Raw genomic sequence first — 144179 nt, forward strand, 5'->3', positions numbered from 1 at the left:
ATTGGCCTCTTTTATTCATCCTTTACGTGAAATTTGTTTCTCAGAACTTATTGATTTAGAAGTCACAAGGCAAAAAGAAATGATATAATTTATCATAAATGCTTTGAGAATTTTTCATTTTTTAAATTCTTATCTGAACTTCCTCCTAGGAAAGAAAATGAAGCTAAATGATACTTAGAATGGGATCCAAGCAAAATATGTATATGAAATTTCACTTCTTTTTCTTTCTATTCAACTTAATGTCAACTTCCTTTCTGGTTTTTTTTTGCTAGGTCAAGGAAACACTTGGAGGCCTCCCATGGATAAAAGCCTTGAGGTCGCCCATGCCCACCAGGAAGTATACTCAGCTTTGACCTTGCAGCAAGAGATGCTCCTCATGACATCCCATCAACTTCATGACTTTCACAAGTTGCCGCTACCAGATGAGGGAAACCTTTAAGTCATGCTTATTTTTCATTGAAGACTCTTTTCTACTCTAAATACTCTTTAAATCACAAGCAATGCAACCAAAAATTTAAGAGATGGTCAACACTTGACTTCTAAAGGCTTCATAAAATCTTCATGATTCCCCCCATCAATTTTAGTGTCACAGTTTAGCTGGACATCTATCAAAAGATAAATGGCACAAGGAGTGGCTGGGATTGAAAGCTCAAAATGTAATCTCACTGCTCACCATACATCTAGCCATGGTTTAAATTGCTCAAATACTTTTAAAACATTATTGTTATTTTGAATAGTATGTTTCTAATCTAGTAATAAGTAGAAGCAAGAAGTACTTGTTATTTCCTTACAACGGGCACAAGTACTGTCTTTGAACTCTCCACATCAAAATTTGTTCGATGTTAATTAAAAAAAAAGCAATCTTAAAACGGTTCATGAAAAAAAACGTTTTACAGAACTATTTGCTCTGAAATTTAAATAGTATGCAACCCATAATGCCTCGTACAAACTTCAGTTTACAGACAACCAATAATCAATTAATATGTTCCAGACAATACAGTAACAAATAGCCACTCGGGTGGATGTATCTCATAATGATCTCAGTTGCTTTTATGGTGCAAACCACACATAATAAACAATCAATAGCTATCGCTTGACAAACTGTATTTACTGTGTATAAACCCCACATAGTTGACAACAACATAAGCAAGAAGGCTGCATAGCAATGAGCAAATGCAGCCATTCATGTGTGACTTTACATAACCAGCCATCCATTCATACTGGCTGCATATAGATAGAAGGCAACCACGCATTGTTTCTGTGTCTGTTGATTTACCGGCCTAAACCCCCTGGCTTTTCGGACATCATGCGCAGACGTTTAGCAATGTCTGTGAACGAAGGCCGAGCAGAAGGATCTGGGGCCCAACACTGTTCCATTAGTTTTCTCCATTCAGGGTCGCAGAAGCTTGGCACAGGCGGCCTTAGCGTGTTATTTACAATACCACCTGCAAATGATTGCAGATAAAAGGCTCATACCACCATTGTAGTAAAACACAAACGAACATGAAAGAACTTTTGGTCCATGACTTCTAAGCATACCAATAATTGAACCATAGTGCATGTTGGCATAAGGCTCCTCGCCCGTTAGAATTTCCCACATAACAATGCCAAAAGAGAATACATCAACCTGCCAAGACGAAACACAGTTACCAGCCTCATTACAACTTTTTCTACATCATACTGAGGAAGTGCAAAATGGACAGAGAAGAGAAAAGGAACAGAGTACCTTTTCGGAGACCTTACTGCTGCTTCCGTTCAATAGTTCTGGGGCCATCCATGGAAGGGTGCCCCTCACACCGCCAGAAACTAATGTATTGCGTTTTATTTTTGACAAACCAAAGTCACCAACCTATGCATAAACAATGCTAATACTTTCAATGATATTAACAACCAATTGTCTATCAAAGGTTGATTGTTCTATTGAAATACTTCTGCTCCTTAGGACAGACCAAAAGCAAAAAGTATAGAACAAAAAGCTAGAAAGAATGAACTGAAATGGCACTCCTCATGGAGAACCAGGGAACACTACCTTGCAAACGGGATGATGAGGATCCCTCATGTTGACCAGCAAGTTATCACACTTGAGGTCAAAATGAACAATATTTTTGGAATGCAAATATTCCATACCAAAAGCTGCTTCCATAGCAATCATGAGCTTTTTACGGCGATCAAGCCTTGAAATAAAATCCAAGTAAAACATTCAGTAGCATAATTCCAACAGGAAATGTATGGGACAACAAATGCAAGTGCAAACTAGATTCACCTGTCTTTGCGTTGTAAAACATGCCTAAGAGAACCATTCACCATGAACTCTGTTACTGTGGCCAATGTTCCCCCAGGCCCATCTTTCACGACTCCATAAAATGCCACAACATTAGGATGGTGGAGCTTTGAAAGAATCGCTGCTTCTCTCCAGAAGTCATGGGTCTGAACATGACCCCATCAGTTGCAATTAGGTTGAAGAATAAAATCCCACAAACACACACACAAACACACACATGCCGATCTACCCATACCACCCCCCCCACACACACACACAGATGCTTGCATGCACGCTCACACACACCGCACACACATGACACTGACCAGGCGTTCTTGCTCAGATGATCTCCCAGCAAAACAGCTCTTCTTAATTCGTTTAATGGCAACATCAGTGCCCCTCCATTTTCCATGATAAACAGTGCCAAATGTGCCAGATCCCAGTTCCCTCAGCTCTTCAAGGTCGGAGTTCTTTATAATCTGTTCATCAATAGTAAATTAATAATTCTCCTTAACATCTGACACAAAAAAGTAACTTATGAAAACAAAATAGTGCATATAAATAAAGAAAACCCAATAACGACAAAAAGAAGAAACAGAGTATAGTTCCAGAAAAAACATGCCCCAAGAACCCGATTTCAATTGAACCAATTTATGCTAAGCTCAGCATCCAGCAATTTGCATCCTAATGTTAATAGTATATCTGAGACAAGTTGTTCGTGAAAATCAAATAGTATGGTAGCATGATGATAGCAGTCCAATCATAGGACTAGAACAAAATCCCCATCTGAACATGTCATTTTTCCATCTTTGGCCACACCTGCATGCCTTCTGATATCATCAACAAGATAATACCACCTATCAAGTGGTGCTGATTAGAATGCTGTGTCAGGTTGGTTCAAACTTCAAAGACTGAAACAAACCCTTGCTGGCCTATGTGAAGATGATGTCCCTATGGTCAATGCTTCTATGTTTCCCCTTTCTGAGTAAAGCTGGATGTCACACTCCTTTTGATCCTTTCTGTGGAGACATGATAGTGTGAATATAAACATTTGTAAATATCATTCAAGAGCATGTACGGAGATGCACAAAGACATCTTTCCTTCTGTGAAACCTATCCTCCAGTTTATGGATGAAAAGATCAAAAAGGTCGGTAGACAAAATTAATTTTACCAAAACCTTAGCTGGCACATCATGTCATATGAGCACAACTTTGAAGAAGAAAGATCTCAGTTTTGATTTCTGTTGTGTATCAGTATATGGTATAAAAGTGACCTAGCCTAAGGCATTCTGTGGATGGCATTTTTTGTTTGAAGCCGGTTTGTTGAAAACCTTATTTTCTAGAACTCAGCTCTCTGGAAGTCGCTTTTACTTGGCACTCCCTTTTGAAAGCTGTCTGTGAACTCTGTTTTCAGCAGAACAGTATATTTGGAATACAATGGAATCTCTTATTATGGCATGTGGACTATTGGACATTGCAAATATGCAGACACTGACATGCACAAAGAGGTGAATTTTTTTAGCAAAAAAGTGAGATCCAATAGTGCAATGTTCCCCCAGGCCCACCCTTTTCAACTTTAAATCATGATGAACTATAGTAGTGCCTCAAAGAACACAAAAAGCACCTAGTGGGAACTTCAGGTATCTCATCATATCCAATCTGACCAATTAACTGAAGAATGGAATAGATATAATGAACAAATAGCAAATTTCCCCTAAAACAGATGTTGTAAAATTGTAATTATCATATTTAAAAAATTAACAAATAAAAATCATGAGAAAAGAAGCAACCTGAATCATAAAATAAATATAGAAAATATGTTTTTTCACAAAGGAAAAGAGTTAGTAACATTAGCAAAAAAACTATAACGCCTTTCTTTAATGGACCAACAGAACATGGTTATGCTTGTATGTAAGAAGTAAACTGAACACCAAATCAATAATAAAAATAACAATTCATAGAAGCCTACTTGTACAAACTACAAAGATGAAGAGGGAGGCCCATCGACATTATTGCAGACTTGTGAATAAACATCAGCAAGCAAATGATTAACTAAACTAGAAGAAACCTTGATAGATTTTTGGGAGAAAAGGAAAGCGGCCATTCACTTTGAATCCTCCTGAGTCATTTTTTGCCTTAATTCTTTTCTATGGAAATCTCCAACATCTCTTCCTATTTTCTTCATCACTTAATCACACACTTAAAACCCAGGAAAGTGAAAAAGATTTCTAAATATCTTTAAAATCAAACATCCATAAGCTAATACTCAGCAGGACAAGCTCTCTCTCTCTCTCTCTCTCTCTCTCTCTCTCTCTCTCTCTCTCTCTCTCTCTCTCTCTCTCTCTCTCTCTCTCTCTCTCTCTAGCTCTCTCTCTCTCTCTCTCTCTCTTTCATATTTGTAGAAAGATTCTTCACATGATAAGATGCTCACTAAAAGGAAAATATATAGAAACCCTGATGATACCATTGTAAGATCTGGAAAAGTTTGCCTCATTCTCTGATTCCTTTTTAAGTTGTCAAATATTATGGGGTTTGGCACCTATTATGACCGTTTCACATTCAAAATATGATATTTTCCACAGGATGATTATAGCTTTTCAATTAAATTTTTCAAAGATTTCCAAGTTTTTTCAATCATTAAGAATTTTGTGGAATACGATTAAGCTTAGATATCTTGAAAATTTATGAAATTCCAAAGTAAAGAAGGCTGTGAACACAAAGAGAGAATCACTAAGAATTTTGTAGGATATATTAAAGCTTAGTTAACTTGAAAATTCATGAAATTCCAAAGTAAAGATGGTGGAGAAAACAATGAAGAAAGAGAGATAAACACGCTCAGATTTCTAATGATAAAAGGATCTTTCTCCCTGCTCCTTTCATTCTTGCATTATTTTTAATAATCTTTAAATTTTATCTATGTGAAATGTTAAGCAATGAAGAAAATTAATGGATATTCTCAAGGGCAAAACCTGCATTTCTGTACAAAAAAGCAATTGCAGCTTCAACTTTTTCAGTATTTTTTTTTGTGACAGAGAACCATAAGCAATAGCAGCTTCTAAGATAATTAATCACCTTGAGTTACAACAAGAAGCATCAAGAAAAGTACCATAAACAAGTGACTCTTCAATTTATGTAAGTTATTTCAATATAAAAAAGCAGACAATGATAAAGGCTTTTACAAACAGCTGATTGGGAAAGAATAAGTGTAAGCCATCTTGCCTGCAAATCAGGTATGTCGAAATCATCCAGAGCAGGGTCAAAGACAGGCCCACCGACATTCTTCTTCTCCAACTTCCCAACCTGGAAGCCACAATAGGTCAATCCACCTCTCTAATAATACAAACAATATATTTGGGAATTGCCGCCCAAAAAAACATTCCGGAGAGAGGATACCTCATATTCTGATTCTGGAATTGGTAAGATCTCATTCTCTGTCATATTTAAATAAGAAATAACATCTTCCACCTTTGCAGATTCACTGTTCTTGTCCATCACAGATGTAAGAGCAACTGGGGAAGGATGGAACTCCGGAATCAAACTGGTGGTATCATCCCTCAGAATAACAGGTGAGCCCTTCTGGATTCTCCCATCAAGATCTTGAATATGGTGGACTAATTGATGCTCAGGAGGAAAATAGTAAGCTGTGAAGTTCCCCTCGGTATCTGTCATTGGCACTGGTGGATAACTTAAAATATTTTTATCAAGAAGTGACATATCCTTCCTAATAAATTCATCCTGTGCCAGATTTCTGAAAAATGACCACCGCTGGGGTTCATGGTTCTGCATGTTCAAGCTCAGTCCAGCTTCATCATTGTGCAGTGGATTTAATACTGATGGTCGTTCTTCTGACGCTTTGAAGAATAAATTAGAGAGAAGTTCTGGAGAAATCATGTCAATATTTTTAATATCACCTTTCATGTCTTTTGAAAAATCAAGAGGATATTGCATTTGAGAACTGACTTCAGCAGACCCCACTTCATATGCAAATGCAGCCCCAGATTCAATATCTATAACATGAGATCCATGAACCTCTTCTTTGACAGGTGATTGCTCTTTAGGCTGAACAATCTCTGAGGCTTCCAGATTATATGATGGAGAGGATGGACCCTTTTTCTCTTTCGGCTCCGGTAGCTGATCTTTAAGCTTATGCATTCCAGCTTTGCCTTCCTTGGAGATCTTATTGTTATCACCCGACACCGCTTCTAGCAAACCACTTTTAACAGTATCTTGGTGAACCTGCTCTTTGCCCACAAGGTCATTTTCACTGCTGACACCCACTATCAAATGTTTCAACTGGGATTCCTCAACATTGCTTACCTTTGAGCTGCTCTCATCAGCTCTTTCTTTGGTCTGACCAGGTGCTAATCGTACGATGGGCTTTAAACGAGATTCCTCACGGTCATGTATCTTGAGGCCTGGGGCCTCAACAATATGTGGCACATTGGAAGCCTCCAACCTTTCTTGTTTGTCAGACAAGTTTGTCTTTTGAATGATTGCCTCAGCAAGATCCTTATGTTCTTGAAACTGCAAGACTCCATCATCAATAGTAGGGATCACATATGAAGGAGATGGCTTGGCCTGTGAAGCTAATATATACCCCTGCACCAGACCATCATCTGATTCCGTGATAGGCCCCGGCTGCTGCAATCCCTGATGCTTAAAAGTCATCAGGATATGAGAATTGATGGAATCATTTGATTTTGAAAGTCTGTTCAGTGAATCTATTTGCTCACGAGAAATCCTCTCAGAACGAAAGGATCGCTTGGGAAGCATAGGCTGCTCAAAGTAGCCATAATCTTCATTATCGACATTGGGGGGAATTACCCCTTCTGCTTGGATAAAATGATCATCTTTAATACTATCATTGTTAGTTTCATGAGACTGACCAACATGGACTGAATCAGATAGCTGAGGATCAGAACCAGTCTTCGGTAGTTCGACAAAGAATTTTGGAGACACAGAATTGGTGCCTCCTTCACGAGCAGATGTTGTAGACACAGTTTCATGAGATGGTTGATAGATTGAAACCGGAAAGCCTCCTAAGTTATTTTTTATATGAGGATCAACATGCTCAGCATCACACTTTTGTAATAGAGTAACATCACTTTGCTGATTCCAATGGCCAAAGTCATCCCTCGGATCCCTAACATGCATACTAGCATATTCCTGCTGAGCTGCAACAGATGCACCTTGCATTTTCATATCTTTCCCCTTGATTTGTGGTTCTTGTATTCTCAAGCTAGCATCAGGTGTTGCAGCAGGAACTTGAACTCTTGGAAGAAGCAATCCTTGAGATGGTTTAATTGGCAGACTTTCTTCAAAGCGTGCATGGTAGTTTTGACTATATTCATGTGGTGAAGCTGAGGGTACAGGCTTCATACTTTCTGCATGGTGGCTGCTCTCAAGAGGATGATCACCAAAGACTGGTTGAAGCTCACCAACCCCATAATGAGGTGCACTTCCATGATAAAATTGTGCATCGTTGTCATGTCGAATAGACACACCATACTGATTGTGCTGGGAAGATGTTGCAGCATTTGCGGCAAGCGGAACACTTACAGAAGGCATGGATTGTGTTGATGCAGGCAGAAGCATGTCAGTCAAGGAAGAAGTAGTAGCAGCAATGGACTGTGTTCCAACTCTGACGCTCTCCTCGTCACCCCCAGCATTGAGACTGATCAGTTGATCCAAATGAGTGCCTGATGCAGAAGTTAACCCATGATCAATTGAGTTCTTTCTGGTTTCAGCTTCAGCCAGTCCATTAACGGCAATTACATATCGATAATCAGACTCAAACTCGGGGCACACATCGCCATTAGCATCTACCAAGTCACTCTGGGAGAAAAGGAAAATCCTATGTTTATGAGAGCCTTCAAGCCCACATGCACCATCCCATTCCTCCATCATATTCTGAAGATCCTCGTCACAGGTGACAGACACAAGGGCATCAAGATCCTCACCAGGAAGTTGATATTTGATCAAACAGACTTGATCATGAACAGTCACCATTTTCTGCATGAATTCCTGAAACGAAATATCCTTTCTGATCTTGATGATCCGTGTCTCGCCTCCAACATACCTCAGTTTTCCGTCGCTAGGCCTTGGTAAAATTCTACCCCCACAGCTGCACAGAAGCTTCAACTTCCCTGACAATGAGTTATCAGAAGCACTTGAAGAGCCATAACCATGATCACCAACGCCAGAAGGGATCTCCATACGAATGGAATGACCGACCCGACCGCGACTACTGCCCTCTAGTAGAGAATTATACGGCACATTTTCCGCCGATTCAACGTATCCTTTGCTATCAACCCCAGTATAGCCCTTGTTCCCTACCTCCTTACCGCGCACCGAAGCCTCAGACCCACTTTCAGATCCCACACGGGGTATCCCAAGCACAGTCTTGAGGTCTTCATAAGTGGTGGGGGAATTGCTACTGCCAGCCACACTGGTTTCAACATGGCGATTCGACTCAGACGGCGCAAAGGGTTTCCGGAACGCCCTGCGCTCCTGTATGAATTCCAGCGCGAATTCCTCTCCCGTCTGAATCGAGAAATTCACCGGCCTTCCCGCGCCCGGTAAGGCGAACTCAGGCGGCCTTGGATTCGAATTAACCATCCGAGGGGCCGCCTCCTCGCCCCTCCTATCCATGGCTTCGCAGCCAGTCTGAAAGAAACTACTCGGTTTCTCGCTCGTCCCTTCGAACCACCTCTCCATTTCTCAAACCAACCAACCCCAAATCTAAACGATCCATCTCCCCTAAGCACAGCATGCACGCAACCAACCCATCAAACAGCCAAATCCCCCACACAACCCCCCTAAAAACCTCCGGTTGCTACCAAAGACACCAGATTTTGCAACAAAGTAAACAAAGATCATCACACGAAATTCTCAATTCTCAATTCTCAATTCTCAATTCTCAATTCTCAATTATCAATTATCAAAACCTTTACCTGAATCAACACCACCAACAAAGAAAGAAAGGAAAGAAATAAGCAGAAATATTATATGACCATCAAAACAATAAGGCAATAACATGGACAATCCAATCAAAGCAAAAAAGTTGGAACCAACCAAAAATCAAGAAAAGGGTGACAAATCTATCGATTCTTTCACTGATAATAGTGATTTCTTAGATCGGATTGAAGATGGTGACTCACCCTTTTGAAGGGAGGAGGACTCTGAGCACTGATGATGGATTGGAGTAGCAGTTTTTTGAGTTGAAGAAAGGGGATCGATTGAAGAGAGGATGATTGGTACAAGAGTCGACTGGCAGAAGCAGCACCAACAACACCAAAATTAAGTTTCTGTGGATTTCCAAATCCAGCCTGACTGTAAGAAGCTTAAGCAAGAAACCCTTTTGCTGCTGCCTTTTTTTTCTTGAAACCCAAGTTTGAACAGCCGGTTGTGTTGTGTAATCTCTTGGGTCCCTTTACCCAGCCTGCTCTTTGTCTCAACCTTTCCTTTTCGTCAAGACAAAGAAAACGCCTACTCTGCCTCGTAAATTACCACCAATCCTTAGTTGGTATGCTTTGCTTTGTCCATTGTGATTCCCATACTTGCTGTTGCATGGCACAATTCGACTCCCAAGTTCAATTTAAAAAAAAAAAAAAACGACAAGAGGACACGGAATTTTTTTATTTTTACTGTACTATTTTTTGATATTTCAAAGTTACAAATATATTTTTTTATGAAAATAAAAGACAAATTTTCAAATACCTAGCAAACGTTTCGCCCTAATCAGTCTAAACGACAAATGTTTCAAATTCTCAACAAAGTTTTTAATTAAGTTAATCAAATGACCCAATCATAAACCAATATTGGGTTGTTCTTGGGTTAACCTAACTCATACCCAGAAGTTACCATTTTACTCGTAAAATAAAACGTGCAAAACTGTCAACTGAATGTATTTAGCAAAATATTATGAAGCATATTGTTGATTATTTTTTGAAAAACAATTATATATTTAGCAACCCAATAATTACTCGACCCACTATAATGCAATTGGGTCTGTTTGGTTCCTCAATAGTTGATCTGATAAATATTTAAACACAAATAAATGCATTTTTTATTTGACCCAAAAACCGATGTGGTTATATTGAGTTGACAAAAGTTTTACTAATTCAATAATCAATATCAATTTTCATTTAGATGTGACAACTTAATCTACTTAAAATCTTATATAAATTTGGAAAAAGTGGTAGCTGCCTAACACTTTTTTAGTCTATCACCAGTCTATTAACAGTAAATAAGGGTTTTGGGTATTTTTTTCAAATCTGACCTTCCATAACACTTGTTGGATCATGTTTTTTGATAAAAACATGACTTTTTAAGCCTTGACTATTTTTAAAAATTGTAGACCACTGATTTTTAAATCTTTTAAAAATCTAACTATTTGTCATAATTAAAAGATTCAAGAGACTATTCTTATAAAATTAAGCATGTAGATCACATCTGTATGATTAGATTTTAATAGGTCGAGTAATTGCTGGATTGATTTATTTATCACAATCTAAATATATAATTATTTTTTGCAAAATAATTAACAACAAGCTTTATGAATTTGGTTAACCCCACAAAAACCCAACATTAATTTATGATTGGGCCATTTGATTAACCCAAGTAAAAACTTTGATGAGCATTTGTAAAGTCAGAATCTTTTGGTATACAGATGAATTAGGTAGAAAAGTTTGGGGGGTTATTTGAAAATTTTTCAAAATAAAACCTTCAAACCATAAAAAAAAAAAATCAAATTACACTAAAACATTGTCCATATGTGACAGTGTTCGTGTCTGACTGTGTCCGCTGGTGTCATTGGGGACATACCAGCTTCCCTGTGACATATGCGTTACTAAAGTTTGAACATTTTTACAAGAATAGTACATTAGAATACGGCTTTTTAGTCTTTAACAATCAATACAAACCATTGTTACGGATAGTTTAATATTTAAAAGTTTATTTTTTATTAGATATTATTAAAAGGTAATAAAAATTCATTAAGGAAAGCTGAGATAATAACATACATGACAGCATCCTTGTCAGTGTCCAATCGTGTCGCCAGGGAAAACATAGCTAAAATAGTGTCCCTGTGACAGCTCCTTGTTCTGAATTTGGCTGTGATACTCTTGCAATACTTTATTTATTTATTTTTTTGAAAGGCAAACTGGGGTTAGGCATACCAGTGTTAGGCATACCAGTGTTGTGAGAGGCGTGCGCCTCAGTACTTGAACCGTATGCCTCACAGGCGAGGTGCACGCTCAAGGTACTGAGGCGTAGTACCTGAAGCGTCGGTACCTCCTCCGATCTATGGCTAAAACCGAAAACAATTACACAATGAGCAGAGGAGGATATTCCGACGAGATTTACGGTGGAATTTCTTCTCTTCGTGGCCTGAAATTGGATTTACTCGCCGGGAAAAAAGCAAAAGCTTTCAGCGAGTTTAACGGACTGAGTTCTTCCGACCGTTGTCGTAACCTCCATAGAGTCACAGACCCGTCGAGAAGCAGAGTTGATACCCTCTGACGAGGTTTCCGGCGAGGGGCGAGGGGACTTCTTCTCTCTGCGACCGGAATTGAGACCTACTCTCTTGATCATGAAGCTTACGCTTCAACGCCTCAAGGCTTACGCCTCGCTTCATAACATGTTCAACGCCTCGCGTCGCCTCATCGCATTTAACAACCTTGAGGCAGACCTCTATAAGAACAACAACCGCCCCCATGTGGCAGAGGGATTCGATCCTGGGCCTTTAGCACATGGGATAATACCACTTCTATGGGAACTCTTGATTACTTTTTGTATAGAAAAGATGGCTCATATATTACTTTTTTTTAATTTGCATCTTTATATTTTGGGTTTCAACTATGATATAAAACTCCAGTTGGTTAGGGCAAATTAGGAGTGAGCATCAGGCGGCCCAGCTCATCAATGACGGGCCAGGTCAAAGGCCTAGTTCGGGCCTGTCCGTTGGAAAAAATACCCATCCACAGCTCGCCAGTTAAGCCCGTGGGCCTAATCGGGTTGGGTTGCACCGGGATGAGCCTATTATATTATATACAATATATTATAAATTATATTATATATAATGTAATATATTATATATTGTGTTATATAATTTATTACATATATTATTTTATATATAATGTAATGGACAGTGCCCAGCCGCAGGCATGGCCGAGCCAAAAGCCTGGTTCGGGCTGAGCATAAGCCTAATTTATAGGCAAAAGCTTGGCCGGTGGCGGCCTGCCCGGCAAATGAAAAAAAATAATAATAATAATAAAAAAAAAAACAAGTAGCATGCAGCCCACCCCTTCGTCCTATGTTCAAATCCCACCGGGTGTTCGGTGTTTTGAACCGGTAGTCTTTGCAAGGGCTTGGGTATCGGTGACTCCAGTCTGGGTTTACCTCGCAAGGTGGGCGAGCCCATTAAGGGATCCAGTTCTAAGCGATGGTCCCTAGTCATGAAAAAAAAAAAACAATCAGCATCAAACAGCATTGTTTTGCTAGTCCACTTTAACAGAGTTTACCACTACAATACGGGCATTTAAATTAGGGTTCGATCTTAGTGGGTTCCTCATCATCAAAACTATGTTATAAAAAAAGTTGGTAGAAGAATTATTCAAGAAAGTGTGTATGGGAGGTCTACTATATATTGATGGGTGCAACCATGAGTGGCTGTTACTATAGAGACGTGGGTTCAAGAATTCAGTCTGTCCTTCTCTATCACTCTCTTGTGTGAGACTTCACTAACTTGTCCTTTTTGAACGTTTTTAATTGTTTAGTGCAATGGTAACGTGGTTGAGCTGTCATCTTGGGGACACAAATTAGGGTTTCGAGGGTCAGCACTTAATCATTCATCATAAAGCCTTATCCCAATTACTTGGGTTCTTTACGAGTCTTCTTTCTTCATTCCTGTCTATCTATTGCGTGACTCCTCGTCACCCCCCTGACAAATCTGATATGTAACTCTCTGTAATTTGATTAATAATATCTGTTATTTTTCGGACCCAAGGAGTTTGGCGTAGTAGGATGGGGGGGGGCCTAGACCGTTTGACTGAAAGTCTAGGTTTCGAAATCTCATAGGTGTCACCTGACTGCGAAGCTTGCGACTCCCTCGGGTCCAAGGGGTAAGCCCTTAGAGTTTTAAGCCGACATGGACAAGGTTCCTAGGACAGCAGGCTGAGGCAGCATGGCTAGATCTCTGCGTCTGGAGCAGTTTCTTCAAGTAATATATATATACTTTTGTCGTGAAACCATGGTATGAGAAAATCACAAAAATGTCTTTCATTCAAAAAAAAGGAAAACAACGGTTAAAAAAAATGACAAAAATGACATACATCCAGAAAGTTGAGGATGATGTTGACTCTTTAAAGTCTAAACAGCGAAACAAACCTAAAGCGCTCTCTTTTTTTTCTATTTAAACTTTTCATCGTCATCTTCTTCATTCTCCGTGAAACATTGTAAAACCTTTTGTCTCTCTAGAAAGAAGAAATTAAGAGAAGCAAAGAGTCGGCGATCCAATGGTGAACATCATCATCTTTCTGCTAGCAGTGGTCGGAATGTTGCCCTCGTCCAGCAAGCAACCGACCGCACCAGACTCCGATCCTAAGTGATGCCGACACACATGAGAATACAAGCCCCTGCGGCGGCCCCTCCTCCACCTTCGAGGGACACCTACAACAGAACCTTCCTCCAGTACACCTACAACGGAGTCTTTCAAAGTACAATGTGTCTACTCCCTACGTCGGCAATACTTTTTTATCAGGGTCATGCCTTCCCGGCCACCCTGACGTTGCTCAACATGGGTGTCGGGAATGGCAAATTCCTCTCCGACTTCCCCATCATGGACCTCAAGACTGTCATCGGGACGGCTGACGAATACAGCCTGATCATGGCGAAGATCGTGCTTAAGGGGGCAGTGTTCGGCATCGCGATTTACAAAAATCACGTAGCGCAAAAAAAATGGCAAATCGTAAAATCGAGTAGCGATTTATGAAAATCGTGTAGCGAAAAAAAATAAATGGCAAATCGTGTAGCAAAAAAAACGGCAAATTGCTAAATCGAGTAGCGATTTATGAAAATCACGTAGTGAAAAAAAATAAAAAATCTCTAAATCGAGTAGCGATTTACGAAAATCGCGTAGCAAAAAAAACAGAAAATTGCGAGCAAGGGTGTTACAAAAACCTCGAGCAAGAAACAACCGAAGAAAATATATGAGTGTCACGATCAAACAAAACACTTTATTTATCTTTTTCGACAGTTACAAGAGGGAAAGAAAAGAAAGAATTTATACAAGGCCAAAAAAATTTTTTGTTTTGGGGGGCGCTACCCCCCCCCCCCCCCCGCACAGCGGGACCTGCGCTGGGGGGAGTCTCCGGACCCCCTCCTGTAAGGGTAAAAACTCTGAATCAGGTTCAACAACTCATCAAGTTGAACCATGCTACAATCAGTGCGCGGGTCAGTCGGTGCTTGATGGAGCAGTGTAGGATCGTCTGCTGGATGTGCACAAAAGCAAAAGGAGAAAGAAGAGAGAGAGAGAGGGTTGATGTTCATGGCCTTCTTCATGGGGGATTCATTTCTCTGATAATCCTGCAGTGCAGGGACTGAGTATTAAATAACCATCTTCAGGGTACTTAAGTCTTTGCAACCATTCATTTTCTAGAATCATCGTTTTATGGCACCCATGGAAGAAAGGATACTTAAGTCTTTGCAACCGCACCGGACTTCGATGCTAACTGATGCTGACAAACATGGGGTACGAGCCGCACGTGCTTACATAAGTGACGCTCATTGAGACTCTCGAACACGAGATGTAGCTAACGTCCGTCTTCGAGGGGGGGGGGAACATATAACCTGCTTCCCAAATATGAAGGCAATGGTGATAGTGATGAGGCAGCTTAGTTGGGGAACATAATTAGGTGATCCTACGAATCACCAATCTTTGGTGTTTTGGCATCTTGACGGTCCATTGCAATACAAATAACAGGGCTGTTTGACACGACATCATTTGTTGCCCCTTTAGCTGTCCTGTCATTGATCCCTTGAACGGATGGTGAACGTCCAAGGCACAAAGATTGGTAATTTGCCATATTATTGGATCTGTTTTTGTTGTATTGATGAAGGAAAGTTTTCAAATACCCCCAAACTTTTCAGTCTAATTAGTTTCAAAGCTTGCAAATGCCTAACAAAGTTTTTCATGAACCTGATTTTCTGGTATGATATCGGGCCCAGAATCGGGTCTAATCAAGTCCACTATAAGAAAAGCCAGATCCGGACCTGATAAGAACTAAATGAACCAAACCCGGACCTGATAAGAAGTAAATGAAGTAAAATAATATTTTTACCATTTTTACATTAAAATTTTGCAGGTCTTACTCGGAACTCGGGTTGGGCCCAATCTGGTACAAAATTTCACTAACTATACTTTGATGCATGTATTAATCAGGCCTTCGGATCCGGGCATAAATCTTAATTGGGTCTTCTTATTTATCACCATACCTGGACCTTATAGGGTTTGGTCCGGGTCAGATCCAATAAACCCAACCCCTTGACACCCCGACTGGCATACCCATCCCATATGAGGAGGTCTAGTTTTCATGAAACTTTTTTTTTTATTTAACACAAGAGTGATGAGTTGTGACTTTTCTCTCTCTCTCTCTCTCTCTCTCTCTCTCTCTCTCTCTCTCTCTCTCTTTCTTTCTCTCTCTCTTATTGTAGATCCCATTGGACCCGGTGCCAGCATCTTAATTAAATCAAATATTGGTTTGATTCCACCTGGGTCTAAACCAAACCCACACGACTATTTGGGTTGATTGGCTTGCTGCAATTTATATTTACCTATATATAAGTTTTTCTGTGACTTGTTAGCATCAAATTAGTAGTTATTATTTTATTTTTTGTTTAAGAGGTCAAGAGGTCAAGAGTTCAAAGAGTTCACGTGCCATTGTAGTTAATAAAAATAAATTTACATTAAATACATTTTGTTGACAACCTTGTGCATCTGCGGTCAAGTACTTTTAGAATAGGTGTAAGCTACTAATTTTATTTAACAAGTTATAAGAATAAAATGATAACTTCATGAGTTAGTGTTAATCCAAGAATAATCTGATGTCAGTTTATGATTGGGATAATTTGATTAAACAATAAAAAAACTTTGGTGGGTATTTGCAAACTCTTAAACATTTGGTGTGCAAATGAATTAGACCAAAAAACTTGGTGTGAATGAGTATGAATGGTTATGAGGAGTTTTTTGGTCTCCTCATTCTACTTTGCTTCATGAAACCTTAATGTCTATGGAGTTCTAGTCCTAGATCGAGTTTGAGTTCAAGTTCGAGTTCGGGTTTGAGTTCGAGTTCGAGATTCTTAGCTTGGCTAGTTATCCTTGATCGTGTGATTACTCGCGATAACTTAGGCAGGAGGGGTTTTAACATTGGCTATTATGTGTTGCTTATGTGGGGGCTGATGCTAAACCTACTTCCCCATCTTCTATGGTTCTATCCCTTTTTTCCAAGATGTTTTTGAGTGTTCTTACCATCCGGCAGCCTCTTTTGCAAGGGACCTAATTATGCACCCTAAATTCAGGTGGCACAAATGTGTCAAAGGGTTGGGCTTGGTTAGGACATAAGTAGAACCAAACCCAAACTTGATTTGAGATGATGGTATCGGGTCTAAACTCAAGTCCAATTGAACCCATCATGAGTGAAACCATGCTCGAACCCTATAACAATTACATGAACCAAACTAGGACCATAACCAATAAAATAATATTTTTAGCATTTTTTATATTAAAAAATTATAGATCTTAGTCAAAACGCGGGTTGGACCCGGGTTTGGTATGAAATTTCATAAACCATACTTGGCTTCATATATTAATTGAACCCTTCGAGTGACCCAGATTCTAATGGGACCTTATAATTTATCACCAAACCCTGATCCTATAGTGTTTGTTTCTCTTGGGTTTAGGACACCTCATTTTCACTATTTCTGATAGGAAAAGATCATGCGATGACAATTTGACTTCTCAAAAAAAAAAATACATTGACACACCCAAACAGTACAATATCATTTGAATATTTTAATAGTTTCTCCCCAAAGCAGCTGTCCTATTGGTCTTAGGGTGTGGTTTTTTTCGGTTATAAATTCAAAAAAAAAATCAATAAATATTAATTATGTTTTAATAACTATATATTTTTCATATTAAACTTTATTTTTATTAAAAATAAAATTTCATGCCTCGTGTCTTATTTTTATTTTTTATCGTTATTAATCTTTTTAGATATCGTATGAGGCTGTATCTCTATCTTTAGTGACAGAGATTACGTACTTTGAACTTATACATGCGGTTTCTCTTATACAGGAGATTTTTCTTTTTCAACTCTCCTTTTTCTTTAAGATGGTGGAATCATAATGGGTCAACAAAGTGATCCACGTTTTTTTGTTTGTTTATCCAAATAAGCAAGATAGGGTTAGGCACACCCTATCACCAATACAATGGTCAGGATACGTAAGAACCTGTAAATCTTGGGGACCATATCCGCTACAAACACTTGTACGTGTGTGGGCAACCGAGGATCCAGTGGGCCCATACCCGCAGCCCGGCTTGGCCGTATATATATATATATATATATATATATATATATATATATATATATATATATATATATATATATATATAGAGAGAGAGAGAGAGAGAGAGAGAGAGAGAGAGAGAGAGAGAGTATGGGTGGGTGCTAAACCCATTTGGTGCTTGGGTGTTTTGAGCTTTTTCATTTTATTTTTAAATTTTATGTGTACAGAAATTATTTATGTACTTGATTTTATAGGGATCAGCTCTTAAAGCATTTGATTCAAATAGATGGGTAGGTTTTTATAAAGTTATAAAAATCAATGGTTCAAAATCTTTGTAAAATTTTTAAGCTTCAAACACCATTTTTTCATCAAAAAAACGTGATATAGATGGGTAGGTTTTTATAAAGTTATAAACATCAATGGTCCAAAATCTTTGTAAATTTTTTAAGCTCCAAACACCATTTTTTCATCGAAAAAACATGATCCAGGTGTGAATTCTTAGTAAATCGACCATGCCCAACACATTTATAGGGCCGAAACCGCATAAAAAGTACCAGAGAAGCTGAAAAACCCATTTAACATGTGGTTTAAAACGGAATGGGTTTTAGCATGGACCCATCTCTCTCTCTCTCTCTCTCTCTCTCTCTCTCTCTCTATATATATATATATATATATATATATATATATATATATATATATATATATATATATATATATATATATATATATATATATATATATATATATATATATATATATATATACCCGACCCCATCACTGGCCGAATCTTACCCGATGTTTTTTTTTTGAAAATCTAACCTTAATAATGTGCTATGCATGATCAATTCACTAAAAATCAACTATTGAATCATGCATTTTTTTTATAAATATTGGTTTTTGGAGCCTTGAAAGTTTTAAAAAATTATAGACCATTGATTTTGAAACCTTATAAAAAAACTATTCATGCATCTGAATCAAATGATCCAAAGTCCCGTTTTCTATAAAAACAAAACACACCCGTAAGGTTAGAATTTCAAAAAAACACAATTTTTTGAAAAAAAACCCATCTGGTACAGGTCAGGCATGGATGAAATAGGGTAGCTTCCCATTATATATATATATATAGATAGATAGATAGTATAATAGGTCCAAAACGATTAGTTCCAACCGGTTGGCTGTGGGCTTGAGATTTTTTCAATGGGAGCAAGGTCGTTGTCAACCCCTACTTGTATGTAGGGGTGTCAAGGGGTTGTGTTTACCCGGACCCGATCCTAACCAAACCCTAGAGGGTTTGGGTATGGCGATAAATAATAAGGCCCAATTAAGAACTGGGTCCGGACCCGAAGGTCAGATTAATACATGAACTTGGGTATAGTTTGTGAAATTTTATACTAGACTTGGACCGGACCCAAGTTTTGATTAAGACCTGCAATTTTTCAATGTAAAAATGATAAAAAATACAATTTTACCGGGTATGGTTCAGGTCTGGTTCATGTAAAAAGTTTCGATTAATAGGCGTGTTTTGATAAAGCTTCAAAAATCAATAACCTGCAATGTCCGATACTTTTCCAAGTAATAAAATCATGTTTTGGTCGAAAAGACAAGTTTCAAAAGTCGATGCTCACTATTTTTTTTTTTTTCGACAAAGAAGGCTAGGGTTAGTCCGATCAGTTATACAACCATACCATTTTGGGTTCGAACTTGCAACGTCCCAACACAAGGTGACGTGCACTAACTACTCCTGCCAGACAATCGGAGCCCGTTTGTCGATGCCCACTATTTTGGATATACTTGATCTATCTCTGAGGCCCCATTGGATCAAAAGATTCAAAACGACTTGCAGTATGGATATCCAAATGCATTTGTGCCTGCAAACTATATTTTGACAAACATTTTTTGCCGCATAATTACAACTCTTGTGTTTGGGATCTCCTCAAGGGAAAATCTCGCGATATTTGTTAAAATTTTGTTTTCTTTGAAAAAAATCCTAGGAGAATATTGGTATATTTAAATTTCAAAAATATACAAAAAATATATAAAACAGAATGAAAAACATTAATGATACAAAAACTTATAAAAACGTTAATGTTGCAATTTATATCATGATACATTCCAAATAACCGATATCTTTGGGTTATGAAAATATCATGCTCCTAGTCAATTGAACTCAGATTTGGATACTGAATCTGGATCCGATTAGCATAAAAACAGATAATTGGATACATATTTGTATCACATTGGATTTGTATATCCATCACTTTCAAATTTGGATATTTACATTTTTAACATATATTTATCATGAAAACCACGGAATTTTTTATTTTTAAGTGTGTTTTATTTATATTTTTTTTATAACAATTATTTTTTATATTTTTTAATTTATTTTTTATTGTCAAGATTTTGTCAAAAAATGCAAGATTTATGAAAATTTTCAAAATCTCACGAGATTTTTACTGCTGATATTTTGTTGTTTTAAACTTTTGTCATTATGGGCACACACAATGTTATCCGTATAGATTTATAAAAATCTCACACGGCAATTTCTTGAGAGATTTTTAAACTGTGAAAATATCACGATATATACATTTTTAGCATATATTTATCGTGAAAACCCCCAAAAAATTTTAAATGTGTTTTATTTATAGTTTCTTATAACAATTATTATTTTTTATATTTTTTAATTTATTTTTTATTGTCGAGATTTTGTCAAAAATCCGAGAGATTTATGAAAATTTTCAAAATCTCTCGAGTTTTTTACTGCCAATATTTTATTGTTTTAAACTTTTGTCACTATGATCACACACAATGTTATCAGTATTGGTGTGTATCGGCACAATGTTGCAAGTCTGAATCGGTATTTTCCAATACAGCTGAATCGGTGGCCAAACGATTCAGGGCCCATACCGATACTGACAACATTGGTCACACAATGTCTAAGTGAACAAATTCCCTTTCAGGGAATGCATGCATCTCATTGGAAGCTAAAGCAACACTGGAGGGGCCGGATCCACGGATCCCATAGACTGATCCCTTGTGCGGCCATACCCAATCACATGACAGTTCCATAGGCCCCATAGCAACATAATGCAGACCCCACTAAAAAAGAAACCATACCCAGATTCGATAAGAACTACATTAACCAGACCCGGTAAAATATTTTTTATCATTTTTACATTGAAAAATTATTGGTCTTAGTCAGAACTCGGATCGGGCCCGAGTCTGGTATAAAATTTCATGAACTATACCCGGATCCATGTATCAATCAGATCTTCAGGTCTGAACCCGGGTCTTGTTATTTATCACCATACCCGAACCCTATAGGGTTTGGTACGAGTTGGGTCCGGGTAACCCAGACCCATTGACGCTCCTAATTCAATGGGGTCGGTCTTCAAGTTGAAGGATGTCACATGTTCAATACCCAGGGTGTGCACCCCTTGCCCCAAGGTTGAAGCCAATGAGAAACTATAACCCAGTGTGCAGTGGTGAAATGCTCCTAGAGTTTAAATTGTGGATACTGACAGGACCGAGAAACAAGCCTAGCCACTTGTGGCTCAGCTTATGCTCGGCTAGTAAAGATATCATTCAAACTCGTAAAATAAGCTCGGCAAGTTAATACGAACAATATGTGCTAGGCTCAGCTTGACTCATATAAGCTCATTAGATAATAACAAATATATTTTAGATATATTTTACATGTTTTTTTTTTTGAAATCCTGTTTCTTTCAACTCTAAAACCACACATTTTTCCTATAAACTAGTCAACTCAAACTCAGTTTGTTTAACTCGGACTGATTATGAGCTCGAAATCGGTTTGGTTTGCCACAAGAATGAGCCAAGCCTGAACATTTCAAGCTGGTCTCACTCAGCTTGTTTACCAACCCTAGATACTGAAACAGGGCCATGGTCAAGATGGTACCTCCTAGCCCATAATGAGATGCTTGAATCATAATGGTGGTTTCTTCTCATTATCAAACTAAAAAAAATGACGTGCACGCTTGCATGATTTTTTATTCAGTGTTAGTCAAGTGAATATATTAGTTAAAAGAGGTCGGGGTAGGCCTAGGAAGACATGGATGGAGGTGATAGGAAATGATATGAATGCTTTGAACCTCACCGAGGACATGGCATTGGATAGAAATGATTGGAGGAGAAGGATTCATGTGGAAGACCCAGAATGATTTTTTTTTTTGGTTCATATCGCCGACCCCAATTGTTTTGGGATGAAGGCGTAGTTGTTGTTGTTGTTGTTGTTAGTCAAGTGAGACTTCTCAAGCTGATCAAGCCTTGACTGGATCAACTTAGGGAGCCTTTGACATGAAGACACTCTTGGCTCAAGATATTAGCCATACAGAAACAGGAGATGAATTGGATTCAATGGTGTTGTAAGAATTCTCTAAAATATAATTCTGAGCTATGATAAGAAGCAAGTTCAATATGTTTTAGTTATTGCAAGACTGAACAAAATCAAATTAGAAGGGCATAATATCAGAGTATTTGGAGGTATGCATTTTTTTAGCTCTTTGAAATAACAACTCCAAAAAACAAAATTGATGGTTCAGTTTTGGATAATCATAAGGCTTTAATTAAAGACTGCTTTCAATTATGACAACACCAAAAAGAGATGGGCTATGAAGGGTACTGGTATAGCAATAAGAGAGAGATAGAGGTCTCTGCCTGCGGTACTTACCGTCACTAGCAGCATAAAACTTCAAGTGCTTACCCCTCGCTTCCATAGAGTCGTCACTCTTCGCTTCCATAGAGTCGTCACTCTTCGCTTGTGCAAGGGGGTGATACTCATAGGATTTGAACCTAAACCACCTGCCAAGGGCCTAGGTCCCATTGCATTAAGCCGAACCCTCTGAGGCAGTGGCGTAGCTAGGATTCAAGTGAGGGGGGGGGGGGACAGGGGTGTAACAAAAAAAAAATGTGTGATAGTCGGGGGTTCGAGGGCAGCGCCCTTGATTTTTTTTTGTTTGAGATAAAATAAAAAATGGCTACAATTATTAATAAAAACCTATTTCATATGGATGAATCAAACTATTTGCTCCAGTCAGGGCTGGGCTAGGACTGGGCTGGGCTTAAAAAATGGATAAAAATCTATTTCATATGGAATCAGGGTTGGGCTAGGACTCGGCTTTTAAAAAATATATTTTTTTTAACTATTTCGGGACTGGGCTACAGCCCAGTCCTGCCCCCCCTCCCCCCGCTACGCCTTTGCTCTGAGGCTTTGTCTTTGGAGAACTTGCTTTTTAGCATTTTTTGAAAACAAATCACTGTGCCCAAGGGTATGTTTGATTGCTTGTTTTAGGGTTGGGCGAAATGAACAAAAAGAACAGAACAAAACATTGGTTTTGTTCGTTTCGTAACAATTGTTTCAAGTCCAACATGTACTCAGTTGCTATGTTTCAAATGCATGTTGTTTGATGACGATGTGCGAACAACTTGGACAGTCATGGATACTGGGTCAAATTACTTCGTTTTGAATTGTATGACCCAATTTGTCTACCATAATGACTCAATTACGAAATTATATCTAAAACTCATGAATTTTTGCCCTAAATATGGATTTGAAATTGGATTTTTGCCCTAAATATAGATCTCAAATGAGATTTTTTCTCTAAATATGAATCTCAAATTGATTTTTTTATCCCAAATATGGATCTCGAATTAGATTTTTGCCTCGAATGTGGATCTTGAATTGGATATTTGCCCTGAATATGGATTTTTGTCTCAAATATGGATCTCAAATTGGATTTTTGTCCCAAATATGATTCTCGAATTGGATTTTTGCCCCAAATATGGATATCTAATTGGATTTTGGTCCGAATATGAATTTTTGACTCGAATATAGATATCAAATTATTTTTTTGCCCGAATATAATTTTCAAATTGGTTTATAGGAGCATAAGATTGTCATCAACAACATTTAGTCTTCACCATAATCCCATTTCATGATCAATTGCATTAACATAACCATAATAAATTCAACAAATTCATAAAATTTCTTTCATATCACTTCAATCATCTTCCCAAACGAACTGAAAAATAAAGTGCTTGTAACCAACATCCGTCAAGGGAGCAACTGATGCATGATGATAGTTCTAGTGCTCGTAATAAACTTAAGAATATTCAGATAAGGTAATATTACAGGAAATTAGGCATTGGGAATCATCCTTGATGATTACAAGGATCCAATTTTCTTATTAAAACATGTACAAATTAAAAGACCATGGTATCAAAGTAGCCAAAAACAGTAATACCACTGATTTCATGAGGGTGTTGGATGACATTATTGGGTTGATTGCAGAAAACTCAAATATGACATCACTATAAGATTTTTTTTTTTGTCTTAGCAAGTATTATCATACACATGAGTCAAATAAGATTTCGGATTTGAATCTAAATGGTGAGAGCATTCCCCATCTTGATTATTGAAAACATCACTAACAAAATGACTATGGGATCCGTGGATCCGGCCCCTCCAGTGCTTATTTAGCTTCCAATGAACAAATGAACAAAAAGCTAAGAGAGTAAACCACTACCAACATCAATGCATAAAAAGAAGCAACCAACACAACCATCCAAGGAACTAGTATAACCTGTAATTGTGAAATCTTGTCTTCGCGGATGACCATGCTAATTCGACCAGCCCAAACTCTAACATCAAAATATGTAAGTAGAAAAACAAATCACACTGTCAAGGAAGATCACCAGACTGTTGAAGAACCAACTAAACGTCTTAATATATCAATCACAATTGCAAAATAAAAATATTCAAATATTCAACAAGGAGGTATACAGAACCGCCCATGATAGTCTTATGCATAGTACCAAAGATGACTGTCAGAAAGAGACATTATTTTTTGTGAGGTGTGGACAGTGTGCACGTTAAAGAAAGATGGACGTGTAATGGCGTTTGTACTTTGTTACTTTCTCCTAGTTAATGCACTCATAGGTTGCTAACGTTTGACCCTCACCAAAGTATTCCATGAGGGTTTCATTTAGTTTTTTTTTTTTAATTTATAACTGGAAGAAACAGCTTCGGCATGAAGATCTGGTCACCCTAGCAGTGGCGGAGCCAGAAGTTTTTCGTTGGGTGGGCAGACTTCGGGTCTTAGGGACAATGCCAGAAGTTCCCGGTGATGACTCCATAGTAGGTGGGCTTGCCGAAGGTGGGTCTGTCCGGGTCCTCGGCGGAAGGGAGGGCCGCCCTCTTCGAAGATGGGTGGTCATTGATCTCCATGGCGAGGGGCTGACCATCTTCGTCGGCAGCCGATCTCTTCCGCTTGTTGCTGTTCCGGTCTCCCAGCCCTTCATCTAGACGCTGAAAATTGATGGTGCAGGCCATCGGTTTCAGAGAGAGATGGTCATTTTTGCCTGTTCTATTTCGGCCTTGGCGGCAGAGGGAGAGCGACATATAGAGAGGGCGAAAGAGAGAGTCTAAGGCTGCATACAGGTCGGACTACAGTCCAGACCCGCGTGAATTTAGGTCCCAATCAATTCATTTATGGGCAAATCAAAGACTCTTTTAAGCTAATGTATGTAAAAATATAAGGTAAAGTAACAGAATTATTGGATAATGTGCAAAAAACTATTACTGATATTATACCTGACACTTGTTGGAAATTTTTTTTTTGTTTCTAATTTTGGGGTGGGAGACCGCCCACCCCTGGCTCCGCCACTGCACCCTAGTGGTCATGCCGGCAGCATAAAACTCCGAGGCTAAGGCCCCTGCCTCGGGCCCTATGCTAAGTATTGGTTTGCGCAGAAGAGCGACACCCATGAGAATCGAACCTTCGCTACCCATCTAACAGCCCGCCTTGGGGCAGGTTAGATTTAGTTGCATTTGATAAGCCCAAACCATATCCATTATAATGGGATTCAGATATGGTTTTGAAGTTTTCCTACCAAATCCCACAAATATCCAAAATTTGACGGATATTCAAATCCTTTTACATGTAAAAAAGCGGATCTGGTATGATAATTTCACTATCTAAATCCAAATCGGTTTAACCAATATCCAATTAGTCGAACACGAGATTGGGCACATCTGATTCGAATCTGAATCATGTACATCCCTTGTCTCACTCCTAGTTACCACAAGCTTTAAAATCACTCGCTCCCAATACATAAAAAAGTGTCTTTCCTAACATGAGATAAACTTTGTTGGTGTTGGAAATGCAATGTTTATATACCACGTTTTGTTTTTTTATTTGAAATCTAAGTTTTTGTTTTTTAGAGAAAAATCTAAGTTTTTGTTATAAAGTATATGACACATACTATGGATAGAAACTGTCACAAAGATTCGACTCGCAAGTTTGATTTTTTTTTTTTACAAATAAAGGACACTGCATCAAGTTTTTTTTCTAATTTTTAATAAAAAACTATTTTTGACATTTTTATAGTAAAACTGCATTTTTATTAAACAGATAAAAAAGTATGAAAATATTACTAACAAATTTAAGATAATACCATGTACGTGTCAGTGTCTATGTTCGCATGTCCGAGCGTGTATGCTTGTATCACCAAGCACGCACCCAAAATGGCGTGTCAACATTAAAAGATACACTTAAGAAGAGACGCTTTATCAATTCTTTATGTAACTTTGCAGATTATCTATTTATGTTTTTTTTTTACCCAAAGAAACCACTTCAAGATTGGAGACCTAGCCGTGTGGGCTCTACTGGCTATTTTAGTAGTGTAAAACTCTGAGAGCTTACCCTTCACCCCCAAGAGTCTGCTTCAGCTTGTGCAGGGTTGACATTAGGGGTGGCAAAATCTGACACGACCCGCCAACCCGCTTCTTAGCCGGGGTCGTAAACGGGTCGACCCGCCTAACCCATTTATTAAACGGGTCAGGTTCATGTTAGGGGTATGCCAACCTGGCTGACCGTTTAATAAACGGTTAGGCGGGCGGGTCAACCCGTTTACCCAAACTCGCTCACCAACCCGTTTACCCGACCCGCCTGCTAACCCGCCAACCCGTTTACCCGACCCAACCCGTTTATTAAACAGGTTAACTGTGTCATGTCGGGTTACCCGTTTAATAAATGAGTCAGGTTCGTGTTTGCCACAGCCGACCCGTTTAATAAACAGGTCAGGTTCGTGTTCGTGTTGAGGTATGATGACCCGCCAACCCGACCCAATTGCCACCCCTAGTTGACATGCATGAGATTTGACTTACAACTACATATATATTTGTTATAGTCTAATTGGGCTTCAGCAGATGTTACCAGATATCTCTTAAGCCCCATGTGGCAGAAGGATTGGAGCTGGGCCTTCAGCTTGGCACAAGACATTGCTTACGGCATGGGATACCACCTTGGTCGTACGATTATCTATTTTTGTTCGTTAACACCATACTTTAATATATATATATATATATATTTATTTATTGATTGATTGAGCTGGCATTAGTTGATCCTTATCAGCTATACAACTATACCATTAGGATTCGAACTTGCAACATCCCAACAGTGCACCAATATAGGTGGGTTGGCTTAAGGCGTTCAAGTTGAGCAACACCACACGTTGGGAGTGTACGTTAGTTACTGCAAAGTCGAAACCAGGGGAAAACTATTTTTAATGGGCAATGAGAGTATGTGGAGCTTTGCCATGGATACCAAAACAGGGCCACAGTCAATGTAGCACTTTGACTGGATCCAATCCAATTCAATTCAATTCAATCAATCCCAAATTCTGGGGCCGTTTGAATCACAGACAGCTAAGAACGGAACAACATGTTCTGTCCGGCCCTGTCCATGCCACACATAGAAAAAAGATCTTTTTGTTTGAGAGAGTCTGTTCTCCGCTGTTTTATGGGGGCACGGAATTGGGCGGATGCGCATGTGGCCCGCGCTTGGTGCGTCCCAGGGACGGGGATTCAAACGCCCCTCTTTGAGAGCACACTATACACGTTTGACGTGTCGATTCGTTCCTGACGCGCTAATCCATCCACCTGTAAAAAAAAAAAACAGCTCCCTGGATGCAAAACCGATCACCGTGCCCCGAATCCGTCATGATGAGTGAACTCAGCCCATCCACAGAGAGGAAGAGATCGGTGGTGGTGGGAAATTTTAAAAATATGCAAAAAGAGGAACTCTGGCGGCAGACACGGAGGCGTTCATCACGAGAGAGAGAGAGAGAGAGAGAGAGAGAGAGAGAGAGAGAGAGAGACCTTCTTTCCAACATCTCGACGATGCGTCGTCAACATCACCCTCTTCACCTCTTCTTCTCACTCTCCTCATTCGATCTCCAACATTCGTTTTTTATTGATTTATTACTCGAAGAAACCGCATTTGAGATCGAAGAAGTGATTGCGTCGTAAAACTCAGAAGCAAAGACCCTCGCTCCCACGCCACAGTTGCCACGAGGGAGCGACGAAAAGCTGAGGAGATGTATCTACAGAGAGAGAGAGACAGCCGAAAGAAAAGGGGTTGGGGAATTCGGTGGAGGATGAAGCGTCGGCTGCCCTCAGTTGGTGGGAGGTCACATTCAAGGCCTCCCAGCGCCCCCCCCGAGGCAAACGACCCACGCACACTCGCTTTCGCGCCACGTGGCGAGGTGCGAGTGGTTTGCTTCCCACGAGCAAACCCAACTACAGCCTGCCATGTCAGTGTCTCCGATGGTTGTGCGTAGTCCTACAATTGCGCCGGATTCGTATCGTATGTGCTCTCTCTCTCTCTCTCATATTTATTTATATTCATCCATTCGTTCGTTCCCTTTCTTCATACTCTCTCTCTCTCTCTCCTCCTTACCCCGCTTTTTCGTCGTCTTCCCCTTTTCCCTCTCCCCCTTATGGGATGGTGATGGGTTTCTAGAGATTTCCTTTTTTCTCTTCCCTTCCTGATTTCTCTCTTTCTCTCTGTTTTCTCCAGTCCATTGTTGGAGTACCGGGAGTAGAATGAGGTGAGCGTTTTCCCCCCTAATTCTGTCAGTGATTTAGGGTTTTTGTCTTTTATGCTGTTTTCTTCCTTTCTTTTTTTTTTTACCCTATTTTTTGTTGGGTTTTTAGAGATTCATGTTATTTTTCTGATGTTTTCTTGGACATTATTTTGGTGGTGGATGTTGATTGGTCCCTCTTTCTCACTAGGGTTTTATGTATTGTATTGTTTGGCCTTTGTTCTGCTGTGTTAGCTTGAGAAATTTCGTGTTCCTTTTTAGTTGCGTCTTGTTTCACTCAGTGTTCGGCGGCCAATTGATGGGTATTGGGTTCTAATTTGTAAAACTTTTTTGGATTGTGATCATTTGGTACTGTTTTCAGCTTACATTTGTTTTTTAGTTTGTTTGGTGTTTGATTGTTACGGAATTTGTTGCCTTCTTGCTGAAAACTCGGTTGGCTTCATACCGGAGAACGTGGTGCTTTTGTGTTTTGTGCGTGGGATATTAGTTCTTTTATTGGCCTTGGTTTGTACTAGGGCAGCTGATCCAGCTTCTGAAAGCAGCCGTGCTAATTGAATTAGTTAAGTGCATTTATGGTGCCTGTGATCATTTTTTTGCTGCTTACTTACTAGGTTGGTAGTCATAGCCGGGGCTCATTCCCTTCAGAAGCTTGAATTGCTTGGTTCCTACTATGGTGCCTTACGTATCCTGTGAAGATATATGTTTAGTGTTACATGATGAACTATGACCGTCTTATCTGCTTTCTTAGTGACGTTTTCTGTAGTATGTCAACTTCAAACAAAGTACATTGTGTGAATGTGAGATTTAACACATCTGAATAAATTGTGGATTGCTTCTGTCTGGTGTTGGAAGGCACTATCACAGTTATGCCACGGTTTGCTCAGTGAATTTCATGCATCTACTTTATGAACCTCTTTCTTGTCACCAACGTGTACTGATTAATTTAACATACAGATGGAAGCTGACTACTTTCTCTGGTAGGTTGCATTCTGTTCTCCATTTGGTTGGAAGTATGTTCACCAGCATGCTGTTTTTGAACATTTGTTCTCTTGCAGCAAATTCTTCATTCCAAACAAGAATGAACAAACAAAATAGTTGAAAGGTTGAGTTAGTGCTTCAGGTAGTATGAACTTCCTTTTCCAGTTAAAATCTTCAATATCCAATGTCCTGACATGATCTTCCCCATAATAGCATTAATGCTAGTTGCATTCCATGTTTACAACCTTAATTAGATATGTCTTAAAATTCATCAGTAGGCCTTTGTTCTTTAACATTTTAAGGAAACCATTTTTCATGTGGATTTTTCCCTAGTCCCTAATCGTTTTAAAACTTAGGGATGGATAATTGAGGACTTCAATTCTCTTGATGTGAAAAATTTCTGTGTCTGGTGGCTGTATGATTATTTCCTTTTCACCAAACGAGGAGTACTAGCCTTTTGAGAGTCTGAGACCCCCTTCCCTTGGAATTTCTGAACATTAATTTTTAAACAATTTTTGGAGCTTCTTTGTAATGCAATGAGGAAAAGTACATTGGAAGATCAGAGAGGAAGAATTCAGCCAGAATTATAGTCAAGATATTTATGCTTTTTGATTTTCAACCAGCATTCAATGTCCCACTAACCTAGCACTCATGGTCAAAAGCATTAGGTTTTGCTTGCTGAGCTACAAACCAATTGAATTTCAAAGCATAAAGAAGGTTGCAAAAAGAAAAAAATCCAGTTTATATGTCATCATTTTGTTGGATGCAATTTTCACATTAATACTTTGTTTCGGATTAAGACCTGTATTAAACCAGCTTAAAACATTTATGTTGTAATTACCAAATGATTACATTGAATTAGTCTACATCAATTCACAGTGACAAGTGGGGACATCAAATGCATGTTGGAATTGCGAATTGTTATGACACACTATTTGTCCATCACAAAGTGAAGAGACACTTATGGCATAACTAATTGGAATTTAAAATTGTAAGGAGATACACCACAAATACTTTGGGATTGGGGAAACCCCTGCCATTTTCCATGTCATGGTTCTAACCAAGATATTGTCCCATTTGGGTTGCCCCTCATTTCTCAACTTTGTAAGCGATACTCTAAATTTAACATTTTTGGGCAATTGCCTTTATGATTGAAAGAATGTTTCTATGAGACTCCAGTAACAATGACATTTGCATATGGTGTTGAGTGTCTGGCAACTAAGAAGTGAGATGCAACAAGAGTAATTGTGGTGGAGATGCATATGTTGAGGTTGACATATTGAGTAACAAGAAAGGTATGATTATACAGGAACATATTAGAGGACATTTGGGAATATAACCATTAAAGAGGGAAAAAGAAGGAAATGAATGTTGTCAAAGATGTTTTAGGCATATTGCATGCGGACTTTGTCATAATATCAGTGAAGAAGGTTGACAAGCTTTGACTGGAAAGAATTATGAAAAAACAAGGAAACCAAATGAAGACTTACTGGAGACTAATCAATAGATGTAAGATTTTGGGTTGTCATAAGCTTTAGCTCTAGGTGGAAGGGACTGGAGAATAGCTGATAAAGATGACCTCATGTGGTTGGGATAAGGCCTGATGATGATGGTGATTCCATTCTGGCAAATTTGAAACATATCTTGATGTCATAGCAATTTGTATGTAAAAGAAATCCCAATTGTACATCCATAAATAACAAACCCATACAGCTATGACATCATATAACATGCAACCTACATGCATCCTACTAAGGGCAAATGCCAAAATTCTTGTAATTGACTTATTTTTCATGTATATCTTGTGTGTTGAAATTATACATAAATAGAAAAATGACTGGGTGATCTGTCACCTAGTTGATGCCTAGCCACACAAAGATGCTTAGGTGTTCATCTTGATACCTTGTGGGTTTAATATTGCTTGCTTAATTCAAAATAGAAAATTCCTGCTTCAAATTACAAGATATGTTTTTCCATATAAAGTTAAAATTGTTTATTAATGCCCATTTAATCACTGTAATAGTTTTATTACATCTGCATCTGTCTTTTATGTTTCTAATAAAACAGAAAGAAAATATACTGTTATCCTCTTTAGACATTTCTGGCTTCTATACCTTGTAATTTGTATACTTTTTTTTTGAAATTACTATGTTTAACTTGCATTCAATTGAATTATTTCATCTTCACCACTTCTATCTGAAATGTTTTGTTAATTTTTTATATGAGTTTGTGACTTTTCTAGTCCAGAAAATTGTGTTCTTGTTGGCTATGACTTCTGTTTGTCAAGCTTGGTGGCAACATGGTCTACATTTCCATGCATTAGATCACAGAAGGAAGCTCTGTAATGTTTGAAGGGGATGATTTACATGTTAAAATGATTCCATGTTTCTATCCTAATCTCCATAATTATCTATTGGTACTGTGTCATGTATGTTGAGCCTGGAGGTTTTTGATTCTCACAAGTATAAAAGCTCTCATGGAATTAAAGCTTCAAACTTTATGGTTTAGACCGATCAAGTGAAAGTATTAATAACATGGTGGCCCTTTCGAAGCGAGACCTTTGCTTATCCTATCTAATAGGTGCCCTTGTAACTGCTTGACCAGCAATGAAAGTGTATGCACAGATAAAGTGAGCTACTAGTAGAGTAGTGGACCATCTTGAAGTCCTTTTTGATTCCCCAATTTGCACGCATATGGGCGCAACCCATGCAAGTGTACTGTAGTAAAATAAAAGGAAAAAGGGAAGCAAACCAATGTTTTAGAAATGTTGGGCCTTCTCTTATCTTGTAGACATGCTTGTTATTTTTCTTCTTTAATATTTTACTTATTTGTAATTTTTCTCTGCTTTCATTATTTATTTTCCTTAAAATCATGTAGGGGCTGTCTCAGTGGTGTATAATTTTACTTTTCATTAATCCTCTCTTATCTCATTCAGCTACTTTTTTCTTTATAACTTCTTATTTCTATTATTCAAATTGTTGGTCACTGTATTGTCTGTAACCATGGATCTTTTACTTATTTTAATAATCAAGACATTTAGATGTTACTGTATACTCTATTTGTTTGGAGTTCTTCTTGGCATGTAGAATGCAAAGGGACTTGAAAGTTAAAGTTATGTAAATTTGTACTGTGCTTTTAGATTTCTGACTTACTCCTTTTCTTGGTCATTTTGATCCTTGCGCTTGATATCAAATTTTTTCTTTGTCCTTTGTTTATTCATTTATTTTTTAAATATTCAAGCTGGAAAATATCCCCTTCAGACTTGAAGCCAAAACCTCTTGGCTGAGATCCAATAAATTTGCCATCCAAAAATTTCATTTAATTTGTAATATTTGACTTTTTGGTACTATAATTTCATTTTCTACCTTTTATTTACAAACCTTGTTAATGGAGCAGTGATATGTCCCTGATGGAAACTGACCACCATTTAGTGCTGCCATACGTACAAAATTAGGCATAATTTTATTGTTAGTTGAAAAGATGGAGGCTATGTCACAGAGACTCGGCATAGAGGCCGCCGCACCCGCATCAACGTGACATGGGTGTGGGGTGCAGCACCCGGTGCAGTCAACCCGCACCCAGGATTATTTTTGTCCAAAATGGACTCCCTCAACTTTGATCGGGTCCATTTTAGTATATTAAAAAAAGAAATTTAAAATATTTAAAGTTAAGCTTTGAAAGTTTGAAACGTTGTGCATTAACTATTCTGAGCCACTACATTCTTTTACTGTTTTTAAAAAGCTTTGTCATAAAAAGCTGAGCCGTGAACATTCTTTTATACTTTTTACAAAGTTTTGTCCTAAATGCATTAATAAAAAAGTAAAAATTACATTGGAATGGATTTTTGTATTAAATGTGGAGAACCAAATAGGTTGGATTATGTATTAAATGTACTTTTGTATTAAATGGGGAGAACTCAGTATGTCGGATTTCTGAATTAAATGCATTAATAAAAATGATGAAAACTGCATTGGAATGGACTTTTGTATTAAATGTATATAAATTCAAATTTGATTAAGCAATACCCGATTAAAATATGATTGAACAATATTTCTGATTTTTTTATTGCTTCTTGTGAAAAACAGATTTTTTCATTGGGAGCTTGTTTTATGGATAAGTTTTATATATACATATATTAAAATATTAAAAACATTATATATATATATACCCTCTCGCATTCAAGTTTTTTTAAAGTGCCGCACCTGCACCCGTACCCACACCCGTGTTAAAATATGATGTATATTTATATATATATATCTATATATATCGATTACGACACATATACATATATATGATATATATATGTCTACGTGTCTATCTATATATATAAATATATATATATATATATATATTGTAAAACCCCACAGGGGTATTTCTGTCATTTCACCTGTACACGCATATCCTTGATATGTTTTTTCCCTTCCTTCTTTTTCCTTTTTTCTTTTTCCTTTTTGTATTTTTTACTTTTTCCTTTTTTACATTAGAGAGGGGTCCACATAGAGTCGTTGGACCCCTCCAACGGTCATAAATATGACCGTTGGAGGGGCTCCAACGACTCTATGGGAGCCCCTCCTTGGGTCCCTTGCTGTGTATAAATAAGGGGCTCAGCCCCATGTATTCCTTAAGCTTCTTTTGAAGCATTCTATGAAGTGAGATATATTTTTTATCTTCTTTTTGTGCTTGACCACTTTTGTGGTTTATTTTGCCCTTTAGTGGCATCTTGTGTATGTGCGTGCTTCCGTGCTTTCACTTGGAGACGTTGCTCTTTTCATTTGGCACTTCATTACATGGTATCAGAGCCTTGGCTAAGAAGGCTTCATTGGATCCTCCATTGACAAGTAATACCTCTCCTCTCTCTTGTCTTATAAATTTTTCTTCTAATGGCCAACAAAGATGCAAAAATCGATCTCTCATTCAAATTGGATGGGACCAATTATCGTATGTGGGCGGCCGCTATGGAGAATAATCTCAAAGGTAAAAGGCTTTGGGGTTATGTATGTGGAACCATTCCGGAACCACAACTTAAGTTAACTAAATTTGAAGGAGGTGAAGAAAAGGCCTTAAATGAAGAAGAAAAAGAAAAGGCTATTCTTGATTACTCTTCTAAAATGGAAGATTGGGAAAGTGAACATGCTAAAATCTTAGCGTGGTTCATGAATAACGTCGAATTGAAGATTTGTGCAAATCTTGCTAAATTCAAGAAGGCTAATGAAGCATGGTTTTTCATGAAAGGTATGTACACTCAAAGAGACCTTGCTAGGCATTTTTTTCTTCAAGAAAAGGTAAGAGCTACCAAGCAAGGTGATATGAGCATTAGAGACTACTATAGTGCTCTATCCTCTTTATGGGATGAACTTGTCCTTCTCGAACCTCAATGGGAAGGAAGTGCTATTGCTATGAGACAAGAGCAAATGGAAAAAGAGAGGTTCTTTCAATTTATTCATGGGCTTCGTCCCGAATTTGAACAACTTAGAGGATCTCTACTTCATAGAGCCTCTACTCCTCTAAGTGATATTTTGGCCGATTTATGTCAAGAAGAAACCCGTTTGGCTTTAAAAAGGGATGTTGATGAAGTACATGCCGTGTCTAGACCCGGCAACAATGTAAGATCATATAAACCACCACACTTTTGGAAGAACAATGGTGGAGGAAGGAAAATCATTTGTCATAATTGTAATGAACCGGGCCATATTCGTCCCGATTGCCCTAAATTCAAGAAGAAGGTAGCTTCTGTGGGAGAAACTCCTTCAAACATCAATGAAGATTCAAAGAAGGATGGTGACATAAAGGATTCCATCGCTCATCTAACCGAAACTCTCCAACAATTTATGAAGATGAACGCCTCTACATCATCATCCTCACCTTCCACTTCCGGTGCCGCCATCTCTTCATTCCCAGGTATGTCTTCTTGGATTCTTGATTCGGGTGCCTCTTTCCATATGACTCCAAATGCATCACTTTTGTCAAAACCAAGTCTCAATAAGTTTAAATCATATGTATCCACCGCCGATGGAACTTCTTTAAATGTTGAGGGTATTGGAAACCTTGAGAAAATTTATGACCAAAACAAAGAATTTTTTGTTCCCAAAATCCGAATCATCCCAAAACTTAATCTAAATCTTTTCTCCGTCTCTCAAATCACCGATTTTGAGTGTAATGTCTCTTTTTCACCAACCCATTGCTATGTGCAGGATCTCCGGTCCGGGAAGCGGATTGGGCAAGGCCATAGAAGAGGGGACCTTTACTATATGGATTTTTTGTCTTTGCCATCCAAATCATTTTGTAATCATGTTCAATCCAAAGATATTGAGACTTGGCATAAGAGACTTGGGCACCCTAGTATTTCCAAATTGTACCTTTTTCCATTTTTGGAAAAATTTTGTAATACAAATACATTTACATGCAATGATTGTATTCTTGGGAAAATTCACTCTCTTCCATATTCTCATAGCAATTTTGTGTCAAAAAGGCCTTTTGAACTTGTGCATTCCGATGTATGGGGACCGGCACCCATTATGTCCAAAGGAGGCTTCTCTTATTATGTTTCTTTTATTGATGATTTTACTAGATACACATGGGTTTATATTATCAAGAATAAATCTGATGTCTTCACTAATTTTAAAGAGTTTCACGCTCTTGTTCAAAATCAATTCCAACACAATATAGCCATTTTTAGATCCGACTCAGGAGGAGAATACATGTCTAAAGACTTCCAAAATTATTTTAAAACAAATGGAATTTTGCACCAAAGATCTTGTCCTAAAACTCCGCAACAAAATGGTCTTGCGGAAAGGAAACATAGGCATTTAATTGAAACCACAAGAACTCTTCTTGTGTCTAAATGTGTTCCTAAAAACTTTTGGGCCGAAGCTCTTCTTACCGCAACATATCTTGTGAATCGTATGCCCTCTTCCTCTTTGAAAAATGTTTCGCCCTTTGAAAAATTATTTAAAATTACTCCCGATTTTAATAGATTAAGAATCTTTGGATGCAAATGTTTTGTACTTAGTTTAGGACAAGATAAGTTGTCACCTAAAGCTATTGAATGTGTATTCATTGGCTATGGTGAGAATCAAAAAGGCTATAGATGTTTTGATATTCGAAACAATAAATTATATGTGTCAAGAAATGTAAACTTTATTGAAGAACAAAATGGTTTCGATATCCACACATCTAAGGAAGACATCGATTATTCTTTTCTATTTGACTTAGCTCCTAGATTTGAGTCTCCTGAGGCTATTTCTTGTGATACTAGTTGTGATGGAATTTCACATTATAATATACAACAACATGACAATACCTCCCAAAATGAAAACCTTAATGATATAAATGTTTATACCCGACGGATAGGAAATGAACATCAACCTGCTATTGACAGATACTCTCAAGACTTCTCTTTAGAAGAATCTACTAACAACAATCTACCTAGGAGATCTTTTCGTACCAGTAGGCAACCACAAAAGTTTGTGTCCTATGAATCTTTTTCTCTAAATTATAGGGCCTGTCTTATGTTAATACATTCGTATCACGAACCTACATCTTTCAAGGAAGCTAAAGATCACCCACATTGGATTGAAGCCATGAAAATCGAATTAGAGGCTCTTAACAAGGCCCAAACCTGGAGCATTATTCCTCAACCTTTAGGTAAGAAGGCAATTGGGTGTAGATGGGTATATAAAGTCAAAACTAAAAGTGATGGGTCTCTTGAAAGATACAAAGCTCGTTTGGTAGCAAAAGGCTATGCCCAAGAATATGGGATTGATTATGAAGAAACTTTTGCTCCCGTGGCCAGAATGACTAGTGTACGAACCTTAATTGCTTTAGCATCCATCAAACAATGGCCTATATACCAACTTGATGTTAAAAATGCTTTCTTAAATGGAACTTTATGTGAAGAAGTTCTTATGGATCCTCCGCCGGGTCTTGAAATTGGGAAAGGCAATATTCTAAAATTAAACAAAGCTCTTTATGGGTTAAAACAAGCGCCAAAAGCGTGGTATGATCTCTTTAGCAAAGTAGTTCTTGATAATGGATTTTCCTCATGTTACACTGATACTGCTTTGTTTGTTAAATCCTCTAATGAATACATAACCATTTTGTTATTATATGTTGATGATATGATTATCACAGGTAATGATAAGAAAGGTATTGATCTTATTAAAAATATTCTTAAGAAAAATTTTGATATGTCTGATCTGGGTTTTTTGAGGTATTTCTTAGGAATTGAAGTTGCATACTCACCCAAGGGGTATGTCCTATCTCAGATGAAGCTTGCCTCTGATATTATTGCTAGGTCTGGGCTAACAGATGACAAAAGGGTGGAGACTCCAGAAGTGATCAATGCCAAGATGAGAGCCAATGATGGCACTCCTTTAGCAGATCCCACGCCTTATCGTCAATTGATTGGATCATTAACATATTTATCTATTACCAGGCCTGACATTTCCCATGCAGTTCATAGTGCAAGCCAATTTCAGACTGCTCCTACCACCACTCACATGGCAGTAGTAATGAGGATTATCAGATATCTAAAAGATTCCATAACTAAGGGAGTATTCTTATCCTCTTCTTCACCTCTTACTTTACTTGCGTATACTGACTCTGATTGGGGGGGTAACCCCGATGATCGTATTTCTACCACAGGTTATTGTGTGTTTCTTGGGGAGTCACTTATCTCCTGGAGATGTAAAAAGCAGCGTAAAGTTTCTCTCTCATCTACTGAAGCTGAATATCGTGCGATGGCCACCACCACAACTGAGATTATATGGTTAAGAAGCTTACTTAAAGATATGGGTGTCTCATTCTCAACTCCCTCAAAGCTATGCTGTGACAACAAGAGCTCCATTTATATCGCTAGCAATCACACTTTTCACGAACGAACGAAGCATATTGAGATGGACTGTCATTATGTTCGAGATGAGTTCCTACGTGGCACCATTCAACTCCCATATGTTCCTACCGAATATCAGTTGGCGGACTTCTTCACCAAAGCCTTGCCTTCGCCTCGCTTCTATTTCCTCCTTAGCAAACTCTCGGTGATTTCACCGTGTGTTTGAGGGGGGGTGTTAAAATATGATGTATATTTATATATATATATCTATATATATCGATTACGACACATATACATATATATGATATATATATGTCTACGTGTCTATCTATATATATAAATATATATATATATATATATATATATTGTAAAACCCCACAGGGGTATTTCTGTCATTTCACCTGTACACGCATATCCTTGATATGTTTTTTCCCTTCTTTCTTTTTCCTTTTTTCTTTTTCCTTTTTGTATTTTTTACTTTTTCCTTTTTTACATTAGAGAGGGGTCCACATAGAGTCGTTGGACCCCTCCAACGGTCATAAATATGACCGTTGGAGGGGCTCCAACGACTCTATGGGAGCCCCTCCTTGGGTCCCTTGCTGTGTATAAATAAGGGGCTCAGCCCCATGTATTCCTTAAGCTTCTTTTGAAGCATTCTATGAAGTGAGATATATTTTTTATCTTCTTTTTGTGCTTGACCACTTTTGTGGTTTATTTTGCCCTTTAGTGGCATCTTGTGTATGTGCGTGCTTCCGTGCTTTCACTTGGAGACGTTGCTCTTTTCATTTGGCACTTCATTACAACCCGTACCTATATGACATAGGATGGAGGTAATTTTAGGAAGAATGATGATTGCATTGTATGTTGAAGGCTTGTTTTATCAATCCTTCATGTGGGTGAAGAAGCCCTTGAAGTTGCATTTTGAAATGTTGTTGAACCAGTAACCATAGTCTTAATAAAATAATTTTGGTTTTGTAACGACCCCAAATTGACCCTCGAAAAATGCAGATTTTTTTTATTTAAACATTGCGGAAAACATCTCAGGGATTTGCGACACATTGCAGATTTAATATACATAACCCCAACAAGCATTCAAACATAGAATAAAAATTTAATCTATGAACTAAAATTGAATTGACTTAATCAAATAGTCTTAATGAAGGTTCAAAGGGTTTCTAAAATTAAAACAGACTATCTCATATACGTCAGAATTCGGGCCATCAGACCATAACCCTCATGCCCTCCAGTCAGTTGGTCTTTTCATCACGGTGCCTCAATACTTGAAAAAGATTTTTAAAAACCGAGTAAGAACCAAAGTTCTCTTACGAGACCCTCTTGAAATCCAACTGTAAAGAATTTAACATAGATCAAATCAAACACATGTTTAAGAGGACTCTATAAACAACACATATTCAGAACAAACTTATAATTTAAGCAGTTTAAGCAAGCAATCAATAATTTCATACTAAATTAAATATTTAGAAATGCATGAATCATTTTTTAAGTTCAATTATTAGTATTACTTCTGCATGCATGCCCCTACTTAATGCACATAATTAAATTTTCCCTTTTTTAAAAAACCGCGGATACTAAAAAACATGCAAATTTTTCGAGGTTTAAGGCAGTTCTCAATGGTAGCTTAAAACATAATTTGTATTTTAATTACTGAGTTCTACACTTGTTCCTCGACTGAAATAAAGAATCATCACTATCAATTGGAACATCATAATTCATCACCTAATGTCGAGACAACAAAAAAATCAACATGCATTGACGCTACTTTTTTGGTATACCAATAACTATAGTTAAGCTAACAAGACCACCCTCAGGCAAAGTGGCGGAAGTTCCTTACAATCGTGGCTGCGAACACGAACAATACATCGGGTTCTTGGGGACAATAAATGCACACGCTATTTAATATCTTCATGGTACCCCATGATCACAATCCAAGGTTCTCACTCTTTCATAGGGACATCAAGGAATAAAAGTTATTACACTGTTTGGTCTCTTTTACGAGTCTGAATTAAATTTAGAGTCATGTAAATCAACATCCATTAACATATTCGAGCCCCTGCTCTATCGCATCAACATTGTAATTATTTCAGAAAACCAAATTTTCAACAAATTGTTTTGCAATGCAATTTACAATTTGACATTTCATAAGCAACACATCCTCATGACCTTCAGGCCCAACAATGGTTTATACATTACCACAATAAGATAACATTACAAAAATTTAAGCAAACATAAAACACACATAGATGGATGCATATTGAACCATGTATAACAGTTTTGAATATCAACCTACACGTAGAAAAAATATATGAGTGTATTAAACCCAACCAAAACTTCAAATCTTCAAAACTGTTTTTTCAAAAGAAACACATTTTTATCTTAAAGTCAAACACAAATTTAAAAGTTTATAAATCCACTATGTTCTTGGTTCACATATATATATATATATATATATATATATATATATATATATATATATATATATATATATATATATATATATATATATATATTGTAACGAACCCAAACTGACCCTCGAAAAATGCAAATTTTTTTTAGAACAAATACGAAAAACCTTCCAATGACTTGGGGGCACATCACAGATTTAATATACCCATTCCATCTACCATTCCAAACATATAATCAATTTAAAACAATAAATTGAACTTCATTTATTTAATCAATAAGTCAAGAAGTTCAAAATTCAAAAATCGATTTGATCCAATCCTGCACACGTTAGAACCCAAGCCATCATGTCATAAAACCTAGAGTCCTCCAGCCAGCCAGTCCTCATCACCGAGCTTTCGTGCCTAAAAAATATTTTAGAAAACGGGTATGAACCGAAGTCCTCGTACGAATTCCTCTAAAAATCCAACAATAAGAAAGTAACATAAATTAAATCAAGCACAATTTAAGAGGATATCACAAACAATAAATTTATAAAACTAAATTACCATTCAAGTAGTTTAAACTAATGTTGAACAATAGAGGATGCATGAATCAATGCACATTAAGTTAATTCCAGTCGATGCGAGGCGACTTGGGTGCAGGTGTGGCATTAGGTGCGGTCAAGATGACCCTGGGTGCGGTTAACCGCACCTAGGGTCATATCTGTCTAAAATGGATTTGGTCAACTTTGATCAAGTCCATTTTGGACCAAAAAAAATTTAAGAAGGGGGGGGGGATTAGGGCACGCCATCTCCCTCCTCCCCTGACCCCAATGTCTCCCCATTCCCGACCCCTCCTCTCCTACTTGTCTTCCACAGTGGCCCTTCCCGACCCCGATGCCTCCCCCTCCTCTCCTCCTCTGACGGCGGGGACTACAAGGCTATGTCACAGGGATTCGGCTAGACAGGTGCCGTACCCGCGTCGATGCGACGCGACGCAGGTGCGGTCAACACACCTAGGATCATTTTGGTCCATTTTTTCGAATTTTTAAATTTTTTTTGCCCTATGAAATGGGCTGTGGAATTTAAAAAAAAACTCTTGGGGGCACTGCCCCCCTATGACCCCCCGCCAGGGGCGGCCCCCTTGGACCCCTGCTCGCTGGGACTCGTGGACCCCCCTTCTATATATATATTAAATTTTTTTGCCGCACCTCCGCACCCAAGGTTTTTGAAAGTGCCGCACCCCTGCACACTGTTAAAACATATGTAATAATACCATAATACCCGATAGGGGTATTATGGTCATTTCACAAAGTACCCCATAAGGTTGCTTATTTTGTTTCTCTTATTTTACTGTTTTTTATTTTTCTTTTTATTTTTTAAAATGTATTTTTTGGATACCGAAAAGGGGCCCCACAATGGAGTCGTTGGGGCCCCCAACGGTCACATATGTGACCGTTGGGGGCTCCCAACGACTCTATTGGGAGCCCCTTTGGTCTCCTTTTCTTATAAATAGGGGGAACCCCCCATGTATGATGTATTGCTCTTGAGAGCTTCTCTTCAATAATAGTGATATTATTTTTCATGTGTGTAGCCTTTTTATAAGGCCTTTCGTATATCCCTTAGTGGATTTCCTCTCTTATGCTTGTTGCATTTGTCCGTGTGGGACATAGTGAATGCTTTAGCATTCTTGGATTCTTCCGCATATTTCATTACATGGTATCAGAGCCATACGATCTTCTAAGGTAAAATCGTGTATCTCTCTACTTTTTTTTTCTCTCTCGGCTCCATTTTGTAGCAATGGAAGTCAAGATCGATCTATCATTCAAGCTCAATGGGAAAAATTACATGATGTGGGCATCCGCAATGGAGAATAATCTCAAAGGGAAGAAGCTTTGGGGTTATGTAATGGGGACCATTCCGGAACCCCAACTTAAGCTCACAAAGATGGAAGAAGATCAAGAGAAAGCACTTGAAGGCGATGCTCGTCTCAAGGCTATTGAAGATTATCATCATCAAATGGAAGATTGGGAGAGTAACCATGCAAAAATCCTAGCATGGTTTATGAATAACGTTGAACTTAAGGTATGTGCAAATATTGCAAAATTCCGCTGGGCAAATGAAGCTTGGTTTTTTATGAAGGGTATGTTTACCCAAAAGGATCTTGCAAAAGCTTATTTTTTGCAAGAAAAAGTGAGAACCACAAAACAAGGTGACATGAGCATACAAGACTATTATAGTGCTCTAAATCCTTTGTGGGATGAATTGGCTCTTTTAGAGCCTAAATGGGTATCTATGGAGGATGTGGTACTAAGACAAAAACAAATGGAACAAGATAGATTGTTTCAATTTTTATTTGGGCTTCGTCCCGAATTTGAACAAGTTAGATCCTCACTCCTCCATAGATCCACGTTTCCTCCCTTAGAAGAGGCTATTGCCGAGATTACTCAAGAAGAGACTAGGCATAATATGGGTAAAAGCATTGATGAAGTTCTTGCCGTATCTAAACCCGACAATCATGTCAAAACATACAAACCACCTCATTTTGGTAAGCAAGGGAGTGGTGGGAGAAAAATGATTATATGTCATCATTGTTATGAGCCGGGACATATTAAACCCGTTTGCCCAAAGCTAAATGGAGCATTCAAGCCAAATGTGGCTTCCGTTGAAGAATCATCCACCAAAGAAGATGACGGCAAGAACGGGGATCTCAAAGATACTCTTGGACAAATTTCCTTGGCTCTCCAACAAATTCTAAAGGCTACTTCTTCTACCTCCGGTGCCGCAATTGCCTCATCATCACCTCCCGGTACGTACTCTTGGATTTTAGATTCCGGAGCTTCTTTTCACATGACCCCTCATGAAAATGCATTAACCAATGTGCACACCCATTCAAAAATGTCTTGTGTCTCTACGACCGATGGAACTTTTCTCAAAATAAATGGTGTTGGAACTCTTGATTCTAAAAATGTTCAAAATTTCCTTGTTCCAAAAGTTAGAATAGTTCCAAAATTAAATCTTAACCTCTTTTCCGTTTCTCAAATAGCCGACCATGGATGTGAAATATCTTTCTTATCCCAAGGATGCTTTGTGCAGGATCTCCGGTCCGGGAAGCGGATTGGGCAAGGCCATAGGAAGGGAGACCTTTATTTTATGGATAATTTAATGCTTCCAAATACCTCATTTTGTACTTATGTCCAAGACAAAAATATTGAAACTTGGCATAAAAGGCTTGGACATCCAAGTTACTCTAAAATGTATCTTTTTCCTTTTGGACACACGTTTTGTAAAGAAAAAGATATCAATTGCAAAGATTGCATTGGCAAAATGAAGTCTACTTCTTTTCCTATTAGATCCTTTGTGACAACAAGACCTTTTGAATTGGTGCATTCCGATGTTTGGGGGTCATCTCCGGTTCTATCTAAAGGTGGTTATTTATATTATGTTACTTTTATTGATGATTATACTAGATATGTATGGATTTATTTTCTTAACTTTAAATCGGAAGTTTTTAACTTCTTTAAAGAATTCCATGCAAAAATTCAAAATCAATTTCAAAGTCAAATATCCATTCTTAGATCCGATTAGGGTGGAGAGTACTTATCAAATGATTTTCAATCATATCTAAAACAACATGGCATTTGTCATAAAAAATCTTGCCCAAGAACTCCTCAACAAAACGGTCTAGCGGAAAGAAAATATAGGCATGTTTTGGAAACCACTAGATCCTTACTCATTTCTAAAAATATTCCTAAAAATTTTTGGGCCGAAGCCGTGTTAACCTCCACCTATTTAATCAATAGGATGCCATCTTCAAAATTGAATAATATATCTCCTTATGAAAAACTTTTTAATATGACACCCGACTACAATCGTCTTCGGATTTTTGGGTGTAAATGCTTTGTTCTTTTACATAAAAGAGATAAATTGTCACCTAAAGCAATAGAATGTGTATTTTTAGGATATGGTGAAAATCAAAAAGGCTATAGATGCTTTGATCATAAAAACAATAAGTTATTTGTCTCCAAAGATGTAACCTTTTTAGAAGATGAAAATGGATTTGACATATTGGAAAAATCAAATGAAATTGATTATATGTTTATCAATGATCTTTTAGAAGATTCAAATGATGACTCTTTAAGTCATCCGGAAGTTTTAGAAAATACTCATGATTCTCATGATAATGATGTATCACCAACTAATGGTGACAATCTCCAAGTATACACTCGGCGTGAGGAAGCCCAACCTATTAGTGCTTTAGAAAAATTCTTACGGCTTAATGAACCCCTAGAAGAAACCTCCCTTAGGCGTTCTTCTAGAGAATCAATTCCACCTAATAGGTTTGTCTCATATGAAACTCTTTCACCTAAATATAGAGCTTGTCTAATAGCCTTGCATTCTTACTATGAACCCTCCCATTATAATCAAGCAAAAAGTATACCTCATTGGGTTGAAGCAATGAAAGTTGAACTAGATGCTTTAAATAAAGCTAAAACTTGGGAAATAGTTCACCTTCCTCCAAATAAGAAAGCTATAGGATGTCGATGGGTCTACAAAGTCAAAACAAAAAGTGATGGTTCCCTAGAGCGTTATAAAGCTAGATTAGTTGCTAAGGGATACTCACAAGAATATGGCATCGATTATGAGGAGACTTTTGCTCCCGTGGCTCGCATGACAAGCGTTAGAACTTTAATTGCGGTAGCATCATCTAAGAAATGGCCTATATTCCAATTAGATGTTAAAAATGTCTTTCTTAATGGTCAGTTGAATGAAGAAGTATATATGGACCCTCCGCCGGGAATCAGTGTTAACCAAGGTCAAACCCTTCGGTTATTAAAAGCTTTATATGGTCTTAAACAAGCCTCTAAGGCTTGGTATGATAGATTTAGTGCTATCATGTTACAATTGGGATTTCGCTCATGTTATACTGACACTGCTCTTTTTGTTAAACGTGCAGGTAATAGTATCATCATCCTTCTGCTTTATGTTGATGATATGATCATCGCTGGCAATGATGAAAGTGGTATTCTTAAAGTTAAAAATATGTTAAAACATAATTTTGATATGTCTGATCTGGGTTTTCTCAGGTACTTTCTTGGTATAGAAGTTGCATACTCTCCTCGAGGGTATATATTGTCACAGATGAAGCTTGCTGCAGACATATGTTCCAAATCTGGGATTTCAGATGATAAAAAGGTGGAGACTCCCGAGGTTATCAATGTTAAACTACGACTGGAGGATGGAGTTCTGCTGGATGATCCTACGCCCTACAGGCAACTCATAGGCTCCCTCACCTATCTGACTATCACCAGGCCCGATATTGCTCATGTTGTGCACTCTGCAAGCCAATTTCAACATGCTCCTACATCTGTGCATATGAGTGCTGTGCTCCGGATCATTCGATATATTAAAAATACTTTGACTAAAGGGCTATTCCTATCCTCAATCTCTTCCTTAGATTTACTAGTTTATACTGATGCTGACTGGGGAGGAAACCCAAATGATCGAATCTCAACTACTGGCTTTTGTGTGTTCCTAGGAGATTCGCTAATTGCTTGGAGGTGCAAGAAACAACAGAAAGTCTCATTGTCTTCTACTGAAGCAGAATACAGGGCTATGACAACCACTACAATGGAGCTTGTGTGGCTTCGAAGTCTTCTTCAAGATATGGGAGTCGAAATTACCGGTGCTTCGAAGCTTTGTTGCGACAACAAAAGTGCCATCTATATTGCCAGCAACCACACCTTTCATGAAAGGACTAAACATATTGAGATGGACTGTCATTATGTACGTGATGAATATCTTCGTGGGACAGTTACACTGCCATATGTCACTTCAGAATATCAACTTGCAGATTTCTTTACCAAAGCCCTGCCTGCTCCTCGCTTCTTGTTCCTTCTTGGCAAACTTTCGGTCATTCCCCCGTAAAGTTTGAGGGGGGGGTGTTAAAATATATGTAATAATACCATAATACTCGATAGGGGTATTATGGTCATTTCACAAAGTACCCCATAAGGGTACTTATTTTGTTTCTCTTATTTTACTGTTTTTTATTTTTCTTTTTATTTTTTAAAATGTATTTTTTGGATACCGAAAAGGGGCCCCACAATGGAGTCGTTGGGGCCCCCAACGGTCACATATGTGACCGTTGGGGGCCCCCAACGACTCTATTGGGAGCCCCTTTGGTCTCCTTTTCTTATAAATAGGGGGAACCCCCCATGTATGATGTATTGCTCTTGAGAGCTTCTCTTCAATAATAGTGATATTATTTTTCATGTGTGTAGCCTTTTTATAAGGCCTTTCGTATATCCCTTAGTGGATTTCCTCTCTTATGCTTGTTGCATTTGTCCGTGTGGGACATAGTGAATGCTTTAGCATTCTTGGATTCTTCCGCATATTTCATTACACACACGCACCCACACCCATGTGACATAGCTACACGGTCTCTTTCTCTCTCTTGCGTTTGTTACTAAAGCCTGGCCTTGCAGGGCAAGGTGTCTTTTTAGTTTGACTCAACACAAACACCTGACTATGCAGGTTCAGGTGTCAGTTTGGTTCTTTGGCTAAGTGAAACGAGACTTGGGTTTGGACCCAGGTCTCATTCAATGATCTGGGTTTGGGTTCAGGTCTGATTCGATTAAATGAGATCTGAATTCTTGCATGTATTAACTGCAGCACTATATATATACACATATAAGTATATATATATACACTGGTTGATGAGTGTGTGTGTGTGTATATATATATATATATATATTTCAATCTTGTTGTATGTTGACTGTTACATGTATGGGCATTGGTACACACGTGACTAGCTTCAATGAAGTAGGTAAAAGTGCGACAAAACTTGTACATGTCCAGCAACATGCTGGCAGCATGTTATTGTGATTGCACACACGTAGATAGCTAACATATTGACAACATGTTTGTTGTTATAACCAGAGTTACCGGAAGCGCCTAGGCCCATGGGGAAGCGCGAAATGTCGCGCTTCTGAAACGTGCAGGGAAGCACGCTTATTTTTTGGGAAGCGTGCTTCCCCCTCGCTTCCGCATTTTTTTTTCATTTTTTTTATTTTAATGTTTTTGTAATTTTATTTTTTTCGCTTCCCCCTCGCTTCCGGTTCGCTTTCTAGGTCGCTTTCGAGACGGTTCATAATTTTCTTCTAGGTCATCCCACGCTTCCCGCTTCCTAAAATTTTGAAAGTGCCTTGCTTCCCGCTCCCGCTTCCCGTATCGCTTACCGCTCCCGCTTCCTCGACTGGTAACTCTGGTTATAACACATGTGTGAACAACCATATGCCTGTGCTGCTACAGGCTTAAACAACACTTGTACATGACCAACAACATGCCTGTCATTACACCCTCGTGAACAACATAAGCACGTGCAATAACACATGTAAACAACACCTGAATGAGCAGCAACATGTTGCTGTCACAACACCCATGTGAACCACATAAAAAAATGCTGGCATGATTACAGATGCGTGTGCTGCTACAGGCATAAACAACACTTCTACATGACCAGCAACATGCCTGTCATTACACCCACGTGAACAACATAAGCACGTGCAATAGCACATGTAAACAACACCTGAATGAGCAGCAACATGTTGCTGTCACAACACCCATGTGAACCACATAATCAGCCTTAAAATGCAGGCATGGTTACAACTTACAAATGTAGAAAAAATGTCTTTAAACATCAAGATATTGTGAATATAAACCACATATATGCTGAAAATTTGAAGACATGATTAGAGATGCAAAAACATAGATTTAAGCATCAATGACATAAAAACTAAATAGAATATGTATGAAAAAATTTTCAGACATATTCATGGATGCGAAAACATGAATTTAAGCATGAAAAACATAAAAAATACATAGAATATTCTTGACATGTTTATGAATGCAAAAACATGTATTTAAGCATCAAGAACATCAAAAGTACATGGAATATGCATTCAGAAAATTTCAGGCATGTTCATGGATGCAAAAACATGGATTTAAGCTTTAAAAACATAAAAAATACATAGAATATACATGCAGAAAGTTTTAGACATGTTCATGGATGCGAAATCATGGATTTAAGCATCAAGAACATAAAAAATACATGAAATATGCATGCAAAAAATTTTGGACATGTTTATGGATGCAAAAACATGGATTTAAGCATCAAGAACATAAAAAATTACATGAAATATGCATGCAAAAATTTTCAGACATGTTCATAGATGCAAAATCCTGAATTTAAGCATCAAGAACATAAAAAATACATGGAATATGCATGCAAAAATTTTCATATATGATTTGCCTTAAACCCACGTGATTTAAGACATGCTAAACCCTTATTTTGTCAGAATAAGAGAGAAACCTATACCTTGATTCGAGAATTAGTAAAAATATATCTAGAGGAAGAAGGAAGAGACTTTTCTTCTTCTCTTACTCTCTTTTCTTATCACTCCCTCAACTCATGTTTTTCACTCTTTCTTTTTTTTCTCTCCTCTCTCTCTCTCTCTAGAGGACGGTTTCTAGACAGCGAGTCTCTCTAACATTTTTATAGTTAAGGAGGCCTCTAGAGGAGGTGACACCCCTTTCTAGAGGATTAGGAGTAAAGCTCTACCCAAGTAAAATTCTACCTCTAACCAACCTCTAGCTTTTATTATTTATCTTATATTTATTTATTTTTGTTTAAATCCTATCCTGTGGAATATTCCACACTAGGGGGACACCACCTATGAGATTGAGTGGGGTAGAACTTTACCTCATCCTTTCTCTTTATATTCATATTTTTAAAGTGTAATTCATTTTAGCTTTAAAAAAGTATAAATGGATTCTGGGTTCGGGTTAGACCCATGATCCAAATCCATATTCAATTCCAATTGGATCTCAACCCAGACCGGATATTGATTAATACAGATCTTGGATTGGGTCCAGATCCATATTAACATCAACCCAATGGAGCGGATCAAGTCTGATCCCAACTGAAAAAGACCAAAAAATAGAGGTATGGTCAATTTAGAAAAATGCATTTTTTTGAACCAACCGATATCTGAATTCGATAAAACAGATCTTCTTCGAGATCTACGTTTTGAAACGGATTTAACTATGGTCTTAGATCTATTTCGCTCTTGAATTTCGCCTGAATTTAACCTGATTTTAACCCGAATTTTGTTCGAATTTAAAGGTTAAAAACAAATAAATTAGCAGATTTTTCTTATCATTTATAGATCTTGTCACTGGGTCCTAGACCATGTCCAGACCCATGTTGACGTCAGCCCATATTTAAATATTTTTCACAATTTTATCACATTAAATATAAATATTTAATTTAAAAATTATGTTTTTGAACATAAAAATCATGGAAAAATTATGATATATGTATATATATATATATTTCTGTTGGGAACCCTTGTTCAAGAACGAAAAAATGCAAACTTATATATATATATATATATATATATATATATATATATATATATATATATATATATATATATATATATATTCAAGAACATAGAGAATCACATTCGTATATATATGCTCAAGAACACAAAAAACACAGTCATATATACATGTTCAAGATTACAGAAAAACACATACAATATGTGTTCCAGAACGCAGAAAACACAGACATATATATATATATGCATTTTTCTGCATTCTTTATATATATACCTGCTGCGTATCCTGTTCAAGAACTGGAAAACTTAGGAAAATTCAAGCATATATATGTATATATATGCTGCGTGCTCTGTTCAAGAACAAAAAAACGCAGGCATATATATATATAACACTGTGAATCGTGTTCAAGAACAAAAAATTGCAAGCCTATATATATGTATACCTACTGCGTATCCTGTTCAGGAACAGAAAAACGTAGGCATATATATATATATATATATATATATATATATATATATATATATATATATATATATATATATATATATATTCCTGCTGTGTACCCTGTTCAAGAACAGAAAAAAAATGCAGACATATATGTCTGCATATACAAATGCAGATTTGAGTTTTCTTAACCCCATGCGATTCGACCCATGCTTAACTCCTCATTCTATCAGAAAAAGAAAAGAACCTATACTTTTTTGCTGCAGATTCGCGAAAAGAGGAAGAAAAGAAGGAAGAAGCAAAGGTCATTGAAGAAGAAGTAGAACATGTTGGGCTGTTTTCCCTCTCTCTTTACTCGGTTCAGCCTCTCTCCTTTCTTTCTCTTCTTTTTTTGTTGTTGTTCAGCCCTCTCTCAAAATCTGATTTTGAAAGGGAAGGGCTGATATGGTTTATTTATAACACAATAGGGATTCCCATAGGGGGGGCGTCCCCTATGTTTCTAGAAATAGTTGGTATTCTATTTCCTTAAGTAAGTAGAAAGCTTCTTCTAACCAAACTCTTAATATACATCTAATATATATATATATGTATATATTATTTTATTATTTTTATTTTAGTTAAAGTTTTATTTTTTTGAAAACTTATTTATCTACACCCATATGGATCATGGATCTCGGCAATGGATCCATGATCCATATATGTGTCCCAATCCCAACTCAACGTCAGCCACGATATACATATATTATATATATTTTATATTAATCTAAACAACAAAAATATAGTTATTTAATAAAATTATATTTATTAAATAAAAAAATTAAGCACAATTCTACGAGATATTACAGGTTTGGAAGGAAATTTTAATTGAAGTATTTCTGAAGCAGGTTTAGCAAATCCTTACATACACAAATGCACTTGCAAGTGTGTGTATGTGCGCGCGCGTGTTCCTGCATGTGTTTGTGTGTGTGTGCACACGTATGTGAGACATGCTGTTCAATTTGTTCTCCTTAAACTATGTTGAAAACAATCATTTTTCATTTGGGATGTTATATATACATATTTTTTTATTTAATTGTTTTTTTGTGCTTATTATCTGCCAAATGTTGGTAATCAATTAACTAAGAATTATAAAAAATGTGGGTGAAAAGTCATTTGTTTAAACTGGTTATCTGCTCCCCAAGAAGCTAAAAGCTCCCTTCAGCATTTTACTGATGCCCTTCATTTGACCATACCTGTGGTTGCTTATATTGTTATGTAGGCCAAGGTTCCAATGATGAGGGATAATGCTTCTCCATTGGATAAATTAATTGATGGAAGGTGGGTCCGAAAGCGTAAAAGGAAACATGTTTCTTCATCTGATGTAGCTAAAGCAAAAGATGCTGGAGCCAGTTATGTTCCTGCAAGAAATACTTCTAATGCAAAACAGAGATTTAATGGTGAAAGTAGCATCTCAAAATATGCCCGAAAGAAGAAAGGAAATGATGGGGTGAGTTGTTCATGCTGTTTCTTAGTCTTTGTAATTTTTCTTGTTTTCTCCATAATCCAAATCAAGGCAAACAAACATATCAGTTTTCCTCTAGAATTGGTATTAGTATATTTTTGTCTTTATTTCTAATTTCTGTAAAACCTCATCTCTTAGCAGACATTTTTATCTCTTGATTCGTTAAATAAAGCTCCTGAGAAGTGTAAAGTTAATCACAATCTGGGTAAAATGGACGTCTATGATAACACATAACTGCAGTGTACTGTTTTGCTGAAGTAAATGGCTTTAAGATGGTTGAATATTTTCAAGTTTATGCTTCCAGTTCCTGCTATGTATTTCTGCCGTCTTTTGCCCTATTGTCTCCATCTTAAACCTTCATGTTTTGTGGTTTTGCATATGCATGCATGTTTTTAGCCCTTTTCTTTGTCTTATATGTGCGTAGCCCTTTTCTTTGTCTTATATGTGTGTAGCCCTTTTCTTTGTCTTATTGTGTTGTTTCTATTTGTTGAAATCTCAAACATAAAAGATGGAAGCAATGAAGCTTCATTTTGAGAAATTTTTTCTCTATTATCCTACTTACCAGGTCAATGTAGTTTTCCTCTCCAGAACTTGTAGGATGTTTGGATTTGCATATGTTTATGGTGTTAGAAAACAACGGGTTCGATAATGAACCCATAAATGCACACTAAAGGTGCAAATACACAAACCCACTAAGGGGCAACCAAAAGCACATAAAGTGCTAAACCCATAAACCCACAAAGGGGTTAAGCCAAAAGGCTAAAAGAATATCTCTTTATTATGAAAAGTAGGGTAAAAACCCTTTTACAATGGAGCTAAAGCTCCCTCAAGAATATCGAATTACAAGGGGGAGACCCCTATTTATAATACAAGAGAGGAGCCACATAGCGGGCTCCCAAAGGAGTCGTTGGGAGCCCCCAACGACTCTTTTGGGGAGCCTTCCTAGGTGGCGCAAACCACAAAAATAAAAAAGGAAAAATAAAAAAGAAAAAGAAAATTACAATCATATTCCAAATGGAATATGCGTAAAAGAAGTGAAATGACTAAACTACCCCTATGCTAATAATAGAGAAATATATATTTTATATATATAATTAGGAAGATACATATACATATATACCATATATGTATATGTATCATCCTTTATATATATAAAATATAATATAATTACAATGATTGAAGAATACATTTTAACATATGGTGCAAGAGCTGCTTTAGGAAATGAGTTATTGTTAGATATACCATTTCTGTATGCACTGTATGTGTGTGTGTGTGCTTGCATGCATGCGTGAGTGCACATGATAAATCGTTATGTATCAAATTATCAAAACTGGTTGATGCAAATAACTAGAAGATCAAGACTCAGAACAATAATCTCATTTTCTCCTTCACTGGTGCTTGACATTGCAGCATTATTTCGAATGCGTCATTTGTGATGTTGGTGGCAGTTTGCTATGTTGTGATAGTTGTCCTCGAACTTATCATCTTCAGTGTCTTAGCCCTCCTCTCAAGGTATATGTTCTGGATGTTCATGAAGTTACTTTATGATCAACCTTTAAGAGTAAATGCTCAAGAATTTCATTTTTGTGTTTTTTCCTTTTCTTTAAGAGAACACCTCCTGGTAAGTGGCAATGCCCGTTCTGCATCAATCAGACAGAATCTGCCAATTTTACAAGCCTACAAGACACAGTATCAAGGCAGGAAAAATCTAAGAAAATTGTTGAAAAGCCAAAAACAGCCTCAAAGCCATTGCGCTCTTCGGTTAATTTGTTAAGGAAAATGCAGAGCTCCATTTCTGGAAAGAACAGATCATCTGGCAGTGGGAAACCAACTTGTTCTCATACTATTGCTCCTAGAAAACAGAATTCTCCCAAAATTGAAACTTCTGTCAATGCATTATTAGGCTCCTTATCAATGGATGGATCGGGTGACCACAGTATGAAGATAGTCTCTCCATCTAAGGAGGTGGGTTCATCTCTTGAAAGTTTTGGTTTGGAACTGAAGGATGATAATTCTGAAAGAAAGACAGACTTGCTAAGCAACAATGGAACTTCAAGAAGGAAAATCATTCTGCCATTAGATAGTTCTGCTCGAAAATCAAGAAAAAAGAGGCATAAAGTTGAGGATGGAGATAATCCAAAGAAGTCTAGGACTGGCAGAGAAAAAAATAATCTTACCATTTGCATCAAGTGTGGATCCAAGGTAAACATAAGATCTTCTAAAAAAGGTGTACCTTGCAAGAACTGTGGTTCAACTACTCGCAGAAGAAATAAAACATTGCCAACAGAAGATTCTCGAAAGCTAAATTTGGTTGCCAAGCAACAGAATGAGGTACTTTCCGCTAATACAAATTCTCTTCCATTTCTATTTATTTTTTCTAGGTATTCTGCTGTTTGCTGAAAATTCTCACCCTAAATGAAACATGTGCAACTTGCCTCCAGAACCAGATTGATTTCATCTTCCTTTTGGATAATCTCATTTTGATTGCAGCAACTTCCTGAGGAGAAATTGCATCCCTCTCATGCCTTGGTTGATGGGAGTCAAGATGTGTTAAGATTGAAAGATAAAGATAATGAACCACATTCAGTCCAACAAGTATGCTACCCTTAAATAGAAGTTTCAAATGTTTGTTTCTACTGCAGGCTTGATGGATATTATGCACTGCTATTTCAATTTGACCCTTCAAATGAGTCTGCAGCACTTTTTCTTATTCTGTTATAAAATCGGTAATTGTAGGTTGACCGAGTACTTGGGTGTAGAGTGCAAAATCATGCTGTATCTTCACCGTGCAATCTTCCAAATGTTACTCCAGCATCGCCTTCCAACATCCTCCCAGATAATTCATTGATACTAGGTGTTCAGCATTCCTCTCATATGGTTCAGGAAGATATCAAGAATCCATCAGACAACCTTACAAGTGAACATGGCTCTGAAAAATTTGCAGTTATAGAAGTTATTGACAAATCAGACAGTTCAAAGGATGAAACAGAATCCCATAGCAGTCTCATTGACGGTAGATTCATGCGTAAGGAATTCTTTGTGGAAGGAGAAAGGATGGCAGCAGATTCTTTTGTACATTCTGGTGTTACCACTACTGCAAGAAAAAATGTGGACAATTCTGCTTCTAGCCAAACAGAAATTGCAAAAGTTGACAGAAAGCTTTTAGCAGGCGAATCCACTGATTTTGAGATCAGGAAATCATGTAATTCTGAAAGCAGTGAAAGTAAACTTCCTGGGGCTCTTCCTGATACTGTTTCTGACAGGCTTGAAAATGCATGTGATGTTGATACAGCAATCAATGATACAACCAGGAATTTGAATCCAGAGGTGACTATGCCTGAAACTGTATCTCCAAAAAAGGATGATTCTCGATATGAATTTTTAGTCAAGTGGGTGGGGAAATCCCACATCCACAACAGCTGGGTTTCTGAGTCACAGCTGAAAGTTCTAGCAAAGAGAAAATTAGACAATTACAAAGCAAAGTATGGAAATACTATTATAAATATCTGCCAGGAACAGTGGACGCATCCACAGCGTGTTATTGATCTTCGTGATTCTCATGACAATAGAAGGGAAGCTTTAATTAAGTGGTGTGGTCTTCCTTATGATGAATGCACTTGGGAAAGACTGGATGAATCTTCAATTGAAAATGCTGCACATCTTGTTGCTGATTTTGAGAGACATGAAAGTCAAACTGTGGCTTTGGATTCTGCCAATGTCGATTTTCAAAAGATAAAGGCTGAACATCAACAGGGTGAAATTGCATGTCTCGTAGAGCAGCCAAAAGAGCTTAAAGGAGGTTCTCTGTTTCCACATCAGTTGGAGGCATTAAATTGGCTGCGCAAATGCTGGTATAAATCAAAAAATGTGATCCTTGCTGATGAAATGGGACTGGGTAAAACTGTATCTGCTTGTTCATTCATTTCATCACTGTATTTGGAATTTAAAGTAAATTTACCTTGTTTAGTATTGGTACCTCTGTCCACCATTCCCAACTGGCTTGCAGAGTTTGCATCATGGGCTCCTCATTTGAATGTTGTAGAGTATCATGGGAGTGCAAAAGCAAGGGCTATTATTCGGCAGTATGAATGGCGTGCCAGTTATCCAGATTCCCCACAAAGGAGAACAAAAACTTATAAGTTTAATGTCATATTGACAACTTATGAGATGGTTATTGCTGATTCAAGTCATCTTCGTGGTGTGCCTTGGGAGGTTCTTGTGGTTGATGAAGGACATCGTCTGAAGAACTCTGGAAGTAAACTCTTTAGTTTGCTCAACACATTTTCTTTTCAACATCGCGTGCTTTTGACAGGCACACCTTTGCAGAACAACCTTGGTGAACTTTATAATTTGCTAAATTTCTTGCAGCCAGTTTCATTCCCTTCCCTTCTATCATTTGAGCAGAAATTTAATGATCTTACAACTGCTGAGAAGGTAGAAGAATTGAAAAAACTTGTTGCACCACATATGCTTAGAAGACTCAAGAAAGATGCTATGCAAAACATACCACCTAAGACTGAACGTATGGTTCCAGTGGAGTTGTCATCCATTCAAGCAGAGTACTACCGTGCAATGCTTACCAAAAACTATCAAATCTTACGCAACATCGGCAAGGGAGGATATCAACAGTCAATGTTGAATATTGTGATGCAGCTTCGGAAAGTCTGCAATCATCCATATCTCATTCCTGGAACTGAACCTGATTCTGGCTCTGTGGAGTTCTTGCAGGAAATGCGTATTAAAGCTTCGGCTAAACTGACATTATTGCATTCTATGCTCAAAATATTAAAAAAGCAAGGCCATCGTGTGCTCATTTTCTCACAAATGACAAAACTTCTTGATATCCTTGAAGACTATCTGACTGTTGAATATGGTTCCACATCATTTGAAAGGGTTGATGGATCAGTGTCTGTTGGTGACCGTCAAACATCAATTGCACGATTTAACCAAGATAAAACTCGCTTTGTATTCCTTCTATCGACTCGTTCCTGTGGCCTTGGGATAAACCTTGCCACTGCAGATACTGTAATTATTTATGACTCTGATTTCAATCCACATGCAGATATTCAAGCCATGAATCGAGCACATCGAATTGGTCAATCCAATAGGCTTTTGGTATATAGACTTGTTGTTCGTGCTAGCGTTGAAGAACGTATCCTGCAACTGGCAAAAAAGAAGTTGATGCTTGATCAACTTTTTGTTAACAAGGCAGAATCCCAAAAGGAAGTTGAAGATATTCTTCGCTGGGGAACTGAAGAACTATTTAATGATTCTTGCGAGATAGTCACCAAGGATTCTTCAGAAAATTCTAACAAAGTGGATGCTTTCACTGACTTGGATGCCAAGCACAGAAAGAAGGTTGGTGGTTTAGGAGATGTCTACAAGGACAGATGCACTGATGGCTACACAAGGACAGTGTGGGATGAAAATGGAATTTTGAAGTTGCTTGATCGTTCCAATATTGACATAGGAACTGATGAACTTGCAGAAGGAGAAACAGAGTGTGAAATGCTGGGATCAGTAAAGGTTATAGCTTAACATTATTATGTGCTAAATAGGTTTTGTAGTATATTTTTACCTGCATACTTGATGATTGCTAGAGCTTGTGAAGGATCCACATGTGTCATTTTCGTGCTTGGTATATCTTGCTACCCTTTCATACTTTAAGCATCTGTCGAGCTTTCATTGAACGTTGGTAGTTACACAGGTAGGTTGTAATGGGAAGGATATGAAACTTTCACTCATTAAAACCATGTCCATCTGTAGTATATGGATGATTGCACAAATACCCATATAAAATGTAAGTAGATTATGGATGTACAATGCAGTACCTGGCTACGTCACATGGATATGGCTGCAGATACAGGGATACAGCCATTTTTATGATGCTTTCAATATGATCAATATATAAGAGGATATGGAATGGGAATCAAGATGGAGTATCTGTGTAATATAAATACCAGGCTGGGCTATAAATATGAATATGGTTCATGAAAATCTTAACAAAATAAAAAGTTGAAGCCATGTCTGAGCATATCCAACTCATTTTTATACTGTAATGTATCTATGTATGCTAGACAAATGGATAAGATATGGATTGATCAAAGCTGCATTTAACTAAAGAACAGGTTCCTGTTTCATCTTTCATTATGGACACTAAGGTGAGCCAGAGTTACAGGATTCATTGGGCCTGCCAGCAAACTATGAACTTGTTAATGCTATCTGAATTGCAGGCTGTTAGTGACCTAACTTGCTAAAATCAGGCCACCCATTTTTCTGTTGCTGAGCCTTTAGTGGAAAAAATGGAATGAAGTTTCATGCATGATTTTTATGTAAACTAAAAATATTTTTTTCTTCTTCCTCTAGAGGCTAAAAATGGGTTTGCTGCTGGTCTAGTGTTCTGGAAACACTTGGCACTTAGTGCCCCTCTGACCCCAATGATCTGTGACTTTGGTGACCATGAGGTGAGTATCTTCAATAACTTACGATATTCTGGCTTTGTGATAGCACTGAGTTTTGTTAGCTCGATGAAACAGCTTGAAGCATGATGATAATAATTCAGATGAGTATTTAGGGAGGTATTGAAGGCCTGCAAGTTTATTTATCTAACCATTACCTCGACCTTGTAGCCTATTCCGTAGGTGTTAGCTGTTTTTTGCATGCTTTCTCACATGTTTATATAATACCAAGATTGTGCCATAAGATGCTTTGAGTAGGCTCACAACAAAAGAAATTCGTCTACTAATCATGTTCATTTTAGTGATAAAGTGTACGCAGATGAAAATTAGGCTAGCTCTTTAGAAAATAACAGATATAACTTCTAGTTATTTGTACTTTTGGGGTGGAAACCGAGTTTGATGGCATAGTAAAAAAATGTCATGGTTTCTAGATCTAGTGTTCATGCTGAGTTTGAGCCATGGGACTAGGTAACTGTGAAGGCTTGTTGGTTGATGCCCATAATAAGTTAGCTTGGAGTAGAGGTTAAGATGTACACAGACCCATGCTGTTACTAAGTCAGTAATTGAGACTGCATTAGATCATGTATGCCATGAAAAAACCAAGCATCTTGATATAGACATACATACATGTGAAGAACAGATAATAAAACAGAGAAAAAATAAGAAAATGAAGGAAAAAGACAAAAGGGAAAAAAGGGATAAACATAAAAAAAGAAAAATTAAGGGAGGAACAAGAAGGGGAAAAATGAAAGAAAGGGGTTGGGCCGGGAGGAAGAAGAAGAAAAAGAAAGAAAGGAAGAAGGAGAAGAGCCTAGGCTGTGCCTAGGTGGGAAAATAGGGCCCTACTGCCAAAACCATTTAGCCTAGGTGGTGGCTCTTCACCTAGCCTGCCTAGGTGGTGCCTAGGTGCCACTTTTGACAACTAAGAGAGAGATCATAAGCAAGTTGGTCATATAGATTTAAAGAAATCACAGACAAGGGATGATTGATATATTTTCACCAACTCAACGGGGGAGTGTTAGAATACTCTAGGGTAATTTGGTCATTTACAACAAGGGCATTTTGATAGTTTATCATATGATAAATGAAATAATGCACTTTTTCTTATTTTCTTGCACCTCCTATTGATCATTATTAGGACTAGGTTTTGATCGTTTCCCAAAGAAAACAAAGTGGAATTTTGGATGTGGAGTTTTGGACCCTAACCTAGAGCAAAAAAATTACATGGTTGGTAAACTTCCGGGAGAATTAATACTCAGAGCTGATGAGGTGGAAATGAGTTAGTTAGATAATGGCTGCTATATATACCAAGCTGATGAAGAAACTATGTCTCACATTAGGTGGTTCTGCCCTACTTTCAGGTTCTCTTTTACTACGTGTAGCATTGTGTCATGTTACATCCCTAACCAGCTTGCTGCATAAGGGTTCCATTAATGGGTCAAAATATACTTCATAAGAGTTCTCGACGGTGTCAAATCAGGAGATGAAGGCTACTAAGAGCATGATGGTTTGTGTGTTTAGAATGAAACAAGTGAGTATTCAAATAAAATCTAAAATTGAATATATCCACCTATTAGGTCAAAAAGGTGTTTTAGCTTGTGTATCACCCATTTAGGATTTTTTTTCCTGATTGGCAAGATGAGGGAAACCCTGTGGGATTCAAACATGAGATCCCTCAGTTATGACCTCACCGTCCAGCTTTCTCAATTAACCTATCACCCATTCAGTTTATTCACTATGTGGTTCAACCTAGAACTAAATGGTTGAGGAGTTGGTAGATGAAGATATGTGGCATAAGGTTAACTGTACTGTAGTGCAAGAGAGCTAAAGTAGATCACCTGCGATGCTTCTCATAATTCACACTTTTGTTGATTGCCAACATTGCAGTAAACTTTCTTCGAGCTATTTGCTAAATCCCAAAAAACCTAGATTCATTTATGTTGATCTCTTTCAAACATTCTTTTTCCACTTTAACTGATTTGGAGTTCTGACTTTTATTTCTTGATTGTTCTCCATCATATGAAGCTCTTTGCAAATGCACCTTTATCCTTTGGGTCATTGGAGTTATTCATTTTGTCATTCCCATTACTCTTGCTTTTATGGATAATCTTTAAGTGGGGAATTATTAGTTGATTAAAGGAATTATGAACTGTTCATTTTATCTTGTTGTTTCATGTTTCTAATACTCTAAAACTTATTTTTAATGGCAGTCAATAGACTGGAATGAGCATGAACAAACTGAAGAACAAGATGCCACAAATATTCCTCATATAGATGGAGAGGGTTGTGAGCAACACTCTGAAAAGAAGGCAGACCATGTAAACACCGAGGAACATGAATGGGACCGTCTTTTACGACTGAGGTGACCTGTTATTTCCTTGGGCCATTTAATTATGGTGTATAACTTTTATGTTCCTCAGTTTACTACAATCTGATGTGCTTAAGTTGAAATAATTACTGATTCTGATGATTGGTTTTGGCTTTTCTATTTGCCATCTCTGTGTCTATTTGCCATCTCTGTGTCTCTGCCTACAAGAAATGTGTTGATTGAAAACTGTCATATAGACATGGATACAGGTATGGGAAATGGCCTATCCAAAAAAACCAGGTATGGGAAACGTCATGGATACACTTGGTGCATGTGAGTTATGTAAAATTTGTTAAAATGTAACATGTAAATACGTATATAATATATATATATATATATTATTTTTTATAATATATATTATATATTTATAGTTTTGTATTTCATTTTATTCTTTCTTTTTCATTTTATTTATTTTTATTTTTTCTAGCTCAATTTGAACTAGATGGTCAAGATCTCGTTAGATCTTGACCACTCCTATAGCCATTGGACCTGGTCCAACGGCTACAAATAGAGCCTTTGGACTAGGTCCAACGACTCTTAGGAAGAGCTCCTTAAGAGCTCTTCCTCTCCTCCTCTACTTGTATAAATAAGGGTGAACCCCTCCCTTGTAAAGCAATGCTTCTTAAGCATTTTTAGTGTATGAATAAATTATTATTTATTTCAAGTGTTCTTCTATTTATACCTTTTCAAGGGTCATGCTTATAGTGTCTCCAATAGACGCATATTTGTGAGTTGTTTGCGCATTTGTGGAAGACCACCATTTCATTACATGGTATCAGAGCTGCGGAGGCCTTAGATCTTGAAGTGCATTCGCCTCGATTTTCATACCTCATTTGCAAAAGGTGTTTCATCACCTTGTATTTGTTTATGGAAAGGAGGACTTATGCTACAAAAATTGGTTTTGTATCCTCTCTCTTATTCTCTATCCTCTCTCTTATCCTCTTGTCTACTTTCTTATTCTCTTCTCTCATGTATTTCTCTCTTACCCTTGTAAAAGATGAACGACAACGATAAGATCACCATCGTACCCATGAAGCTAAATGATACTATGTAATGTGGGCTTCGATTATGAAGCATCACATTTGGGAAAAAGTATTATGGGGGTACAGTGGATGGTTTTGATTCAGAACCTAAACTATCTCTTACCAAGAAAGAGGGTGATAAAGAGGTTCCTCTAACGGAAGAGGAGAAGAGCAAGGCATTAGCCACTTATGAAAAGAAATGGAAAGAGTGGAGGATAGGGCATGCAAAAATTCTGTCATGACTAATTAATAGCGTAAACATTAAAAAATACTCTAGTCTTATTAAGTTTGAGCATGCCGATACGACTCAGGAATACCTTAAAAATATGTATTCCCTTAAAGATATTGCACATGTTTGCAATTTATAAGACAAAGTTCGGACAATGACTCAAAAAGATAAATCTATTCGAGAATATTATAATGAGTTGTCCAAACTTTGGGAAGAGTTGGCTCTTCTTTAGCCCAAATGGTATTGTGCCGAAGATATCGAGTTTCGCCAAAAGCAAATCGATATGAAACATTTCTATCAATTTATTAATGGTCTAAGGCCGGAGTTTGAATCCACCAAATCGGCTTTTTTATATCGTAGAAAAATTTCTTCTATTGTTATACTATAGAAGAGCTCACTACGGAGAACAATAGACTTAGAAAAAGTACTCCAAAAGTTGATGACTTAGTTCTAGCAGTGTCTAGACCGGAAAATCATATTCGCACTTACAAGTCATCTCATTTTGGAAGACAAAATGGTGACTTTGATAAAAGAAAAGTCATTTGTCATCATTGTGATGAACCAGAGCACTACAGGCTTCAATGTTCAAAGTTAAAAAAAAGAGAAGAAAAAAAAGTTGCATCTGAGTCAAAAGATGAAGATGCACTTGTATCAATAGCTTAATTGTTAGAAATTCTTCAACCTCTTCTCAAAGGGGTATCCTCCTCAACTGAAGCCTCAACTGGAGTGGTTGTTTCATCTTTCTCCGGTCCAGGTAACTTCCCTTGGCTTTTAGATTTTGGTGCCTCTTTTCAAATGACCCCGAATGTCAATTGCCTATCTATTGCCTTAAAAATAACTCAAGTGTGTTAAAAGTTTTTACAGCCGAGAGCACATTTTTTGAAATAAAAGGAGTAGGATGCTTTGAAAATTTTCAAAAATACAAAAAATTTGTTATTTCAGAAGTTAGATATGTCCCTAAACTAAATTTGAATCTCTTATCTGTTCTGCAAATATCTGACTATGGATGTAATATCTCCTTCTCTTGTCATGGTTGTTGGGTACAAGATCGCCAATTAGGGAGATTGGGGAAGGCCATAGAGAAGGATGACTCTATTACATGGACTTTTTGGAATTGCCCAAGAATGCAATTTGTTATAATGTTCAGAAATTAGAATTGGATTTATGGCACAAAAGACTTGACCCATCCTCACATGTCTAAAATTCAGTATTTTTCAAGTTTGGGAAATTTTTTTAATTCCGAAAGCTTTTCTTGTAAAGACTGCATTCTTGGCAAAATGAAAAGATTACCATTTCTTAGTAGAACTTTTGTTTCTTCACGACTACTTGAGTTAATCCATTTGGATGTTTGGGGCCCTGCACCAGTTATTTACAAAGGTGGTTTTGCATATTATGTGATTTTTGTTGATGACTTTTTTAGACATACTTAGATTTATTTTCATAAACATAAATATGAAGTTTTTGTCAACTTTCAAATATTTCATAAAATGGTTAAAAATAAGTTTTAAAATGATATTTCCATTTTTTGCACTGATTTTGGGGGAGAGTTTATATCCAAAGAATTCAAAGACTATTTCAATTTACATGGCATTAAACATCAAAGATCATGTTCACACACTCTACAACAGAATGACCTAGCCGAACGTAAACATCGACACATTATGGAAACTACTAGGACCTTGCTAATTGCAAATCAGGTTCAAAAAGGTTTTTGGGCTGAAGCGATCCTAACTGCCACCTACCTCATCAATAAGATGCTATCTTCCTCATTAAAGAATATAACTCCAATAGAAATACTTTTTAAGTTAGCTTCAGATTATTCTAGGTTAAGAGTCTTTGGATGCAAATGTTTTGTTTTCACCATTAAAAATGACAAACTCTCTCTCCGTGCAATCTCATGTGCCTTTTTAGGATATGCTGATAATAAAAAAGTCTACATGTGTTTCGACTTTCAAAATGAAAAATTATGTGTCAAGAAATGTATATTTTTTAGAAAAAAAGCTTCTTTGAATTCAAAAAATCCAAGGATGTCACTGAATATTCTTTTCTAATTGATCTTACTTCAAAATCCAATGAATGTGATTTTGAATGTGACCTTAACAATGATCAAAGTCCTATTGTTGTTGAAAATAATGATGATGATATAGAGCAAATTTATAGGGATGTTAGTCTACAATATTTAAGACGTAGAGAGCAAAATCTTCCATGTGCTTTAGAAAAATATTTTGAAGTTCCACCTAGAAGGACGTTTAGAATTTCAGGACCTCCTGAAAAAATTGTGTCTTACGAATCTTTTTCATGCACATATAGGGCAGCCATTGCATTAATACAATCATATGTTGAACTATCATCTTATTCTCAAGCCACAAATCATATAGAATGGATAGAAGCCATGAAAATCGAATTGGATGCATTAGAAAAGGCCAACACCTGAACTATCCAAGATATTCCTCTGAGTAAGAAACCTATAGGCTGTAGGTGGGTATACAAAGTTAAAACCAAAAGTAATGGAACCTTGAAAAGATATAAGGCCGGACTAGTGGCAAAAGGATATGCTCAAGAGTATGAAATCGATTATGAAGAAACATTCATTTCTGTGGCCCGTATGATCACTGTCAGAACTTTAATAGCTTTGGCCTTAATTAGAAAATGACCTATCTTTCAATTAGATGTTAAAAATGCTTTCCTGAATGAGAATCTTATCGAAGAAGTATACATGAAAGCCCCACCTGGTATTAATATTCCTAAGGGTAAAGCTCTTCATCTAGAAAATATTCTTTATGGTCTTAAACAGACTCCAAAAGCCTGGTATGATAGATTTAGTCATGTTATGCTTGATATTGGTTTTTAACCTTGTTTAACTGACATTGTTTTGTTTTGTTTATTAAGAAATCTGATGGCGACATTATTATTCTCCTTTTCTACGTGGATGATATGATCATCACCGGCGTTGACAAACAAGGAGTTGCAAATATTAAAACTCTTATTAAAACTCACTTTGAAATGACTCACTTAGTTTTATTAAGATATTTTTTAGGCATTGAAGTTACTTATTCCCCTCATGGGTATTTGATATCCTAATCTAAATTTGCTTTTGATATTGTTTTCAGGTCTGAAATTACAGATGATAAGAAAGTAAACACTCAAGAAGTTGTCAACGTTAAAATGAAGATTGATGATGAAGAACTTCTTGATGATCCTACTCTTTACCAAAGGCTTATTGGAGCTCTTTCTTGTCTTTACATTACTAGGCTAGATATAACTCATGTTGTTCATACTGCGAGCCAATTTTAGCATGCTCCCACCTCTATGCATATGGGAGCAGTTTTGTGAATTACTAGATACTTGAAGTCTTCTCTTTCACGAGGACTCTTCCTGTCTACTTTATCGTCTTTAAATTTAATTGCATATACTGATGCTGACTTGGGAGGTGATCCCAATAATAGGCACTCAACCACTGGTTTTTGTGTGTTCTTAGGTGAATCCTTGATTTCGTGGAGGTGGAATAAGCAACAAAAGGTCTCTCTTTCCTCCACCGAAGCTAAATACAAAGCCATAACTACCACTATGAAAGTTGTTTGGCTCAGACGATTGCTAGCAGATATAGGAGCTGAAGCGATGCAAGCTTCAAAAATGTGTTGTGACAACAAAAATGCCATCTACATTGCAAGCAACCGGATGTTTCATGAGCACACCAAACACATTGAGATGGACTCTCACTATGTCATTGCTGGCAATGTATATCGCACTTTTGTTATCACAGCAGAGCTTGGTAGGAGTGAAAATGAGGACGCCCATGTCAGCAAGGAGACTTCTGAGCCATACGATTTCTATAGTTGCCATCGCCATAACCCGATACTCAGCTTCAGTAGATGATAAGGAGACCTTCTGCTGCTTCTTGCATCTCTACGAGATGAGAGATTCACCTAAAAAAATACAAAGACCCGTAATTGAGATATGATCATTGGGATTTCCTCCCCAGTCAACATCAGTAAAAGCAGTCAATTCAAGAGATGAGGAAGAGAATAAGAAGAGTCCCTTGGAGATGGTATTTTTGATATATCGCACAATTCTCATTACGGCCGCCATATGAACCGTGGTAGGTGCGTGCTGGAACTGGCTCGCTGCATGAACCGCATGAGCTATGTCAGGACGGGTGATGGATAGATAGGTGAGGGATCCAATTAATTGACGGTAGGGAGTTGGATCTTCAAGAAGAACACCATCTTCAAGTCTTAGTTTCGCATTGATAACTTCTGGAGTCTCAACTTTCTTTTCATCAGATATTCCTGATTTGGTACAAATTTCAGCAGCTAACTTCATTTGAGATAAGATGTATATGTTAAAATATATGTAATAATACCATAATACCCGATAGGGGTATTATGGTCATTTCACAAAGTACCCCATAGGGGTACTTATTTTGTTTCTCTTATTTTACTATTTTTTATTTTTCTTTTTATTTTTAAAATTGTATTTTTTGGATACCGAAAAGGGGCCCCACAATGGAGTCGTTGGGGCCCCCAACGGTCACATATGTGATCGTTGGGGGCTCCCAACGACTCTATTGGGAGCCCCTTTGGTCTCCTTTTCTTATAAATAGGGGGAAACCCCCATGTTTGTTGTATTGCTCTTGAGAGCTCCTCTTCCATAATAGTGATATTATTTTTCATGTGTGTAGCCTTTTTATAAGGCCTTTCGTATATCCCTTAGTGGATTTTCTCTCTTATGCTTGTTGCATTTGTCCGTGTGGGACATAGTGAATGCTTTAGCATTCTTGGATTCTTCCGCATATTTCATTACATGATATCAGAGCCATACGATCTTCTAAGGTAAAATCGTGTATCTCTCTACTTTTTTTCTCTCTCACCTCCATTTTGTAGCAATGGAAGTCAAGATCGATCTATCATTCAAGCTCAATGGGAAAAATTACATGATGTGGGCATCCGCAATGGAGAATAATCTCAAAGGGAAGAAGCTTTGGGGTTATGTAATGGGGACCATTTCGGAACCCCAACTTAAGCTCACAAAGATGGAAGAAGATCAAGAGAAAGCACTTGAAGGCGATGCTCGTCTCAAGCCTATTGAAGACTATCATCATCAAATGGAAGATTGGGAGAGTAACCATGCAAAAATCCTAACATGGTTTATGAATAATGTTGAACTTAAGGTATGTGCAAATATTGCTAAATTCCGCCGGGCAAATGAAGCTTGGTTTTTTATGAAGGGTATGTTTACCCAAAAGGATCTTGCAAGAGCTTATTTTTTGCAAGAAAAAGTGAGAACCACAAAACAAGGTGACATGAGCATACAAGACTATTATAGTGCTCTAAATCCTTTGTGGGATGAATTGGCTCTTTTAGAGCCTAAATGGGTATCTATGGAGGATGTGGTACTAAGACAAAAACAAATGGAACAAGATAGATTGTTTCAATTTTTATTTGGGCTTCGTCCCGAATTTGAACAAGTTAGATCCTCACTCCTCCATAGATCCACGTTTCCTCCCTTAGAAGAGGCTATTGCCGAGATTACTCAAGAAGAGACTAGGCATAATATGGGTAAAAGCATTGATGAAGTTCTTGCCGTATCTAAACCCGGCAATCATGTCAAAACATACAAACCACCTCATTTTGGTAAGCAAGGGAGTGGTGGGAGAAAAATGATTATATGTCATCATTGTTATGAGCCGGGACATATTAAACCCGTTTGCCCAAAGCTAAATGGAGCATTCAAGCCAAATGTGGCTTCCGTTGAAGAATCATCCACCAAATAAGATGACGGCAAGAACGGGGATCTCAAAGATACTCTTGGACAAATTTCCTTGGCTCTCCAACAAATTCTAAAGGCTACTTCTTCTACCTCCGGTGCCGCAATTGCCTCATCATCACCTCCCGGTACGTACTCTTGGATTTTAGATTCCGGAGCTTCTTTTCACATGACCCCTCATGAAAATGCATTAACCAATGTGCACACCCATTCAAAAATGTCTTGTGTCTCTACGGCCGATGGAACTTTTCTCAAAATAAATGGTGTTGGAACTCTTGATTCTAAAAATGTTCAAAATTTCCTTGTTCCAAAAGTTAGAATAGTTCCAAAATTAAATCTTAACCTCTTTTCCGTTTCTCAAATAGCCGACCATGGATGTGAAATATCTTTCTTATCCCAAGGATGCTTTGTGCAGGATCTCCAGTCCGGGAAGCGGATTGGGCAAGGCCATAGGAAGGGAGACCTTTATTTTATGGATAATTTAATGCTTCCAAATACCTCATTTTGTACTTATGTCCAAGACAAAAATATTGAAACTTGGCATAAAAGGCTTGGACATCCAAGTTACTCTAAAATGTATCTTTTTCCTTTTGGACACACGTTTTGTAAAGAAAAAGATATCAATTGCAAAGATTGCATTGGCAAAATGAAGTCTACTTCTTTTCCTATTAGATCCTTTGTGACAACAAGACCTTTTGAATTGGTGCAATCCGATGTTTGGGGGTCATCTCCGGTTCTATCTAAAGGTGGTTATTCATATTATGTTACTTTTATTGATGATTATACTAGATATGTATGGATTTATTTTCTTAACTTTAAATCGGAAGTTTTTAACTTCTTTAAAAAATTCCATGCAAAAATTCAAAATCAATTTCAAAGTCAAATATCCATTCTTAGATCCGATTCGGGTGGAGAGTACTTATCACATGATTTTCAATCATATCTAAAACAACATGACATTTGTCATAAAAAAATCTTGCCCAAGAACTCCTCAACAAAACAGTCTAGCGGAAAGAAAACATAGGCATATTTTGGAAACCACTAGATCCTTACTCATTTCTAAAAATATTCCTAAAAATTTTTGGGCCGAAGCCGTGTTAACCTCCACCTATTTAATCAATAGGATGCCATCTTCAAAATTGAATAATATCTCTCCTTATGAAAAACTTTTTAATATGACACCCGACTACAATCGTCTTCGGATTTTTGGGTGTAAATGCTTTGTTCTTTTACATAAAAGAGATAAATTGTCACCTAAAGCCATAGAATGTGTATTTTTAGGATATGGTGAAAATCAAAAAGGCTATAGATGCTTTGATCATAAAAACAATAAGTTATTTGTCTCCAAAGATGTAACCTTTTTAGAAGATGAAAATGGATTTGACATATTGGAAAAATCAAATGAAATTGATTATATGTTTATCAATGATCTTTTAGAAGATTCACATGATGACTCTTTGAGTCATCCGAAAGTTTTAGAAAATACTCATGATTCTCATGATAATGATGTATCACCAACTAATGGTGACAATCTCCAAGTATACACTCGGCGTGAGGAAGCCCAACCTATTAGTGCTTTAGAAAAATTCTTGCGGCTTAATGAACCCCTAGAAGAAACCTCCCTTAGGCGTTCTTCTAGAGAATCAATTCCACCTAATAGGTTTGTCTCATATGAAACTCTTTCACCTAAATATAGAGCTTGTCTAATAGCCTTGCATTCTTACTATGAACCCTCCCATTATAATCAAGCAAAAAGTATACCTCATTGGGTTGAAGCAATGAAAGTTGAACTAGATGCTTTAAATAAAGCTAAAACTTGGGAAATAGTTCACCTTCCTCCAAATAAGAAAGCTATAGGATGTCGATGGGTCTACAAAGTCAAAACAAAAAGTGATGGTTCCCTAGAGCGTTATAAAGCTAGATTAGTTGCTAAGGGATACTCACAAGAATATGGCATCGATTATGAGGAGACTTTTGCTCTCGTGGCTCGCATGACAAGCGTTAGAACTTTAATTGCGGTAGCATCATCTAAGAAATGGCCTATATTCCAATTAGATGTTAAAAATGTCTTTCTTAATGGTCAGTTGAATGAAGAAGTATATATGGACCCTCCGCCGGGAATCAGTGTTAACCAAGGTCAAACCCTTCGGTTATTAAAAGCCTTATATGGTCTTAAACAAGCCCCTAAGGCTTGGTATGATAGATTTAGTACTATCATGTTACAATTGGGATTTCACTCATGTTATACTGACACTGCTCTTTTTGTTAAACATGCAGGTAATAGTATTATCATCCTTCTGCTTTATGTTGATGATATGATCATCACTGGCAATGATGAAAGTGGTATTCTTAAAGTTAAAAATATGTTAAAACATAATTTTGATATGTCTGATCTGGGTTTTCTCAGGTACTTTCTTGGTATAGAAGTTGCATACTCTCCTCGAGGGTATATATTGTCACAAATGAAGCTTGCTGCAGACATATGTTCCAAATCTGGGATTTTAGATGATAAAAAGTTGGAGACTCCCGAGGTTATCAATGCTAAACTACGACTCGAGGATGGAGTTTTGCTGGATGATCCTACGCCCTACAGGCAACTCATAGGCTCCCTCACCTATCTGACTATCACCAAGCCCGATATTGCTCATGTTGTGCACTCTGCAAGCCAATTTCAGCATGCTCCTACGTCTGTGCATATGAGTGCTGTGCTCCGGATCATTCGATATATTAAAAATACTTTGACTAAAGGGCTATTCCTATCCTCAATCTCTTCCTTAGATTTACTAGTTTATACTGATGCTGACTGGGGAGGAAACCCAAATGATCGAATCTCAACTACTGGCTTTTGTGTGTTTCTAGGAGATTCGCTAATTGCTTGGAGGTGCAAGAAACAGCAGAAAGTCTCATTGTCTTCTACTGAAGCAGAATACAGGGCTATGGCAACCACTACAATGGAGCTTGTGTGGTTTCGAAGTCTTCTTCAAGATATGGGAGTCGAAATTACCGGTGCTTCGAAGCTTTGTTGCGACAACAAAAGTGCCATATATATTGCCAGCAACAACACCTTTCATGAAAGGACTAAACATATTGAGATGGACTGTCATTATGTACGTGATGAATATCTTCATGGGACAGTTACACTGCCATATGTCACTTCAGAATATCAACTTGCAGATTTCTTTACCAAAGCCCTGCCTGCTCCTCGCTTCTTGTTCCTTCTTGGCAAACTTTCGGTCATTCCCCCGTAAAGTTTGAGGGGGGGTGTGTTAAAATATATGTAATAATACCATAATACCCGATAGGGGTATTATGGTCATTTCACAAAGTACCCCATAGGGGTACTTATTTTGTTTCTCTTATTTTACTATTTTTTATTTTTCTTTTTATTTTTAAAATCGTATTTTTTGGATACCGAAAAGGGGCCCCACAATGGAGTCGTTGGGGCCCCCAACGGTCACATATGTGACCGTTGGGGGCTCCCAACGACTCTATTGGGAGCCCCTTTGGTCTCCTTTTCTTATAAATAGGGGGAACCCCCCATGTTTGTTGTATTGCTCTTGAGAGCTCCTCTTCAATAATAGTGATATTATTTTTCATGTGTGTAGCCTTTTTATAAGACCTTTCGTATATCCCTTAGTGGATTTTCTCTCTTATGCTTGTTGCATTTGTCCGTGTGGGACATAGTGAATGCTTTAGCATTCTTGGATTCTTCCGCATATTTCATTACAGTATCCACGTTCGGAATAAGCCACTTCAATTCTTAAAAAATATCGCAAATAACCAAGGTCAGACATATCAAAGGTATCTTTTAGCGTAAACTTAACATCATTTACTCCCTTTTTGTCATTCCCTTGATTAATATATTACTAAACCTGTCATACCAAGCTTTAGGAGCTTGCTTAAGTCCATATAAAGCCTTTTTTAATTTCAAAATTTTTTCATTTAAATTCATACCTGAAGGTGGTTCCATATAAACTTCTTCGTTTAAATTGCCATTCAAGAAGGCATTTTTAACATCAAGTTGAAAGATAGGCCATTTTTTAACAGAAGCTATAGCAATAAGGGCTCGAACAATAGTCATTCGAGCAACTGGGGCAAAAGTTTCATCATAGTCTACCCCATGCTCTTGGGCATATCCTTTGGCAACCAACCTAGCCTTATATCTTTCTAATGAACCATCACTCTTAGTTTTTCTTTAAACACCCATCTACATCCAATGGGTTTCTTGCCATTGAGAGGATCAATGATTTCCCAAGTTTGCGCCCTTTTAAGGGCATTAAGTTCAAGTTCCATAGCTTCATTCCAATGAGCATATTGTTTGACATCTTTGTAATGAGATGGTTCGTAAAAGGAGTGAAGAGCAAGAAGACATGCTCGATAATTAGGAGAAAAAAAGTCATAAGAAACAAATCTATTTGGTATCTTGGGGATGCGATTTGATCTTCTTTGAGAGGTTTCTTCTATCGACTCACTTTGAGAAAATCTTTCAAGAGCACACGGAGGATTTCTTTCATTCCTTCTAGAGTAGACTTGTATTTGTCTAGACGCATTTTCTTCTAAGTTTTGATCATTATTTGGATGTTCAACAAGATCTTCATTAAGAGATTCACTAGGATCAACATGATCATCTATGATGTTTTCTTGAGGTAACAAATCAAATAAAAAGGAATAGTCAATATTCTCATTTGGTTGATGCGAAAAATCATTTTCTTCTTCGAGGAATATGACATCTTTTGAGATATAAAGCTTATTCTTAAGAATGTCAAAACATCGATATCCTTTTTGTTTTTCGCCATATCCCAAGAAAATACATTCAATAGCCCTAGGAGAAAGTTTATCATTTTTGCGAGTTAAAACAAAGCATTTACATCCAAAAATTCATAATCTTTTATAGTCGGGAGACATATTGTAAAGTTTTTCAAATGGAGAAGGATTTTTCAAAGAGGATGAAGGGATTCTATTGATGAGATATGTTGAGGTTAGAACCGCTTCGGCCCAAAAGAATTTTGGGATATTTTTTGAAATCAATAATGTTCTTGTAGTTTCTATTATGTGCCTATGCTTTCTTTCCGCAAGACCATTTTGTTGCGGAGTGTTGGGACAAGAACGTTGATGACAAATTCCATTTTCTTTTAAGTAATTTTGAAAATCATTAGACATATATTCACCTTCCGAATCGGTCCTAAGAATAGATAGATTTCCCCAAAATTGATTTTTAACCATTGCATGAAATTCTTTAAAAAAGGAGAAGACTTCGGATTTGCGACTTAGGAAGTATATCCATGTAAATCTAGTGAAGTCATAATTAAAAACCACATAATACGAAAAACCTCCTTTAGACAAGATTGGGGAGGGTCCCACACATCGGAATGAACAAGTTCAAATGGCCGAGTGGTAAAGTAACTCCTTTGAGAAAACAGAATAGCTTTAGATTTGCCAAAAATGCAATCTTTACAAGTCATGTGATTGTCTTTACAAGTATTGTTCAAAAAAGGGAAAAGAGACATTTTTACAAAATTTGGATGACCAAGTCTCTCATGCCAAATTCCAATACTTTTGTCTTTAACAAGATTGCAAGATGACTTAGATGGAAGCGTCAAAAAATCCATAAAATAGAGATCACCCCTTCTATGGCCTTGCCCAATCAGCTTCCCTGACTGGAGATCCTGCACGGTGCAATCTTTAGGTGAGAAAGAGACTTGGCATCCATGGTCGGTGATTTGAGAAACGGAAAAGTGATTTAAATTAATTTTTGGGACGACTCTTACTTTAGGAACAAAAAAGTTTTGAGATTTTTTGAAGTCAAGAGTTCTAATACTTTCAATTTTCAATGACGTTCCATCGGTCGTTGAAACATAGGAGGACATGGGTTCGGAAAAAACATTTGAAAGAGAGGTTTTATGAGATGTCATATGAAAAGAAGCACCAGAGTCTAGTATCCACATACCTGGAGGTGATGAAGAGTAGGCGATGGCGGCACCGGATGTTGAAGGAGAAGACTTGAGAAGATGTTGGAGAACTTCAGAGATATGATTAAGAGTTTCTTTGATATCTCCTTCTTTGGTACTTTCTTCCTTTTTTGGAGAACTTTCTCCAACCGCGGCAACCTTTCCTTTAAGCTTTGGACAAACCGGTCTAATATGCCCCGGTTCATTACAATAGTGGCATATAATTCCATTTCTAGGCCCATTACTATTTTTGTTAAAATGGGGAGGCCTATAAGCTTTAACATTCGATCCGGGCCTATTAACGGCCAAAACTTCATCACTCCTAATGCTCAAGTCAATTCGAGTTTCTTCTTGACATATCTCGGCAAGGGCATCTTCAATAGGTAGGGCTTTGCTTCTATGGAGAAGAGATGCCCTTACTTGTTCGAATTCCAGGCGAAGACCATGAAGGAATTGGAAAAAATGTTCCTTTTCAATTTGTTCCCTTCTTAGTTCAATATCTTGTGGAGCAACCCATTTGGGTTCAAGAAGGGCAAGCTCATCCCAAAGAGGGGTTAGAGAGCTAAAATAGTCCCGGACACTCATATCCATTTGTTTGGTGGAATGAATTTTTTCTTGACAAAAAAATTGCCGAGCAAGATCCTTTTGGGTATACATACCCTTAAGGAAAAAGCAAGCCTCATTGGCTCTTCTAAATTTGGCAATATTGGCACAATTTTTAAGGTCTACATTGTTCATAAACCATGCCAAAATTTTGGCATGGTTACTTTCCCAATCCTCAATTTTGGATTGATGTTTATTAATGGCTTTGATGCGCTCATCGCCATCTAAAGCCTTTTCAACTTCATTTGCAATTTTGGTAAGAACAAGAGAGGGTTCGGGAGTAGTTCCCATAACAAAGCTTCAAAGTTTCTTACCTCTTAGATGATTTTCCATAGCGGAGGCCCACATGAGATAGTTGGACTCATTTAGCTTGAAAGAAAGCTCCACTTTAGAGTCACGTTCCATCGGCACCAAATATTCTTCCTTTCTTCAAAACTTTGAGAGGCACGCGTTCCAAGATGTCAAAGAAAAAAGCCCAATCACCAACCGTGCTCTGATACCATGTAATGAAAAGAGGCAGAAGCACCAATAGAGCAAAAGATCACTCTTTAAGAGTGACTAAAAGAAAAAAGGGAAAAAAAGGAAAAAGAAAAAGAAAAAGCAAAAATATAAAAAGTATATTTTGCAGTTTTACAAGAATACCCCTATCGGGTATTTCACTAGAAGGAATATGTATATAGATACATATATGTATATATATACTTATATATATACGAATGTATATATATATATATTTTAACAATTACAACACTCATGTACTGTGAGAATGCTGAAATGGACTAGCTGTATGAATAACATGTGCAATATCAAGAGGAATAATAGAAATGTAAGTTAAGACCACAATCATTTGATGGCATAGAGTTGGATCAATAAACCCTTATCTTTTTTTTATTAACTTAACAACATACTTAATTGGAGACAAAAGATACCCACAAGGTGAATAAGCTACTTCGATTCCAAGAAAATAACATATCAAAGTTGGCCTTGAGAACATCTTTCATATGACTAACTCCTTATTTATCACCTCCTGTGATGATCATATCATTCATATAGATGAGTACCTGCATACGAAGGCTTAACAAACAATGCAATATCCAAGATTTAAAGTATAGTTGAATCATCATATTGCTAAAACGATCATACCATGCCTTAAGGACTTGTTTCAAACCATACAAAACCTTTTGCACTTTTCCTAGTGTCAACCCTAATATGTGGGGAGGTTCCATATAGACTTTTTCTTCAAGGCTTCCATTAAGAATTGCATTTTTAACATCCATTTAAAAGATAAGTCATTTTCTAATAGACACTATAATAATGAGAGTTCTAAATGTGGTCATCCTAGCTATTGGGATAAAGGTTTCTTCATAATCTATTTCATATTTTTGACTATACCCTTTAGCCACTAGACTAGCCTTTTATCTTTCTGATGTTTCATCACTCTTAGTTTTAATTTTGTAAACCCATCAAATCCTATTGTTTTCTTTCCTGTATGTAAAAATTGAATCTCCCAAGTTTTTGTTTTTTCTAAGACTTCTAATTCACTATTAATAGCTTTAATCCACTCATAAATGATTTTTAGTCTTATTATAGGAAGATGCAACAACAACAACAACTACGCCTTCATCCCAAAATAATTGGGGTCGGCGATATGAACCAAATAAGAAAATCATTCTGTGTCTTCCACATGAATCCTTCTCCTCAAATCATTTCTATTCAAAGTCATGTCATCGGTGAGGTTCAAAGCATTCATATCCTTTCCTATCATTTTCATCCAAGTCTTCTTAGGCCTACCCCAACCTCTTTTAACTAATATATTTTCCCATTTCTCCATCCTTCTAACTGGAGCATCATTAGGCCTTCGTCGAATATGTCCAAACCATCGTAAACGATTCTCTCTCATCTTATTTTCAATGGATGCAATGCCTACCTTCTTACGTATCTCCTCGTTTCGAATCTTATCTTTTATTGTATTTCCACACATCCATCGAAGCATACACATCTCAGCTACACTCTTTTTTTTAATATGATGTCTCTTGGCAGCTCAACATTCCGTACCATATAGTAAAGCGAGACTAATTGTCGTCCTATAAAACTTTTCCTTCAACCGCAATGGCATTCTACGATCGCACAACACTCCATTTGCACTTTTCCATTTCATCCACCCAACCTTTATCCTATGATTTACATCTCTATCAATTTCTCCATCATTTTGAATGATAGATCCCAAATATTTGAAACAGTCATCCACCGGTATTTCTTGCTCACCAAGCTTCACTACACTCCCATCACTACTTCGTTGCTTACTAAACCGACATTCCATATATTCTGTCTTACTCTTACTCAACTTAAAACCTCTTGCTTCCAATGTCTGTCTCCATAATTCTAACTTAGCATTAACCCCAACTCTAGACTCATCAATCAAAACAATATCATCAGCAAACAACATACACCACGACATATTATAGGAAGATGGTTTTACATAAAAATGAATGGCTATAAGACATGCTCTATAGTTAAGTTCAAATGATTCATAAGATACAAACTTGCTAGGTGCTTTAGATATCCTCATAGATCGTCTAACACTTAAATTAGTCTATGAATTGACTTTGGGAATACCTTTCTAATGCATATGGAGGATGATCCTCAATACGACGAGTACTCACTTGCATTTCATTGTGAGGTTCAAATACTATTGTCATTCTCATGTGCATCATGAGTGTCATCATTGTCACTCTCATGCACATCATGAATATCATTGTTATCATTCTCATTATCATCAGCAATATCATTAAAATTATCATGCTCTTTAATTAAATCAAACAAGAACGAGTACTCACAAGGTTTCTTAAACTCGATTTTATCAAAATTATTTTCCTTTTCAAGAAAAGTCACATTGCTTGAAACATAAAGTTTGTCATTTTTAATATCATAACACCTATATCCTTTTTGGTTTTTTGTATAACCTACGAAAACACAATGAATGACTTTAGCGAAAAACTTATCATTTTTGTTAGTAAAGACAAAACATTTACAACCAAATATTCTCACTCTTTTATAATCAAGAGGAATTTTAAGCAATTTTTCTATAGGAGGAATATTTTCAAGAATAGTTGAAGGCATTATATTAATTAAATAAACTTCCGTAAGAGCGACTTCGGCCCAAAATTTTTTTTTTTACATTTTTTTGGATATGAGAAGAGTTCAAGTTGTTTCAATAATGGGCTGATGTTTTCTTTCGGCTAATTCATTTTTTGTTGGGTATTTAGGCAAGATTTTTGGTGAATAATTCTATGATGGTCAAGATAATCTTTAAAGTCATTTGATAATAATTCTCTTCCATTTAAGAATTTTAATAATAGTTTTAAATTTATTTTTGGTATAACTATGAAAAATTTGAAAATAATCAAATACTTCGGATTTGATGTCTACTATAATCATCCACAAATATGACATGATATGATACTCTTCCTTTAGACATAATCGGTGTTGGTCCCTATACATCCGAATGTATTAACTCAAATGATTCTTGAGAAACAAAATGACTAGATCCAAAAGATTAACAATCTTCACAAACCGGGTCTTTTCCATTACAATTTCTAAGAAAAGGAAACAAATACAATTTTGATATGCTTGGATGTCTTAATCTTCTATGCTATTTTTTATATCCTTCTTTTCAACACAATTACAAAAACTTGATTAGATAATTCTAAATTGTCTATGTAATAGAGATCCCCTCTTCTATGGCCTCACCCAATCGACTTCTTGGACCGGAGATCCTACACCAAGCAACCACTAGATAAAAAAAATCGTACATCCATGGTCGGCAATTTGTGAAACGGATAAGAGATACTATAATGTTTGGTACATAAAATTTTTGTTTATTTTTAGAAGAGTTTTTCAAAGTACCAAAACTTTTGATTTTTAAAGAGGTACCATCGGGTGTTGAAATATAGGAATCATTGAGGTTAGTATGACATTCAGATAGTAGAGATTCATTAGGAGTCATATGGAAGGAATTACCAAAATCAAGAATCCAAGAAGTCTTACAGGGGTCTACGTATGTAGAAAATGCCGCTCCAGAAAGGGAAGATGTTTGATTTTTGAGTAGTGGTTATAATGCCTCTATAAGTTGAGCAAGTGATATGGCTCCAAAACTGTTGGAGCTTTCATCTAAACACCTTTCTTGAATGGTAGCCCCATGGAAGCCACTATTTTCTTCTCTTCTGTCTTCTGTCTTCTTCTTTGGGCAAAAAGGCGTGATGCGGCCTGATTCATTGCAAATATGACATGATTTTCTTTTTGGAATTATAGTCATTTGCATTCCCTACAAAGTAAGGAGGCTTGTAGAATCTTGTGTGATTTTCGGGCCTTGACATAGCAAGCATCGATTCTTCATTTTTGTGAGATGAGGGTTTCTTTAATCTATTATCTTCTATAGTTAATTATTCTAAAGTTTCAACTAAGGAATACCTTCTCTATGAAGGAGCGCAGACTTGGTTCCCCTAAACTCGGGTCTAAGCTTATTATTAAATTGGTAAAGATGCTCCATTTTAATCTGTTTTAACGAAGCTCATGTTTAAGGGACAATGTCACTCAGACTCTAAAAGGGCTAACTCGTCCCAAAAGAGAGAAAAAACATTGTAGGATTCTCTTATGCTCATGTCTTCTTGGGTCATTATTCTCACTTTATCTTTACCTACGTGGGATATATCTTTTAAAGAATACATATCTTCGAGATATTTTCAAGCATCACTAGCAAATGCAAATTTTGCTAAACTAAAACACTTTTTTATGTCAACACTATTAATGAGTCAGCCCATAATTTTGGAATGACCTATCTTCCACTCTTTCCATCTCTTCTCGTAATTGGCAATGACTAGACATATCATCTCCTTGCCATTGTCATTCTTTGTAAGTACCTGTTTTGTCCCTTTCTCGGTGCCATCCACCAAGCCCCATATACCCTTTCTCCAAATTTGATGTTTCATTATGAACTCCCACAACATAGTTGGTGTCATTGAGTCTCATGAGAATGGTGACGATGGTTTCTCGCTCCTCCGTAGAGGGTATTACCTATTACAAAGAAGAAACACACACACACACACACACACACACATATATATATATATATATATATATATATATATATATATATAAGATACATATATTCTAACACCCATAACATGCATACAAATTATGCTTAAAGCATGAATCTGATTGAAGTAGCTTCAAGTGATTTTAAGGTCTTATCCCAATGACATGTATTTATTTATTTATTTTCCTTGGAATACAATTCTCATGTTATTTTTAGGTGGGAGAAATATCAAAATGAGGAGGAAGCAGCTCTAGGTCGTGGAAAGCGCTTGAGAAAGATAATTTCATACAAGGAAACATTTGCTATGGTCTCTAATGATGCCTTGAGCGAGGTACTTCAGTATTGGGCTGAATTCTTGTATGTGATTTTCAAATTTCCTGGTTTTGCTAATTTTTGCCTTTCATTAAGTACTTTCGATCATGTCTTCTGTTATGATGTGTATTCACAAATATTGTCTTTTTTAAAACTCATCTCCTTTTCAAAGGCTTTCTTCTAGAAGCAAAAGGAACCTGTTATTATTGTGGTGTTCTCAATGTTTTCTTGAATTTTTTAGGGCTGTCATTTTAAAATCTTGAATATGTATTCTGGGAGAAAAACACTTATTGGTAACTTCTCCTAGAAAAACCTTCACCAATATTATCCTAAAGCACGCATGGGCTTATCTTTTGGTACTGTAGTATCTAGTAGAAAGTGAAAATTGCACACCTTCACACACGTGCACATGCACACACACACACATATAGCAGGCTAAGAAAAGTGTTGACTATAGTCGGATGTGCCATACTCTAGCAGAAACTCATAGGAGTGAGGTTCAATTGGTTAATCTGACCTTGCATATGTGTTCAACATGGTTCATCTATTAGGAATCATAGTTTGAAACTTTGGATCAAATGGTTTCATGTAAAACCACATTTTCTTCTCTCAAGAGATTTTGGTGCATTGTGAGCCGTTGGTTTTTGTAGCTCTTAAGAAAAACCTGATTACACAATGCGATCGAACGTTCCAAAGCATGTTTTAAATGAAATAGTATGTAGTTCATATCCCTAGTGCTCAATCCACGAAAAACTCAAGAAAATATGAAAAATGGGTGGTTTCTACTATAGAGTATGTTTTCCTATATGAATATATCCTATTTAAACTGAGGCATTTACCCAAGCTTTCTTTTATTACATTGATCTCAGTGTCCAAGTTCTTTGCAAACACTTGATAGTTTAGTTTCTTGTGTATAATTGGAATATCTTCAGGCAATGCTGATGGTCTGTAAGAGAGATCTGATAATGATGAATAAAATGTTTTAGCTATGGATGCCGTGTTAAAGGAGACGAATATATCATTGTGTTTTCTCATTTCTAGGGAAATTCAGAGCGACTTCTTGACTAGGTTACCTTACAAGATAATGAGCAAGTCATTTAGATGGATGGCTATGAAATGACTCCCTGATATTTATGGTTGTCTTTTACAGATTTCTATCTGTTTATTGCTGATTGAGTCTGGACTATTTAGGTGTTTTGTTACTATTGCTTGTTCAAAAAATAAGATGGTTTGTGGTTTTAAGGTGATTTATTCAGTTGTCATAATTGTTGTCTTAAATCAGAGTGGTAAAGAAGACGAGGAGCCTGAGGTGGAGTACACCGCTGCTGGTCGAGCTCTGAAAGAAAAATTGTAAGTTCAAATTTCTGAAGTTATAGTGGCCGAGTATAGTTCTCATTTCTTATTATTTTTTGAACAGTGCCAAGCTTAGGGCTAGACAGAAGGAGCGACTTGCTCGGAGAACTTCCCATCTGGTTGGCTCCCATGAACAAGTGCCTATACCAAATTTAGGTGAATCTACTAAATCAGGTGTGAATCTGCATCTCGGCCTGAACAAAGCAGTCATAGATCCTGCTCCTGCAATAAGCCTAACTGATCATATGATCCCTGATATACCTATAGACAGAAACCGAGTCTTAGAACAACTAGGTGAACTTTCCTCGAAGTACGATTGTCGCCTGGGCTCCCAAAGCTCTCTTCTTGATCTTTCTGTGATGCCTTCTGCCTCGTTCTCTCAAATGGATGTCTCCCAATTCTACAATTCTCAGCATGTTAAATCGTTTCTTCCTTCAAGCAAATTATTTCCAGTTTATGGGCGGGCTTCTGGGGGTGAAGATCCAGCAGGTGCAGTGCCTCAGAGTGATATAACAGTCCCCAGTCTTTCTCAATCTAGTTGCAAGAATGGGCAGTCAGAACTTCCATTTGAACCAACTAATTGTCAAAGTATACTTTCAATTGATTTGAACCTTGAAAGGAGAGGTGCCAGAACTGGTGTGGTTGATGGAAGAGTCTTGCCAGCGATGGCTTTCAAGGATTTGCATCAATGTCAAAAGGATGATCTCCAACATGGGAGCTTACCATTCAGTGTGGTACGTTGCCCTTTGCACCTCTCTCTCTCTCTCAAGATTTTGATGATTTGTCTATTGTGTGCAGATTCCTTTTCCTGATGCAAATGTCCAGAAACCACACATTCTTGATGATCCAGGTACTTCTTATTTGAGTCACCAGGGTGAAATGGTACTCTCCAATCCATTTTTCCAGGAAAAAGGCCAAGTCAAAATGGCATTGCCAACCTTTAACCCTTCTTCATCCCTTTCTCACCTCTTCCCGAACTTATCTTTGGGTATACTGGATGGGACTATTAGTGATTCTGCTGAAGATTTGCCCACTATATCACCATTGTTAACTCTCAAGAGACTAAAGCGTTCTAGCGAAACAAAAAAAAAGGATGCGCGAGGCTTGTTAACTTTGGGCCATAGTCGATCTACCTATCCATCATTTCTGCAGAGTCACACAAGGGTTCTTGATGAGATTTTGGCAATAAACAAGTCAAGTATGTCCCGCAAGTTGAAGAAGAGACACTCGAAATCTTGGTCAGAAGATGAGCTTGATGCTCTCTGGATTGGCGTCCGTAGGTATGGAAAGGGAAATTGGGATGCCATGCTAAGAGACTCCAAACTAAGATTCTCTAAATATCGGCTTGCTGAAGAGTTGTCTGAAAGGTGGGAGGAAGAACAGCTGAAGATTTTGGATGGGGTAAATTGTCCATCACTGGAAACTGAACAGCCAGAACCTTTCCCTGGTATCTCAGATGCAATGATGACACGAGCTTTGCTTGGAAGTAGATTTTCGCCTTTAGGGCCTGACCTGTGTGTGCTTCCTAAATTTCATGGTCATTCTACTGATATGAAGCTGGGATTGGGGGATTCAGTTGCAGGGCTGTCTAACACTGATTCTCCTGATCTTCTTGGGATGAGCTTGCAAAAACAGCACTTTCCGATTCCACTTCCAAAATCTGATCAACTAAGAACAGCTTCCACTATTGATTCTACAGCAGGGCATGTAGATAGGTCTGACAATTTAGCTCTGGAGCAGCTCCTCCCATCCAATCCTTTGGCAAGCTCCTTCCTAAATTCTCTCCCACCTTTCGGTATAGGGAATGCGGTATCTGGTTTGGATTTACCGAACAAGAAAGGGGAAAAGCCAATACCCCAGTATCTAAAGTTGCCTTCATATCTGGACAGGTCACTCAATGCTTTGCGTGATTTACGCAATAATCAACCTGCAGAAGCTGATCAAAGGCAAAAGTCTTTGGAGTTGCTGAAGGATATTGCTAGAAGCAGCTCAAATACAAATAACTTGCCTCATTGGCTTAAGGAAGCAGTTAACTTGCCTCAAACCAGAGTGGAGCCTGAGTTGCCACCTGCAGTTTCTGCAATCTCCCATTCAGTTCGTTTACTCTATGGGGGGAAGAGTGTAATCCCTGCATTCACTAATCCAGGTCCTCCTCCCTTCCCACCAAAGGATCCCAGGAAGCGGAAAAAGAAAAGGAAGCTAAGAAAGATCCATGCAGGTGTGCCAGGCTTAGTCAATGACGATTTCAAGAGTAAGATTGTTGCAGAAAAGATGCATTCTTTCTCGACACCTCCCTTTCCAGTTCCAGCTTCAGTTCCACTGGTAACATCTGCTGCTTGCACATCCATGCCTTCTTGGATGGATACAAATCTCAGCCTTCAGACGCTAAATCTGATGCCACCTTTATCGGTACCACCAACACACCGGAATTCATCCATGAAAACAACCATATCTCCATCACCTGAAGTGCTTCACCTTGTGGCATCATGTCCTGCTCCTGGTCCCTGGTTATTTCCTGCACTTAATGAGCCAAGCACAAGCTCCATGAGAAATGAGCTACCACCTGTGCTCAATGAACTAAGTACAAGTTATCTGGCCGAGCTTCCGCTGCCAACTAGTACTGCGAACATATGGAATGATCTAGAAAAAAAAGAGTTCATTATGGAGAGACACCAAGAGGATCATGACACAGCCATTGGAGCCACTAGCAGTGGTAGTGCTAAGCATTTGAATCTTAATGGGGATGACAAATTTAAGTTTGGTAGACAGAGAGGAAAGAGCACACAGTATGTGGAGCATGAAAGTTCAGAAAGTGAGAATTCAAGTAAGACTCATTCTGACCTACGTGGGCCTGAGAAGGAAGAGGATTCAAGGCAGACATCATCATCAGAGGAGACTGTGTCTGATGATAGGAAAAGTGGTGAGCAATAGTTAGTGTATATGTAACCAATTCTTTTTCTTTCTTTTTTTCTGTTTTCCATACACATCCATTTTTGTAAGGATTAAGCAAGTTACCAAATCCTTTCACATATTGTAAAGCCTCTTAATTATCTGATAAATACAAAACATATCAAAAGGGGAAAAAAGGACTGTAACTGCTTGAGTTTGTATTGAGTCTTTTCTTTTTCTGCATTAAGAACGATAGAAAGTGGATAGGATTTTAGAAAAGGCAGCATTATATTGGGCATGTTTGCAAGCCGGAAAGTAGACCGCTGCCCCTGAGAAAGTGGTTGAGATTTGGGATATATGTCCACCTTTTTTTACATGTTCTATCAAATTCGAACCTAGTTGATCTTGTTTTTATTATTTGTCCTACACCTTTTAATACGTATCATTTTTTTTTCTAAATTTTTGCCTTTTCACTATTGCCTATTATAGTTCTCACTTGCTCTAGGGTACAAATGAATTAAATACAATCAGTTTATGTTATTCCTTGTTGTAGGATGGATCCAATATTTCTGCCATCCAGATTCTGTGGTCCAGGATGACAATATATTGGAGGATAGTCATGATTCTCTGGATGCTTAAGTGGATCCAAGCGCAGATCCAGTGCCTAGACCAGAAGAGCCTATTGCGCGGAGATAATCAAAGGACAAAGTTGACATGCATACAGTCCATCTTCCCAAGCAAAACCCAAGCCAATCCAAGGTTTGAACGGGTCGTGCATCGGATCTCATGTGTGAAATCCAGATCTCAAATCAAACCTGTAGGATTCAAGAACATCCTTCCTGAATGACTACATCAGATTCAGAATCTTAATTATTCAAATGTGCATTCTGATCGGATCCAGATTCGCTAAATTAAATTATTTTGATATGCAGATTGGATGACGTGGTAGAATGTTTAGAACGTGAGTCAGATGAGCTACAACCTAAAAAACCAACATCCTTACAGGTTTTTCTTGCGATGCAAAAATCAATCTGTAAACACACCATAAATTTTAAACTCAAAACATGTTTTTTAATTGAAAAAGCACGATCCAAGTGTCGAGTCTCATTTAGGGGTGGCAAAACCTGACATGACCCACCAACCCGCCTCTTAGGTGGGTTCGGGTTTGGAAAAAATGAACCTGTTTTATAAACGGGTTGACCCGCCTAACCCGTTTATTAAACGGGTTGGGTTCGTGTTAGGGGTATGCCAACCCGCCAACCCGCCTCTTAGGTGGGTTCGGGTTTGGAAAAAATGAACCTGTTTTATAAACGGGTTGACCCGCCTAACCCGTTTATTAAACGGGTTGGGTTCGTGTTAGGGGTATGCCAACCCGCCAACCCGGCTGACCCGTTTAATAAATGAGTTAGGCGGGTGGGTCAACCCGCCAACCCGACCCGCCAACCCGTCTGCCAACCCGACCCGTCAACCCGTGAACCTGAGAACCCGTTTACCCGACCCAACCCATTTATTAAATGGGTTGGCGGGTCGTGTCGGGTTACCCATTTATTAAACGGGACGGGTTCGTGTTTGTCACAGCCGACCCGTTTAATAAACGGGTCGGGTTCGGGTTGAGGTATGCTGACCCGCCAACCCGTCGGGTCGACCCGCCAACCCGTCGGGTCGACCCGCCAACCCGACACGATTGCCACCCCTAGTCTCATTAAGTCAACTATGCTTAACATATCTATAAGGTTAGATTGACTCACAACATGATGGTGCTCTCGGGGCACCTACTCCCACCTAATAAAAGATTCAAAATTTCAAAATTTGAGTGCTTTTTTCGCTGATCAGACCCTATAGATATGATCTACCATCATTATTTATTGGAAAACAAGTTTTGGGTTGGGTGTAGCTGTCTACGCCCAACCCATCAACCAGCAATGGAGATGCTGCATGCTTCCGATAAAAAAACACTCAAAGCCTTCAGCAACTATCATGACCGCTGCTAAAGACCCTTTTGAATAGGTTCCAAACGTGCAATCTTAAAGCTTACACGTGTCCATTGTTGTTTGATAATTTTTGGGTGTAATCATCTATACCGTAATATTGCTATCCTCTTTTCTTGCAAGCTTTGACTCATCCTCTATGAAAAGACTGATTCATGTCAAATTTAATTCACATGAAGATCAAAATCTGACTTAATTACACTTTTTGCAAGTTAAAAGCTTGTTTTTTTTATCTGTTTTTTCCTATCCGATTGAACTTGTGCCTGCCAGACCTACGGTCGCTTCTCCAACAGTGTAAAACCATAGCGGATCCCTCCCCCCCAGGGATTCGCCTTGAACCCAGACCACCTATCTGGAGGCCTAGACCCCATCCCACCAAGCCAAACCCCTTTGGGGCTAGGTTGATTACTCCTTTACAACTCAAAGTTTGACTGTGATAGCGATCTCATCAGTATCCAAAATGTCGATGGGACAATGTCTTGGTTCCTCATAAATGCTGCTCATCTGTTGTCTACACTATGTCTTTGGTTGCCCCCATCATGTTCCCTTCATTATTTTTTCTCCTTATCCATTTCATGTTTTCCTCATGAAGATCTTTTCTTTCATCTCATGTTTTGAGTAAATCATTACTCCAAATGGCCCATAGCGTATTGGATCCAATGCCAAGTTCAGGTATCTAATCAAATTTGATTCCGTTTAGTTGCATTTGGTAAGACAAAATCATATCCATTTATAATTGGATTAGGATATGATTTTGATTTTTTGCAACCGAATCCCACAAATATCCAAATTTGATGGATATCCAAATCTTTTACATGTAAAAAGTGGATCTGGTTTGAGTTCTGAGTCCAAGTCCGAATTTGAATTCGAATCCCCTAAGTCAACATATGATTACTCCAATATGGTAGTGGCCACATCTGATCTAAATCCGAAGCGTTTATATTCCTCAGTTCAGGCCTAATCCTAGTTCTGTAAAGAATGGAATTATCAGAAGATTAAGTGTTCAAGCTCAACTTGTTTTTATGGTGACGAGTTGAACTCAAGTTAAACAAGCTAAATTCGAGTTTATATATATATATATATATATATATATATATATATATATATATATATATATATATATATATATATATATATATATATAGAGAGAGAGAGAGAGAGAGAGAGAGAGAGAGAGAGAGAGACCCATAGGTTTTAAGTTTTTTATGATAGATCTGAACCATAGATGTGTTTAGAATGTTCTATTTAGTGAGAATTGACTCTTGGATCATGTTTTTTCGACAAAAAAAATAAATTTTTTATGAGCCAAAAAAAAATGGTACCTTCATAGCTATTGATTTTGGATCACCAGAAAAAACTGTAGATTCCAGCAATACAAAAGCCGGTTCCCACTAAACAAAACCTATAGATCACATGTACGGTCTTAGACATGAAAAAAAATACCTAAAACCACAGTTTTTGAAGAGGCCTAACCAGACTTAACGAAAAAAGGGGCCTAAAGAACATATTAGCCATATATATATATATATATATATATATATATATATATATATATATATATATATATATATATATATATATATATATATATATATATATATAGATAGATAGATAGAGAGAGAGAGAGAGAGACCTACAAAATGGGCATGATGCAAAATGAAACATGTTATATGAATCACTTATTGAAGCATTTGATTCCGATTTATGAATAGGTTTTTATAAGGTTTCAAAAATCAACAGCCTAGTAACCAACAATTTTCATCAATTTTCAAGGCTCAAAATACTATTTTTTTCATCCAAAATGCATGATCCAAGTGTCTATTTCTAGTAAATCAATTAAGCTGTACACATCTATGAGGTCAGAATTTTGAAAAACACACCCAAAATCCAATAGCATATTTCATTTAGCACTACCTATTTTGTTGGTTTATATATATATATATATATATATATATATATATATATATATATATAGAGAGAGAGAGAGAGAGAGAGAGAATTAGAAGTAATAGGAATTTGGGCTCGGGTTTGAGTTTTTTTTTGGTCCAAAAAATGAAATCTCAAACACCGCTGCATATAACTTGATGTTATTTTCACCAAAAACTACATATAAAATACTTGGGTCAAATCAGGTCAGCAACAAAAATCATAACTCAAACCAGACCCACATATTATCCGGGTTGGGCTCGAGTCGACCTGATGGTCAACATATTTTATGTTCATAAACAAACCATGGCCCATTGACAGCCGTAAGTTTAGTCTCGTGTCATTATGTAGCTTGACTCCTTGCTACTCAAAGTTTAACCGTGATTGTGATCTCATCCATATCCAATATATCAATAAACAATATTTTGGTTCCTCATAAATGATTCTCATCTTGATCCTCATCCTTTGTCTACACTATGTTTTTTTTAGGTACATCATGTTCTAATAATTTTTTCTCTCCTTATCCATTTCATGTTTTTCTAAGGGTACATTTGGAAGCAAGAAAAATTCTCTCAAAAAAACAAAATTTTGCCTATAATAAGTTTTGATATGTTGATTTTTCTAATAAAAAATTCACTTGTTTGTGTACGATGAGAAAAACAGAATGAAAAAATGTGAGAAAAATAAGAGAAGGTCGGGGGGAGAGATCACCACAGCGGGGGATTGAGGGCGCAGAAGTTTCGGTGGCCGAGGTCGAGCTCGTAGAAGGTGAGGTGCGTTCAGGTGTCGATGGCGGCATGGCCGGAGGGTCCTGGTCAGCCTCGGAGTAGTCGAACTTGATAGTGGCAAAGACAAGATTGTCGAAGCTGCAGTCAACGGCCGTGATGTAGTAGATGAGCTTTTGCTTCTCATAGGCGCCGATCATGACGGTGCGGCCCTTTGGGTCGATGGTGAGGAATTGGTCAGCGACGTCGACAATGAATCTAATGCAAAAAAAAGATTGATAGAAAAATGTCCTCTACCCCTCAAGTAGAGCATTTTTTTTTATCAAAAATCATACTTTTTAGATTTTTCTTTTTAATTTTTTTTCTTTGGTTTGGAAAGGCTGAAAAAGATATACCTTTTTCTTTCCTACTTTCACTTTTTCCTACTATTTTCTCACTTCCAAATGTGCCCTAAGAGATCATTTTTCCCATGTTTTGAGTGCATCATAGATCTGAATGCCCCAAGGCATCCTTGAATCCAATGCCCAGTCTAGATCCAGGCTTCGATCGGATCGAACCGAACATGATTGAGCTCGAGGTAAACGATCTGAATTTGAGTTGGCGCATGCACAAAAGAAGTCATTTTTTATTCAGCGAAACTGCATGCTATGTATGTTGCTATCATACAGTCAGTCAAGGTTCGATTCCCACATGCGCTATCCTTTTGCATAAGCCCAAGCCCAGCATAGGTCCTGCAGGCAAGGGTCCTAGCCACGGAGTTTTACCAACCCCCCTCCCCCCCAAAGGGTCCATCTAAGATCTGCCTACTACTATTGGGAACCCAATAAAACATGAAAATGAGTGCTTCCATTGAGGTCAACACTATGCAAATGGTGTAATGAGCTTGTTTAAGAGAACTGCTCGTGCTTGAATCCCAACTTGCTCCCTGTCCAGGTTGTGTGCAAACGAGGAGTTAGTTAAGGAAGAACGGGTCAAGTCAGCGGTATTCGAGGCGCCGTTAGGGGTCCCTCGGATGCCGTTCATCTAAGCGATAAAGGGAATCCAACGACCATGGATGGATTGTGTTGATTTCACCTGTCCATTTCTTAGATGACGTTCAGCCAAAGTTTTGAACAGCTATAAAAAAAAAAAATTAGCAAATGGGTGTAAAATTTTATATGCTTAATTCTCAAGTTTGAGCAACTACTAGTCAATGTTTTTTTCTTCCTTTTTCAAGAATTAATGCGTTATTTATGGTGCCGTGGTGGTACGCAATCTCTTCAACCAAACATTGAAGTTGCCAACTACCGGATAGCATGTATTGGGACTCAAGGCTTGCAATGAGTTTCACATCAAGGTGCAGCATTGCATGTGACGCCTCTCCCTCCTTCATTCAATTTTGCAAGCAATCATTTAACCATCGGATTGGGAATGTGCGATGTTTTTATAAGGTCATAAAATCATGATCCAAAAGCCGGTTTCCACTATTTTGGATACGTTGAATCCACCAATGAGGTTGGATTGGATCAACTCGTGCATGAGAGATCCAGAGGCGTTTGTACCTCATGTTGTCATTACCAATATATATGGGTTTATATTTGTTTTGAATCTCATGACGAGAGTTGCTTTGACACAATCTAACCTTATAGATGTGTTCAACATGCTCGATTTAATAGGAATCGACTCTTGAATCATGTTTTTTGATAAAAAGAATGTTTTTATGAGTTGAAAAAAATAGATTCCTTCATAACCTACAATCTAAATCATGGTTTTTAATGAATAACCAATGACAAACTTGTCTACAGTTTAGGATTAAGCAAAAAATGCATATAAATATGTTTTTTAAAGAGGTTTGAGAGAGAAAGAACTGAAGGATTAGTTTAAATCTAAGTATTTGTTGTACATTTGCTTGACCAAAAATAATCACATCATCAGCATAAATAAGGATATGTTCTGAAAAATTTGAAACATCTAAAGGACCTATTAATCGCTTTGCCGCTACCCACTTAAGCAACACCACTAGTCCCTCTGTAACTGCATTGAATAGCAATGGCGAGAGTGGACAATATTGCCGTAATCCACGCCCTAACTTGATCTGGTCTCCTCTTACACCATTAATATTTATCATGGCCACTAAGTCGCAAAGAGAGAGAGAGAGACTCTTTGAAGGAATCAAACACATCAAATATGAGGCTCTCAAATTCAAGATTGTATAAGCTTATCCAATGGCAGAAAGAGCTGTTGTCTCTTAAATTCCTTAATGTCTTTGATTATCGTGGATCTCTTAGGAGATCCTCAGACACAAGGATGAAGATGTGGGCCGAATGCCTTGATCCAACCTCCATACAAACAAAGGATCTAAGAACCGAGATCGTTTTAAGCCAAACCCCCCCAAATCCATGAATTTTAAGTCCGATGATAGGGATTTGGACTGAAGATCCTTGAATCTCTAATCCGAGGATCTCTATCCAAAATCCAGATCTTAGGGATTCAAACAGGCCCTTAGAGACTGCAAGAACTCCTTGTAAGTCTAGTACTTTAAAAGGACGTTTGATAGCTTTGGATTTCAGATCACTAAAATTGAATTGTAGTTATAGAAAGACTCAGCTGGTCTGTTCGACTATGATTTTATCCCCCTTTTTTTCAGCTCCATGTTACTTGTCATATCTGAATAGTTCAAGGATCAGACCCTCTTGAATCCTTGAGATGTTCATCATTCTGAGCTGAGTCATGTAACTGTGATCATAATCTACTTGAATTGAGACCAAGCACACACCTAAAATGTAGGACAGGTCCACTCAGCCCAAGTGTCTGTACTCTTGTATAAAAAGTGAATACCACAAACTTCGCACTTGCTAAGGCATTAATAGAGAGAGAGAGAGAGAGAGAGAGAGAGAGAGAGAGAGATTTGTTCATAACCAACAAATTAAAATTGCAATAAACATGTTAAAGAGGCAGCTGGCCATCTTGTTCCTTCATAACCAACAAATTAAAATAGCAGTAAGCATGTTAAAAAGGCAGTTGGACATTTAAAATAGAACAGAACACAAAATTCATGATACAACTCATAAATACATCAATGGGCAGCATACAAAAAACAAGAAACCCACATGGCTTAAAGTGTACACAGAACAGGCATTCATGCCTAAAAGGTTAGAATGGTCCATTATGCCATGTATTAGAGATAGAGAGAGAAAGCTTGAGAAAAAAGTTTAGGCATAGATAAAGAGAGGAAAGACCCAACATGGTGGGTGGTCCTCATCAATTGGGCACAGCCTGTTAAAGGAAGGAATTATATGGGCCATACTCACATGGAGCCTAAAAAGCTAACTGGGATGTCTGACATCACACACATGGATTGCCTGCCAGCCCACATGCAGTCTGTCTCTTCTCCACAACACCACCTTTTTCTCTCTCATCATCTTCCTCCCATTTCTCATTTCTTAATTCATTCACCTTTTTTTTATCAATCAATCACACAAAGTCGCCATAAATCTCCAATTACACAACCACATAAAAACACATACAGATCCATTTTTTTTAGTTAACATCTTCATGATACAAAGTAGAAACAAAAGGAAAGTCACAAACTTAGTTAGAAATCACTCACTACTCGCTCCAAAGTATATTTTTATAGGTTTTTTTAGGCTGGTTTGGGGTTATTGAGATGAAGTTGGGGGAGTTGTCAAAGACATGCACTGTGAATGGCGTGGGCAGGTGATGAGGTGGTCATTGGTGAGGCCAGAAGCTTGCATGAAGGAGTGGATGACCGTGGGACCCACATACCGGAACTTCCTCCTGACCATGTCCTTGCTTATACTCTCAGATTTGGATGTCTTCACCGGGATCTTCCTGCCTGACCTGTACTCTGGACACATTGGCTTGTGATTCACAAACCCCCACATGTAGTCATCAAATGACCCAAATTCCTTCTGAACCTGCATTGTTTGTAGGCACAAACAGTTATCACCAATCATCATGATCATCATGAATGAACACAAACAGAAGATAAAACAAAAATGGCACTCAAGGCCTTAATCTAAGTAATGTCAGAAGAAAAACTAGTGTTCTTTTTCATGAAAAATGAAGAAACCACTCTCGGGTTCAGAGACCTGGTCATGCTGGCTATGCTTGCCGTACTTACGGTCTCTGTCCCAATGGAGTAAATTCTAGGCACACCCCTTGCTTCAGCATAAACAAGAGGCATCATACCGATAATGCAAGGAGCTCTAAGAACTTGGCAGACTCTAGTGGAAAAAGAAGAGATGGAGCTACCTCAATCACTCTCTTGGAGTTGTCAACGATGCCACGGACTGTACTCACGTCGATGCCGAGTTGGGCACTAATGAAATAAATTCTTTTCTCACTGAAGTTGGCAACAGACTCGGCATCAAACCCATCAAAAGTTTCCCTGCAAATTCATTAGCATTTTGAGGTCCCCAAGCCACAAAACAAGAAGAGGAAGAAGCAAAAGAAATAGGAAAAGAAAGAGGACGACCACCAAAGAAAGTTTCGATGGTGTGTACCTGAAATCATCTCGCATCTTCAAGATGGTAGTCCAATCCATGCCCATTTGAGCCCCCGCTAAAACCAGCAACTCAAACAGCATCCTGAAACACAACACCACTCTAGTTTCAGTCATAATCATTAAGACAGATCACAGAAGAGAGATAAGATACCAACAAGAAAGGATGCAACAACCAACTTACGTATCGTCATGTACAGGGACTCCCCATTCCTCATCATGGTATCTGACATAGATGGGATCTGCACGTTGGTCAAGAAAAAGAGAATTTAGCCTTCATTTCAAACCACCACCAAATTTTCGTTTTTTGATGAAGAGAAAAACCTTCAAGAAATTTACCGGCTATTCATTTTGGCCTTGCGGCAAAGGATGTACACCCGGCTGTCAAACTCATGAGCATAGTTACCGGAAGCACCTTCTTAAGGAGGAAAGCACACTTCTCACTCGCTTCCCAAATCGTTTTCCTCTGGTATTTCCTTATTTTTTCTTACGTTTTCTTTTTCGCTTCTCACATGATTCCACAATAGCTTCCAAGACGAATTCTGCTTCACTTGATGCTTCATATTACCTTTTAACGGTCACTTATCCCAGCTTCCACTTTAAGCATCACTTTCCGTCTCCATTTGGCTTCCTGGTAACTATGCTCATGACATCCTTCAATTTTATTTGAAGGTCTTAAGCTTACCCACTTAGCCAGGTGTGCAGAGCTCCTGTGTTTTATATAGAAAGAAAAGAAGAGAAGAGCAACCTGAAGTGGGGGTGATGAAGCTGCATCTCTTGTGCTCCTGAGCTTGACTGCTCGGCGTTGGAGGCTCCTCCGGCACCACCACCTTCCCTCCCGGCTTGTTCGTTCTCCCGTAATGAGCGATCCTCTGCTTCCTCTGCGCCTGAAGGAGGTTGGCTTGCTCCCTTCTCGCCGCAGCTATGCTGCCAGGCGACTTGAGCAAGGTGGAAATAGCGTCATAAGTAGCGTCTAAACCACTACCAACGGTGGATTTCCTGGACTTCTTCCTGCCTCTAACGAGCCTAGGCGAAGAAGAAGAAGAAGACGATTTGGAAGATGAGCTTGTGCTGGTGGCAGTAGCAGAGGCATCATTGGTAGAGTTGATTGTGCATTGTCTGTCGATGCTCAAGTTCAGACTGTGGGAATCGCTGGCGTTGGCGCGCTTGAGGATGGCTAAAGAAGGTAAGGGCTTGCTTTTGGGGGAGATTGGTGGGGAGGGCTTGGCAGGTTTGCAGGGTGGTGACTTTGGAAGTGCATTCCTTGAAGGGAGGGTCAGGTTTGGCGCAGGTGGTGGTGAAGATGGGGGTGGTTTTGATTGGGACTTCTTCACAGATTTCTTGCTGTCTACTGATGGTACTCTATTGCATTTTGCAGGCTGCAAGACTGGTCGCTCATCAATTTGAGCCTCTAAAGACATGATGGTATCTCTCTCTATAGATCTATCTCTGTGGTGTTCTTGTTAAAGCTTCCTTAAGGGGAGGCTGAGATGTATGAGTGGGGAAGGTGGGAGAGAAGGGACAAAGAGGGGAAGAAGCTTTTTTTTTTTTTTGCTTAAGGAGGGGGTGCCATACGAGGATGATGATGACATGACAGAGTGTATGTGGTGGTGGGTATGCAGTTGAATATAAAAGAAATGGGAGGTCCCATGGGGGCCAGCCGGACTGCTACAGCCATGTTCCCTTCCTTCCCTGAAGCACACTGCTTTTGGTGCCCTATTATAAGATCCTGCTTTTATCCAAGGGTAAACGCGTTTTACTTTGTATGGGGAGCGGAGGGTAGGAAAGTTTTTAAAGACAAGTATCCAATGAATTTCCCTCTCCCATATATATATATATATATATATATATATATATAGTCACTGGAACATGAGAACTAAAAATATGAGCACCAATGTGTGAACTGTAATTTTTATAAAGTTTTTATTCTTTTCTCTTAATCTAACCATACGGATTTGATGGAAAATATTCAAGCATTCAAAAATCATATTTTTCATTGAAAATGCACGACCCAATGATTGATTCCTAATAAATTCATCATGCCAAGCACATCCACATGGTTGGATTTGCAAAAAAAAGTGTTTAAAATACCCATATTTTCAATTCTTATATTTTAGTTTTCATATTCTAATAATTCTCTCTCATATATATATATATATATATAGTCACTAGAATATGAAAACTGAAAATATGAGCATTAATGTGTGAACTGTGATTTTCATGAATTTTTTATTATTTTCTCTTGAATCTAACCGTGATCTACATGCTTGGTTTTATAAGCACCTGCTCTTGAATCATTCCATTTTGGTGCATAAAAAAATTCTTTTTAAGATTTTAAAATCAATGACTTGTAGTCTTCATAAATATTCAAGTATTAAAAAATCACATTTTTTTCATCGAAAATACAAGATCTAATGGTTGATTCTTAGTAAATTCATCATGCCAAGCACATCCACATGGTTGGATTTGCAAAAAAAATATTTGAAATGCCCATATTTCTAGTTCTCATATTCTAGTTTTCATATTTTAGTTCTCATATTCTAGTGACTATATGAGTAACTTAAATATGTTTACCACCTAACAATGTTTATTGGTATGAACTAAGATTTTCATAATTTTTGTTTTTTGAAAATTTTATCATACGGATGTGATTTAGACGCTTGGTTTTATAGAAATTGACTCTTGGATCATTCAGTTACAATATATACGAAGGATCTTTTAAGGGTTGAAAATCAATGACTAAGAATTTTTATAAATATTCAAGCATAAAAAATCACATTTCTTGATCCAATTATATTGATTCAATAGTTGATTCCTAGCAAAATGGACTACGTTGAATGCGTCTGAAGGGTTAGATTTGCAAAAAAAAACTATGAAAAAATTGATTCATGTCAGCAAACATATTTGGTTTGTAAATATATTCGAGTTTCTCTCTCTCTCTCTCTCTATATATATATATATATATATATATATATATATATATATATATATATATATATATGAAAACTGAACATATTAAGCTCTCTTTTCTTGTTCTGCCCCATAAGGCTCCATAGTTTGAAGTGTTTTATAATAGATATGAACCGTTAGATGTATTTAACATGCTCTATTGAGTGTGAATTTACTCTTGGATCATGTATTTTTGATGAAAAAGTATATTTTTATGAGCCGAGAAAAATTGATGCCTTCATAGCCATTGATTTTGGATCATCAAAAAACTTGTATACAAGTCTGATTTTGGTGATTCAAAAGCTAGTTCTCACTAAACAAAACCTATAGATCACATCTATGGTGTTAGATATGAGAAAAAATACTGAAAACTATAATTTTTGAAAGAGCCTAATAGGGGAGAATGAGCACATTACTCTCAATTTGTATATATGGTAATTGAAATATTTAAACCAACAAAATATGTAAATTGGTATACACCAAGATTTTCATAGGATTTTTTTCCTAAAATTTCCCTATGTGGATGCAATCTAGATGTTTGGTTTTATAAAACCAGACTCTTAGATCATCCGATTATGATGTATAAGAAGGATTTTTTAAGGCTTGAAAATCAATAGCTCAATTTTTTTTTAAATATTTATGCATATAAAATTATATTTTTTATCTGATTTCGATGATCTAATAATGGATTCTAAGCAAATGGACCATGCCGAATGCATCTGCAGGGTTAGATTTACAAAAAACCTTATGAAAATTTTAGTTCATACTAATTTACATATTGTGTTGGTTTGCATATTCTAGTTTTTCTATATATATATATATATATATATATATATATATATATATATATATATATATATATATATATATATATATATGTATGTATGTATGTTATAGGTCTATAAGGTATCAATGAGTCTAAACTCATAGGTGGGACTTGTTTCGACTCAATATGACATCATAGATTTGGATCGCCTGATTCTAATGTATGAACATGTTTTTTGACAAATTATAAATTCAATGTTCATAAATTTTTTAGTTTCAAAAACACATTTTTTTGTCAAAAGAACATGATCTAAGGGCCTATCATCACTAAATAAAATATGTAGATCACAAGTACACAACTATGGAGTTAGAATGAGTTGAAAAAAATCATACCTATGAATTTCAATTCATTGCATACCAAAGACTTATCTATACATATAAAAGAGAGAGAATATATGGTATCATGATACCATACGAGCAATATACATTCTTTTTTTAGTAAATGACCGTATTGTATGACCAAAATGATGCATTTTCTAAAATGCCCTATAATTTATCAACTTCGTCGAATAAACAATATCACAAGTTCTAAATATTTTTTTGTCGCTTTTACCCTTCACAGGTGCAAATTTTTTATTTTTGCACATTATAACACTAAGATAATACACCCACAAAACTCCTCCACAAAATCGCATATGAGATTGTAAAATTCTAAAAAAGTTTACGAAATTCCAAACAATTTGTGAAACTAGTCACGAGTTTCATAGTGCACATTGCAAAAATCCTTTCTAGTGTTATGAAAAATCGTATTTTGTGAATTTTAGAACAATTATCGCAATGGTATTGCAAATTATTTTTTTTTGAAAATTATCTACAAATAGTGTAAATGCAAAGGTAGGGTTTCATAGAAACTAAGTTTTTTATGGTATCCAACCAGTCAGAAATTATGGCCATTTTTTCATGGCCAAGCGGCGATAATGAGAAGATCAACGATGTTTTATCGATGAAAAATCATCGACGATGAGAAGATCGATGATACTTTCGATAAAAGCATCTTATGGTATGGGTGATGTAGGAAATGAAATCTATAGTTAGCATTCGATCACGTGGTATGGGTGAGATATCTAACATTCTTGAGGCCATCTGCTCTAACGAACTATGATAGTTAGATAGATGCATTTTTTCTCAGTCAATATAAAGTCGATGTATCTCAAAATCAGTGTTCGATCATGTAGTATGGGTGTGATACTTTGTTTTCTCCCAATCAAAGATGTAGTAAGAACTAGCATTCTTGTGAATGAATGAAATAAAAGCAATGTATGAGCAACCTCATTTTTGTGAAAAATAGAATGAATGCAATGTATGAACAACCTCATTTTATGAAAGAATGAAATGAATGTAATGTATGAGTGTCTTCATTTTGGTGAAAGAATGAAATGAATGCAATGTATCAGCAACTTTATTTTGTTAAAGTGTATGCTTTGTTCCTCAACCCCTTTTTTGCTTTTAGATGCCCTGTATTCACAAACCTCAAATTTTGGTCCCCTCCAGCGATTTTTTTGGTGAATCTCTTGCAAAAAAAAGTTGAGATTTTGCAAGAAAAAAGATTTACGCAATACTAACACGATGCGATTAAGAAATTTTGCAATGCCAGAGCTAAATTTGTTTTTTATTTTAGAAAAATAAACTAAAATTTGTATGTATCTTGCAAAATTTGTTCATGATGCAAAAATTACCAATTACATAACATGTTCATTCCCTATTATATATACAATTGATTCTAATAAACATATCAATCACCTGTACATAAACAACACATATCAATCACATGTACATAAAAAACATATCAAACAAAAAATAAGATCAAACAATTGCATTCCTTGTTACATACACAATTCATTCTCCTTTTATATAAATAATTCATTCTACTCAAAAAATAAGAATCAAACAACTTCATTCCTTGTTATATATATATATATATATATATATATATATATATATATATATACATAATTCGTCTATCCTCAAAAAAGAAAAAATCAAACAACTTAAACTTTTAATGCCACAAGCACAATGGTCGCCTTCATTAGCTTTCAACCATAAGGGCAAGTGCATCCTCCGACATAGACTCTTTATTGTCACGAACTAACCTGCAACACAATATTAAATTGAATGAGTACTTGAATAAAAAAAGCACAATATTGAAAGATATTATGTAAACTATAAAGAATCATGTCATAAACTGCTTTGTAAATGTTTAAAATACTCACACATTACTTCTTAATTGTGTTTTCGCCTGTTGTGGCCAGGCTTGTGACATACAATGTACTTGTATGACATTACCTCCTTTTATTCTATTTTTTGTCTCTTTACTTTAGGTCAGCTTGCTTTCTTAATTGGTATTGATGGTAAGATAAAAATAAGGGTTGAGGGAGTGACGTGCGAGACATTATCAGCCATTGAATGAAATTGATAAGTACCATATGCAGCTCGATATAATTTAAATGTATACAACTTGTTGCAATAATCACATGGAAGGTTGCCCTCATACAAAATGCATGTGATGTCATGCTTACAAAGAATTTTGCTAAATTGTTACTCTTCATAAGAGCATTGCATGTTGTCAAGATCAACATAACAATCGTGCTTTCGGTCATGGGCTTTGTAATGATGGTAGAGGCAATGCACTACTACTACGTGTAGCTTTTGTGCTTCTATCTGAGGCTCTTGAATCTTTGTAATTACCTCAGACACCACAATGTCAGTCATTTTCTTTCTATTAGTTATTCTTTTCTTGTAAAGTTTTATCAATATTAGCCAAAGCTTCTCAATAAGTAAGATTAAGGGTTTGTCACGTATGTGAAAAATCCACAAATCAAAACACTCTGCTATATTAGAGGTTAAGCACCTATGTTTTTTAGCAAAAAAAAATATTTGTTAGTCAAATCTATCAGTTTTTTCTTATCAATAATATATTTGTATGCTTCTTCACTTTGTTCACAAATATTTAAAATATAAAAAATGACATTGTGATCTCATGGGTGTTTTGGCAACACACCAACAATATACACTAAGTGGTGCACCAAATGTTTTTGAAAAGTTATCAGTAAGGTGCTTCATGCAATATCCATAGTGACAGTTACGCCATGTGCGAGAGACAACATATAAAAGCCCTTTGTACTTATCTGCGATAACTATCAACTGTTGTTTAACATTGAGCTTATCATCATCGTAAAAATTTATTTGGTTCCTCAAATGCCTCAAAAACTATTTTCATGACTTCCTCAACTCATTATCCACTACTCCAAATGCTACAAGAAACATATTGCCGAAAGCATCAATAGTGTGGGCAAACAACAAAATATTCATGCATTTTTATTTTAGGAAGGTGCCATCTACCATAAGAAGTGGAGGTCATCCTTTGACAGGCTCATCGATGCATGGCCGGAAGGGTAGAAAACATGTATATAAATCTACTGCATGTATCAGTCTTAATAAATGTTATCAATCCAGAGTTAGTCATCATCAAATGATGACACTAAGCGGGAAGCATCATGAAGGACTGCTTGAATGAACCATATAACATCAACCTAGTCGATTCACGTCTACACCGTACTTGTTTGTAAGAAACTTTTACACCTACATCGTGATTGATGTCATTTATGATTTTTTTTATAGTTACCTTTGAGTTGTTGTGCAAACATTTTATAAATAACACATGAAATCCACTTTAAAGAAACTTTTCCCATAACAAGGTTGGCCACTGATACATCACATATATGTTCATTTTGATACTTCTTCAAAGAATATTATTTTATGTATTTTTGTGCAATGAATCTTCCAAGGGAAATCTACCATAGTTTGTAGGTTTTTTCTTGTACATACGAAGGTGACTCTATTCATAAATTTTGTTTTAAGGTTATTCATAACTATATGATCTCTCAAAAACTTGTCACATTGCTCAAGATCAATAAACCTTTTACAAGAAGCAATTTTCCGACCATTCAACTCTGTTGATAGGTATTGGAATTGTTTGCATTCATGATGTTTTTTGTTGCACAACTCATCATACAATTGAGAAGCCTTTGCATCAATTATTTTTAATTTCTCTTCATTAAATGAGAATATGTTTATTGAGAACCAAGGTTTTGACTTCTCAAATGTCATTAACGCCTCATTCTCACCCGCTAATACTTATTTCAAATCATCACTAATTTGGTCATCCACTATCATTTTTTAATCCGACTCAACTAACATAGTATACTCAGAATCATCGCTATCATTTGATTATGTATTATCATCGCTGCAAGCACAAAATGACTAATCAATTAAATAAAATAATTCAAAACTCATCATATCTATGACTCTCTTTGCTTAAAAAAATGCAACATTCATGTAATCATAACTTTTAAGATTAACAAAAAAAATAGACACATCTTGTTCAAGCATAAATTAGAAAGAGCAACAACATTTAACTAGATTTGTCATCTGCATTAGAAGGTTGAGTGTCATATAACATCTTACGATAAATATCGTTAGCACTGATTTATCCAATTGGTTCTACATCATTTGTAGTGATCCTCTCATCATTAACTATTGGGATTGGTGGGATGTTTGTCAGAGAAGTGAGCTTAATAGCTGGTGGTTGAGATAAATGCATACTATCCACAAGATTTTCATCATTTCATTCTAGTACATCACTTCAGACTCCCACTTGATGTTTAACTATGCATCATTCAACTTGTTTAACTTTACAAACATAATGAATTAGTATAACTTTACTAGCAATTAAGTAAATGTTGCCCCTATATAACATTGACTGAACATCATCATCCTCCAAAAGATATATCCATATATCTTCACCATCTAATTTTTAGAGTACACATATATAGGAGGATCATTAACTCTTTCATATATTTGATTTTATGAAAAATTAATACTACAAATTTCTTATATCTACTATTTTTAGAGACCATTATAGATCTCCAAAAGTGGTTGCTCAATGCTACAATAATTTATAAATATCATTTCAGCAACCATGATAACTGCCTATACCAACTACATGTATCACTTAGTTAATAACTCTAAAAACCAACTCCTATTCAATGCTTGTGCATAGTCAACCCTGACCCTAATAAAAAAGAAATAAATATTGACAAAACCATCGAGTATTGACAAGTAACAAACAAAAATAAGTAATTATATGTGCATTTATATGGGACAAAACCCCCAAAAAATTAAGAAAACTAACAGACAAATCGATGAGAGATTTTTGCAAAGTCGTTGCCCATCAAAATATTCGTCAGAATATTTACCTGAATGTCATCGAAAGATCATTAGAAGGATTGGGGACCATCGGTTGGGAACCAAAAAAATGCTAGGTGTTGCGAAGATAGTGTATCCAAATAAAGAAAAAAGGTTATGAAACGAAACATCATTTATATGAGACAAAATTTAACAAGAAAAAGTAATTTTGCAATGTAGGTGCGACTAAAGTAAGAGATTTTACAATATTGAACCTTCATAAATATTTTAGAATTTCATAATACTTCATGTGATACTCGTCAATAATTTCACAATTATCGGACCTATGAAAATTTTATGATTTTCGCATATTTTTGCACAAAATTTGTGACGAGTGTCGCAAATTGTTTAGAATTTTGCAACCTCAGATGTGATTTTGTTGAGGAGTTTTGTGGGTGTATTATTTTAGCATCATGATGTGTGAAAATCGAAAAGTAATAAAAAAGTTGGGAACCTGCGATATTATTCATTTAGTAGATTTGGTAAATTGTGTGGCATTTTAAGAATCACATTATTTTGGTCATTCATTTTTCGTTCTTTTTTTAATAGTTTGGGTAGTATATATTCTTGTAGGTGTGGATCTATTGACCAAATGCTAAATCAAGCCATATAGAGGCCTTTAACATGATTATTTTACTATTAAAGAGATTTTAACATGTCTAATATATCACAAGATTCAATTTTTGAAAGGTTGAAAAATCAACATATAACAATTCATGAATACATAGTTAAAAGGTTAATATTGCTTACAATTCATTGTACCTAAAATTAACTTAGCAAATCCCTTTCTTTTTTATTTTTATTTTTTAAATCTAACTTCATAGATGTGATCCAACTCCTTTTGTTACAAATCCACCCTTTGGATCGTTGTAATCAGATGGTGTGCGCAAGTTTTTTCAGTGATGCAATAATTGAACAGCCGTAAACACACCAAAATTGCTTGACTAGAAAAGAAATATGTTTTATTATCCAAAGAATACAATTTATAGGTTGATTGCCATTAATAGATCATGTTGAATACATATGTAAGGTTAGATTGAACCAAAATGGCTTGCGGTATGCCAACTTGATTGACAGTATAATTGATTGTAGCGTGTATGCACACACACATATATATATATATATATATATATATATAAAGAGAGAGAGAGAGAGTGATTGGTTGCTGCTCATGTTAGGTGCTAAAATGAGTGTGTTAAATGAGTTTTCAGTCTTTTTTTCATTTTATTTATAAATTCTGACAGTACAGATGTGATCTATGTACTTGATTTTATATGGATCAGCTTTTGAAGCATTCGATTCCGACACATGGGTGGGTTTTTATAAGGTTCAAAAAATCAATGGACCAAAATCTTTGTAAATTTTTGAGACTCCAAATATCATTTTTTCGTCGAAAACACATGATCTAGGTGTGGATTCCTCGTAAATTGACCATGCCTAACACATTTACGGGATCAAAACTACTAAAAAATACCAAAAAGGCAGAAAAACAGATTTAGCACTTATCATTTGTGAGCAACTCTCTCTCTCTCTCTCTCTCTCTCTCTCTCTCTCTATATATATATATATATATATATATAATGCTAAAGTTCTTCACATACTAGAAATCATAGTTGTACGCTCCATCTTCTCAATCAGACCTTATAGATGTATCTAACATAGATTATTTGATAAAAATCATGTTTTGGATCATGTTTTTTTAACATAAAAATAGTTTTTTTTTAAGTTACAAAATTTTGGCACATTATAAGCCATTGATTTTTTAAAATCTTAAAAAACCTTTATGCATGTCACAATTACATGAGCCAAAACTTATTTTTCACTAAATAATGATTGTAGATCATATCTATAAGGTCTATTCAATGAAAAAAACTCAAAATTTTTAAAAAATTGAAGATTCTATTATGTAGAGAATATATATATTCACCTTTAATTTTCTGGCTTCTCTTTTCCTTTCTAGCATTAAAGTCATGAGGGTTAGTTAACAATAAGAATGCCATAAAATTTACAGGAAGCCAAGTTCAGATTAATTTGTGGCAAAGCATTCAATAAAACCTAACAACAATATGCTTATTTTATAAAATCACAAGTCACAACGGTCGCCTTCTACCCCAACTGCAGGTTTATTGCCGGTGTAAAATATCAGTTTGACTTGAGGTAATAGGACGGTGGATTTGTTTTCATATGTTCAACTCCCTGCTCACATGAATCATGTTAATCTGACATACTCCAAAAAGCTACAAAAATCAAAGCCACATGTCTTTTGTTTCCAAGAAGTTGCTAGAACCAAACATACTTAATGAATTCACGGCTAGTCTTAGCCTTTTGGGAATTGGGGCAATGTTATAAAAAACATGAAAATATACTATGTTGTCATCTAGGGGTGTCAACGGATCGGGTTTGGTTCGGACCCAGGTAGAATCAGACTTGGATCAAATTTTCGTGTATGATATCGAGTTCAGACTCGGGTCTACTATAAGAGAAACCATACCCAAACCCGACCATACCTGATAAAATAATATTTTTTATCATTTTTATATTGAAAAATTATGGGTCTTAGTAAGAACTCGGGTCGGACCCAATTGTCTGGTATAAAACTTTACAAACTATACCTGGGTCCATGTATTGATTGAACCTTCGAGTCTGGACCCGGGTCTTAATTGGGTCTTCTTATTTGTTACCATACCCGGACCCTATAAGGTTTGGTCCGGGTAAAACCGACCCGTTGACAACCCTAGTATCCTCTGACACACAGCATCTAATATGGGCCTTCTTTTGGGCTATTTCACCTTTTTATTGGGACCACACTGAAGGTGTACGCTTTGTTGGGCCCAAAGTAACTTGGTTTGATTGTAAAAGCTGGTTTTGAGATGGACGGCCAAGATGGCTGTGAGATTGGCCCAAACACATTGCTGTCATGAGTCGGTTCAGAAACCGATTCGTTCTTAAAAAAAAACCATTCAGACAATTGGCCCATATTCATAACCGAATTGAATTATCCTGAATAGTCTTTTTAATTAAAAAAAGTTTAAAAATCATAAGAACTCAAAAAATTCAAAAACTTATGAAAACATAAAAATAAAGTAAATGATGTCTTATAGGTAGGGCTGGTAAACGAGCAGAATGAATCGAAAAGGGTCTGTCAGGGCTCAGCTCATTTACCAGTGGATTGAGCTCATGTTTACGTTTAGCCATGCTGAGCTCTAGTTCGGCTTGTTCCTGAATGAGACTAGCTGAACATGAGCTGGCTTGTGTAAATATTTCATATTATTCATATAAATAATATATATTTTTATATATTACAGTTAAAAATATATTGTATATATTACGCTTAGTAGTTTATATTTTATGTATATATTTTTCATGCATCTTTCTCTTATATATATATATATATATATTGTCTATACTATAGAACTCGCACTACAAGAAAAATGTGTATTAGCGACAGATGCTATCCGTCGATGTACATGTTTGCGATGGATTTTGTGACAGACTAACAACGGATAGCATCTCTCTTGAGCCGAGCAAAGCTAAATACCCAGAGTTTAGGCTAACTCATTTAAGCTAAACAAGTTGCTCATAGCTCTCGGCTTGCCAGCTATACAAACTGATCATGAACGAGTTCGCGATGAGCCAAGCTGCTAGCTAGGTTCATTTACCAGCTCTACTTATAGGTCCAATCAAAATTTAAAATAAGCATTTAATACCTAAACAATCAGATAGTTAGTAAATGTTATAATGTCAATTTTTTTTATGCAGCGGCACTTATGACCATCCATCTCAACATTTCTCGAGATGGACCAGGCCGCTGCGTGCCCACCATGCAGCAGCGATGCTGCATATAATGTGAAGTCATATTACAATTATAATAAGAACTACAGAATAAACAGAAAACCGATCCAGCAGATTCTCTAGAAAATCAATGAAGGACCGATTCGATTCTATTTGATTCTGGAGTGGCAAACATTGCCCAAACCACCAAATGCCACCATCCCTTTGTTGGGGGAGGACGTTTCTTGGGTCTTGGCCAGACAGTGGCTTATCTCATGGGACCCATGGTGAGCCATTGCGCTGTGGCTTGGACCCACTGTGGCTTGGTCTGATCTACATGAATTTATTGGCAGCCATTGCTTGGACCCACCATTAACCTCTGTTCTGTGACTCACTTTCCTACAGCTTCAATTCTCTGTCACAAATATGGCTGATATTTTTGCTATTTATTTTAGAAGGTCAATACACTCATAAGAAAACAGTACAATATTTTAAAAATATCACTTTTATCTCAATTTACTTATTTTTTATATTTTTATAATTATAGATAAACCTATATTTCTTACATACGTTGATATTTTCTCAAAAAATTCTTGAAAAAAATTAATTTATTACAAGATTTTCTTGGCATAAATTTTCTCTACAATGATCTTTGTGATCTCCACCGTCGATCTTTTGAACTAAAGGTGTACAATCAGATAAGATAAATCATAGGATGTGATGTTGGCCAGGCAATGAGGGCCACCGATGGATAAGGAATCAAGCATGTAATAGAGCATATCTAACTTTATCACTATTTTACAAACAAATACACAAAGTTTGAGTTTTTACATACAACCACCTACTTTTATTTGAATGCATTTGGAATATCTCTCTAAAGTATAAGATGCCATTTTTCTTGCTTTTGTGTGAAACAACTCATGCCCACAAGGGCTTCACTCATCTAAGTATGATGTCACAAGTTCGAAACCCATAGGTGGCATCCCTTGGTGCAACGATGAAGCTGGGTGGTGTACTTTTCAGTGTGCAAGGAAAACCTCAAGGGTTTTAATTATTTTTTGAAAGGCAAGCTCGGGTTATAGGCAGACCCTTACCAGTTATACAACGATTCCATTGGGATTTGAACTTGGAACGGCCCAACACAAGGTGAAGTGCACTGTCTGCTCCTACCAGACAAGCGAAGACCTCAAGGGTTTTACTAACTGAATGTCAGCCAATGTGTGATCGGTGATTGGGAGAAGGGAGGTTCCCTTGGATTATCCAGAAAAAAAAACTCACTTACACAAAACAACTCATGTCATCTTATGTTCTTTTTTTGTAAAAATAAAATAAAAATAAATGAGGAAATTTTAGTCACTTTGTTTAACTAAACAAAAAGCCAGCTCAATGATTTTAAGACCCAGTAAAACCAGATTTTTTATCATTTTTACATTGAAAAATTGCGGGTCTTAATCAAAACTCGGTTCAGGTCTGGGTCTAGTATAAAATTTCACAAACTATACCCTGGTCCATGTATTAATCGGACCTTCGTCTATCACCATACTGGTTTGACACCCCTAGTAATGAAGGTAAGTTTCATAGTAACGTGCCTTGTTGTTCATCTTTTTTCGGTCGCCCCACGGGCTAGTACCATGGCATCACAAAAAGGTTCGGTCCCAAAAACTATTATAGGTGGGGCTTTCTCTAGGGGCCCGTTTGCGTGAGGCCGAAACATCGGGGTTTTCGCAGAAACACACGAAGCACAAAGCATTTTCGCAGGCCCCACCGTAGCTACGCAAACACAGTAAGGATTGTGGTGGGAAGCATCCTTCCTTGATGCATGATAGCAAAATATCTGGATTAGCAAAATGATGTTGGACCCTAATGCACATTTAGTTATCTCTTTGCTTCAATGAATTACCAGCCGGGGGGTTCCCCATGTTTGGTAGGAGCTGTTAGTGCACGTCACAATATGTTGGGATGTTTCAAGTTCAAAACCCAATGGTATGTTGTGTAAGTCTGCCTAACCTCAGCTTGCCTATCAAAAAAGGAAAAAAAAAGTTTGTAATGAATTAAAGCAATTTTCATGATTTTTTTTTACTGACAGCTTGAGAGAAAAACATATATTTGATGCACTATATGAGGAGATAGAAAAGAGAGTTTGAATAAGATGATTTTTATTTTTTTAGGATATTTACAGGGAAAAACCGCCTCCAGTATCATAGATCTAGCCACACTAGCTCTTCCTGCCATACTTACAATCACTGTTCTAACAACTTTATGCAAGACAGAGTTTGGTTTTATTGGAGACGTGAACAAAGAGGAATTGTCCATATGTAAGATCATAATTATTGATACAAGTCTTCTTTATCTAGGATGATCCAACACTCAATCAATTAGTGGAAAGTTGGGGGCCTGTATAATTAAAACAAGTTGCATACTTGTGGACATGGGTTTAGATCCAGGTGGATGTAGACTAGCCCTTGAGCAGTATTAATTGGATCTGGACTTAGTTTTATCCTGGATCTATATCATTGCATAGAAATCGAGGAACGAATCCTGCTGGTGCATGAGAGCTGCCGTTGCTTTATCGTGGTTGGGTCAGGTAAGGCTGGGTGGTCGCATCCCCAACTTGAGTTTTACTTTGAAGGGAGGCGGGCCCATTAAGTGATCTTGTTTTCGGTGAGAGTTTTCCTTCATCACAAAGAAAAAGAAGAAGAAGAAGAAATCGAGGATCAGAACCAAGGGCCATAATCATAATGGATCCAACCCCACTTTTCTCTTTTGGACAGTCAATTTAGTAGTTGTTCGCTATGGGATTCGAACTTGAGATCCCTTAGTTAAGACAATGTGACGACAACCGATCAAGCCATCTTATTCAATACCCGGACCCGAGGGTGCAGATCAGGTCCAAGGGACTTTGGACATAAGGAACCTTGGATGTTGATTATTGCCGAGTTTAACGACACTAAAAGACCAGCCAAACATTTCATATTTTAAAACAAACCATAACTGACATTTGGCAGCTGTCAATGCCGTTTATCTAGGAATTTGACGGCATCGCGAAGGTGTGTGGGGGCCCATCCAGGATGGGGCCATTCATTTGACAGGTTTTTTTGGGTGTCATTCATGGTTCCTTGGATCTGCACTTCAGATCACCAAACACGTACATAATTGTATAATATTGGCATAAGAAGTATCGGATCCTAGTTGAGTCTGGATCAGATTCATGTAATAAAAGGAACAGATTAGCTTTGACCTGATTTTAGTACTGCATTAGCCTTAGTAAACTGAAGGACCATCCTAATGTTGATTGTCGATCTCGATTGAGAATCCGAGATCCAAGGGTTAGAGATGCTTGTATCTTTCACACAATGTTATAAGAAGCGAATCAAATAGGTGTGAAATATGCTTGGTGTAGGGGTCGATCTAAGCCCCATATAAAATTGGCAGCTTCAACCCAAATCAGCCACATATATAATGGGTAGGTGTTAAATGATCCGTGCTTAATGAGTTTTCAGGTTTTTTTCATTTTATTTTTAAATTCTGACCATACAGGTGTCAGCTCTTAAAGCGTTCATTCGGACACATGGGTGAGTTTTTATAAGGTTTGAAAAATCAACTGTTTAAAATCTTTATAAAATTTTGAAGCTCTGAATATCATTTTTTTCATCAAAAACACATGATCCATGCCCAACACATTTATAGAGTAGGAACTACTAAAAAAAACACCAAAAGAGCAGAAAAACTCATTTAGCACCTACCCATCTCTCTCTCTCTCTCTCTCTCTCTCTCTCTCTCTCTCTCTCTCTCTCGTTAGGCTCGGTTTTTAGTTAGGTCTCGTTAGGCCCTCCAAAAAATCATAGTTTTAAGTGTTTTATGATAGATGTATTTATCATTCCTTATTAAATAATAAACAAACTTTTTATTAAAATGATTTGATGTAAAATTATGAATATTTTATTATCAAATTTTAGTATAGTATCAACCATTCAATTTTTTGCCTCTTTAAAATACATGTTTAAGCATAAAGATACTTAAGCAAAATCATGTTTTCTATTGAATAAATAATGATAAACACATCCGCGGTTCAGACCAATCACAAAACACTTAAAACTATGATTTTTGAAGAGGCCTAACGAAAAAAAAGAGCCTAGCCAACCCACTACTCATATTTAGGGGTGTCAATGGGTCTGGTTTACCCGGACCAAACCCTATAGGGTCTGGGGTACGGTGATAAATAAGAAGACCTCGGTCCAAACCTGAAGGTCCGATTAATACATGGATCCAGATCTAGTTTGTGAAATGTTATACCCGACCCAAGTTCCTTTTAAGACTCGCAAACTTTTAATATAAAAATGATACAAATACTATTTTACCCGGTCTGGTTCATGTAGTTTTTATCAGGTCCGAGTATGGTTTCTCTTATAGTGGACCCGATTAGACCTGAGTATGCACCCGATACTATATCCGAAAATTGGGTCTAAGTTTGGTTCCACCTGGGTTGAAACCAAACCCGACTCGTTGACACCATTATATAGAATAGTGGGATTTTTGTTTTGAAATTTAGTTTAGAATTGAATTGAACCCTATACATAGGATGTAAAATGTGGCCAATACCATATTTGAGTAATCAGATGTTGGCTAAACTATTTCAAATTCAGACTTGGATTCAAATGTCCATACCAAATCTGTTTTTTTACATGTAAACGGATTAGGATACTCATCAAATCCAAGTATCTGTTGGATTTGATAATAAAACATCTAAGCCATATCTACATCCGAATATAATTGGATATGGTTTTAGTTGAGAGCCGCGATCGAGGATTCTCCAATTCACCATCTTCTACATCAATTAGGAAGACTGTTTTGGGAGGGGAGTAGGAGGTGAGAGATGTGTTGGGAGGGGAAATCACATTAAAAATGAGTAGATTTCAACAATGTCCTTGCAAGGTTGTTGTTACCAAATGGGCCAATTTGATCACCCCTTCCAACAACGGCTCCCAAACAGAGCCTAAATGGAGTCGGATTAGATATCAGACAAAATATGATCCATTGACAGCCCCACCTACATCACTATTTTTTTTATATTTACACAAAGAAACTACCCCCAAGATCAAAGACCTAGCTGTGTTGGCTGTTTCTGCCTGTTGTACTTATGGTTGTTGTTTTGGTAGCGTGGGGTTACTCTTTTTTTTTGTAAGGAGTCACCACGCTTCGACTTGCGCAAGGGGTGGTGATGCCCATAGGATTTGAACCTATCATCACCCCTCCCAACAACGGCTACCAAACAGAGCCTAAATTGAGTCGGAGATATCTGACAAAATATGATCCATTGACAGCCCCACCTATACATCAACATTCTTTTTATATTTACACTAAGAAACTAACCCCAGGATCAAAGACTTAGTTTGGTTGGCTCTGCCTACTGTAACTCGGTGGGCTTACCTTTTTTTCCTAGGGAGTAACACGCTTTGACTTGCGCAAGGTGTGATGCCCATGGGATTTGAACCTATCATCACCCCTCCCAATAACGGCTTCCAAACTGAGCCTAAATGGAGTCAGATTTGATTGCATATAAGACAAAATATGATCCATTGACAGCCCTACTTATACATCACCATTTTTTTATATTTACGGAAAGAAACTACCCCAGGATCAAAGACCTAGCTGTGTTGGCTCTGCGGTTGTTGTCTTGGTAGCGTAAAACTTGGTGGGCTTACCATTTTTTTCCAATAGAGTCATCATGCTTCGACTTGCGCAAGGGGTGATGCTCATGGGATTTGAACCTATCATCACCCCTCCTAACAATGCCTCTCAAATGGAGTCAGATTTGATTGCATATCAAATAAAATATGATCCATTGACAGCTCTATCTATACATCACTGTTTTTTTTTATATTTACCGAAACAAACTACCCCCAGGATCAAAGACCTAGCTGTATTTGCTCTTCCTGATGCACTTATGGTTGTTGTCTTGGTAGCGTAAAACTTGGTGGGCTTACCCTTTTTTTCCCAACAGAGTCATCATGCTTCGACTTGCGCAAGGGGTGATGCCCATGGGATTTGAACCTATCATCACCCCTCCCAATAACGGCTCTCAAACAGAGCCTAAATGGAGTCGGATTCAATTGAATATCAGACAATATGATCCAGTGACAGCCCCACCTATGCATCACCATTTTTTTTTATTTACACGAAGAAACTACGTCAGGATCAAAAACCTAGTTGTGTTTGCTCTGCCTGTTGTACTTATGGTTGTTGTCTTGATAGTGGAAAACTTGGTGGGCTTAGCGTTTTTCTTTTGGAGTCGTCAGGACTTGCACAAGGGTTGTGCAAATAGGTATAATCCATGTAATCCCAAAAGCTACAAAAATGAAAGAATTGATCAATCACTATAAAGAAGTTAAGTATAGGAAAGGGATAAAACCTTATTTTAGTAGTGACGCCCATGGGATTTGAAGCTAGAACAATTGCCTAGCGGCCTAGGTCCATCCCACTACGCCAAACTCTTTTGGGACTCTATACATCGCCATTTACTTCATGTATTTTTTTATAGAATTTTCAGAAATTTTTTATTTTTGCTGTCATTGAATTTTTTAATTTTGTTTTTTATAATATACTGATTCAGAACAGTTTGATTAGATATTATTGTGGCCTATTTTTCTGAATCTTTTTTGAAAAATGATTTGATTCAAAACCAATTCTGACAACATTGGTCTAGCATATAGGATCTTTAGTGTGGTGCCCACATCAAAATCAATGCATGGCTACGTTACAGGGACACTTCAACATGCCCTCCTGTCGTGTCCCCTTGTATATCATTATCAATAGAAAATTGCACAAAAATAGCATATCTCATGTCCTTTTAGCCACATCCGTGTGACATAGATGCACGATTTTGAGATTCGTGGTATTTGGGGGTTTCAACGGGTCGGGCTTGGTTAAGACTCAGGTGAAACCAAACCCATACCTAATTTATGATGCTGGTACTGGGTCCAGAGCTAGGTTCAATCGGACCCACCATAAGAGAAACCATACCCGGTAAATTTATACTTTTTTATCTTTTTTACATTAAAAATTTGCAGATCTTAGTCAGAACCCGAGTCGGGCCTGAGTCTGGTATAAAAGTTCATAAACCATAACTGTGATAACTCCCGCTGTCCGGGAGCCTCAAAATTTTCGTCCAAATACCCCCCGGCGTGGAGTGCAAGTGACACACTTGAATGCACCAGTTCGAGACCGAACTGGCGCAGTTGCTGAATGGGGTGTGCTTCTGAACGCAGGCCCCTGGGCATTGGAGGAAATCCCCTGCACGCTATGGTTGCAGAAGGGTTGTCACGCACTGCCACGGGCAGAGGTTGCGCGAGGTCATGCTCGGCGAAGGCGACGACACGCTAAGGGATTTTTCGTAGAGAAGCCTGTGGTGCGCGCTGAGGGCAACACGCGACATTGGGGAGGTTCTCTGTTGCGGTCCTACGGAATGCACTGAAGGTGCGTGTGGTATCGAGGAGAACGACATGTGGCATGAGGTCCATGCATGAGATGTGATGCACGTTGAAGCACGCTTGGTGCTGAGGAGGACGGTGCACGGCGGGAGGGTTGCGTGAGGGGCAGACGCGCGCTGAAGGCACTCATGATGCTGTGGAGTGCAACGCATGACGTTGGGGAGGTTCACCGTCGAGGATCCTGAGGAATGCACTGAAGGTGTGTGCGGTGTCGAGGAGGTTGATGTGCGGCGTGAGGCCCAGGAACGAGATGCGACGCGCGCAGAAGGCACGCCGGGTGCTGAGGAGGATGGCACACAGCGGGGGGCTTTCGGGAGGGGGTGACGTGCATTGAAGGCACGTGTGATGCTGCGGGGGAAGGGGCATGGCGAGAGCCCGCACAAGAGGGGTTCTCCTCGTGCACACTCCTTGCGTGCGTGCAAGAAACTTGCTGATGGTGAGGTGGAGCTACACGCTGCTCAGACCTATGTGGTTGCTTGCGATGGTGCAAGGGAGATGCGGAGATCGGCAGGTGCACGACGTCGTGGCCTACTGCTGTCAAAGCTGAAGAAGATTGATCTGTGGTCGGGATCCACACGACCACTGGCCGGCCAAGGGAAGAACCACGTCCCTTGGCTACTCGTTGCACGAGTCTACAAAGTTCGGGGTCGAAAGCCACACAGCCACCAGCCGGCCAAAGGAAGAGGCACGTGCTTCAACTACCCATTGCATGAGTCCGGCCTAGGGCTTGCGCCTGCTAGAGTTTGAAAGAATAAGGAAGAGAAAGAATCCAGCCCTGAGTGCAAAAGCAATTCCAATATTTGATGAAAAACAATACAAAAATCAAGGGAGACTTATAAGCCTTTACAAAAAATGGGTTCCCGTGGCTGGGGCACCCAAATAAAAAAGGGAGAGCCTCAACGTCTCTCTGAGTCAAACTGGACCCCTGCACAACCTGCAGGGGGTTGGTACACTGAAACCCAGGCCTAGGCGCCTTTTTGCCGAAACTGTTCCCTATGGCGTGTCTGCCGCAGGGGATGCGTTGAAGCTGAAAGCGACCCCTGCGTGCGCCTACTGCAGAGGGATGCTCTGCAAAAACTCTGTGTGGACTTCTGCACACGCTACGTTCTCGATCAGCGCAGTGCTTGGGGCCAGTGCATGCTACTGACGCAGCCCATCTCATGGGAGTGTATCAAGTCCCACCATGCTTCTGCCCTTGCTTGCCCTCAAGACAAGAACCTCGGGTAGTCCCTTCGGAGCTCATTCTCCCACATCCAGCTAGCTGTCTTTGTGCCTCCGTTGTCCCATTTCATAAGGTGCTTCTTTACCAAACGCCCACCCTCACGTCATATTCTCATAGTCTTTAGGATCTTTGTGGGGGAGGGGGGCGTCCTCTTCTTGGGGAATTTCAATAGTTGTCAGAGGTGTTCTATAGAATGTCTTGAGTAGTGAGACGTAAAAAACTGGGTGGATCTTAACTTCTAGAGGCAACTCGAGAAGGTAGGCCACCTTGCCAACCCTCTTCTCAATCCCAAACGGCACATAGTACCTTGGAAGTAACTTAGTGTAGGGTTGTCTGAAGAGTGATTTATACCCTTTTTGAACTCGTTTAAGCCATACCCAATCGCCTTCTTCAAAGTTTTGGTCTAGCCACCCTTTGTCATAGATTTATTTCATTTGTTGTTGCGCTTGAGCGATGTTGGCCTTGAGAAGGGCCCTTACTTCATCACGGTTCTGTAACTCTTGATCCACGTTCAATGAATGGGCACCCCCATGCTCATACGAGATGATGGAAGGTGGGAGGTACCCATACAATGCTTTGAATGGGGTGATGCCGATAGTGGATTGAAAGCTAGTATTATACGCATACTCCACCCAAAGGAGATAGGCGGCCCATTGGGAGGGTCGATCACTAGTGAAGCATCATAAGTAAGAGGCAAGGACTCGGTTTACCACTTTCATTTGTCCATCCGTTTGGGGATGATTGAAAGTGTTAAATCGGAGTCGAGTTCTATTTTCTTGAAAGTATTTCTCCCATAATTTATTTAAAAAGAGTGGGTCTCGATCGCTCACGATGCCTTTGGGCAGTCCATGCAACTTTACCACGTTCTCCAAAAAAGCATCCAACACTTTGTGAGTGGTATAGTCCTTTGGGAGGGCCACAAAGTTGGCATATTTAGTAAACCGGTCCACTATGACAAAGATGGACTCTTTCCTTTCGAAAGGTGGTAGGGTTTCAATGAAATTCATTGAAATATCTTGTCATGCCCCTTCCGAAATTGAAGCAACCTGGGAGGTTTGAAACTCTCATATTTGTTGGCTTGACACGTAGGACACTCTCTCACATAGATGTTTACCTTCTTTTTCATTCCCTTCCAAGTAAATAGCTTTTTAAGTTTTTGATATATTTTAAAAACACCCCCATAACCCGCTTGGAGAGTGTCGTGGCACTCTTTAATGAAATCTTTGGTGAGTTCATCACCAATTGGGATGTGGATTCTCCTCTTGTGGTAAAGAACGCCCCCTTTGACTTGGAAGTGGGGGTGGGCTTGGGGGTCTTCTTAGACCTCTTTGATTTTTCTTTGTGTTTCACTATCTTCTTCTTAAGACTTACATATTTTGATTTTTACATCATAAGTAAAAGTGGTGAGTGTGTGCAATACATGTGAGTCTTCAAACTTCCTTGAAAGCGCATCTGCTGCCTTGTTTTTTAGCCGCTTCTTGTACTCAATATCAAAGTCATACCCCAAGACCTTGGCTATCCATTTTTGTTGATTCGGGGTAGTGATTATTTGCCCTAACAAGAACTTTAGGCTTTCGTGGTCTGTTCGCACAAGGAATTTTCTTTCAAGGAGGTAGGGCCTCCATTTATCGATGTCTAGTATGATGGCTAGCATTTCTTTGTCATACGTAGAGAGTGTCTTGTTGTGATTTGGCATTAACTTGCTCATAAACACGTTGGGATGGCCCTCTTGAGTTAGGACTGCTCTCACTTCGGAATCGCACACATCTGTTTCACCATAAATTGTTTGTAAAAATCGGGGACCACTAGGACCAGCACATATGTCATGGCCACCTTCAATTTCTCGAAGGCCTCCGTGCACTTGCTAACACATTGAAAACTATCTTTCTTAAGGAGGTTGGTAAGAGGTTGGGCAAGGCGCTTGTATCCTCTCATGAACCGCCTATAATAGCTAGTTAGTCCAAGGAACCCGCGAAATCCCCGGATGCTATGGGGTAGGGGCCAATCTACCATGACTTGGATCTTATTTGGATCGGCTCGAATCTCATGGTCGGTCACAATGTGCCCCAAGTAGCTAACCTCATGCTGGCCGAATAGGCATTTTGATAGTTTTGCATGTAAATGGTTGCTCCTCAATATGCCTAACACTTTCCTCACATATCTTTAGTGTTTTCTGCACGACTTACTATAGATTAGTATGTCATCGAAGAATATGAGCACATGCTTCCGTAATGAGCCCTGAAAAATGTCATTCATTATGCCTTGAAACGTGGTGGGGGCGTTGGTTAGTCCAAACGGCATGACCAAGAATTTATAGTGTCCCTCATGAGTTTGGAATGTTGTCTTGGAGACGTCTTCCTCGCTCATCCGCACTTGATGGTAACCAGACCTTAAGTCTAATTTTGTGAAGTACGTAGTGTCGTGGAGCTCATCAAGTAGCTTCTCTATGACGGGGATGACTTATCTTTTATGGTAGTGTCATTCAACGCTTGATAGTCTACGCGAAATCGCCATCCCTCATCTTTCTTTTTTACTAATAGAATTGAGGAGGAGTAGGGGCTTGTGTTGGTCAGATGATCCTTTGGTCTACTATATCTTGTATAAGCCTCTCTATTTCTCCCTTTTGGGAATGGGCATATTGATAAGGTCTCGCCAATACGGGTCCACTCCCCACCTCTGGTGGAATGCGATGATCTTGGGATCTAGTAGAGGATAGATTGTGTGGTTCTTCAAACACATTCGTGAACTCTTTTAGCACTTTTGGTAACTCTGGTGAAACCGCTTGGGAGGCCTTCTCTTTGCTAAGGTCCACGGCTTGGGCCGTGAGAAGATAGGTTGTGTGACTACCTCGCAGTAGCTTAAGTGTTGCGATGGATTCGATGGCGGTGGTCATGAGGCTTTGACTCCCGCAAGCCTGACCTCCTTTCCCTCATTTTGGAACTTCATCTCCATGGAGGACAAATCCTAAACAACCTGCCCTAGGCCCTTCAACCATTACATTCCTAGAACGACATCCGCTCTTTTTATGGGGATTGCGTAAAGATCCACCTCAAATCCACTCTCTTGGAGCTATAGGAGGTCGTCGGTGCATACTTTTCTACATTTGAGGTGAGAGTCGTCCCCCACTATAACATCAAACGTGGGATGCTCCTTGAACTTGCACCCCAAGGCTAGCACGAGGCTCTCACGAATAAAATTATGAGTGTTTCTAATTAGGGATGGCAGTGGACCGGGGGAAAGCGGGGCCCCACCCCGCCTCGCCCCGTTTGGACCGGAGATGAAGGGTATGAAACGGGGATGGAGGCGGGGACGAAGGTTAAAATCTATCCCCGTATGGGGGTGGAGGCGGGGATGGACGTGCACTTTTCCCCGCCCCGCCTCGTCCCCACCACGATACCCGCCCCGACCACTTTTCCCCGCAATATCTCTGCCCTGCCCCGCCTCATCCCCGTTTGAACCGGGGATGGAGGACATGAAATAGAGATGAAGGCGGGGGTGGAGGATAAAATTCATCCCCGCCAGGGAGGCAGGGCGGGGGTGGAGGATAAAATCTTGAGGCGGGGCGGGGGGTGGAGACCTTGTCCCCCGCCCCGCCCCACCCCACCCCACCCCACTGCCATCTCTATTTCTGATGTCTATCAAGACATCCACTTCTTGTGTGCCCACCTTCCCACGTATCCACATGAATTGGGGACTAGGAGCTTCCGGGATAGTGTGGTAAGAGATTCCATGTGTGAAATCCTCACAATTTTCATTTGCTTCTCCATCTTTCGAGTCGGTTGAGCTACTCTCCTCGCCCTCACTCTCGTCTCTCACTTGGTACACGTAAAATTTTTTACATTGGTGGTCTTTGGACCACTTCTCATTACAGTTAAAATAGAGACCCTTATTAATTCAATCTTCTCTTTGGGCTCTCGTGATGAATTCCACTTTTGGAGGAAACGGTGAGGTAATCTTGGCAAATTGTGGGCTAGGTTTGCTCAATTTGCCCTTTGAGTGTGCATCGACTAGGCAGTGTGGCCTTTTCAAAGCCCACAACCTTTTTTGTTTTTCATCATGCAATTGGTCCACCTTGTGTGCCTCTATGGGAGATCTCACATTGGCTGCCAAGACTTCAATTCGCAGCTCCTCATGTAGCTCACTCTTATATGAGCCCAATAAAGTCTCTTGGTCTATGTGTGGGAGCAACATGCAAAGCTCCTCAAACTCTTTTTGGTAGTCCTCGAGGCTGCCTTTTTGCCTTAGGTTTTTCAAGTCCACATGGTAGTTGACTAGGGTCGTAGGCCTAAAGCATTTCATGACCCCATTCACGAATTGGTCTCATGTGGGCTTGCCCTGTACCGTAACTACCCATTGGTACCACCTAAGTGCGCTGCCCTCAAGGTGAGTCACGACCTCATCTACTTTGGCATCATGCGGTATGCCATGGCAGGTGAAGAAATGTGTTGTTTTGTAAAGTCATTCACGCATATTTTCTCCAAAAAAAGAAGATATCTCGAATCTCACCTTGCGGCTATGCCTAGGTTCATAGCTGTAGAAGTTTTCCGCCGGTGTGTGCCTTGGTGGTTCGCCTAGGTAGGATTTAGTTGTCTCATCCATGCTGGCTTGGTCGGTTGCGCCTGGGCTTGTTGTGCCTAGGCCTGATGTTCCAAAGCCTGCCACACCGTTGGTGCAGTGCGAGTTGGTGCCGCCGCCACTCGCACCCTGTCTGGTCCACATGTAGGCGCCCATTGCCAAAATGTGTTCTCTCAGGGCCGCGATGGTGCGGTGAAGAAGCCAAAAATTCTCAATTGTTTCCTGTCGATCTCTCGCCATCTCGATATGGGTTTGCTCGGCTACTGCTCGAGCTTGCATGCTGTGGCGATAGCAGTCGTCCAGATGTTCACGATCGTGGGAAGACTCGGGAATGTCTATCTGTGGTTCGCTTTAATACCAGGTTGATAACTCCCATTGTCCAGGAGTCAAATTTTTTGTCTGAACACCCTCCAGTGTGGAGCGCAGGTGACACACTTGAATGCACCAGTTCGAGACTGAACTGGCGCAGTTGCTGAATAGGGTGTGCTTCTGAACACTGGCCCCTGGGCACTGGAGGAAACCCCATGCACACTATGGTTGCAGAAGGGTTGGCACGCACTACCACAGGCAGGGGTTGTGCGAGGTCACACTCGACGAAGGTGACGGCACACTAAGGGGTTTTTTGCAGAGATGCCTGCGGTACATGCTGAGGGCAATGCGCGACACTGAAGAGAACGGCGCACGGCGTGAGGCCCGTGCATGAGATGCGATGTGCGTTGAAGCACGCTTGGTGCTAAGGAGAACGGTGCATGATGGGAGGCTTGCACGAGGGGTGACGCATGCATGATGCCGCGGAGTGCAACGCGCGATATTGGGGAGGTTCACCGTCGAGGATCCTGAGGAACGCGTTGAAGGCGCGTGCAGTGTCGAGGAGGATGGTGCATGGTGTGAGGCCTGTGCACGAGATGCAACGTGCACTGAAGGCGTGCAGGGTGCTGAGGAGAATGGCGCACAGCGGGAGGCTTGCACGAGGGGGCGACGCGTGCTAAAGGCACGCGTGATACTGTGGGGAAAGGGGTGTGGCGAGAGCCTACGCAAGAGGGGTTCTCCACATGGTGCACTCCTTGTGTGCGCACGAGAACCTTGCTGATGGTGAGGTGGAGTAGCGCACAGCTCAGACCTACACGGTTGTTGGCGATGGTGCGAGAAAGATGCAGAGATCGGCAGGCGCACGACGTCGTGGCCTGCTGTTGTCAAAGCTGAAGAAGATTTATCTGGGGTCGAGATCCACGTGACCATCGACCGACCAAGGGAAGAACCACATCCCTTGGCTACTCGCTACACGAGTCCACGAAATCCGGGGTCGAGGGCCACGCGACCACCGACCGGCCAAAGGAAGAGCCACGTCCCTACCCACTGTGTGAGTCCGGCCCAGAGCTTGCGCTTGTTGGAGCTTGAAAGAATAAGGAAGAGAAGAATCAAGGCCTGAGTGCAAAAGCATTTCCAATATTCGATGAAAAACAATACAACAATCAAGGAAGGCTTATAAGTCTTTACAAAAAATGGGTTCCCATGGCTGGGGCACCCAAATAAAAAAGGGAGAGCCTCAACGGCTCTCTGAGTCAAACTGGACCCCTGCACAACCTACAGGGGTCGGTATACTGGCACCTAGGCCTTGGTGCCTTCTTGCCGAAATCGCTCCCTGTGGTGTGCCTGCTGCAGAGGATGCACTGACGCTGAAAGCGACCCCTGCGGTGCGTGCAAGGGGATGCTATGCAAAAACTTTGTGTGGCCTCCTGCACACGCCACGTTCTCGATCAGCGCAGTGCTTGGGGCCAGTGCACGCTGCTGATGTGGTCCATCTCGTGGGAGTGTATCACCTACCTCCATATATTAATCTGACCCTTCAAGTCGAAACCCCGATTCTATTGGAACCTTCTTATTTATCACCAAACTCTGACCTTATAAGGTGTGATATGGGTCAAACCCGACCCATTGACATTGACGCCCCTAGAGGTATTCAAACGCTCCCTAGAGAAACGAGAGCAATCTCTGGAATCAAGAGCATACAATTCAACCCTCGGAGAGAAATGAGTGCAATCTCTTGAATCAAGAGCATATCATTCATTTGTGTTCATGGCAAGAAAACTTAGATTAATGTTTGCACATCAATATAGAATTGGTTTAATTTCCCTTTTTCGTTATCGGTAAATTTTGAGTGTTTGGGAATTGGGAAGTCCTTGTGAAATTCTACCAATGCTTCTCACTCATGAGCTGGAGACTGAGTTCTTTTCTTACAATGCAGAGGATTCCATATTTTTTTAATGAAGGAATATTGCAGATTGCTCAAAGTGCAAATATACTCATAACCACCAAAAGATCCTTGAAATGAAAATTATAAAATAATGTTCTTCCAAAAAGAATAAATAATGAAAAATGGAAGATGAAACCACCAACAAGACAATGTTTTAATTATTTGAATTAAAAATAAGTGGCATAAAAAAATCATGACCATTTCAATAGGATCTTCACTGATAGTGATTTAAAAATTATTCATTTTTTTATAAAAAGAAATGGCGGTCTAAGGTCAACAAGTGTTGAGATCGCCACTAAGCTCTATGACTATGTGACACTAGCCAATCACATGACAGCATTGCATAGGGCGGACAGTTATAAGCTGCAGGCCCCACATGAAATGCTCACTTAGCCGCTCTCGGGATTCTCTCATGAACAAACTAATATACCCTTGCGGTGAACCAATAAATAAATGAATACGTATAAGGAAAAGATGAAAAATAAAAGAGATGTTTGCAAAGCTCACTAACCTATTATGGGCTTCGCTCATCTGGTAGGGGTGACTTGTGAATATTACCAAATTGACGGCCGTCACAAGTTTGAAACACACAAGTGACATCCCTTGTCGCAAGGTCGAAGCTGGGTCTCACAGTTGAAGAAAGAGGACCTCAAGGATTTTACCGATAGGAGGCCAGCCAATGTGTGGTTGGTGATGGGGTGTTTTTCCTTTGGGTTATCCAACAAAAAAAAACTTATCATTTATTTATAAAAATAAACATCCTTTCAGATATTACATTTAGTCCTCACTTTATCTGAATGCATGTTAAATACCAACTATGTTGTAAAATAATATTTGTCCTTTTTTTATTGAAACCATTGTTGTAAGAATCAATGTGAACCGACCAAGGGGGGTTCCTCTTGTATGGTAGAACAGCTAGTGCACGTCACCTTGTGTTGGGATGTTGCAAGTTCAAATCCCAATGGTATCGCTGTATAACTGGTAGGGGGTTTGCCTAACCCCAGCTTGCCTTTCAAAAAAAAAGAGTCGCTCTGAACTGGCCTGACTCGTCTGATTCGTACCGAATTGGCTTGAAATCAATTTTCTAAAATGCCGATTCAGTTTGATTTTTTTTTTATTTTTTATATTTTAAGGGGTTTTAAATAATTTTTTGGCTTTTTATCTTTTAATGATTTGTGTCATCTGATGGTTAAAAATTGACTAATTCTGATCGATTGGGTTCAATTCTGAATTGAACTTATTCCCTGAATCCTTTTCAAGAATCAAATTCAGACCCGAAACCGATTCCGACAACATATTGAAACAACCTTTTTTTTAGGAGAAAAACAAAACTTATTGGCCATTATTAAACAAATATAAATAGTAGGATTATTTAAATAATTTACTTTGATTAAACCAAGTTCAACTCAATGGTTTTAGGGCCAAGCATCTCTTAGATGGTTAAAATTAAAACGCAGGAGGCTAAACATAAAATAACTGATAATTAACTTGGCATTCTTAACTTGCACAAAATAAAACTCTTCCCTTGTAAAATAATCGGGGGTAGAGGAATGAACACGGGCAGGTTATATGTTTCCCTAGGAACACGCACTGTAGCTACAGTGCGTGTTCTTGGGTCCCCCACTAAGCACTGCGTGGCGCTCAGTGCGGTGTATGAGGGACGCCGTACATCCTGCAGGCTGATGTACGGGTGGTGTATAGTGCCCTCCTACACTCCTATTGAGCACCATGTGGCGCTCAGTGGGGACCTTAGAACACGCATTGTAGCTACAGTGCATGTTCCGAGGGTGCACACCCAACACCCTCTCAGAATGAACAGGTGGAGCAAGTATGAATTTTTTTTTTTAATTTATAACCCAAAGAAACCGCACCCTGGCTCAGACTCCCATACCTACGATTGTCGTGCTAGCATCATAAAAAAAACTCCGAGGCTACGGCCCCTGCCCCCATAGCCTATGTTGGCTTGTGCGGAGGGACCAAACCATAACTGCCCGTCTAGCAGCCAAGGCCCTAATCCACTAAGCCAACACCCCTTGAGGCTGATGGAAACGTTCAATTATTCAATTTCATTAATGCCATTAGTACACATCTTCGACCAATCTTCCTAAGGAGGGAAAAAAATGCATTAACCACTTCAATAAACCATGAAGGTTTACACAATTTGTTATTAAGGGGACCACGCTCCCTTTCCATCTTGAAAGATGGGTTGTCCAAAAAAGAAGGATCTGGAAACCCAAGGAATTAGTTTTGAAGGCATTAGCACATGGGTAAGTTGAGGCACAACTCATTATTCTTGTTTGGTCAGTAGGCTTTTTTTTCAAATGTCAATAATTTACATGCAACTTGTTCCTTTTGGCCCAAGCAAATGGGTGTATCCAATCCATCTCCATCTAAGGGAATACTCAAAAGGCTAAGCCTAGACTTGCAAACAGGCAATTAGGGATGGCAGTGGACCGGGGCAGGGAGGGGGACAAGGTCTCCACCCTCGCCCCGTCTCAAAAAGTTAACCTCCATCCCGGGTCCATGGGGGGGGGAGGACTTTGGACCTCCACCGCCCCGTCTCAAACAAATTATCCTCGTCCCGGACCCGGCCCCACCCCTGTCCCCGTTCAAGCCAGAAAGTGAGTAGTGAGAGAAAAACCCTTTCCCTATACAACGCCCTCATAGGCATGAATCCTCGTTCTCTCTCTAGACCACCACCACCATCACCACCTTTCTCTCTCCTTGCCTACCGACGATGGCCGGACTCCCTTCTGCCTTCAAGGTCAGTTTCCAAGAGCCCAACATCTCACAATCAGACCTTTCCGACGTACTGAACCTGTCTACAGGTCACCTCTCCCCTCCCCTGATCGGTCATTTTCTCGATTTCGATGTTATCGACGAGTGGATCCTGGAACCAGACTTCTGTGGCATGCCCGTCGAAAACCTGAATGCAGCGAACCCCATTTCAGGTTCTGGAGTTAACTGCACTGCGACGGGTGAATACCGTCACAAATTCGTCCGAAACCCGTTTTCGGAGGACCCAATTTCGGGTTTTGGTGTTGCCGGCGAGCTGGCGGGCCAAAGCCCTCATTTTGTGGCTGAAAGCCCCGTTGAAGAGAAGCTGGTTTCGGGTTCTGGAGTTGGGGAGGGAGGTGGTGGAGACAACTTTGGGGTGGTGTTGAGAGCTGATGAGGTTGACGGGTTTTTGAGGAGGATGAAGATCGAAGACGACGCTGAATCGGGTAGAGATGGTGAGGTTTTGGTTCGCCTGATGAGAGAGGTGGTTGAAGAGGATGGTGGCGGTGGTGGTGGTGATGGTAATGGGGTCGCCGATGGTGAAAAGAGAGAGAGGGTTGAGGGTCGACGAACGTGGTGTTGCTGCTGCACACGATTTAGGGTTAGTAAATAGTAAGTTAGTAATTTTATTAACGGGGATGGGGTGGGGATGAGGCGGGGCGGGGCGGGGGAAAGTGTAAGTCTATCCCCGCCTCCATCCTCGAACGGGGATGGATTTTAACCTTCGTCCCCACCTCCATCCCCGTTTCATTCCCGGTCCAAACGGGGCGAGGCGGGGCGGGGCCCGCTTTCCCCGGGTCCACTGCCATCCCTACAGGCAATAGGTACAGGTGTATCCTCTTTATATACATATAGATATATATGAGAAGGGATTAGCTGCTTACCCCCTTAGGTGCCTACAAGAACTTACCAAGAGCCAAGGTGGGTTTTCAAGTTGTTTTCCTAAATCTGACACATGCGATCGACATTGTTGAATTTTTTTAGGAAATGACATTTCGATCTTGTTTTTTCAATAAAAATTTTATATTGTCAAATTTCAAAACTTATAAAAAACTACATGTGCATCATAATCCAATGACGCAAGAGTCCATTCTTATGAAATCAAATATGTAGAACGCATCTTTGCTCTGTTTCAAGAAAAACACGGAAAAAAACCCTTTTAAAAGCATTTAGGTGGTGGTAGGCATGAATCGGTATAAGCAGCGATCATATCTCCCTATATATATATATATATATATATATATATATATATATATATATATAGTTACTGAAGGCACAAAACTATTGAGTACAAATCACTTTTGTTTCATATTTTGCAGTTTTTTCTGTAAATCAGACCTTATGGATGTGATCTGCAAGGTTTGTTTACTATAAAATGAGTTTTGATAGATATGAATGTGACACGTAAGTAGGCTTTTAAGAACTTCAAAAATTAACGACCTACAATACACTAAATTTTTATGACTCAACTAATCATGATTTTATATCGAAATAATGAGATCCAAGGTCCTTAGCAAACAAACCATGTTGAACACAGCCATGTGGTTAGATTAAGTCGATAATGCTTGAACCTATGATTTCTTGCTCACAATAGTTTCGCGCCTTCAAAATATTCACCATCCAAAAAATAAAATTTTATGACATATTAAACATGATAAGACCTTCGGATATAATAACTAAATCATTCTAAACATATCCTTATGCTTAGATTTACCGTTTGATGGCCAGAACTATGCAAACAAGAGTGTGTACAAAACCACCATATATATATATATATATATATATATATATATATATATATATATATATATAGAGAGAGAGAGAGAGAGAGAGAGTAGCTGCCTACACCTGTGACTACAGCTGCCAATGGGACTTTTGAAGAGTTTTTTTCATATTTTTCTCGAATCTGACTATACGATTTTGTAGGAAACAACTCTTGCATCCTCCGATTCGAACGCACAGGTAAGTTTTTATGAGGTTTGAAAATTGCCATTGTAAAATTTTTATAAATATCATAAATATCCAAGGCTTAAAAATCATGTTTTTTTATAGAAAAAACACGATCCAAGTGTCATTTTTCTAAAAAATTGTCCATGCTGAACACATTTACGGGGTCGGATTTGCGAGAAACAACCTAGAAACCCCATGTTCGCTCATGGTAAGCTGCAGTAAGCACAAAACAGTGTACGCAGCTACTCTCTCTCTCTCTCTCTCTCTCTCTCTCTCTCTCTCTCTCTCTATATATATATATATATATATATATATATATATATATATATATATATATATATATATATATATATATGGGTGTGGACAGTTTATTTCAAAGTATTTTTAATAATATACTTTTTATATTAAAATATCTTTAATCGGTTAAACAAAGTGTCCTCATGTCTTTTTTTGGAAAAAAATAGTCAATTCACGTCTCATGCTCACATTGAATCTCGGCTTGTATCCGTGCCTTTGTGACAGAGACCAGCAGTAGAGTTTGAATGTATTTAATTTCTGTTTGTTTATAAACTTATGTTCATTATAGAAAAGATCATTATTATTTAGAATAACTGTTTATTATTCTTATTAAAAAGTTAAACAAGTAATAAATATAAACACTTTAACTTCTACAAATAAGGGTAATTATAATTTTTTTGTTTGCTTAATTGTGATTTGTTAAGTTGTATAATTGTCATAAATGTAATCCAATTTGGTTCAATAAAGAGTCCATGAGTTGAAACTAACATGAATAGACACTATTTAAAACTTCTGATTAAAAACATAAAAAAACTCTAGATTTTGTGGCTCACCTGGGTCCAAACCAGGTCCGACCCATTGACACCCCTATAACCAAATGGTATGTTATTACAAGTTTGATATTTTGCAAGCCTAACAAAATTTCATCAACTTCTTGGTATTAATTTGGGGAAAGAACCAAAGGAAGCTGTCAAAGCCAAATGTATGTGGTAGCAAGACCAAATATGAGGCAAATCCACGGTAAAATGTAATCCTATTTGATTAGGATGCTATAAATCTAGGACGTGTGTTGTAGAAGTACTGTAAGCGGTTGGGATGCAATGGGTTCTAATTCGGATCGAATGTGACCAATACCAGATTTGACTAACCGGATGTTGGCTAAGTGAATTTGAATTCAGATGGTGAAAAGCTCATACCATATCCAGTTTCTTTATGTGTAATCCCATTCGGATATCCATCAAATCCAGATATTTGTAAGATTTGGTAGCAAAATATCAAAAAGATATCCGCATCGCTTACCAAACCCTGCTAAACAAAGTTGGATTCGGTAAGATATTGGGTAAAATCCAATCCATTGACATCCCCTAGTAAGCAGAAAGTCCCATAATAACGTTTTCTTCCACTTTTCATATTTTCATCCAGAAACTTGGAATGTGTTCCCCACAAGCATTTTCACTATCAAAGAATTCTCAGATAGGGCATCCAAACACACACTAATCCCATTACAACTGGATGCTGATCATCCTACCAACACTCTAGCCTTGCATTTCATTCAGGATCGTAGCTGCTAGCACCTGAGCTTGTTTTCAAAAACAATGGGTGCCCGTGCAACCACACATCTATTCTTTAAAATTCGATCAAGATCGCCACCACCGGCCCTTGCCTGTTTTCTCAAAACATATCCACTCTTTAAAACTAAAAAATACAACCATCTTTGGGAATCGAATGAGACAGATGAATGATCATCGCACCATCATAACCAAGCAGTCTCGAGTTCAGTTCCGACGAGAAATATCCCCTAATTAGCAGGTCGAAAAAATGATCATCGCTTATACAGTCACTGGAATCAAAACCAGAAGTCCTTATCATGAAGCCAGCCATACATGAGGCGAATCCGGCAAGCGAGTCAATCAAGGTTGCACTCTTATATTTTTCCCACTTTGTTTGCGAAAAGCTGCAAAAAATAAGAGGCCTAGGTAGCAGTTGACAGTTTATGAACTGAGAACCTTGGTCATCAACAACTATTCTGAAACTACATTCGAAAAGATCAGCAAGCTCGAACACATTATCACCATCTGACTCAGTTCAATCAACATGCAATAAGTTACAACGTAAAAATTCAATCACAGATCTCAAGCACCAAGTAGAAGGCTATGTCCTATTCTGTTTGTCTTTCTTCTCTTTTAATTCAAGTCCATGGAAATAACCAGACCCACTTGCAATACAACGGACTTTTTTATTATTATTATTACAGAGTACCAAAATACCTTTATACTGACATCACGATAGAAGAGTACTACAGAACTAAAAAGTACAAAACTAACATCTCCCTACAAAATTTTTCTCACGTCTGACACCTATTATAAATAAGATTGTCTTCAACCTGTTCCCTCAGCTAACATGTGAACCATCCCCCACTCTCATCCCAGCAAATACACGCATTCATTCCAGGAACAACCACACTTTACATTCAATCCATCTGTATCCCCCTAGACCCTCCTCAGATTGTTTTTAAAAAAAAAAAATCACGATCTCTGGGGATCAAAAAAAGAAAAATGACCATCAAAAATAGGAAAAACACAATGGGTTCAGCAATCTATCTCGCCCTCCTCGACATCACCATTGCCAGCTGCACAATCTGGATAGGGAGCCTCGTCGTCTTCAAGGTCCTCGTTCTTCATGAACAACCCCAAACGTTCCAACGGATTACCCCGTCCTTGCAGCGTAAACATCTCCAACCCTTCAGGGCTCCCTATCTCGTCGCCTGAACTCATTCCTTGTGAATAGCCAAACTGTTCGAGGTACTTCAAGATATTTTCATTCTCATTGATCTCGACTGTTCTTTCCATCTGCATCAACAAACGACAGACCAAAGAGCATTTAGCTTTATCACCAGCAAGTAAAAGAGAAAACCGATGAGAAAAAGACTGGCCTTTTGTAGTGCAAGTCGAGCTGCTTCCCTTTCTTTTTCTCTCTTCCTTTTGGCCTCTGCTTCATGAGCTGCTTCAGCAGCCCTGACCTGGGCTTCAATTCGAGCCTTGTCTGTTGTACACACACAGATCGTAAACAATAAAGCAGGGAGCATACAAAACAATGTTGCCTTGCAGATAAATTTTTTGCTCGCATGGCCTTCATGGAAAAGGGACATGTTTATTGATCTAAACCACAAAAACACACCTTCCCGGTGCCGCCTTTCCAGTTCTTCTCTCTCACGATGTATCTTAGCAGGATCTCTCCTCTCACCCTGAATGCAGAATTACAGGAAATTCAATGAGAACAGGATTTGAAATAAAATTTAGAAGACATCATCTGACTATGTTATCAGTTCACAAGGTAACTTGAAAAGAAACCCACATTATTCAGTAGGGTCTTCTGCTGGGCTTTCAGAATGGTATCAGCAAAGCGGCTTTTTAACATTGCAGCTCGAAGAGCTTTGCTTGGAGAGAGTTGCATCTCCGAAGTGATGCTTCCACCTGTTGAAAGGATAGCCGTATAAATTCAAAATGTATGCACAAGAATAAGCATGTCCAAATAAAATAATTCAAAGTTCTCAACAACCTTCTCCAGATGCACCAAAAGAAGCAGCTGCTGCATTAGGACTTGAATGTGTGTTTTCTTCATCCAAAACACTTACAGCTCCTTAAATATTTTGGTAATATCACAGTAATTTTAGCAACATATTTAACAAATTATAAAAGAAAATTAGCTTAATAATAAACCATCATTCCCCACCATCCGTGTCAGGATCCTGGTGGCCCCTTTGCTCACTGGCAGCATTTGTGTTACTTAATAAAGGAACCTACGTATAAAAGTAAAAGCTTCGACTTTGAGATTTCCTCACAGAATGATAATAATGCTTTTGACTGTGTTTAAGAATGTCACAAAAACTGTTGTGGTTAAACTGTAATTACCATGATGAGTGGGGCAGCACCACAAGCCCGATCTGCTCCTATATCCAATGAACTTTCTGAATCTACATCTGAGAAAGGCAAAAATAAGGTGTCACATGTATTACCTGAAGCACCAAAATCTGAAATTGAAAAAAAAAATCCAGGCAAACATCTCACCGCTCACAGATTGCGTAAAATCACTGCGACCAGAGCAACCTTGGCAGGCCTGGTCGTTGCATGTGCCATTTGTGCATGCTGTTGAGCTCCTACATGCTTTAGTAGGTAATTGCTCATCCAGAACACGGCCATGATCCCCAATTCCTAAACAGCATATTGTTAGCGTCTGAGAAATACACTAAACAACAGTTCAGTCATTTCACATCATTACCTTTGTGGACATTGCCGCGAGTGCTATGCCCAGAAGGCATCACAGCATTGCCTGTATCTGCAGACTGAAGGCAATAATGTCCCACAGGCCACATAAGCATCTAATTCAACGAATCACAAACAAAATAAGAAATGGGACAAAACATCAGGAACTGAATGCTCACTTTTGCAGATCTTGCTTCCATATAGCTCCCAATGATTTTTTGCAACTCCCATGCTGAGTCATCATCAATCGCATCAATGTCCACTTCAATTTCATCTTCATCAGGGCCAAGTGATCCATACTTCTGCAGAATAGCGAGCAGCTGTGGAGGAAGTTTACCACCAGATATTGCCTTCAGGTCCTTTCTTAACTTCTGCTTATCTGCAAATGTCATTGACCTAGTGACTGTTGCCTCCAAGTAATAGACAGGTTCTTTCCGAACAACCTTTCGAGGTTTACCAGCCTGCTTGGGCACATTTTTTGGATTCTGCATTACTGCAGGAATTTCCTTCCTCCAGTTCTCCTCCAAACTCTCCCATTTCTCATTAAATATGCTATTTAAAGATTTTGCCATGATATGAACATCATTCCCAGGAGGATTATATCTCATGGCATTGGAGAAAGTTAACCTCACATCAGAAGCAAAGTCCTGAACGCCCAAGTACAACTTGCTTTCGAGTTTAGATTTGATTGTACCCAAGTCCATGGGCTTGGTAATGATATTAAAATAGTCAGGAATGTTTAGCCTCACAGGATCAACTGGCTCATTAAACACCCAACCAAATTGATGAGTCACTAGCTTCTTCAATAAATTGGCACACTGCTTCATCACATCACCTTCAAGTCTTGGCCTTTTGTTCCCTACTCTGTGTTCCAGAGTTTGAGGAGGTCCACGCTTTACACCAGTGACAGTGGATCTACCAGACGTCATTTGTAGATCTTTCCTGGTTTTCTTTTCTCTGCTCTGTGTGGTTTGGCTGCCTTCACTATTTTGTCTGACAAAACCACAATCTGGAACTGTTTTATGATTAAGGACATTACAACCATCAATTGAAGCCAGATTTTCATGACATTTTGAATCAATACTTTTGACTGCAGATCCGACATGTGCAAGTTCGGCCACCAGCTTCCTCTTCAATGACATCCGTTCACTAGATGACATACTTGACAGTAAAAATATTTTCATCGGAGCATCATGAATGTTTATATCATCTGACCCACAGCCAATATTCATTTCCATGTACTTGCCCCACGTTAGTATTTCCCAAGGCTCTGCAGCAAATTAAGCGAGGCCAGAAAAGGCTTCTTCTCTTTAAAGCATACTTCTCACAGTTCTCCACAAGATAAAAGAAAAATTGCACAAGGAGCAGAAAGTATATATCTTGCTTAAGAGAACTGTCCCTGTTAAACAAAATTAGCATGAAATCAACTTGTCCATTTATTTCAGAAGGAAATGAAAATCTTATCAGAACAAGGAAAAGAAAAGAAGGATAGGTAGAGGTTGCCGATGCAAATGCTAAGAAAACAGAACAGTCAGGTCATATTTAAGCTCGTTCCCATCCTTGGTATACCTATCCAATAAAATACTTGTCCAAGACTGTAATATTAAAGAAACTAGATACACATTATACAGAGAAAAGATCAGGTGTAATATGATTGCAAAAATATTTGTGCATTAAGCACCTGATCACACTCCATCTTGGGACAGGGACTGTCAGTTGTGGGGCCCAAGGCCTGATGGACGGTGATCAGGTGTTTAATGCACAAATTTTGTGCCATGTGATTGCACCCGATCTGGACTCCATTATACATCTCCAAAAAGCTCAGTACAATCAACCGCATTCACGGAGAAGTCAACAATGCATGATAACAGACAAACGTACCTGTATTACCATACAACAGCATGGATGCAGGTATGTATATATGGTACGACACAAGTACAGCTGGTACGACATGCAATTTCCAAAACAAGGGTGCAGGAGTACAACTCAGCACACACACATACATAGAGAGAGAGACAAGGATATAGAAATAGGTAGGTCCTAGCTAATTTTATCTCCAAACCATCCCAACCACCTCTTCACATAATTACAGGTTTTTTAATTAATGTGCTTATGCTTAACTACTCAACAACATTCCTTGGATTGAACTAATTTATTGAGAAACAAAAAATTTCCATCATAAGTTTTAGTGCAATATGAGCCATTGATTTTTAACCACTATTTTAAAACACGTCTGAAAAATAAAAAATACTTCATCTAATACAAGTTTTTCCAACAATTACACTTTTTTTAAAACAACTAGGAGGGTTAGGGGATAAAATTGGTTATGACCGACTCTCTCTCTCTCTGATACTTCACTTAGCATGCATGTCTCATGCTGACATGATACAGAACATGACACACCAGATACCACAACTGTCAAAGCTATGTCGGACACAATCAACACTATGACCTTAGTTTTACCTATTTCATTTTATGATTGAATACATTACATCTCAATTTTCAGCTTTGATTTATTATCAACATCACGAATATTGATGAGATTTTGAAAACCTCGGGATATTATCGTAATATAAACAAAAGCCGCACCTCCCAGGCAATTTTTTATGTTACAGAAAATGTGGTCCTCTGTGTACAGAATGTGGCCTTAAATGAGTGAACAAAGCATGTGCAGTCATAGCTAAAATGATAGTTTCAAGAGCTGGTAACCTAGTCCGTCTCAACATCACTTGTATGGAGAAATATATTTGATTCGACCACCATCAAGAAATCCAAAAGCCCAATCATTTTTTAGATTCACATGCAAAACTCACAGTAGCATAACTACCAATTGTTTAAAACATTTTATGTAATAAGAGAATCGCATGTACATAGGTGTTTATCAAGATACAAAATTTGAATTCAGTGTTTGGCGAAGGCAAACATCACCCCCCAAAAAGTTGACAAGTTTAAAAGAAAAAAAATCCTTTAAAACAAAATTAGGCCTCCATGCTTCCTGCTCTAATGAGAACAATGTTGCTCACTTTCGGAAGCTTGCACCTCCCAGGCAATTTTTTATGTAACAGAAAATGTGGTCATCTATGTACAGAATGTGGCCTTAAATGAGTGAACAAAGCATGTGCGGACATAGCTAACATGATAGTTTCAAGAGCTGGTAGCCAAGTCTGTCTCAACCAAGGTTGCCAAACTAGGAAGCGGAAGCAGGAAACGATGCGGGAAGCGGAAGCGAGAATCGAAGCATTTTAAAATTTATAGGAAGCGAAGTATCAATTTAAAAGCAAAATATTAAAAAAAATGAAGCAATATGGTAATTGGATAGGAATCGAACAAGAAACAAATAAAAACTAAAATAAAATTGATCATTCTTATATTTCGTGATTTTTCAGTAAAAGAGTTAATTTTTTTTTAAAATCTAACAATGATGTAATTTAAAGAAAGTATATGGAAAGTGAGGGAAAGCGTGAGAGAAAAAACATGAAAAGAAACGTGAGAAAAGCATATAGGAAGCATAGACCATGTGTGTGGGAAGCATAGAAGAAGCATGGGGGAATCAAGATTCCCATGAAGTTTCGGGAGCGAGGAGTATCGCACTTCCGAAGCGAGTTTCCGGGAAGCGAGCTTCCCACCTACCTAAGAAGCTTCTGGTAACTCTGGTCTCAACATCACTTATATGGAGAAATATATTTGATTCGACCACCATCAAGAAATCCAAAAGCCCAATCACTTTTTAGATTCACATGCAAAACACACAGTAGCATAACTACCAACTGTTTAAAACATTTTATGTAATAAGAGAATTGCATGTACATAGGTGTTTATCAAGATACAAAATTTGAATTCAGTGTTTATGAAGATACAAAATTTGAATCTCACTTCATAACTACATTGATGAAAGATCAGTATCACATGGACAAGGATACAGCTAAGATGATATGAGACACGAACATGATAATTTTACGAGAAGATACCTGCACATGTTTGAATATTTAAAGCACACATATACATACATAAATATAAACACAAATACACATGCACACACACATACATGCAGATGTGTACAAGTATGTGTATGTATTTGAGTGTATGTTTTCCCGTGCATACATGTACTCACACATATGCAACTAACTAGTTAATCCTCCAAATTGCCATTTTACAAAGCCAATACTCAAGATTATTAAAAGCACATATATGGAAACTATGTAAACAATGTCAGCCTCAAGATTAAGTAAAAAAACATACAAAAACTGTAAACAATATCAGCCACATACCTAGAGGGGCAAATGTTTGAATATTTAAAGCACACATATACATACATAAATATAAACACAAATCCACATGCAGACACACATACATGCAGATGTGTACATTGTTAAAATATATGTATCATTACATATAAATATATATATATATATGTAATACACCATAATACCTGATAGGGGTATTATGGTCATTTCACACAATACCCGATCGGGGTACTTGTTTTTCTTCATTTTTTATTTTCTGTAATTATTTTATTTTTCTGTTTTCTTTTTTAATTTTCTTTTAGCCACCTAAGGGGCCCAACCATAGAGTTGTTGGGCCCCCAACGGTCACAATTGTGACCGTTGGGGGCTCCCAACAACTCCATGGGAGCCCCCTTGTGTGGCTCTCCTTTTGAGGCCATGTGGCCTCCCTTCCTCTCCTTTTCTTTTGTATAGATAGGGGTGAACCCCTTTGTATTTCCTTCATGCTTGAGAGCTCTCTCTCTCTCTTTTAATAAAGAGACTTATATTTTGTGTTGCGTATGTGTTGTCCCTTTATGGACTTGGCTATTGTCTCTTTTGTTTGTCCATTGTAGGACATTGTAAGTGCTTATAGCACTATTTGTATTTCCGCATATCTCATTACATGGTATCAGAGTCACTCGGTTCTTAGAGGAAAAAGCGTGATACGTATATTTTTCATCTCTTGTCTCCTGTTTCTCATTTCTTGGAGGCATTATGGAAGCAAAAATCGATCGATCCTTCAAACTCAATGGAAAGAACTACATGATGTGGGCTTCGGCTATGGAGAACAACCTCAAAGGTAAGAAACTTTGGGAGTATGTTATGGGTTCCATTCCGGAACCTAAATTGAAGCTCACAAAGATCGAAGGTGGCCAAGAAAAGGCTCTTGAAGGAGATGCTCGCCTCAAAGCCATTGAAAATCACCAAAAAGAAGTTGAAGATTGGGAAAGGAATCACGCAAAAATCCTAGCTTGGTTCATGAACAATGTCAAACTCAAGGTATGTGCTAATAATAGCTAAATTTCGTCGGGCAAATGAGGCTTGGTTTTTTATAAAGGGTATGTATACTCAAAAGGATCTTGTAAGAGCATATTTCTTGCAAGAAAAAATTAGAACCACCAAACAAGGTGATTCAAGTATTCAAGACTACTATAGTGCTTTAAACCCACTATGGGATGAGTTGGCTCTTTTAGAGCCAAAATGGGTTGCTAGGGAAGATGTCGAATTGAAACAAAAGCAAATGGAACAAGATCGATTGTTCTAATTCTTATTTGGGCTACGTCCCGAATTTGAGCAAGTGAGGTCATCACTTCTCCATAGATCCATCTTTCCACCAATAGAGGATGCTATTGCTGAAATCACTCAAGAAGAAACAAGGTTTGGCATGAGTAAGAATGTTGATGAAGTGCTCGCCGTTTTCAAACCCGGCAATAATGTAAAAACCTATACTCCCCCCCACTTTGGAAAACAAGGAAACTACAATGGAGGAAGAAAAATGATTGTATGCCATCATTACTATGAGTCGGGTCACGTTAAACCCGTTTGCCCAAAGCTCAATGAAACTTTCAAGCTTAAAGTGGCCTCTCTTGAAGAATCTACCACCAAAGAAGGTGAAGGCAAGAATGGTGACCTCAAAGAAACCCTTGGTCAAATATCCATGGCTCTACAACAAATCCTTAAAGCAACTTCCTCCACATCGAGTGCGGTCATTGCGTCTACATCATCACCGGGTACGTATTCTTGGATCTTAGACTCCGGAGCATCTTTTCATATGCCCCCTCATGAAAATGCCTTAGTCGATGTTTGCACCAATTCAAAAGGCTCTTGTGTTTCTACGGCGGCCGATAGAACTTTTTTGAAAATCTCTAGTATCGGAACTCTAAACTCAAAAAATTCTCAAAATCTTTTTGTTCCAAAAGATAGAGTTGTCCCAAAACTAAATCTAAACCTTTTTTCGGTCTCCCAAATTGCCGACCAATGGATGTGAAATATCTTTCTCATCTAATGGATGCTTTGTGCAGGATCTCCGATTCGGAAAGCGGATTGGGCAAGGCCATAAGAAGGGGGACCTCTACTATATGGATCATCTAAACCGTCCTACAAACTATTTTTGTTCTTATGTCAAAGAAAAAAGTATTGAAACTTGGCATAAAAGGCTTGGTCATCCAAGCTATTCAAAAATGTATCTTTTTCGTTTGAAAACAATTTTGTAAGGAAAAGGACATTAATTGCAAAGATTGTATTTTTGAAAAAATGAAGTATATTCCTTTTCCAACTAAAACTTTTTTTTCTTCAAGACCCTTTGAATTGATGCACTCGGATGTTTGGGGACCATCTCCGGTCATGTCTAAAGGCGATCATGTCTAAAGGGGGTTACTCCTATTATGTCACTTTCATCGATGACTTAAATCGATATGTTTGAATCTATTTCTTAGTCACAAATCAGAAGTATTTTCCTTCTTTAAAGAATTTCATATAAAAATTCAAAAGCAATTTCAAAGTAATATATCTACTTTGAGAACCGATTCCGGTGGTGAATACTTATCTAATGAATTCCAAAATTATTTAACTAAAAATGGAATTTGTCACAAAAAATCATATCCTATAACTCCACAACAAAAACGGACTAGCGGAAAGAAAGCATAGGCATATCATAAAAACCGCTAGAACATTGTTTGTCTCTAGAAATATTCCAAAAAAAAATTGGGCCGAAGCCGTCTTAAGTTTTAACCTCAACATACCTAATCAATATAATGCCTTCCTCAAAATTAAAGAATGTCGCTCCTTATGAAAAACTTTTCAAATTCTCTCCGGATTTCAATCGTCTTCGTATTTTTTGTTGTAAATGCTTCGTTCTCTTGCATAAGAGAGATAAGTTGTCTCCAAAGGCAATTGAATGTGTTTTTCTAGGCTATGGGGAAAATAAAAAAGGCTATAGGTGTTTTGATTTCGAAAATGACATATATATTTCAAAAGATGTAACTTTTAAGAATGGTTTTGAAAAAATAGAAAAATCAAATGAAAGTGATTATATGTTTTTACATGGTCTTATTGATGACATAAATAATGATTCTATGAATCATCTTGAAAGCATAGAAGACACTTGTGATGTGTCCAATCTTGATGTGTCACCATCGAGTGATGGTCTTAGTAATGAAAATATTAATGTTTACACCCGGAGAGATCAAGGAAGGCATATTAGTGCCTTAGAAAAATACTCACAAATTTCGGAATCTTCAGAAGAGCCCTCCATTTGGCACTCTTCTAGAGAATCAATACCCCCTAATAGGTTTGTTTTTTATGACTCTTTAGCACCCAACTATCAAGCATGTTTGATAACCTTACATTCATATTATGAACCCGCTCATTATAATCAAGCTAAAACTCTACCACAATTGGGTTGAAGCAATGAAAATAGAATTAGATGCGCTAAGAAAGGCTAATACTTGAGAAATAGTCAAACTCCCTCCACATAAAAAAACCTATTGGATGTCGCTGGGTCTTTAAAGTTAAAACTAAAAGCGATGGATCCATAAAAAGATATAAAGCCACGTTAATAGCGAAGGGATATTCGCAAGAATATGGAATCGACTATGAAGAAACATTCACACTTGTAGCCCGAATGATTAGTGTCAGAACTCTAATAGTTGTCGCATCAACCAAAAAATGGCCTATATATCAACTCGATGTGAAAAATGCTTTTCTAAATGGAAATTTAAACGAAGAAGTATATATGGATCCACCACCTGGAATTAATATTGGACAAGGTCAAACTCTTAAAAGCCTTATATGGTCTTAAAAAAGCCCCCAAGGCTTGGTATGATCGTTTTAGTGATATCATGGTTAAATTAGGATTTCATTCATGTTATACTGACAGTGTGCAGGTACTAGCATTGTCATTTTATTGCTTTATGTTGATGACATGATTATCACTAGGAATGATCAAAATAGTATTATTGATGTTAAAACCATGTTGAAAAATAATTTAACAAGGAATAGATAATATTTTTAAAATAATAAATAGTATTTTTTGTTATAATATTGTCATTTGAAAATATCACTAATTTATTGCAATATTTTCAAAATGTGGGTGATATTTGTGACACGCACACACACACCAATTAAAAAAGAAAGAATAGTTGTTTTTTATTTCATTAGTGTTACTGTTAAAACTTAAAAATTGTATATATACACATAATATATATATAATATTTTATATTTTTGCCCTCCCGCACCCCCGCACCCAAGTTTTTTTAAAGTGTCGCATCGCCGCACCCGCACCCATGTGACAATATTTTTCCCTTAGTAGATTCTTGTGTTTATGCCTCTTGAGCATTTTTAAAAACTCATATTTTTTAAGACTCTTTTATGCTTGTCGCTTAGCCCTTAGTGGCTTTATGTGATTTTTCCCATTTGTGGCCTATTGATTTGTGTACTTGTGCAATCTTGTAACCCTTAGTGGGTTTTTTTCTTATGCATTGATATTTAGTAACATGATTCTTAGAGATTTTATATTTGTTGAAATTTTTTATATAACATATATGGGGGTTTCATGAAATAGTTATGCATGTTATTGAATTTCTATATAGCTCTTTGTGAATCTCTACATGTTTGCCTTTAATTGTCTCGTAATAGACTTATGATTTAAATTTAACTTCTTAGAAGTTATTCTTTAATAAGATCACGTATTCTTGTCTCTTTATTGAGATTTATTGGATCTTTTGTATGTAGTGTGCCATAGTAAGCGTATTCCTTGATTGGTGGATTTATGATTCCATTATCTTTTAAAAGATAACCAATTTTCATACTTGCATCTCCTCCATGTATATTGCTTATATTGGGCATGATCCTTGTTCGTTATTTGCTTATTAAAGTTTGTAAAATTGTCAAGAGACATCTTATGTTGCATATGATTGCACTTATTTCTAATTGTTATTGAACCTGATTTTAAATTGTGACTTTCAAATCGATTTATGTATTTGAACTCACCTTATTTGGAATTGATCGCTTTGTGAGTTCAGTATTGTCGTACTATGGCTTTTTCCTTTGTCCGTCACAAAATTTTGTTTGATGCGTCATCTTCTTTGACCTTGTTGTTATTGGGTCAAAATTAGTCGTTGAGGTGAGTTATGTGTGCAGCTTATGTCATCTTATCAGTCTACGTTACTAAGGGTTATGAGTGACGTGTTGTTACTAGTTTTGGTTTTGATTAATGGTTGATTGACCTTTGGATTCATGTCGGTTTTGTTGAACCAGAGATGTTTGTTAGGATGAGTTGTTTGCATCTCGGTTTTTGTCAGTTTTGATAGTCGGCTTATAATTTAAATCTAATCGATGGTTATTTGATCTCTAGTTTTGTGAGTGTGTTGTATCACTCATTTGTATATTTGGCCAATGTTATTACGATGGATGATTATAATTATGTTAACCTGTGATGGGTATCTATTTTTAAAACCAAGGTGTTTCGAAAGATTGTTAAAATTGGTATCATTATTTTTCTTGGTGACATTAGTTTGTTTTCATTACAAGCTCTCTTAACTCGTGTGTTTTTTCCTATTATGTCTCTTATTTAAGTATAATTTTATGTAGACAAGATATGTTTCTAAATGTAGTGAGTTATATGCACCCATTGACAATACAAACCAGCTACAACCACAAAAGGTGCACATACCTCACCTCATAAATGATTGTAAAACTGCGCATGTGCATGGTCACGGGAATGATTATTGCAGACATTTGTGTTAAGTTTTGGTTATCATTTTGTTGGTGCATAGTCATTGGTTTGGTAATAGCTAACATTTGTATTGTGTTCTTGTTCTAATAGCTTATACACTTGAATTTTGAGGTTTGGAAGTCTAGTGAGATGATTGCTTGTAATGGTCTGTTGTTGAAGTTTGCAAAATATCATTTTTTGATATTTGTGGGATTTTAAATCACTTCATATTTTTAGTAAGTTGTTTTCTCTTAAAAGGTTTTCTTATATTTAGCCCATAAGTGACTTTTTCATTGATTCTAAACTATTGCATGGTTCATTCATATATGCATTGATTGTAATGATTAATATTGCTTCTAACTTGATCCATGTTGACCATATTTGTCTTTTCTTAATCTTTATTGAATGATTTTAATCATTTTTTTATCTTCTGCTATGTAAAAATGATTCGGTATTAAAAAGAAATCTATCTATGAGAAATTTACTCTCCTTTATAGGATTTTATGATTTAAACTCCTTTCTGAGTTACTTATTCATGGTATTGATGTTGTTTGAAAATCCATATTTCATATCTTTTATACATTAATGTGTTTTTTGTTATAGATATATGTGTGTATTGACTTTGAATAATACATGTTTTCATGAATTTTTAAAGTAATTAATGATTTATGACCTTATCTTTGAGATATTTTATGCATACATTTCTCTTTTTGATAATATGCAATTATGTTTTCTTATGAATTAAGAACTATGATTTCTTAAAAATTATTTATTCAAGTGAGTCTCTCAATGACTACTGTGTTTGAAAATTTAATGATTTTTCAAAATTAATTTTTTAAATCATTTTGAAAATTGTTAAATTGTTTTATTAAATATTTTTTATACATTGTACTTTTGGTGTGTTTGGTCATCCTCTCCTCATAATATATAATTAATTTTTTAAAATCTTCTTATAATATGTATGTTTATAGTTGGGATGCTTTCTTAACTCTATTTACAGGTTCTCAAGTATTGATGATATTAAAGATCCTAAAGATTCTTTGTACAATAGAGCATATGTTTGAAGATCAAGAGCACCCTTTAAGAAAGCATAGAATGGAAGAACTTGATGAAGTCCAATGAAAATCTTTTATGTAATGGGTTATTTATTTGTATAGGGGGGGGGGGGGGGGAGTGTTAAGATGAATGTACTATTTTATATTATATATGTATACGTATGTGTGTATATATTTATATATATATTATATCTAAGTCAATGTAAGTTCACTTTGACTAGTAGTTAGAGTCTGGTCCAACAGCTAGATATCTACTCGTTGGAATCTTGGACCCTCTCCAATGGCTAAAAAGGTCTCATGTAATCTCCCTTTTATCTCTTTTTTTTATAAATATGTTTGAGTGTGTGCTTTGTAAAGTGAGAGTGACATAGTTTTAGGTTTATGAGTGTTACGAGTGTTTTGCGATGAAGCTCTTTGTATTTTGAATTTCTTCTTTGTATCTTTGAATTTCATTTTTAATTAAATTATTCATTCAAAATACTTGTGTTCCATTTTTATTTCTTATGGTGAGCTTGTATTCAAATACATTCTATTTCGGTTCTTGGTATTCATTTAGAAATGCATTGAAATCTGTGCCATTTCATGACACTAGGGTAACAATCATTTTTATTAGTCAAAAAATGGAATCTATCATCTTCTGTTCCTTAAGGAAGCCTTCACCAAGTGATTATACCCAATCACCAAGTGCTTTAAGTAGAAAAAAAATAAGATAAACACAACCTAATCAAGCATTGAGATCATCACCAAAGAATTGGGTAATTTCAAATGGAAGCATGATATATGTTCCCTTATAACAACAGATATGATCTCAAGTCAAGATGCAACTTTATCCAGATATACAATCTATTGATTAAACAACCGATAGCTTCAGCTTCAACCAGCACTTGTCCAACGACAATCCACACAGTCAGTCAGTTTCTTCAATTCTGAATATAGCAGCAATCTGGCATTTTTCTATCATCGGTATTAGCAGTCATCAACTCACAGAACTGACATTATGTTTTGTTCATAAAAAACTATTTAACAGTAATAACGGTTTCAAATCTTTCATAATTTATGTCAGTGTATTCGCATTAAATACATCATACAGACCTGAAACTTTAATATTGGTTGATCAGATCATATTGATTGTAACATAATTCAATTATCTACTGCAATATCCAAATGATTTTCTCCATTAAAGGAGTCTTTGGGAAAAAAATTCAATACGACATGATCTTGTGTATTTTAATTTATTATGAGCCTCATTAGATTGTTTACAAAGGCTTAGAGACTTCCAACGGAGTTGTGTAAGTTAAGGTCCAAACATCGTGTGTAACTACCGTCTTAGATTGAGCTTGCCTTATTCCTGACTGGTTCTATTTGTGCAGTAGAAATGGAGCTGAAGAAAATTCTTTCACTCAAACGTTCCTCTGTACTTGCCTTATTCCTGAACGGTTCTATTGATGCAGTAGAACTGGAACTGAATAAAATTATTTAACTCAAACGTTCCTCTGTACTTGCCTTATTCCTAGACGGTTCTATTCATGCAGTAGAACTGGAACTGAAGAAAAATGTTTCACTCAAGCGTTCCGCTGTACTGAACGGCCACTTCTTCACCACGCCAGAAATTAGCAGGTTTCGATTAAGCCCACAAATGATGAAGTTTAATGAATCTTATAGCCGGTGTACTCCAATTAATCTCTAAATAATCTTTAGCTATTCTCTTCAATCCACTTACTACGACACAAAACCCTTCAGTGATTTTCCTCCACGAAATGAAATCGACCATCCACACGAGAATCTACCAAGACGTAAACGTTTTGCGCACCCTACAAAAAACATCGACAAACTCATATTCAGAGCTAGGCTGAGTATAAACAACGGAATAATCAAGGACACAACAAGGGTGACAATAACAGGGATCAGTATAAATAAAGGGGAAACTACAGCAGAACATGAAAATAGGAACCTGCCTTTCAGAAAAAAAAAACAAAAATAGGACCTGCAAATAGATTAGGGTTTCAAAACGAATCAAAACAATGAAAGAATCGGATAGAAACACGGGGAGAATCAAGAAAACACGAAAGCTAGGGCTTCCTCTTTGCTTGTGACCGAGGAGGAGACGGGGGACCAAAACCCTTAAGGAAATAAGACCACACTAGAAACCGCGATTAGCCGAAACTGGGGTTTCCATAAAGCTAGGGTTTCCGAGACACCGCGGCCGAGAAGGACGAAATTTAACAAGACCCAAACCGACGGAAAGAGCAAGAGGCAAAAACGAAGGACGAAGAGATCCCATCAAAACTAACCTTCGGTTTCGCCGGAAATCAGTTCCCAATCGATCGGTACGCCGGGGC

At 37.8% G+C, this 144179-nt stretch overlaps 4 protein-coding genes across 11 annotated transcripts in view; 1 reads left to right on the forward strand and 3 right to left on the reverse strand.

Moving 5' to 3' along the window:
* Positions 1-955: 955 nt before the first annotated feature.
* LOC149822753 (kinase superfamily with octicosapeptide/Phox/Bem1p domain-containing protein) lies at positions 956-9753 on the reverse strand. Its single transcript, XM_089980031.1, has 9 exons — positions 9421-9753; positions 5654-9213; positions 5480-5560; positions 2587-2739; positions 2264-2427; positions 2030-2174; positions 1727-1849; positions 1540-1627; positions 956-1445 (listed from the first exon to the last, which is right to left on the reverse strand). Exons 2-9 carry the CDS (start codon positions 8975-8977, stop codon positions 1273-1275), a joined length of 4251 nt encoding a protein of 1416 aa, XP_089836157.1. The 5' UTR covers positions 8978-9213; positions 9421-9753; the 3' UTR covers positions 956-1272.
* An 18295-nt stretch (positions 9754-28048) lies between these two features.
* LOC149822754 (protein CHROMATIN REMODELING 4-like) lies at positions 28049-84469 on the forward strand. Of its 4 annotated transcripts, XM_089980035.1 has the most exons (12): positions 28049-28488; positions 28702-28732; positions 52044-52271; positions 53697-53798; positions 53895-54617; positions 54777-54881; positions 55023-57812; positions 60955-61106; positions 79992-80106; positions 81370-81437; positions 81505-82174; positions 82239-84469. In XM_089980035.1, the coding sequence occupies exons 3-12, from the start codon at positions 52056-52058 to the stop codon at positions 84369-84371; spliced, it is 7074 nt and encodes a 2357-aa protein (XP_089836161.1). In that variant the 5' UTR covers positions 28049-28488; positions 28702-28732; positions 52044-52055; the 3' UTR covers positions 84372-84469. The 4 variants fall into 4 exon arrangements, with proteins under 4 accessions (XP_089836161.1, XP_089836160.1, XP_089836159.1 ...); XM_089980034.1 differs by lacking the exon at positions 28702-28732; XM_089980033.1 differs by lacking the exon at positions 28049-28488 and having other exon boundaries at positions 28567-28732.
* A 7487-nt stretch (positions 84470-91956) lies between these two features.
* LOC149822755 (uncharacterized) lies at positions 91957-95166 on the reverse strand. The gene is made up of 5 exons (XM_089980038.1): positions 94221-95166; positions 93657-93714; positions 93474-93557; positions 93223-93358; positions 91957-92885 (listed from the first exon to the last, which is right to left on the reverse strand). The coding sequence occupies exons 1-5, from the start codon at positions 94891-94893 to the stop codon at positions 92607-92609; spliced, it is 1230 nt and encodes a 409-aa protein (XP_089836164.1). The 5' UTR covers positions 94894-95166; the 3' UTR covers positions 91957-92606.
* Positions 95167-128765: 33599 nt separating this feature from the next.
* LOC149822756 (transcription factor GTE9-like) overlaps positions 128766-144179 on the reverse strand; it is a 15625-nt gene continuing 211 nt past the window's right edge. The window contains exons 1-12 of one of the 5 annotated variants that reach the window (XM_089980043.1): positions 144132-144179; positions 143561-143651; positions 130987-132206; positions 130824-130887; positions 130613-130756; positions 130457-130524; positions 130278-130344; positions 130104-130184; positions 129900-130018; positions 129723-129789; positions 129478-129587; positions 128766-129394 (exon numbers count right to left, since the gene is read on the reverse strand). The exon at positions 144132-144179 is cut by the window's right edge and continues 211 nt beyond it. In XM_089980043.1, coding sequence (XP_089836169.1) covers positions 129134-129394; positions 129478-129587; positions 129723-129789; positions 129900-130018; positions 130104-130184; positions 130278-130344; positions 130457-130524; positions 130613-130756; positions 130824-130887; positions 130987-132045 — 2040 coding nt within the window. In that variant the 5' untranslated portion in view covers positions 132046-132206; positions 143561-143651; positions 144132-144179 and the 3' untranslated portion in view covers positions 128766-129133. Of the gene's footprint in view, positions 129395-129477; positions 129588-129722; positions 129790-129899; positions 130019-130103; positions 130185-130277; positions 130345-130456; positions 130525-130612; positions 130757-130823; positions 130888-130986; positions 132207-143100; positions 143652-144131 lie in introns of all 5 variants that reach the window. The other 4 variants (XM_089980041.1, XM_089980042.1, XM_089980040.1 and 1 more) reach the window with 4 other exon arrangements.

This window comes from Nuphar pumila, chromosome 11 (genome assembly GCF_984573655.1).
Source record: "Nuphar pumila chromosome 11, dmNupPumi1.hap1.1, whole genome shotgun sequence".
NCBI classification, from domain to species: domain Eukaryota; kingdom Viridiplantae; phylum Streptophyta; class Magnoliopsida; order Nymphaeales; family Nymphaeaceae; genus Nuphar; species Nuphar pumila.

What these genes read in the sequence shown, in the direction of transcription:
- LOC149822753 (XM_089980031.1), bottom strand. Translation starts at nt 8,977, where the DNA reads ATGGAGAGGTGGTTCGAAGGGACGAGCGAGAAACCGAGTAGTTTCTTT. An exon ending in CATCTGAGCAAGAACGCCTG is followed by an intron (nt 2,428 to 2,586) that starts GTCAGTGTCATG and finishes GGTCATGTTCAG; the next exon opens with ACCCATGACTTCTGGAGAGA. An exon ending in GCACTATGGTTCAATTATTG is followed by an intron (nt 1,446 to 1,539) that starts GTATGCTTAGAA and finishes AATCATTTGCAG; the next exon opens with GTGGTATTGTAAATAACACG.
- LOC149822754 (XM_089980035.1), top strand. Translation starts at nt 52,056, where the DNA reads ATGATGAGGGATAATGCTTCTCCATTGGATAAATTAATTGATGGAAGG. An exon ending in AACCACATTCAGTCCAACAA is followed by an intron (nt 54,882 to 55,022) that starts GTATGCTACCCT and finishes CGGTAATTGTAG; the next exon opens with GTTGACCGAGTACTTGGGTG. An exon ending in CTAATGATGCCTTGAGCGAG is followed by an intron (nt 80,107 to 81,369) that starts GTACTTCAGTAT and finishes GTCTTAAATCAG; the next exon opens with AGTGGTAAAGAAGACGAGGA.
- LOC149822755 (XM_089980038.1), bottom strand. Translation starts at nt 94,893, where the DNA reads ATGTCTTTAGAGGCTCAAATTGATGAGCGACCAGTCTTGCAGCCTGCA. An exon ending in CTTCATCACCCCCACTTCAG is followed by an intron (nt 93,715 to 94,220) that starts GTTGCTCTTCTC and finishes ACCAACGTGCAG; the next exon opens with ATCCCATCTATGTCAGATAC. An exon ending in ACTCCAAGAGAGTGATTGAG is followed by an intron (nt 92,886 to 93,222) that starts GTAGCTCCATCT and finishes CAAACAATGCAG; the next exon opens with GTTCAGAAGGAATTTGGGTC.